We start from the raw sequence: 144,179 nt of genomic DNA, 5'->3' as shown, positions 1-144,179 counted from the left end.
AGGTGATCCTATAACTTTGCACTTAGTGCCATTATCTGGACTTTTTTTTTTCCAGGAGTTTTGGTTTAATACAACAAACTGACAAAACTAGAGACAACGGCCTTAGTGACAATTGGAAAAAATGTGAACATGAGACGATAAATAAGCTTAGTAAAGATCATATGGTTAAAAATGTGCATGTTAGCACTGAAGGCCTGTGATTGGCAGTTTGTTAAAGGGATAGATAAACATTTTGACAAACTGGCCCATTGCCATAATCCCTATAGTTTTACGAGTAGGTTTGTTACGTTTATTTGTGGGTGCAAGCTATTTTTAGAACGGTGGAGCAGAGCCGCGAGCTTCTCAGAGCTACGCTACAGAGGCAAATTATCAAACTCATCAATTACACAATCAACAAAGCTCTCGAGCTCTCAAGTTGTGACCTGCACACTTTATTAAATAATGAAGGAACGTTACCAGTTCTTTTCGGGGCAAATGCAGAGACTGCTTGCCGAAAAAGTGCCCCTGACAGGAACGCGCATCAGCCATTTTGCATGAATTTACCTTGAAAACAATTCTGTCTCATTCCGTTATTATCTCATAGCGTGGTGAATGTGCAGGTCACAACTTGTCCATGAGAACCAGAGTGATGAGGGAAACCAAGAAATTCCATTAGCCTCCGTAGTGTAGGTCTGAACTACGGCTCTGCTCCGCTGTTCTAAAAAAGCTTGCACCAACAATTAAAGGTAACAAACCTACTCCTAAAACTATAGGGATTATGGCAATGGGTCAATTTGCCAAAATGTTGAACTATCTCTTTAACATGATAGCGTTTGCGTGTGGGTCAAATCACTGGTGTACAATGTCATAGCTGCTAGTGCAGTCTTGGACTTTGTATTAGTCTTTGTATTGTTTTGTCTAATTTTTTTCATACCATATCATATGAATTAGGCCTAGCTTTCTTTCTGTCTCGGTGCGTTTGACTCTAATTCACCTACACTCTCTCTCACACACACACATGCAGGACTGGCGTATCATGCTATCACGCTAATGTGTTTGATCTGCTCTCCAGCAGAGTCCTGGCACCAAGCGAAGCTGGGTTTAGCCTCTTGCCATATTGTCCATTACACCATTCATACCCAAAGGTTGGCACACACAGCACCTGAGCCAGTACCCACTATCAGAGTCTTTTAGCCTGGAGCTGTTGCAGCATCTGGCACTGAAAGGGGCCATGCTGGCACGGCTTTGATAAAGGTAATAGGCACCAGCTTTGGCCCCAACAGAGACTGACAAGAATCTAATTTGGTTGAGAATATTTTCATTCTCCTTACACTGTTTATTTTATTGCATTCATTAGGCTGACTTATTATTTTTATATAAATGTATAAATGCATCTGACTGCTTATATTGAGCTTGCACGATGACATTTTCCAATAGCTATTTTAATAAAACATAGCTCTGTTACATAGAAGTTACAACAAGTCTTGAAGGCATGTATGTAGCCTACGTCCGTTTTTTTTGTCTTGTTCATTTCAGCAGCACGTGTTTAGTGTAGCTTTTTTCCATGCTTTCTTGAAATGTTGACAGCACAGGAATTCAGTTTAATTCATAGCAAAGAATTGCAATGTTGATCTTAGTGCAATACATTCTGGATGAGAGGATTAGCTAAATACCTAGAGTGACAAATTGAAGACATTGTTTGAAAGTGTTTATAAAGAATACTTACTTGGTGTACAAGTTCAAATATTTGTTAGTATATTTGTTAGTCACTTTTGACCTGGCATGCAGACACACACACACACACACATTTGCACAGACACGCTGAAAAACAGAAAGCTCTTTTGTCAGGCTGATTGCGTAAGGTGGCCTGTCAATTACTACAGTGGCGTGAGGGGCAAGATAGTGAAATATGCAGGGGGCAGAGAGAAATGTAGCTTTAAGTGGATCATCTTTGGGGTTGAAGGAGCGAAACAACGGGGAGGGAGAAACCGCAAATACATCACCTTTTAACAAAACCCAGCGTTAGCCATTTCAAGCTAAAGGTTTTGGCCGGGAACCAGGCCACAAAAGCAAAACCATCCCACGGTGCCCGCATTGCCCCTCCTCTAAGCCTCCCTCTCTCTGGCTTCATGCACATGTTTGACTGGGCTTTGTTTTGGAAATGCTTTAGGCCAACCATACATTAATAGACTATAAAAAGACTGCCACTTTTTTTTTTTTTTTAACAGCGAGCTTATCTCAATCTGCAGTTTCCATCACAGCGCTCAGGTAAAGCCTTCGCACTGTCTCGCGTTACAAGATCATGCAGGTCTTCTCATGGTCACACTGAGGCAATCCGATGTCAATGGAAAACCCGCAGGGCGCTCGAGTCGCCGCAAAGTTCACCGCGCTGTTGACACGGCGGCCACCTTGGCAACGCTTTTCGAGATGCGGTCCAATGGAGGGGCTTGCAGTCCGATGGAGGAAGGGCTGCTCAGTGGTAAAGAGTTAAAAAAAAACTTCGTGCACACACAAACCACATGTATGGGAGTTATTTATTTATTTCAGGAGTGAGTTTGGGAGTTTTCATCGAATGAGCCAACACACGAAAAAAAAAAAAAGAAAATCCAGCTAAAACCACCAACTTTTTCTTTCCAGCCATGTACAAAATGAGATTTACTCTGGTTCGTGTGGATTTCAAAAGTTTCAAGGCTGATACCGATATCAGTGTCTTTGTATTGGAGCTATCAATAGCTCGTTTTTGGGTTTTTTGCACTGATATTCAATATGGTTCATTAAAATCTGACCATATTAATGCACTGAAAAGTCAATATTTTCACTCCTCACCACAAACAAAAGACTCTGAAACAGCATTTATACCATAATAACATATGAAAGCTCTCCAGTGAAACCCAGACAAATGAAATAATTTTGGGTTTAGGAGCTCTTTGCAGCACAGAGATCCGCTGCTTTCACAAAGAATAAAACCACCCTCGGCCATTATTTCTGTAAATCAAAGCCCTTTGTGTGCCCACTGTGTTGGTCGGTCCAATCCCTTCTTCCCTTTCCTTCTCTCTTGCTCCGTATCATGCACGCTCACATTTGCACGTCTTTCTCACACTTTTATAGACGTAACTGACTCCACAACAGCCTTATTTATTTATTTTTTGTATTCAACAGTTTTAAAAGACACATTGCATACGGCTAACAGGTTTATCCCCGGAGCCTCGCTGTCTGGTCTCAACAGATATACACAACAACACCTTTCCGTACGTCCTTGGAAGTGGAATTGTTTGTGTGCCCAAGAGTGTTTGTGTATCACGCACTCCTCTTGTGTATATGTAGAGTGACGACTTGACAAAGTGGAACAAGAAAAATTACAAGCTGCGTTCTCTGGCCTTCGTTATTTTCCATCTATTGGGAATGCAAGGACATAAATCATAAATACACCTGTCCACCCACACACACATAAACATACAATTAAACTCATATTCTACATATGCAAACAGTATTGTATGAGTTAACTCACGCAGTATGAGAGCTGAGTACTGCTGGCAGATAATGCTGACGTGATAAAATCAGTAGTAGGCAATGTGCAAACCATGCCTGTTGGTTTTTGAGTTAAATATAAAGCAGATAGTGTTGAGCACACACAGCTCTGAAACATCTGTGGTTTACACCCAGACTACTCATAAATCTGTATCCACAGCCATGAAAACAAATCCAGCGACCAAATGTTTTGTATTTGGTGAATACTGGAAAGCTGTCCGTGATTCTATGATCAGTTTGTTGCACTAACTAATGGATAACATTCTTCTGGGAAGAAGAAGGTGAATCCATTGATTTGCCAGAAGAAAAAGAAATATGCCTCGGGATATTTTCCGATTAACAACTAAGAAGCAACTTTTTAAACAAAGTCTTGTTATTACAAAGTAACAGCTTGGCCACCCCCAGGAATTATGTCCATGTTGGACAATTGTGCAGGTCGTGATTTATATCCGGTAGCAACATTCAGGGCCAATACAGGAAGTAGTGTGACCTTTAAGGGAGAAAGTAGAGTTGTGGACAATGGGCTCAAGAATAGACGTGTGGAATGGGATCCAAATGTCATGCAGGAGACAAGGGTTTATCTGACTGTGTGTGTAATAGTTCAGATTAGTTCAACCTCAACCTACTTAACAAGCATTAAACCTCATTGACACAATAATGAATGAGTAATAACTATGACTGCAGGGTGAGTTCTGCTCTGACTACTTATAGTTTTGATACTTCAAGTGTATTTTCTTACTAACGCTAATACTTGTACTTCTGTAGCACTTTCAGTTCAGGACTTTAACTCATAACAGCGTTTTTGCTTTTGATTAAAAGCTGGATCAGTTTTGCAGAATCGTCCTTCAAGCTTCTGTCTGGCACTACGGTTGAAGCTAAGTGTCTTGACAAGCCAAACTGTCAACTTTTCAGTCAAATGAATTTATTGATTCGATTTGAATTTTCCATTTTTACATGGACTTTTCAAGGTTTGGACACAATTGTTGAGTAAAGTACCTAGAGAAGTAGTTGAACTGTGAGAAGACAAAGATCCATAAGAAAGAGAATCAACCTTTGTTGGAAAAATGTTATTTAAGCTTGCTCTGCTTCCAGCTACACCCACTAGTGACTAATGTGAAGAATGCAACCACTAGATGGTAACAAATGCAAAAGGTCTTTTCATGAATCGAAACAAATCTTTGACCTTTAACAACGTCTATGTTGGAACTGCAACAACAATGACAAAACATACAGTTTGGCAAATGGCCCATTGCCATAATCCCTATAGTCATAGCAGTAGGTTTGTTACCTTTAATTGTCAGTGCAAGCTATTTTTAGAACGGCGGAGCAGAGCCGCAAGCTGCTCAGAGCAACACTACGGGATTTCTTGGTTTCTCTCAAAACTCATCAAATACACAATCCAACAACTCCAAAACGCTCTCGTGGACAAGTTGTGACCTGCACATTCACCACACTATGAGATAATAACACAACGTTACGAGACAAAGAACTGCCCCAGACAGGAAAGTGCATCAGCGGTTTTGCATGAATTTACCTCGAAAACAATTCCGTCTCATAACGTTGTGTTATCTCATAGCGTGGTGAATGTGCAGGTCACAACTTGTCCACCAGAGCGTTTTGGAGTTTTTGGATTGTGTATTTGATGAGGTTGATGAGGGAAACCAAGAAATCCCATTAGCCTCCGTAGCGTAGCTCTGAGCAGCTCGCGACTCGGCTTGGCCATTCTAAAGATAATTCACACTGACAAATAAAGGTAACGAACCTACTGCTATGATTATAGGGATTATGGCAATGGGCCAATTTGTCAAAATGTTGAACTATCTCTTTAACGTATCAAAACAAATGTGAATAAAAACTCTTAATGCCCTCCTGATCGTAGCTGAAATGCAGCAGAAACTTCGACTAGTGTAAGAATGTAACTACTGTTTCTCTGCTCCTTTTTGGTTTTGGAATCGGAGCCTGTTGCATAGATATATTACAGTGCTTCGGCCCAAGTAGTCCAAATGACGTTCACTTGGACTCCGACTCCAACTGCTGAGCAGTTGCAATTGCTAGTGGTTAAGAACCATAGATGTCTTCTGGGAAACTGCAGTGCCAGGTGATGAGTCCTCTGGCATTCAGTAGACAGACACTACCAATACGAAGAATCAGTCGGTCTTTTGGAGTTTGCCCTTTGGTTCTTAATAAAACTTCATCATTATTTCCTTAACTTGCAGGGAGGGACAGATGGGCTGATGCCTGCACAGATAATTGGGGAATTACAGTTTGCAGTGAGAAAGAGGAACAGCAAGTCCCTTCGTAATGTGTATAATATTGTACATCCTTTAACTGGAGCATATTCTCCTTGTAATCTGTCATCCTGTCTCCTCATCAGTCGTCTCCTGCCCAGATGAGATTTGGTGGATGCATCATTAATCCACGCTGCTTTACTGTCTTAATCCCATTCATTATCGCTGCCTGGGTTTGGCCAAAGTAGCTCAGATTTATGTCTTAGTTTGCTCTCGCAGGGGTTTTGCCACTCCTGCTGCTTTTTTCAGAGGGAACACTAACTCACCACAGCTCTTTGCCCCGGAGCTGTCTGCTGAGACGTTTAGTGATCACAACTCATTCGGTGCCGTGTCTGTTGGATTAATATGTGACCTCTTTTTTCTTTTTTTTTCTTTTTCTCTAGCTCTTTCTCCCTTTTTATTTTTGTTCCTGTGTTAAACACTGACAAAAAAAAAATCAGCCCGTTCCAGATGTTTACGGTTGAATGCAAAAGATGGGAAGTGATAGCATGGATGGAGGCATGTAAGGGAAACCAGAGGAAAAAAGCCATGTGGGGAAAAAAAACAGTGCAGATATGTAAACAGTGGTTATGGAAGCCTTCAACATCCCCTGTAAACCGCATTTTAAACAATCATGGCTGAATTGAAGTCAAGGAAACACTAAACATGTGCCATACTAATGTTGTGGTGAATCGCATTCTTGAGAGCGATTCCATAGGAAACTTAGAAATGCCCATGTGAATTTGATTTCATATAAGTCAGATTATGTAATTATCCAGTCACTGGTTCCATGGGGAACATTTCATTTTCAGTATGAAATAAATACTTCAGCGGCTCTATTTTTAGCTTCACGCGCACCGATCCAGCAGCTGCATGTATATGTGCACAATGAAGTTGCATGCTACAGCGGTGGTTTGCACTTCTGTGTCATCAGTGTGGTCATTTCTCTGATCTCTAAAGGTACATGAAGAGGACATGGGGCACGAGCTCCTCCTCATAGTTTATCATTGTTAACAGCTCCTTCTAGTGGTCAACTGCTGAATCAGCGTGTCTTCTCTTTGGAGCCTCACTTAGATACAAAAAAAGAAAGAAAGAAAGAAGCCACGTTTAGGAAATGACTTTTATCAAGCACTGATCAGCGGATACAGCCTTCTGACTGTTATGGCAGGAATAAAAAGAAGAAGAAAAAAGCTTTAAAAAACGTGCAGAGATGGAAAGAGCAGGCTTCACTGGGGCTGGTCCAGGCTGTGGTGCAAGAAAGAGGAGGAAGAAAAAATACACGCTGAAGCAATCACACATTATTCTGCGTGCAGGCTGTAAAATCATAGAACCCTGTTGCACTTAACTTGTCAGGATGTTGCCTCAAATCTCAGAGATCGTGACATTTCTCTCTCTACCCCCTTCCCTTTTTCCTCCTTTTTTCCTCTCTCCTCTTGTGAATGTGTGTCTGTGAGAGTGGGGTGTGCAGGTTGATCCCCCCCCCCCCCCCCTCTTGGCAACATTTGTAGCATAAATGGTGTCCAGTGGGAGCAACAGGTGCATGCTCTTAAAGGTGACCGTGGGTCCCGCGGTGCCATCCACTCAGGACGCACAGCTCCAGTCGGTGTGTGTGTGTGTGTGTGTGTGTGTGTGTGTGTGTGTGTGTGTGTGTGTGTGTGTGTGTGTGTGTGTGTGTGTGTGTGTGAGAGAGAGAGAGTGAGGTGATGGTCATTCCGCTGGCAGGATCTTTTTTTTTTTTTTTTTCTGTTCCGACCATCCAGCGCAGCAGCTCCGCTCTGCTTTCCCTCAACTCAGGCTATTCCAATGAAACCCGTGAGAATGAGGCACTTATGACTCAAGTAGGGGGGTTACCGATGATTAATCTTTTATGGCCAGGGAAGAATCATGATGTAAGAAAATGATTTTTCCTTGAGAGCCGAATAAAAGAAAGTTTTACTTTTCAAATCCAGGGATGTGTAATTTAAACTTCATTATTTTTCTCTTTCGTGTTGACACATTGATCCAAAGTTCGGGGACCATTTGTAAATGTAACCTTCTCCAGAGGAGTTATCTCACCCATTGTGTCAAAAAAAAAGAAAAAGAGAGAGAGAGCTCGTTTGACACTAAAGTGAGATTTTATGGCTCAGTGTGAGTGTGGATGACTTGTTGATTGTGACATTATTCTGCACTCCAAGCAGAATTTACAGTCGCGGCTCTTGAAGCCAGTGAAAACCTAGTACGCGCTCGGTGCTGTGCTGTGCGCGCTGAGATGTTTAGTAGGAGGCTGCAGCGCTGCGTTCTGCTGTCGCCTCTTCTTGTACCTCGGCATCGGTTCAGCATTCAGGGTGAAAGAGCGATCCTCCTCCCGCTGCTGCTGCTGCTGCCGCTGCTGCTGCTGAAAAAAAAAGTGTTTGGCCGCCTGCCAAGCCGTGGAACAAGTGCGCCTCCCTTCCCTGCTGTTTAGCGTATTCATAGTTAGGGGTTTGGGCTCGGCTGTTTTTAAAAAGGCAAGGCAGCTCTCAAGTTGATCAGTCTGCTCAGGAAACCTCTGGTGGAGAAAGTATTGGAGTCCAAGCTGAAGGGGGGAGAGAAGTTGATATTTTGTGCAAAGAACCGCTTTGCTCCTGCAGAGGACAGTACGGGAAAAATATAGCACACATATTTGTAATTGAATTGAAACTTTTTTTTTTGCACGGTGCACAGCTCCAAGCCTGTAATTTATGTTTCTTTTTTCCTTTTTTTTCTTTTTTTTTTAATAGATAGCAACACTCTTGGATAAAGACTCTTGGCTTTAGCTTTAAAAATCGGATTATCTGACTGAGGCATTGTGTCCATTAGACCAGTCTACCTTTTTTCCCCTCCTCTTCGCATTTGAGGTTTTATGCTATAACAAGAAGAGAAGACCAACGATGATTCTCAGTTTTTGCCTCTTGGTGACATTTATCTTGGGGCTGTCCGGGTGCTTGGGCTCATACGTACCGTGCGAGCCTTGTGACCAGAAGGCGCTGTCCATGTGCCCTCCGGTCCCGGTCGGCTGCCAGCTGGTCAAGGAGCCGGGCTGCGGCTGCTGCCTAACGTGCGCCCTGTCTGAGGGACAGGCGTGCGGCGTTTACACCGGGACTTGCACCCAGGGCCTCCGCTGCCTGCCGAGGAGCGGGGAGGAGAAGCCCCTGCACGCCCTTCTCCACGGCAGGGGAGTGTGCACCAACGAGAAAGGATACAAACCTGCTCACCCGCCCATAGGTAAGACCCGCTCCGGCTTGACTGGCTCAGCTGAATGAAATGAAATGCATGCTGCTGGGGAGGGAGGGGAGGGAGGTGGGGGGGCCATGCAGGCTTTGCAATATCACTGTTTAGGTCTGCAAAAGTCTCCTCTATAGCGCAGGAGTCTTCCTCTGTGGCTCCGTGTTTAATAACATCTTGTCCCATGCGGGAATCCACTGTTGTGAGTGTGGTATTTGTAATGTCTGCTGGCACTCCGCAGAGTATCTGCCACGCTCGAGCCAACAGCTTCTAGTCTATTAAAATAAAGCTTTTTTTTTTCTTTATTTATTTTTCTAATGTTTCTTCCACGTTCAGCCACAGCCGGTTCCCTCCCCTCACACTAAAACAATCCACACTGCTGTGTCTCAGTAGCCGGTGCCGGTGCTCTCTGACAGACCGTTTGTTTGACAGATGGTTTGAGGTGCCATCTGATTAACTTTTATCCACTGACTTGATTAAACTGGCTGCAGGAGCTTATTCCTGCTTCTCCTCTCCCGGGGCTTTGTGGGAGACGTAGCTGTAATATACTGGCGGCGGACAGCCTGTATACACCTTGATGGCCGCAGGCTCCGCATCCAGCTGTACAGTAATAGTGTTCAGGCTGCGCGTTATGAGTCTTGTACAGTAATGACACGAGAGGAAAGAAAGTCTGGTCGTGTGCCCGGTGCTTGGTAATCTACAGCGGGGCGGATCGACGCTCCGCTGCGGGAAGCGCACATGGTGCGATCCCCGGCTGATAGAGCCTGTAGAGCGGGACAGTGGCTGTCCAATTGCGGTTTGGTTCGACCCAAGAGAGGTTGACACGGAGCCAAGCAGCCCCCACGGTTTCTAAAATATTTACATTTCAATTATTAAACGCATTTCCTTTAAGAATTCCCCCACTCTCTCTCTCTGTCTGTTGATCTTGGCAAAATCATAAACTGTTCAGACGCGGGACAAAAAAAAAAAAAAAACTTTATCTGGAGGGGTCTGTCAGTGAGCCAGCTAGTGCTTATTTATATGAGGGATATTGAGAGGGAAAAATGTGGAACCCCCTAAAGTGGAGCTTATTCTGCAAATTACCGCCTTTAATATCCAACAATTTAACAAGTGTCTGTCAAACAAGCCGCGATTTTCCATCCTCACGCCGGAGCGCACTCAAGCTCTCACGTCTTTCATTCCCAATATCGCTCGCACACCCAAACCAAACCACTCGAGATGTGGACGCGGTCCAGGCGGAGAGAGGAAAGGACGCATGAATGAGCGGAGGTGCAAACGTCGGGTATAGCCTATATACTGTACACTCCCCTGGTGGATGCAGAATTGAGATAGATTTAGGTCCTCGCGGGCTGGTGTTTAGAGTCGGATTACCACTAAATCTGTCGCCTGTGCGTGAGAGGGAGACGCGGAGAAAGAAAGAAAAAAAAAGAGGCAGAAAAGAGAGACAGACAGTCTGACAGACAGACAGACAGACGGAGTGGGAACAAGCCAGAGCCAATAGCCTTGAATGATTAAAGACATTTTCTTGGTGCAGTGGAGAGGTTCCACTGACTGTCACTCAAGAGTTTTAGCAGCTTGTCAACAAGTAGATAAGTAGGTGGTAGCCACAAAAGGTTTTGGCCATATGCCTCATTCTATAAAATAGGCGACCACTGTGGACTCATTCTGGCTGTTGACAGAATCATTAGGGTGTTTTGCAGCCAGAGCAGAGCCTCACCTCTCTGTCTTAATGACATTTAGACCAGAAGTGGGTCGGTGAAAAAAGCACAATGAAGTTTTTGCAAAGCATTGATCACCAACTGTGAAGCTGCACAGCTCTCTATGTTTCAAATGCGTGTGCGTGTTTACTTTCACGTGCACTTGGGCGGGGTTGTGTGGGTGTCTGGGTTTGCATTGTTGTGAGTGATGACACCTCTGGCAGTTTTGTCTCACTCTGCACTCACACACACAGAGAGACAGAGAGAGAACCTAACTTCTTTGTTGGCCCACAGAGGTAATCAGAGCATCTTTTCCTGCCTCTGGCGCTGCATTCATTGGGCGCCCAGTCACAACGCAGTGATTCAGCAGAATGCCTCCGGGCTCTCTCTCTCTCTCTCTCTGTTTTTTTTTTTTTTTCCTCTGAAGGGCCTTCTGTCAAACAGCTCCGCTCGATGGGAACTGTTGAGGTGAGCTTCTGGTTTCCTGTGGTGTGGGGTTGCAGCTGTCTGTGCGCTGTACCAGCTGAGCAAGGCAAACACAGGGAGGAGGAGGAGGAGGAGGAGCTCAAGTGTCCGCCACACTCAGGAGGCCATGAGAGCTGCAGCCTATACTAAATATTGACTGGGGGGTGAGAGGGAGGAGGAGGAGGAGGAGGGTGGGGGTTAACAATGGGAGAGAGGAATCTTTGCTATCCTACAGCTCCCCCTCCCACCCAAGAAAAAAATGGCCCATCACTCTGCGTCTGGGTTGCGGTGCATTAATTCACGTTGTGATCCCAGGAGTTGCGTGTATTGTAAAACACTGGAGGTGGTATGTGCGCCGTAGGAGTGTGGGGGTGGGTGGGTGGGTGGGGGCATTCAGATTTTTGTCAGCCCCCCTACCCCTTGCCCCCACGAGTGAATCAGAACCCGTGGAGCTTGCCAACAGATATGACTTCATGGCAGCAGGCCCCCTCGTCCTTCAGGCTCCTGAAAGGGGCCTTATGTTTGAACAGATTGCTCTGTGCCAAGAAACAAAAGATGATTAGGGAGTGGCTCCAAAATCCAGAATACTCCACTCACACATGGACAGAAACGCTATGGCTTCCTTATTAGCATAGCAACGGGAAACCCGCTCGCTGTAGGCCTAATACCTTACATTTGTCTTGGCTCTGAAGATGCAGCTTGAACCTGTTGCCAAAATAACCATCTGACTTCTTTCAGTGGGTTTTTCACATGTCACATGTATTTGTCATTAATATATTATGTACATTCAGAGCGACTGCAGGCTCCTCCTGCTTAATGTTTGCCAGAGGAACCTCATGTATGTATGCATGTATGTATGCTAACACTGTTACCTTCACATTTCTAAGCAGCGTGCAGAATCAGTTGTCATCACATACTTTTAGAGAGAACTTCCACTCTGAGAATCCCCATCTGCTTTTTCCACGTCCACATCATCACTGACACAGCTGGTTATTGGGTCGTAGCTGAGGAAACGAAGTGAGCGTTAAAAAAAAAAGAAAAGAAAAGAAAAAAATATATATACACTGATTCTTCTACTTGACCGTATACATGCTTAAAAAAAAAAAAAAACGAGCCCGTTGGCTGGTTGTCATTAGTCCGTCTGCTGTGTTGGACGTTGCGTGCTCATACAGACATGCCACATTGGATATAGCCCCGGTCACGTGTGGTCCCAGCTGCCTGACAGCTTCATGATGGGCTCATGTGAAAGGAAAGACTGCATGTGGCTTTCCATCCGTCTCACCTTGAACATCTGAGACAGTGCAGTGAAAGCTTAGCATGCTGCAACTGATCTGCTGCAGGTGCTAGGGAGAATTATTGGAAAGGTCATTTTGTCAAGATATCACATGAGGACTTTAAGAAAAGAAAAGAAAAAAAAACACACAATTCATGGAAAGTGTGAAGGTAGAGAAGCTGCTTCTTAGATATGACACTGAGACCGTTGATGTAGAGCTGGTTTTGCCTGTGTGTGGTTTTGTTTGATCAGCAGGGGAGGACCCACACGCTTTGGCGCTATCCTTGGCAAGCCAATAACCCTGCTTGGCACACTTGCCTCGATTTCTGCCTATAAAACTTAAGAGAGATATTTGTCCTGCTTATTGGTCACTGACACCCATCCTGCTGCCGGTGGCGGCGGCGGCAGCAGCTGTGAGAGAAATCAACACTCGCTGTCGTCCCTCTCTCCGCGCTGCGAGGCATGCGATTCAAAATAGGCAGGGGGACAGGCCGCATGCTGGGCTGTAGAATGATGTCACGTGTTCAGACGTGACCTGTGCGCTGTGATCTCGCGCCGGCCCGCTGCGTGGCCGACACCTGGCCGGGAGCGGGATCACTTCAGTGAAGCGGAGATTCTGAAAGGTCCGATCGCTAGCAGCACAAAGGAAAGAGAGAAAGAAAGAGAAAAAAAAACAGTCCTCTTAAGTTTGGGTGGAGGCTCCGGTGACTTCTCAGAAACACTGAATATGAGACAGCTGAACCTTTTGTCGTGCCCAGTGTCAGCTCACAGGCTCATCATTGTGTTGAGTACCGCTTCCTCCGAACTTCAGGCGAGGTTGGAAACTGTGATATTGCATTTTTCAAGAGAAAAAAAGACCAAAAACCCTAACCCTAACCCTAATCGCCCTAAAACAAGGGTCATTTTTGAATTTGTAGCACCATCATACCGTCAAATCTAGTCTGGGGCCATTGACTCACTGTTTTGGTAAGCAACCGGATCCAGGGTGAGAGAGACAGGCCTTTCCGTCAAAATAAAAGCACCAAGCTAATAAAATGCGGTTAAACTCTTTAAGTTAAAGCAGATATCAGTGGAATGTTTTTGTTAATATAAGTCCTAAATAGTCCTATTTTCCGTCAGCAATCACTTACATGAAGTATTTCAGCCTAAACACGAGTCTCTCCGTCACTCTGCTCTGCTGTAACCCGAGGAGAAAATTTTCCTTGTGGGATACAAGTGTTATCCAATGAGGAGAGAGAACGGCATGAAGGGCTGTGTGTGCAGCCAAGGGATGCGCGTGAATGTGGTGACGTAGCACGAGGACCAATTGATGCCTGACCAGGGCGGGGGCTGCTAACTCATGGTGCGTTCAAAGAAACTCGTACTTTGTGTTTTTCCTTCCTGTGAAGTCATACCAGTTCGATCTGGTACGAGTTCACGGGTCGGAAGTTACGAGTGGCCGTTATAGGGAACTTTCACAGACAACAGGATGGTAAAAACACGAGCTACGGGTTACCTGGAACGCTACCAAGTCGTAGTTGTGACTTGAAGCTGTAACTTACGGTTTCAAAAGCCTGCCTTGAACGCAGCATTAGCCGAAACGGCCGTGAAGCTGATATCTGCTTTAAGGAATATAATTTACAAGAAAGTCCCAGAGCCATTGAGTTAACCTTTTTCTTTTATTGTATTACAAGTTAATGTCTATTTTATAAGTTTTATGTTGGTCAACACTTTTACTTTGGTGAATTTGGTGATTTCCGGATCCGCTAGAAGACGGGAACCAGAATGCAGACAAAACTCGCAGTTAACAGACAACAGGCTCTTCTCCTCTGGTGATGTGAGGCTATAGTCAAATCGCACACAAAAGTGTTGAATGCAAATTCATCCTTGAAGCTACTTTTACACCTCCCTGATGTTTCTTTTATATCCTGCCTTGTTCAGTGCCACTTCGCTTTTGCCAAAATAGCTGCCTCCTGCTGCCGGGGTGGGGGTGGGGGTGGGGGGGTGGGGGGGAGTCAGAACATCGTCACACCCAGCAATTGTGTTGTGGCGACGCTGACCCAAAAAAAGAGGTTGCGTCCGTCCGTGCGGCTTGTTGCAAACCCAAACTCAGATGTGGGACGAGACCTCAGACCAAAATTAGGAATGTACAGTAGAAGCGCCGCGCGCCTCGCTCTGATAATGTGCTTTTCACATGGCCGCTCTTATGTGTGCAGACGGAGCGTTTATTTACACTGTGGGAGCTGTAAACAGGTCAGAAAGTTTGCTTACCTATAGGAGCATTTCCCACTTGGACGGATCGTGCATCCTCTCATAAGTCCCTGTTTTGTGATTTATAATCCTTGAATTGTTCTTGTTGCTATTTATACCCTGCATTCAGAAAAGCAGGAAACTTTTTGATTGCAATGAACATATTCTGTGTGCACAATACCATGGGAAGAGTTATTTCCTGCATATTCAGTGGCTGATTGAGAGCATGCACAACAAAAATTCCAGAGAAACAACAGGACATACTGTAAGGTCTCAAAACACAATTCCTTGACTCTTTCTGGAGAACATTTGATAAAGTTTTCTTTCTGCTTTAGCAGTCAGTAACTTGTCGCTCTAATGTAACAGGGGCTTCGTGCACTTCTGTCAGGTCATGTGCAAAGGACATAACTCAGTGGATTCTGCCCAGTCATGCTTTTATTTTAGTTAATTTGTGTTGCTAACTTTATCACTGCATCTGTCCCCTTCCCTCCTAGCAGTTGTAACTTTGCCACAGTTTTGAAAAAAAAAAAAGCCTCTCTGACCCATTTCTCTTGGCCATCAGGACCATCAAGTTTTCTGCCACTGCACACACACATGCACAGACTTACACAACTCCAGCGGGTTGTTCACACCTCCCTTTCTGCTCTAGAAACTGCAGGGTTATCAGGCCATGGCCCTCTTTCAAATATTAAGTAGCTGAGGCAGTCTGAGGCTAAAGGATGGTTTACTAGCGTTGTGCTTTATAAGACACAGGGCCCTCAGGCTCATTTCATCCCCACAATTATCTTGTCATACCCCCTGTTGAGATTAAACAGCACCGCTATTCACTACTCTCTTACTTCTTGTAAAGATGTAATTTCAGATGCTGCACAGTAACTGACTTAATCAAAGGCAGGATGAAATAAACGTGGTGTAATGCCGGGAAATCCAACGAGAGGTGGGAGAATCTATTGTCCAGTTTTTGCTTTGTTTTCTTTCTTTTTTTTTTTTTATCTAAATGGTATTATTATAGTCTTACAGATCCAGTGGAGAGAAAAATCCAAAGAAGGGGTAGCTTATCTGTCATGCTTGGACTGCCGCCTGTAAGAAACTTGGGATATTCATGAAGCATAATTGTGTGCAGATGTTAATTTTTAAACAGAGAGAAGTATCAGGTGCACCTCCTTTGGCTTCTCCGCTCCTCTCGTCCTAATGAAATCTTTAGGAGCGAGGGGGAGAGAGATAGTACAGCACAGCTTTGGGCTCAGCTGAATGGAGGGAGCCGCACATGACTTGGCTCACTTGGCTCCGGTCCAGCACCTTGGCTGAGTTTCAGGAGTTAAACACAGACCCCTCTAAGCCTCCTTTACAAGCTGGGTACCCTGAGCATGGAAAAACTGAGTTTTTGTGGCTGCACTGAAGAGACCACTTCTGAAGAGATGAATTTAGTGATTTTTTTTTCTCTAAGCAGAGGAGAAAAGAAGTCAGACACTATTGTCTTTTACAAAAGCTATATGAATTTTTAAGAGCCCCCATTTCTGACATTGTTCTCAGAGGACACTGTTTTTTTGGGGGTTTTTTTCAAAGTGACTGACTTGTGTGAAGTGAGAATAATTGATGTGCCATGGCTCAGACCTCTCTTAGTCTGGCCATTTATATGCTCAAATGAGATTACACATGAAATAAGAATGCATGCTAAAAAAACATAGTCTGTTTTTTTTTTTTTTTTTCACTGCCAATTATGTGGCATTTTAATCAAGTGCCCTGAGAAATCATTGGGCTGTACAAGCAGAAATAAAGAGTTTTTTCCAGTGGTCGCATGCATGGTGTACATAGGAATGCTTGTTTGACGTATTTATTTATAGCAAGTAATAGCCTCGTAGTCTGAGTGGGGAGACACAAGGACATATCTAAACACAAACCAAGGCCTGCCAAGTCATGAGTTGTGAGATTAATTTCAAAGAGATGGCAGTGCAGCACAGAAGCCAAAGACCCAATTCTGGTAATCACCCACCCACCCCTCCACCCCCACACTCCCCTCCATTTCCCCTCCTCCCCTCCCAGAAACTCCAGACGCTCATGCTGTGTCAGGTTCTTTGAACATCAGTTTCTCGGAGCTCGTTGTCCTTGTTACGTCTCGCTGCCTCTTTCTCCACGGTGGCTGTGTGCGCCGACGCTGCCAGCCGGCGTGCAGCAAGCAAGCAAGCAGCGGCTCACGGCTATATACGACTTGTTCAATCACATTTTCCGACGTTATTTCGTGTACGCGAGCAAACGCATGAGTAGTATATACGGGGAGGTTGATTTGTCTTTCAGCAACAGTTGGCCCTATAGTCGGCCGGGCCAACATTCCTCTCTGGTTCAGTGCGTCTGGCCCCGTGCACCACGGCGGGTTTCCTTGTCAGATAAATATAACCAGGGTCATCCACTGGCACCGTCCACTTCAGCCAGTTGGGGCCTGGCAAAGTCCCCACAATAACTCTGTACTTATGGTACAGCTAAGCCAAGGTGGGAGGGGGGGGAGGGTGGTGGTGGTGGTGGTGGGGGCAGAGTGGCTTCTTTCTGTGGCCTGAAAGAACCTCTGGCTGGGGGTTCAGGCTTAAGAGGCTGAGCCCCAAAGATAGGAGAGGAAGGGTGGTGGGGGGGGGGTCGGGGGCAAGGTTAGGGATAAAGGACCTCAACCTGTGAATATCCTATCAACAGGGACTTTCAGATCTCTGAGACTATGGTGCCCCCTGGGGGGAGCTGGGATCACGTCTTAAGTTAACTGCATAAAATGTGACAGAAATGTAGAAGCATTTATACGAGTCCGCCGAGCGACTAGATTTTCCCCAGCTTGACATTTGAATCAGTTTTAATGTGGGGACACGTCGCCATAAAGTTACTACACTCCGAGGTCTCGGTCCCTGCTGTTGCAGTTCAGCAGCTCCAGATAATGTGTTAGCAGATTTTCCAGGCACAGCGTCGACGGGTGCGACGTGTGATGCGGTTTTCCCAAGTGGGAGAGGTCTGAGTGTGGCTCATTGGTACCTGTGTTTACATGTGATTTTTTTTTGTCTCGCTCATTTACTAAGGATCTCCGGGGGGGGGGGGTTGTGTGTAGATTCCGGGACGAATATCTAAATATTTAGGTTCTTTCAGTTTCCCATTGAGGCCAGATCAGCTGTAATCAGCGTTGTGTGATAGATGTTTGAGTATCACCTCTCAGTAACTGTTGTAAGTAGGTATTACGGGGAGCTGGAGATGGCGGGGGATGAGGTTAGCTCCAGTTGTATTGTGGCTGAGTTCATCAGCTGTTGATCTTAGCCTCTGTAAACAAATGTTAAGCAACATTTGGTGGGACAAACCACGGGAAAGCACCTGGCGCTGTATTTAAGTCGGAGGCTTGATTTGACCATATGCATGGAGGAAATGGACATAAGCATTGGAATTAAGACTCTGGATTTGTTTTTGTTTTTTTACCTTTTGATTTCTTTTTCAGTTAGAGTTTTACTGGTTCATCTTAGTGCTGGATTATGGCTCTGTAATGACCGGTTTTAGATGTTGTGGAGATGTTTCACATTCCGGAATCTTACATTCTGGTTCAAATAAAACTTTAAGACCGGTTTCATATGAAATAACCCTGGTGATGAAATAAACAAATATGCAATTTGAAAAGTAGCGCAACAAGAAACAACTACTTGTTTGAAGGCCTCGAAATACAGTTTATCCTGCCATATTGTGCATGAGCGGAGATGATGACATTTCTTTAAAAGTGCACGAGTCGGTATTTTAGTTCTAACAAACTGGTGAAAATGAATGAGTGTGAACTACTGAAGGTTTTGCGTTTCCTTTCAGCTCTGTTCGGCATTTGAATAACTTTCAGTTCCATGTTTTGGTTTTACGGCGCACAACTTTATTGTTTTGTTTCTGTGATCAGTGTTGGTTCCAGCTGTGGATTGGAGGACATTTGTTCTCAGTGAAAACGCTCTGATCAATACAGTATGTTGTTTACTATGCCAGAACCAAAGCTCAGATTGAAATAAATACAAGCTACTGAAGGAAATGGATCGTTTAGCTGCTAAAGAGCCAATGGAAGGAGACCAAAACAGAGAGAGAAAGACAGTGAACATTAACTCCTTTATGTATCCACTTACACATTACATCACAATAGTGATGAATATTTGCTCAGTTAAGTTAAATATTTTTAAATGCTCACCCAGCCTGGTCTGATCAGCTGATGTATGAATAACTTACCAGTTCCCAGTTTATCATTTGGAGCGTCATTGCTGTGTCATTTTGCACCACATATGTATCTACTCCTTCACTAACTTCAACCAAATTGATGTTAAATTACACACTGAGAATTGTAGACCTGACACATGACATCATGTCATGATCTCTGAAAATGCTGTTGTGTTTGGGCGGCCAAACCCATGAGACAACGGTGCATTAATCAATGGCTGCAGCTTAGGTTTAAAAATATGACATTAACCCACCGTCTTTCATTGATTCGATGCAGATCGTGAGTCTCGAGAACACGAGGACACCATGACCACAGAGATTACAGAGGAGCTGCAGCCAGCTAAAGTGCCACTCCTTCCTAAAGACATTGTGAACAGTAAAAAAGTCCACGCGCTGCGCAAGGAGGCAAAGAGGAAGCAGGGCAAGCAGCGCTTCATGGGCTCCGCCATGGACTACTCCCCTCTGCCCATTGACCCATTCAAGCCTGAATTTGTAAGTGTTTAATGTTTGTTTGATCTTTGTATCATGAGTTAAAGCCGCCATGTGTAGAATCAGGACATTACTGATGCTGCTCTCATCTACTCAGTCCCTGCATAGCTCCATCTTGTTATACATGTTTAGATTGTAATCTGAGTGGAGAATGGCCTGTAATGACTGTACTGCTTGATTGTAACCCTGTGCCGTCTCACTCCAAAGGGTCCATGCAGAAGAAAACTGGACGGTATCATTCAGGGGATGAAGGACACTTCTCGTGTATTGGCTTTGTCTTTGTACCTCCCCAACTGTGACAGAAAAGGGTTTTTCAAACGCAAGCAGGTGAGTTATAACAAGAAGCCACATTGTATAAAGTGTTTGATTATTGAGCAGCTCTAAATTCTATACTGTGAAAGCATAAAAGCCTCAGTCCACAGAGAAATACACACAGCTTATGTTCAGAAACTGCTGTCAGGACTTCTGTGACTTTGTGATGTCACAAAAAACAGTGACCACTCTCAGCCCAGCATCCCAGCCCCTGCCCACCTGGTCCCACCACCCACCCTTGTATATATATATATATATATATATATATATATGGATCAACACACCCTATAAAATGTTACGGAAGTGTAAAATATGAGACCTTTAAAGGGATATTTCACCCAAAATTCAAATTTCACTCATTATCTACTCACCCTCATGTCGACTAAGGGCTAGGAGAATTTCCAGAGTCCTCCGTGCCTTCTCTGAGTTACGGGGGGGTCCGCGCAACAGTATTTGTCCATATAATGGTTGTGAATGGATACCAACTTTCTTCGTCCAAACAGACACACCAAAAAACATCCAAATACCTCCATACTGCTCGTCTGTAATGTCCCTCTTGTATTGAAGCCCCGACATGAGAAATTGTTCCGCCGGTCAGGGTTAGACACAGGAAGAGCAGTGAACTGAGACACTGGGAGCTTCCTCTACAAACAAGCTTAAAATAAATACTTATTTAATTTTTTTCGGAACAATTCCTCATGTCGGGGCTTCAATACAAGAGGGACATTACAGACGAGCAGTATGGAGGTATTTGGATGTTTTTTGGTGTGTCTGTTTGGACGAAGAAAGTTGGTATCCATTCACAACCATTATATGGACAAATACTGCTGCGCGGAGCCCCCCGTAACTCAGAGAAGGCACGGAGGACTCTGAAAATTCTCACAGCTCTTAGTTGACATGTGGGTGAGTAGATAATGAGTGAAATTTGAATTTTGGGTGAACTATCCCTTTAAAATGTCAGAGAGCCCACCAGAGTGGATTGCATATACTGTCATTTAGGCTCAGTCACAAAAGGGTAGGAAAACTGCAAACCAAGGTACACAAGCAAACTCCTGCTGTAGCCTCTGTGTTTCTAAGCTACTGGTTTATTATGCAAGAAGACATCTGCATAGGTTTTTGTGGTGAGCAGACCCTCACCTTGGTGTAACCCCTCCACCTGTCCTCTGACCCACAGTGTAAACCATCTCGCGGCCGCAAACGAGGCATCTGCTGGTGCGTGGACAAGTACGGCATCCAGCTCCCCGGCACCGACTACAGCGGAGGGGACATTCAATGTAAAGACCTGGAGAGCAGCAACAACAACGAGTGAAAGGGGGAGGACTACCCTCGAACCCCCTTATCACCGCCCCCCCACCCCCTAACCACCATGTGACCCAGGGCCCACGCCTCCTCTCTGAATCACACCTGTATGCTCCGCCCTCTTTTCACTTCAAGATTCTTTTTTTGTTGTTTTTTTAATTGAACAAAAAAGGAAGAAAAAAAATCCAAATGAAAGAACAGGCTGAACAAAAGACACCTATTTTTTTTCTTTTCTTTTCTGTTGTTGACCAAGCACTCGTCTTCGAATGAGGGGGAAAATCCCAGAAGATTAAATAGATCTCTTGACTCATTGCTCACGGGGAGCCCTCGTATGAGCCGGCTTCCCTGATCGCAGATCCATGAAAATATATGCACACAACGGATATATTTTTTATAGAAGCCGGGGGTTACAATGCAACACTTTGTATGATGTAAAGCATTAACACAGAATCAAATTCAAGAGAAAAGAAAAAAAAAAGCATCAGGCACATTGATTGGAAACAGGTCCATTTTTAGGTTGTGGAACATGATGCTACTGTGGAACTGACGATTGGCTGTTGAGTATTTTTTTTTTCTGTTTTCCAAAAGAAAGAAACAAGTGATAGAGATGTGCTGTAACAGTTGACTCTATCTGGGTATGTGGTTCTGTCAGAGCACTTATGAATAGGGGAACCTGCTTAGATATGTGTAACTTCACAAAGCGATGCATGCATGAATGTGAGTATGTATGTATACAGTGCGAGTGCGTGGTATGTATCAGCCTATGTTGGTGTATGACGGAGTGAGCCTATTACAAAAAACAAAAAAAAGAATGTCCTAATTTCTTTCTCTTTTGTTTTGATTTTTTTTTTTTTGTCACAACAAGTATTGCTAGTGCTTGAAGTGGTCTTGGGGCTGGCCTTCTCTTTATTGTTTAGCACGTCTCGGGACAGACACGGAGCATTCGTAAAAAAAGAGCGAGCAGATCGTCACAGATGAACCTATGTAAGTGGCTCTTCGACAATGTAGCTAGCCTGATATGCCAACTGTGCCTATTTTGAACAGACAATGCCATGCAGGGCGACACAAAGCTTATATAGAGAGCGCTGGCTCTGCTGGTGAAATATAGATTTCCCCGCTTCAGTTTGACCTTTTTCGAGTTTCGGCGCGTAATCGAAAAAAAAGAAAGAAAAAAAACAAGAAAACTTTGCCAGTCAAGGCCGGTCGCTTCTCTGATTCAGTTTGTGTGAAGTGTAGTTTTGTATGGTTTTGTTTGTGCTGTTTTTCCTTTGCCTTCAGTGAAGTAAAAAGACCACCCACTTTTGAGCCATGTTCCTTTATCAAGTGGTTTCCCCTCAGTACTGCTACTACAGTGTAACCATGGTGTATTACATTACTTTTAAATATAGTTATTGAATGTTTGTTTTTCCTGTAGAAACAAAAAAAAAAGTATGACAACGATGTAATTTTGCTTGGAAAAAAAAGAAAAAAAAAAGATTTTTAGCCTGTAAAGAATTTGATTAGGTCCTTGTAGCCTGACCCAGAGTCATGTGATGATAGGGCAGTCAAAGAAGCTAACCCTCTGCAGCCCTTCTGCACACATGCCTCCATGTAAAGGTTATCTACCTATAAGGGGAGCATGAGAAAAACAAACAAAAAATGATGCTACAGGTTATAACAGGGTCATTTAAGTAGAGTTCTCTCTCTGTGTGTAAGTCACAGTGCCTTTCTACATGCAAATACATTAAATAGTGACGTGAAAGTGACATGGATATCATAGGGGACGGTTTGTTTTCTCAGACTGCCTTCAACCCCCTACCCCCAACCCCCTTCCCCCACTCCCCGTCCGGTCAGGGCTTGATACTTGATAAACAACAACAAACAGGTCTAGGGTTTTTAGTTCTGAGCAAGAGAAGGACAATGAATGTGGTAGGTCCTGTAAAAAAAATTGTCATTTATAATCTCAGCCTGTACCTCGGGGCAAATCCTGGACTAGGATGACGCTGCGTATCCCGCAGTCGGTTAGACCTCCCTCTTTCTTTGACAACCAATAAGCTAGGATACTTCCTTTTTTTTTCATGTGAATGCCAATGTATATGATTGCCAGAGAGGGAAAGCCAAAGGATGTTTGGAGGTAAATTAACAATTTCCTTTGCTGCAACAAAAGGGAAATGATACGTGCATCCTAAATGGTTTCCAGGTTGTGAATATATTATCAAGGCTACTTAGCCCCTCTTCCAAACACCAAATCCCCACGACCACTTTCGAAAAAAAAAAAAAAAAAAAAAAAAGCAGCTTGCACTTATTTCAGTTACTCACTATTGATATTGACACACAACGACGTCCTAAGATGTGGTATCATGAAGTTAGTGGAACAAATAAAGAAAAAAAAAACAGCCACAAAAGCTAAATGTTGTGTTATCTTGTGCTTACCTTGTAAAGGTGGTGCTTCGAGGTAATATTTTTTTGTCGACAGGGGCTGTGCAGCCCATGCCTGGGACCTCCGATACAGAAACATCTTTTAGGGAAAAAAAAAAACGAAACAAAAAAAGAGCTTGAAAAGTGACACACAGCTAGAGATGTTTGCATGGCCTACTGCACAGAGAGAGGGGGAAAAGAGACAAGAGGAGAGAGGGAAGAGGAAGAGTGAGCACCATGGGCAGTGGTCATAATCAGGGCCTAGCCACTTCCCCATTACGGGGGTCACCAACTGCATGACATTAGATTACAGTTAGCAAGACAGTTTATCAGGTCAGAGTCGAAGAAATCTGGGGAATGCAACACTGCAACCAGGAGTGGAGAATGAAAACATCAAATATTCTGAAATCTCTGTTATCAAAGGTGTGAATTCTGATGTTCCAAGTGTTTATTTCTGATTGTTTGGGTTGGGGGGGTTCAGGATTCTTGAAAAACAAGAAATGTATCTTCTCTCACGCCTGGTTGTGAGCAGTGACTTCCTCAGGTCTCTCCTCTCCTGCTTTGGTTTTATTCTCATCATACTTCAGTAGTACAGTAATTTCAGTTCAGCGTTTTTCTGAATACATAACACTTTTTGGTTGTAATGAGACAACATGATTGGTTTTTCATAATTTGGTGTTCACTGGCTTGTGAAATAAGACCCATCGGTGGCAGGAGGATAGTGGGAAAATAAAAAAATAAAAAAAGGTCAGTATTTGGAACTACATAAGACAAATAAATAAATACAAAAAAAAATATTTAAAAAAGACAAAAAATCTCAAATTATTAAAGTGAATATCACTGTGTAATATTTATTCAACTTGTAATTTATGTACTCTTTTAACCTTTGTCTTTTTTTTTTGTTATGACAAAGCATTTATTTAAATAAAGTTATGTATTCATTTAAGCATCCTGGTGAGGTTCTCATTTCTACTGTTCCGCCTTTTTTTGAAGAGGAGTAAGTGACCGGTAAATTGGCTTGAAATGTGCAGTTTGAAGTGGAATCATCCTGATAGTAAACACCGACTAATCTCCGAGGCACGAGCTGATAAACCTCTTAGACATAAGTCTGAGACGCCCAGGGTAGCCCGAAGGATCTCATGCCGCATGCAGGATGTGACTTTATAAAGCTTGGCCCGAGGGCAAGTCACCTGGTTTTCAACACCATAGTCAAAAAGATTGCACAGGAACAAGGAAGTCATTTAACATGAGTTTGAACTTCAAGGGGGGTGAAGAGAAGGGAGGGGATAACATCTAGTAGAACCTGCTCTCTATTGAAATGACTGGGAAGAAGAGATTTGTAGCCTGGAGGAAGCTTCAACATGTTATGGAAAACCTACATTTATTACCACTTCAAGGCAGAATGGACTCCCCTGAGACACATGCAGCTAAACACAAATGCATATACAGACTGAAGGTGAGGACAGAATATGATAAACTCTTAAGTCAGAGGTGAAGACACTACGGGACCACCTGGGAAAGGTAAAGGTTGGAAATCTTTGATACCAGCTAACAATTAGCTATTTGCTCTGCATGCATCTGCACAGAGGGGTGTCTGGTCATTTTTATTCCCACATGTATTCCAGGAGGAGACAGAATGGGATTTTTTTTTTTTTTTTTTTTGGTGGGGATGGGGGTGGGGGTACCAAAATCTTTCCCTGGGGACTTCAGGACTTTGACCAACTCCAGATGTGGGTGACTGAAGCAGGGCATGAAAGGGTGGAGGGCCCAGCAGTTCCTGTATGGCAGATCAAGGCTGCCGTAAAGGTTGTGGTATGTCTCAGTGTGTGTGTGTGTGTGTGTTGGTGTGGCAGTGACAGCACAGACTTTGACTTCAGGGAGGAGGGAACATGTGTACGAAATTTGATTTGCGAGGCAGTGAACATGACAATTACTATTTGCCTTCAAAGAAACTGACAAATGCACTTAGGACTTCAAAGCATTTATGCCCCTTTTATTACATAATTAGACCAACAACGTTGGATGGCTTCATCTAACGTCAGCTCACGCACCTCACCCCATCCCCAAACCCCGTCACACCGCTGTGCAGCGCATTTCTGAGAACCTCAAGGCCCTGCAGAAAGGTTGTATTCTCTTCCTCTCTGCATGTCTCCCCATGTGCAGCCATTGTGTCTAAATAAATGATCAGTGATCAAGTGGAGATGTCCTCGCTTGCTTGTGCATTGATTTGCCTGTAGCTCATACCGTTAAATGTGACTTTTGGAAATCATGATTGGGCATTTAAAGGCGTAAGCTTACAAATGGCATGCAGATGTTTACACTGCATAATTGCATTGGTTGCAAATCACTGCTTGTGCTCTGGCATAATGCTTTCTCTCAGAGAGGTAATGGTGGCTCTTTTCATCACTGGGATGGAGATGAAAGGAGATTTGAAAGAACTTGCACATGACTTAGCGGGGGAATCCTCCGATGCTGGTGGTTGAAGACGGCAGACAAGTGTCTGCTAGTTTTCATCCAAGCCCTTTCATCAAACACGGACTTAGACACCTAATCCCAAATGGAGGGTAGTGCAGCACAGATCGGATGTGACTGTGAGAATCACAACTCCATGTTAAGTAAACTCAGTGAGATTACTATTTTACATCAAGCCACAAAGGGAGCAGAGAAAGTATCATTATGAAGCACACAGTCAGGCTGCCATTCAGCGCACACCTTTCAAGATTGTATTCAATTCTTTTTCACCAAGGTAAGTAACGCATCACTAAAATAGTGAATGTGAAATTAGATACCAAGATGGTCAGATGAATGGCAAACAACTATTTAGTTTGACCAAGAGAAAGTGATGGCAAGATAACAACCCAAATTTCCACCCCATAGTAAAGACCATCTTCCTGAATTAATCTAGTAGTTCACAGAGTTGTTTTTGAGGTAAATTCATGCAAAACTGCTGATGCACGTTCCCGTCAGGGGCAGTTTTTCAGCAAGCAGTCTCTGCATTTGCCTCGAAAACAACTCTGTCTCGTAACATTCCATTATTATCTCATAGCGTGGTGAATGTGCAGCTCACAACTTGTCCAGGAGAGAGTTTTGGAGTTGTTGTATTTGATGAGTTTGATGAGGGAAACCAAGAAATCCCATGAGCCTCCGTAGCGTAGCTCTGAGCAGCTCACGGCTCTGCTCCACCGTTCTAAAAATAGCTTGCACTGACAATTATAGGTAACAAACCTACTGCTATGACTATAGGGATTATGGCAATGGCCAATTTGCCAACAATGTTGAAGTATCCCTTTTATGCTGTGCTCATGGTGACTGTCTATCTTTATCTTATCTCATCGACCCTGTTTTTGTGTTTCTTCCACTGCTCTGGGATCCATGCAGGTACAGTACTGGGTACAGTGCTATTTTTGCAAGATAAAATAATATAAAACCCAAATTGTAATAACCTGTATATTTTCTGTTTCATGTTTTTGAGCTTGAAGATATTACCTTGATCATGGTTCCATCCATCACAATGCATTTTTGCCATGAGTTCTTTTTCCCTCACTCTTTTCACATCAGTGAAACATAATAATTGTCTTTTTTTGCTCATGTTCGTGGATAAATGTCTGCTGCTCTACTTCCTGTTAACACGGCAGAACCGTGTCATTTTAACTGAGATAAAACAACAATTATTTTGTTAACATTCAACAAGTTCAGCTTCCGCGAGTCTTAGAGACAGAGACAGACCTACCATCAACATATCGAGGGAAGTTGTTGAATGGCAACAAAAGAAATAGTCGTCTGAAAGTAGGGCGGAAGCATACAAATACACACACGTGTGCTTTTGCACTCTCTCTCTCTCTCTTTCACACACACGCACACACACGCACACACACACACATGGAAGCACAGATACTCACCCCACTACTATTCCCACTGCTAAAGTTCCCTCCTCAGCCCATTGTGCCTGATCTATTAAACCCCAAAACAAAAGACACTTGTTTTGATTTGTTTTCAGGGAAAGGCCTCAAACTACCATTAAATGTGCTGAACAGCCCAAGGACGCCGAGGATCCATGTGTGTGACCCAGCCAAGTTGTCAAACTTTTTAAAGCAAACTCTCTGCCAAAAAGCAGTTGTTAATAGGACAAAATAAAAAGGAATAATATTAAAAAATAAATACATTTTAAAAAACAAAGTGTCAGAAGAACTGAACAAAGTTGTAAAGATGTGGCCGTGAGAGCGTCCATATTTTGCACAGCATGATTAATTGCGCCCTTGGATCGTTGCTAGCTAACTGGCATACTGGCATGTATTATTAGGTTACAAGGCCAGAGTCAGTGAGGAGTGGTCTCATATGATACAGTTCTGGCCACAACATTAAAGAAGTCTGTCTTTACACCCAAGTCTTGAGTCACTCTGATCACAAATCAGTGGTGACTTTTGTTGGGGGACTTTTGCAAGTGTTAGCAATTTCAGCCTCACACAGTACACAGCGCATAACATAAAAGTTCATGTACAGTTTGTCCTAGGTTTTGCCTGTATAGTGTATAGTCAGTAAACACATCAATCAGCAATGATATTTTCTGATTTAAATGAGACTCATACCTTCATGCACATTCAAGGACATATAAGCTCAGCAAGAAAACACCATGGAAACTTAAAAAGTCAGAATATGTAAAATGCATATTACAATTGACAAAATGACAAGATTTTACGTGTTTTGTTGGTTTCAAAGTCCAAAAACCAAGGATGTAAATTTCTAATAATGCTACCAGCAAATGTTTGACTCAATCCCTATCAAAACTACAGGTAGTTATTGATTTATTTTGTGCAAATTAAGAAATCAGTTTATTTAGATCTATGCATTAGGTTGAGCTGAACTACAATTAGACTGACGGCAACAACCAATGCATCTTTACACAGGAAATGCAATTGCATTGCATTGGATGTAAACTGGTTAATACTGAGCTTATTGGGAAAATGTCCCAAGTGTGTTTGCTTTCCACCAAACCTGAAGGATAATATCTTCTTCTCAGAAGAAATGATTAAGTTGTCCAAATCCTAACCGTACATGACTGTGAATGCCATCTCTGCTGTGACCATCCATTCCTGGAAACTTCTGGTGACTCAAAGACTGTGCTTTATTCATTAAATAAAATCCAGCCAGTGATTACACTGCCACCAGATCATAACTGGGAAAGTAGTTCAAGCATGTGAAGGTAATTTCTGGGACAGTGTTGCTTTATTACATTCATAAGGGATTAGAAGATTGTCCTGAAGATACATTTGAAAATAAATCAGTTAAGTGAGGTTTTTCTCCACACTGGGCCGCATTTCAGATCTTCATAATCCAGGAAAAACAAAACATTTAAGGTCATTTGAATTGACAAGAATGGACCTGCTGACACGTCAAACTATTGTCAGAGCCATTTAGATTTCTTCCCTAACTGAAGGAGGAATACAAATAAACACAGCATTCGATATTGTTTTGGGACTGCAGTTGATTAAAGATTGGAATCTAAACGTTACATATTTGAAATGTGATAAACACTCTGTTCAAGCTGTTGGAGAAACAATAACATTGGATTGTTTTCTGCTTGTGGGTGATCAAATAAGTCCAGCACAGACTGCACAAGTGAGACTGGACAAAGCTCTGCTTCATCACAATGGTCCCAGTATCCTGTTTCTGGTGGATATCCCTCTGTAGACCCTGATCTGCAATCTGCAACACAAGAAATGTGTGTGTGTGCGTGTGTGTGAGAGAGAGAGAGTATGTGTATGTCTGTGTGCATTTGTTTACTTGGGTTAGTTTATTCATAGACACCTTTACCCACTTAGTATCACATTTGTCAATGTCAGCCCCCCAACCTAATCCCTCCTCATGTCAACACTTCATTAGTAACCCCAGCAACACATGGGTACACACATACACACACACACACACACACACACACACACACACACTCATACACACACATATTGCCACGGCTCACCCTGACCTTAACCATACAGTAAGTCCTACTTGCCCAAACTCTCATCTCAAGCCTTAGCCTAATCTTAGCTCAATGTTAGTCTAAGGTTAGGCTAAACCTAACCAAAGCAAACATATCTTCACCTTTATGTCATGGGAACTTACACACAAAACCTCTGCACGCCCAGAAGTTTCCACTCACATCACTCTGTAATTTTTCTTTTAGTGACACTTCTTTGGATTTGACAAGTGTTCGTGAGAGAACTGCTGACAAACAACAACAAGAGCATTTCTGCACTACTTACTCTCTCCAAACTGGTAGGTGTGGATTCATGGAAGCACTTGGACGGCCTCCGCTTTTCAGTGTCATAAATAAGAAGCGAAATGAGACAAGCCAAGTCAGACACACATATTGGAAGCAAACATGGTGCAAGAAGAAATATTGCAATATAGAAACAGTGAAAGTGGTGTGATAAAAAATGTAATTATCTTATTGCAAAGTGTTTTCATTTCATTCCTTTTGAAATATAAAAAAAGGTTCGAAGGAGCTTCTACTACGACATTCCCAAGGAAAACAGAGGTTTGTCTGCTTAATCATGCGTCCCTCTGTGCTCGGAGGCAGCTCTGGCGTGATATTCATTCTGGCATGACTGTCCCCTGACTGGGGTTGGTAGGGATCTGGTAACACTGTGTAAATGTGAGGCCTCAAATGCTCAAAGCCCTCAACACACAGCTGCAAAACACACACTGAATGTAAAGTAACCAGCCAGTCAGCAACGGGTGAACCATTCACTTCAGTTTATTAGCTTTCGATACGTGCTATACTGCCCTGCTAAGCCAGACCGCAGTAACTACCGAAAATTCGAAATTGATTTTTTTGTGAAATTTAACTTGTCAATAAATGTTTTATCTTGTGTAAAATTTTCAGCGGTCAATATTGCTCAGTTTTAGAGATATGAGGTATGAAAAATTGCAGTAACTACAAAATCACTCTTGAAACTAAGCCAAACCGCAGTAACTACAGTTACTGCACTCTGTATCTGTTTCCCTGTACAAAATCACGCTCAAAACTGAGCCAAACCGCAGTAACTGCGCAGTTACTGCACTCTGCCTCTTTTCGCCTGCACTCCACCTGTAGTTACTGCGCTCTATTACACACCGCTAGCCAGTTACGGTAGCTAGCTAACGTTAGCTTCGGCAGGTTAGCACCAGCACAGGGACCGGTTCGCCCCCCCCCCCCCACCCGCTCCCGGACCATCGGACCCCCCCCCGGACCCTCGGACCGTCTGACCCCCCCCCCCCCCCCCCCCCCCCCCCCCCCCCCCCCCCCCCCCCCCCCCCCCCCCCCCCCCCCCCCCCCCCCCCCCCCCCCCCCCCCCCCTCAGCTATCCATGGTGCTGAACCGGTGACGTTGTTTACACTGTGCGCCTGTCTGTGAAACGTGCGCTGCTGCAGGGACTGGGCAGATCTGTCCCACTTGCTTTCTCCCCCCCTCCGTTATGATCTACCGTCCCACAGAGTAGAAGAAATACCGGTAGGCTACACTTTTTTCCCCTTCCCCGCTCCGCTCAGCGCGGCTGAACCCGGCTTGTATGCGGCTTGAGCTCAGCCCACACGGGCGCGAGTCTGCTGCAGCCCCCGCTCCTGCTGACAGCAGACTGGGGGAGAAAAAAAAATATTTCTCTGCTCTGATGCTTTGGTTGAGCTTAGGCCATGAAGAAAGAAGTTTGTTAAGTTTAGTAAAAAGACCAGGTAGAGGCTAGACAGGCTAGAAGCATGCTGGAAAAAAACAACAACATTGTAGTTACTGCGCTTTGCCGTAGCATTACCTGTGTATTTATTTAAGGAAACCTGGCACCAGAGCGCAGTATCTGCTTTTTAGGGGTCAAATATAAAATATGTGGTCATATATTTTATTGCATAAATATTACTTAATGAAAACCTGTCAAATCTGTCTATTTTCACTAATCTACCTACAACACATTTGGAAGGCTAATCAAAAAACTTTAAAGCCATTTTTCTCAGTTTCACTGTTCGCGTACTGCGGTCTGGCTTAGCAGGGCAGTATAGTCGTGGCCACCTGTTACCGGACATCAATGTTGTAGAAGAAATTAAACTATACATTTGTTCCTCCTTTTTTTAAAGGTACATTGTGTAGGAATTACTCCCATCTAGCGTTGTGGTTGTATATCGCAAGCAACTCAGTCGTATTTTTCATGCTGCATTCACCTGAAATTGGGCAGACGGCAGACGGACGACAGCCGCTGGTAACGGCATAAACAAGCCTCTATGTAAACAAGTGGTCCGTCAGCACGAGGCAAAACAATACACGTGACAATATGTTGTCATGGCGATGTGGTATTGTTTACCTGACCCACGTTTTACCGGCTTTCTCTGGACTTCTGTGACTAAAATGACATCTGGTTTGTTACCGACGGCCGTCTGCCCGACTGCAGGTGAATGCAGCATCAGTGTAACGCTCCATTCCTCCTCACTGCGTTACCGCGGTGACTTTTCACAGACGCCACCTCCACCTGAGCCGACAGCTCCGGTGTCTCCACTGAGTTTCCGTGGTTTCCTACCGTCACGCTGCCACTGAACGTAAAAACATGGAGACACCACATGGCAGCAGCACCGAGCTTACCCACTCCATGTAGATATGAATGATATGAACGGCTAATTCAGAGCTGAAAGGAACACTTCACTTTGTTGATGGGGGGGATTACTGATTAATGAAAAACAGACTTTTGAACAAAATTACAGATTTTCGTGATTAGATAACAAGAGAAGTTACACAATGTCCCTTTAAAATTTACATCTTTTAGTAGGAGTAAATAGATAGATAGATAAAGTAGGGAAGTCAGTAAGCATTCAGAGAAGAACTTGTTCTTTACATGTTTTTCCTTACATGTTTATAGTATAACTTTATTCACAGAAAAAAAAAAAAAAATCCCACATTCTGAATTTTTGAAGGAAACCCATCAACCCTGTCACCATGTGAAATGGTGAGTGTTAGAGGGGCGTTTCTGCAGTGGGCAGCACTCTGTGGAACTGGCTACAGTTGGGGTCCCCTCTGACTTTGGGTGTCTCCGGTATCTGGACCCCGGTTAAGGGGTTAACGCACCAGCACTCGCCCCGTTGGCCGTGGGTGGACATGTTGCACTGGAGAGAGGAGAGAAGAAAAACACAAACTAGACAAGTTGGAAAACACTGGAAAAAAGAGGGAGGGGTAAGGATGCACAGTGGGAAGCAAGGGGGGTGCACTAATGAAGCATGGCGTATGGTGGCTTGAGATGTGTGTGTGTATGTGTGGATGTGGATCTCCTGATGGCGGGGGGCCATTGGATGAGAGTGAGGGGCAATGGTTCGGGTGGGACAACAGTCACCCAATAACAGCCCATCCTCAGGTCATGCCCCCCAACTCACAACTCATCTACAGCCACACATGCCATCACAGACACACACACATAACACAGAGGCATGCCAGTAGACCAGCCCCCCCACAGAGCCCCCCCCCTCACCCCCACCCCCCTCTTCTTCTCAGAAATGAGGTCGTAATTGAAGTGGACACAGTTTACGCCGCGCACGCGGGGCGGCCCGAGAAGGGGACAGCGAAAAGAACGAAGAGCCGGGGGCAAAGAAAAGACTTTCCATTTTCTTCCTTCGATGAAAAAGAACAAAAAAAGTGACAGTTACAGTAATTACCGCGCGACAAGGAGGGACAACTCCAAAAAAAGGGAGCCGAGTGTTGAGGAGGTACAGTGTTCCTCCCTGGGAACCGAGGACTCCAGTCCGAAACAATGCTGTTGTTTGTGACCAGTGATGAAAATTGGCTGAGTGGTTGAGAGCCCTGCTTTAGGGGAAACTGTGGCGCCTATTCAAATCTTCTTTTCTGCTCTACTATCCTCGTAAGACAACACTGGATATGTGACCTTGTTTGTCCTCCTCTGTCTGATTTCTATGGATGAGCAGAATTCAAATTCAAGCCCCCGGTCGGAAGCACGGTTCGTTCCTCGGCTTAACAAAAGTCTTCCCATGAAGTACGCCAAACACTTTTATTGCCTTGTAACCTTGAGCTCAGAAGCTTGTTGCCTCATTCACGATGACAACATCTCTCCACACATTTGTGTGCGGGTGGGTGTGTGGGTGGGTGTATGTGTGTGTGTGTGTGTATGTATGTGTGTTGGGGGTGAGGGGGGGGTTGTGAGTGTGTGTCTATGAGCAGACTTCTCAGGATGAGGAAGAGGAGTGTGTGTGAGTTGAAAATAAAGAAGAGGAGGGGGTAGTTGTGTGGAGGGTGGTAGCAGGTGGGAGGGAGGGGGATGTTATATTTTTTTGCCATGGGGTGATACAAGAGAATGTGTGTGTGTGTGTGTGTTTGTGTGAGTGTGTGTGTGTGTGTGTGTGCATGTGTGTGAGTCAGACTGTGAAAGACAGGGGAAATTACAGCAAATGATATGTATGTCCATTTGTGTGTGTGTGTGTGTGTGTGTGTGTGTGTGTGTGTGTGTGTGTGTGTGTGTGTGTGTGTGTGTGTGTGTGTGTGTGTGTGTGTGTGTGTGTGTGTGTGTGTGTGTGTGTGTGTGTGTGAGAGAAACAAGAGGTATACACATAATAAATAGCCATGGAAATTTAAAAAGTCAGAATATGTAAAATGCACATTACAATTGACCAGATGACATTTTGATTTTGTGTTTTGTTGGTTTCAAAGCCAAAAAAACAATTTCTAATAATGCTACCAGCAAATGTTTGACTCAATCCGTATCAAAACTACAGGTAGTTATTGATTTATTTTGTGCAAATTAAGAAATCAGTTTATGTAGATGTATGCATTAGGTTGAGCTGAACTACAACTAGACTGACGGCAACAACCAATGCATCTTTACACAGGAAATGCAATTGCATTGCATTGGATGTAAACTGGTTAATACTGAGCTTATTGGGAAAATGTCCCAAGTGTGTTTGCTTTCCACCAAACCTGAAGGATAATATCTTCTGGGTGGAATATGTATGTGGATTGCATTTAACATGTCCCTATTTGTCTTATGTTTGCGTATGCATGTGTATGATGTGTGAAGCTACTTCCATATGACCAGCCTGGAATCTGGAAGTGAATGGTTGCTTAATTTAAACATTCATAATCCTGCACCAGGTTTTCAATCTAATTCATGTTCATATTTGAAGGATAAAAATCAACATGTGAAGTGCCAAAAGCTGCAGTTCCACTGATGGCCATTTGAGTCTGACTCCAGAGGTGATCCCCATAGACTCCCATGTTAAAATGTCAAACTTTACAGCCGAAACATGTTTACAGCCTGCTACTGGTCTCACCTGTTTTAATTTTCATTAAGGCTTAAAATTCTGCATAATTTTCTGGATAAGTGTTCAGCTTTGAGCAACAGGTGGCTTATTGTACGTTTGCCACAAAGTTTTAGCTCCACTCTTACCAACGTCACCTCTTCGCCCATTTTTGGATGAGCTGGGCATTGGGTACAGTCACTGCCAAGATGGCGGCTGAGGAGCAACTCACTTCAATGCTGCGTTCAAGACGTTTGGGATATTGTGGCCGATTACTGAACACGAAAAACATATGCAGCAGCAAATGATGCTTATTTTGGAAGCCAATGAAGGTATGTGAAAACATCAACAAGTAACTTTTTTTTTTATCATTTCCATTCTTACCATTAGCGATGAGGGCTGCCATGTTTTGAGCCCTTTTTTTTCCCAAGTTGTGATTTGGCTTGAACACAACATGATCTTCAAAACTGTTCTTCAGAAACTACGATCATAAATATTAAAAATGTTCAATATTTATGATTGTCGGCCCCGACTATCCAGGCCGTTTACAGTAGCCTACCGTATTTTCCGGACTATATGTCGCACTGGAGTATTAGTCGCATCTGCCTAAAAATACGTCATGAAGCGGAAAAAAACATATATAAGTCGCACCGGTTTATAAGTCGCATTTATTTTTCAAACATTTAATTAATAGCCGGGTCTCATATAATGGCCGGGGCTTTGTTTACACGAAAGGCCGGCACCTATAGCGCGCGCTGCTGTTATGCATGCGCGCTTCTCTGTGGTGTGTGTGTGTGTGTGAGGATGCGGAGATGAATGAAGGCGATTGTCCGACGGGGGGCGGCGGCGGCGAATATCGCTACTTTTTTTTTTTTTTACACGTTAGTTTAGGCGGCAGCTCTTTGTTGTTAAGGCGGCCGGAAAGCGCTGCGGGAAACCCTGTGAGCAGAAACCCTTTGTGGACTGTCTGTGAAGACTGACGGGAGTGAAGCTGACCTCTCCTCTGCTTCAGAGAGGGACAGCCCTGCACTGTCGGACCTGGCTCTCTGCTCCGTGTCCGGACCGGAGCAGAGACCGAAGACGGGCCGCAGAATACGCTGTGAAAATACTCTGAATTGACGGAGTGAAGCGCTACGGCGCAACGGAGACAGGTCAGACAGCGCAGCGAGGAGAACAGCACGTGAGGAAGATGAAGATGAGCTACTGAATGAGGAGGGATTTAGAAATAAAAGCCTTGCTTCCCTCTTGTGGTCATAGCGTAGGTTTTTTTTTTTTTTTTTTAATATAAGTCGCTTCTGAATATAGGTCGCATGGCCAGCCAAACTAGAAAAAAAACGTGACTTATAGTCCGGAAAATACAGTAGATCCCGACAATCCGGAGTTACTGTCTCCACGAAATGTGCAGTGAAATTGAATGTAGCCAATAAGAAGCAAGCTGACTGAAGAACACATATGGTGCGTTCCAGTTGTACTGAGTTCCCACTGGGAAATTTCACCTGGAACGCACCCTGAAGTCGGTAATCCGACTCGGAAAGTGGGACTAACCTCACCAACCCCGACTTGACAACAAAGTCATAAAAACGTCATCCAGAATGGCTGTGCCGTACATCAACAGTAGTGAAAGCTCTCGTAATGTATTATTCATTAGCACGTCTGTTTGTTTAATTAAATAAGAGGTACTGTCCAACGTCTATCTGTGGACATGCTACGGTCTGGTTTAAATACCGTTCTATGTGTTGTTTTCAACTGGTGTTGCTAACAACGGCTAAAAACAACAACAGGAGGCGGCCATGTTTTCTGACTTGTTTACTGGAATACCGTCAACTCGGGTGTGACGTAATTCCCAGCTCCGACTTCTGAGGTAACTAGAATGCAGAAATAGCATAACAAACAAGTGTGGCTGCCATCTCCATGGCTACCATGAACAAAGCAAAGTTCAAAGTATGTCGGATCACGTTTGATCACGCAAGATTTCTGGCGTGGGGGACGATTCCAGTGTGTCATCAGACAAATCTTCATGTGTGGTGTGCTGTATTTGGAATATCGTAACACACCACACACAATACGATCAACACTGTCCAATCAAAGATTTTTTATCTTTATGTGTGTGGTCTCTCAAAGATAAAAAATCTGTTGAGATTTAGAAAATCTTTATGTGTGTTCCAGGCTTAAGGCTCACATCACACAGGCGAAGTCCATCTTCACATGGGCATCGCCCATCTCTGTAAAAATGAAGCTGGGCCAGTTTTTAATGTGTTTCATATGTAGGATAATCCTCAGCGTTCATACTGACAACAAAAGCTTGTTCCTTCATCAAAGCCGCAGCTCACAGCAACACCGCTTCCAACAGCTACCACGGTAACTCGAAACCTGATGACATCTGCAACCACTCGAGTCTTTGTGTTACAGGTCCTCATGAAACAGTAAGTCACCAGTGAAGTCCGCGGAGCAGAAAACCGCTCTCTATGGGCTGAAGCTCTCAAACGTGTAACAGCTCCGGCCAAATCCTAATGAGTGATGTCACAGCAGGTGTTTTGTCTTTGACACTGGATGGAAAACACCTGCTGTGACATCACTGATTGGGGTGTGGCCAGCATTGGAACATTTGTGCAAAAAAGCAGCCGTTTTCTAAAAGTGTGATTCACTGGTAAATCTTTTTTTTATTTTTTTTGTTTGCAAGAATGAAAAATTACTTTACAGAGGATGTGATATGAGTTATCCATCATCTGAGCTGGATTAATGAGACCAGTCTTTCCATTATACTGAATGTCACTTACTGCGCTCTCACTCAAGATATAAAGATTTTCCTAAAATTATGCCTGACATATGGTAGTAAGACGTCTTTGGAAACTTGAAAAGTGGAAAAGAAAAACTCTGAATGATGAATAATACGCGATTCAGCACTTGGTCATAAAATGCAATCTGATCTATATCCAGTCACTTGTGTAAATGAACACAGCACGCTTAAGTTGATATCAGACAAACAATTAAACCTATTAAAGCTATTAAACATTTACAGTGCTGTTGGAAAAAGTAAGTGAAGGTCTGGGCTCTGAATGAGCTGCACAGCTGGATTTTCTACTTCTCTCCAGCAATCCCTGAATCCCACTTTTGGGTTGATGTCATTGTCCTGGTTTATCGGTCCGCTTCTCCTGAATAAACAGACACCCTGACTTTATTCTCTACCTTGATTAACCTGTAAATTTATTGCACCCATGATGCTCTCAAGTTCTTTGTTGCATTACTCACCGATGTGCTCTGAAACTTTTGGAGTCATCTTTACACTGACTCTGGGAGATTAGTCACAGAACCGATCATGTCTATTGATTTATTGACACATTGTCTGAATGTAGACTATATGGATATTCTTCCAGGCATGGTTCACAACAGAAGATTATTCTTGTTGATTTTGAATCCATGTAGCCCTCACACCTATAGGGCTCCACATGAAACTTCAGACCACACAATTTTTTTGTCTTTCACAATGCACCTTGGCAGATCAAACGATCACAGTAGCTGGGTTTTGGTCGGAAGGGGGGTCAACCGCCATTCCAACATCCCACCACCAGTCCGACAAAGGCCTCTAATCGTCTAAATGGCAACACTTAATTTTCTATCCACCATTCTGGAAATTCCTGCCTCATATGGTCGGAATGACAGTATGTTTTTCTTTTTCATCCTGCCTTTCTGACAATTTCTTTAATAGCGTATTTTTTTCCCCAAAAGATTTTTATTTTGTTGGGTTTAGGCAATGATGGAAGGAGTTGGTTAAGTTTAGTAAAAAGACCAGGTAGAGGCTAGACAGGCCAGATAGACAGAGAGAGTCCAGATAAGTAGGAGGGAGTCACCTGTTGAGTAACGCACATTTCCTTGTATTGAAAGCCTTGTCAGAATGGTGGGACGATGGCATGTCGGAATAGCGGTATGTCGGATTGGTGGTATGTCCGAGTGATGGGATGTCAGAATGGTGGGATGTCGAAATGACAGCATGTAACCGGTCTGAAGGCTACCAAGACTACAAGTATCACCCCATTCCAATCATCGTTCACAACCAATCGCGACACTGCGGGAGTTCATAGGCCATCTGGGAGGTGTCACAACAAGTTGTCAATCATGGTTACTGTAGCATTCTGTGAGATGCTAGCGGCCTTTAATTTAGACACAAATAATAAAAGGAAGAAAAAACAATTGCTCCTGGGTCCGGTGAAGAGGACAGTATGGGCTGTCTGTCCTTCTGAGAGAACTTGAGGTATGTTGACCAATGTTTAGGCCGGCCTACACCTCAAAATCATGAAGCAAGCTAGCGTAGCTTTACTGTGTGTCAAACAATGCGTCAGAACTCTGTTATCCTATTGGTCAACGTCAAGATTCACGTCGTAGGAGATGTCAGAATAGGCGAAGAAATTCAAAAAATTCTAACATGCTAGACTTTCCATCTGGGAATTGTAGAGTGTCATAGAGCGTAGTAGACGGAAAATCACTGTTCGTCCATTATGTTAGACTACACGTCTGTTGTCAGGCCTGACCCTGAAAATTAGTTGGCCACAACAAAATCGTTCTGAATTTGTGTAGTCTGATTCTGCCTTTAGATGAAGACCTGATCACTCATATAATTCCAAGGACTTGTTTTTTTTCTTGTCATATATACATTTGATTACTTCATGCAAACCATAAGAATCCTATCATACTTGCTGTAAACATGTCAAACATAATGTAAAAGCACAGGGATATACTGATAAGTGAAATGATGGACTTTAAATGATGTGGGAAGACATCTTCAACATTTCCTCCTGTCTCTCAAAGGTATCCCTGAAGATTTTGATATGAACCAATTATTGTAAATCTCTACAAGACATAAATTATTTGTTGTGATCTATTTATTCCTACATACTATTGTTTTCTACATTTCTGCATCCATTTATATATAAGGTGTATTGACTCTTAAACCGCCTATCACCAATGCTTCCAATGGCCAGCTCAACTACAAATAGAGTTTGTGTTTGCATAGTGTGGTGTGACACCAGTACATGGCTCACCTGCTTGAGGTTGTACATTCCATGTCTGTCACAGTTTGGAAATTTGAGTTCATACAGGTTCTCCAGTGGGCCTCTGTTATCTGTTGAGGTCATTCTGGAGATCTCCTCTAAGACCTTGTCCAACTCCTCCTGACAGGCACTCTGAAAGAAGAAAGAAGAAGGGAACACTTATTCACACTACAACTGATCCACACACTAATGATGACAACCATCACTCAGCGACGATCAAAGCAGATTCACAGAAACATTTATAGAGACAAAAAAGAAGAACGTAAGGTCAATTAGATGAAAAGAGGGCAGGACAAGAAATACAGTGTGGATAAGTTAGACTCAGGTTTGGGGCCAATATTGTGCTCTGTCCAAGAAAAAGAATGGAGAAATAAAATACTTCTGTGTGTCTTGTAAAAATGTCACAAATACACACATTTATAGCTAACTTTTTTTACGAGGTGCAGTTAGGCAAGCAGAAAGTTCAGCCAATATTATTGATGTGAGTCTGGTGGAGTGGAACATGAGTGGCTAGACTGCTTAACGCAGCAGGTGGCCATGGCCACACACACACACACATACACACACACATAAATATTGTGCACTCTATTCCTGTTGCATGGATGTGCACACACACATTTTCCATGTATCCAGAAGAACAAGCACACACATGCACTCTCTCTTTCTCTCTCTCACACTCACACACACACAGAGAGTGTATCAGGCTGCCAGTGGGATCAAAGAGGTCCAGTCTTATGATTAGTTGGCTGAGGATGAGAGAGCAGGGCAGGAGGAGGCGCAGTCTGCCACAAACCTTATCAGACATCTGAACATATGGATGAAAAGTAGCCTTTCTCTCGCTCTTTCACACTCTCTCTGACGGTCTCTGACCTCTCGTCTCTTTCTGTCTCTCATAATAAACAGAAATTACACACAAAAAATCTACACCTGAGTACATGAACCTCCATCTTCACCTCTGCCTCCTTTCATGTGTATTTCAGCAGTTGAACAACTTCACATCACATACTGGAGCTCTAAGTGAATTTTGCTGGGGGCGTGCCTATGTTCACTGAAAGAGATGTTCCCCGTTTTTCCCCAAAAGCGTTCCCCAGTCGCAATGCATTCTGGGGAACATAGGACCCTTTATCGGAAACGGGGTCCTATGTTCCCTGTTCTTGCTGGTCAAGCTCCCTCTATTTATCTGGACTCTATCTATCTATCTATCTATCTGGCCTGTCTAGCCCCTTCCTGGTCTTTTTACTAAACTTAACCAAGTCCTTTCTCCATTGCCTAAACCCAACCAATGGGACAATTCCACTTCTCACTCAAAGTCACAACTCCACTTCTCACTCAAAAATAGGCAAAAATCCATTTGGAGAAAAGCAGGGAACAGGACCCTATCTTCCTCGGATAAAAAAGCAGGGAACATATAACCCTTGGAAACCCATTTTGCTATCATTATGTGGCAAGGTGAAGAGGGCCCAGGCGGGCTTCCAACCCCAGACTCCCAGGTAAGAGTCATGTGCACTAACAACTTGACCAAAGGGACATCCCCTTGGCCAAGTAGCCAGGGCGCATGATCAACTGGAGGCATAGTGACAGGACCCTCAACTGTCACAATTACATAGACCTTTTTAAGTACCAGTATAGAAGAGCATCAAACTACTTCTACTGAAGTTAGCGCGCTAACCAGCTAGCCACCTCCTCATTTTCCAATAGCGAGTCACTGTAGAAAACTATGTTAAACCTGGTGCCTATCAGCCACAGTGCAACTCCACCACTGTCTGGTGACTTCACTCTTCTATCTTGATGCCCCCAGATTCTTTCCATCATTAACCATCCTTGACTCAAGTAACACAATTACTCCACATCTTGTGTTAACTTAGATGTGTAAAATTGGTGTTCTGCTTTGAAAACACACATTATTAGCATAAAACTTTAATTTTGACTCAATAAGCAGAGAAAATAAAATAATTTGATTCAACTTGCTTTCTTTGGTTAATCAAATATCAAAAACATTTTAAAGAGTGTGAAAAAAGTGTATTTCACATTTAAATGGCTGGCATGTCAACGGGAATTAAAGGGTCTCTGCTCAGAAGCACATCATCGATGTGGCGATAAAGAAGTTTTAAGCTATTTTAAAAATGCGCGTACAGTTCAGGCATTTAGGTTACGAGCCTTGTTCTGACAGGGAGGTATGCATTTTGTGTACAGTATTTGACCTTGCACGGCCACCCACAACGAAGTGCATCCATGCTTGACACCAGCCGTCTGAAATCCCTCCCCCTGCCCAGCTGCACGACTCCTTTTGCTGCATTCTCTCTTTTGTTGCTTCTAATGATCTCAACAATTGTTTTGTGCGCCGCCGCTTGTGACTCTTTCTTTTTGTTTTTTTGTTTTGTTTTGCTGCAACTGAGTGAGTTAAGTGAGGGAGAAAATGAGCAAATGCATATCATTGTTTCGCCGTGTTGGGACATATACGCGCCGCCTCTGCGCCGCCCCCAATGGGCCCAAGCTCATTTGCATGAAACAGAAAGAATATCAGTGTTTCGACTGTACGTCACCCTCATTAAGGATTTTCCAAGAACTTTTTTTTTCTTTCGAGAAGCTTTTGAGATAGTAAAATGTTGGGTGAGCGTCAGGGAAGAGGGAGCAGGGGCTTGTAATCTACTGTATGGACTGTTTACGACATTCCAATGAGGAGAACAAAACAATATCGACTCTTCATCGGAACAATGCTCATTATGTGCAATCACAGATTTTTACATAATTAGAAGTTCAACGGTCGTTCAAAAATATTCAACATGCCACAACCATGGACAGTAGGGACAGTGGATGACCTACACATGCACACAGACATGCACATACGCATGCATGCATATATATATATATGAGTATATCACTCATATCTATGTTTATGTTTTATTTTTTTGTATTGATTGATTGTTCTTTTTCTTCTTTTTTTTACAACCTGGAACAAACCGCCTTTGGTTAGAATTTGTACATATCTGTCAGCTGACTACTGATATTGTTATGATTTCAGTCTATTAAGAAGAAAAGCATTACACACTATCTGACTGACAAAGGTGTGTGTATTAATTAACCATGTATTTGGCACAAAACTCTGTTCCCCACCTGGTGAGTTTAAGGCTAGGTTAATGAATCCAAGAATGAATAAGTCCATGTACTGTCAGCGTTTAAAAAAAAAGAATGTATGTGTGCGTGTGTGTGCATGTGCGTAACATATGTTTGGGTGAAAAGAAGCCCAGAGGAGGGCACCACTGTACCAGACATTGTCCCTCACACAGCACATTGTTGACCTCTTGTCACTTGCTTTTGATAAGCAAACTGTTCACTTGGCAGCACAGAAAATGAATGCTGGAACGCAGCTGTGGGGGGTGGGGGGCCCAATCAACAATCAACAATTCTTAGGAGCGACCAGGGCCCCACGTCCATGCAACATTATATGGCACTAAGCTTTTGTTTGGCCGAATTGTTCATTTTTCTATGAACAGGGGGAGCTGACGACATGGAGTTTTTGCTTCTAAGATTCATAATAATTTGCAGAGACAACTGCTGGAGTTCTTGAGCCAATGCAGAGGATTGCTGTGCTGCGCTGCACTGCACTGCAGACCCAGTGGATCAATCCAAAATGGATAAGATAATGCATTTTTAAACTGTGTGTGTTTGTGTTTAACCTTCCATACACCAGGACACTTTAAGAAGACTACAAAAGAACTTGAGTCCCCCTCTGTCTCTCATATCTACTGACAGTGTCTCATTTGCAAGATGATATTCCTTTGAGACAATTTCCCCATCACGCTCCAGGTGGAAAATTCCAGGAAAAAAAAAAAAACTTCTCGAGAATAGTCTTCTATATGATTTTCTGTTTTATTTTGAAATGTTTTGTCATATGTCCAATTACCCTTGTCTCCCCTATGTTTTTAATGCTCACCTCCACGCTCAGTATCAGCTCTATACGCTGCCTTCTCTTCGGTGCTTATGGAAACCACTGTTCGAATGAGCCAAACCTAAAAACACGTGCCGTATCACAGATGTTTGATGTCATTGGAACACAAAGATGAAAAAAAGACTACCACGAGGCAGTTGATGATGAGAATGACAGGAACACAGCACAGCTCTTGCAAAAACTCTCACGATTCCATGTTGACATTGGAAATGTGTCTATGACAGTGAAATCGCTTAAGAGGTCTTTTGCTGCGAGGCCAGCGTCGGTTGTCATGTGGAATAAAACACGGTAGAGGAAATAAAACCTGAAATGATGGATGCGGGGGCTCGGTCCTGACCTGAGGGGCTTTCGGGGTCCGCTGGTCCTCCAGTTGATTCGTCCTCATCTTGGTTTTGACGTTATTCAGGTGCTGCTTCACCGCCGACTCGTGCCAAAACCAAGCATCTATGATGGGTCTCCTGGTGAGCGGGTTCTCAGTCCCGTGCACCTCTGCAGCAAATAAAAACACACACACAGAAAAACCCAGTCATACAAAACATCTGCCTGGGCTTGCTTGGAAGCAGACCTCATGCCTGGGTCCAAAGAAAGCTTTTCAAAGCTAATTCAACATTTCTGGTTTTAATCCCAGTGTAACATTCAATACTTGTAGGTTCTTAGAAATTCTGAGCCCACTGAGCATGACTGTAATCTGTATCCTTGCTAGCTATGTATATAACAGACAGATGTTAAACACACTACTTTCCAAAACACTCACACACGTAATTTACATTTACCTATTCTGTAATCACGAGCTGCTATTAAAAGCAAACATTTTTTCTAATAACAGGCCTTTTTACAAGTCATCTAAAATCCTGGAATTAGAAGACAAAGTTGCCCCGTGTCCTGGAGGCATCCTGTGTCCCTCATACCTCATGCGACTAATTCTATGCTGGACAGTCAGGCGTTGCGATGGCTGTAATTACTATGGCGACAGCGCAAACAGAGCGGCTAAGATCTTTCCTGTCAAGCAGCAAAGTGCTTCATCCAAGAAGCCCCCCTCCCAACCACCCCCCCATTGGCGTTTATCACACCGGGGCTCATGACACAGTTGGCCAGGTCTCCTCTGAGCAGCGGGGTCACTCTCAGTGTGCTTCCTGCTGCTTGTTTCACCAAATATGTTCTGCATTTGTTGAAGACAGGAGAGGCAAAAACACATTAACGACTTAATTCGGAACAGAAACAGAGTGTGATGCAAATGACAGAGAAACTGAGACGTGCACCGGGCCCCTGATGATGATGATGACTGCAATGGTCGAACGCAACAGGGTTTAATGCTGGACAGACATTGTCCACATGGTCAACAACTGTCCACAGTCCTGATCCCTCATGGTCTCAGGCATTTGAACAGTCGGTGAACAAAGCACAGACTGCATTAAAGACCTGAGCTTGGCTGTTAGTCACTGGAGGTGAGTCACAAAGCACTTGTGATGAAGGTTTTCATGCTGAGTAAGGGCTTTTGTAGGTGGGGGTGGGGGTGGGGGGTATCTAACTTACCTGCCAGAGGCTGTGTCTCTGTGTGGGTGTGGGTGGGTGTGTATGGTGTGTGTATGTGTGTGTATGTGTGTGTGTGTAATTAACACTGCCAAAACTGGAGCAGGAGTCTGAGGTTGTAAATCATGGCTGAGAGGGAAAGGCCCCCTGTGAATCTTCAGAGCTGCGTACACATGTTGTGACACTGTGTGAGGGGCTTCTGTACGTGTTGAAGTGTGTCTGTGCACATCAAGTTTCAGTTCACACTCTGCCAGGTGGTAAGACTGGCTCGGTATGTTGCTTGCACTGTAACAGTCAGAGAAGTTAGTCTTACTGTACAAATCATTTTTACATTTTTTTTTATTCTGTCTATTCAGTTTTTTTTTCCATTTCTAATTTTTTTCTCAGTGTCTGTATGAGTATGTCCATGTTCGGTTGTTTGGACAGGGGTTTATGTTGTGTCATGGGTGGATGTTGGACAACAAATCAAAACCTTTCTTCCTGTGCAGTGAAGACATGCTTTGTCAATAATACAAAAATAACATTGAAAGAGAGAAGGTAGTCTTATGATTAAGGACATTTTGTCTTATACATGTTTTGTCAATAATAAAAAATACCATTGAAAGAGAGAAGGTGGTCTTATGATTTAGGACATTTTGTTTTCTGTTTCTATTTATTCCAGGAAATTGGCCACATGAGGTGTAGCCTACAGTAAAGGAAACTCTGGGGCAGGTAACATTTGTGTTACTTCACTGTCAAATTATAATGTAGCTGTTTCAGGGATTACATGCTGGGTTGAAAACAAAACAAAACAAATATCTGTCCCATATTGTAAAAGACTTACTTGTTCAACTAAAGATCAGGCATATTTTTACAGTGGTGATATTAAATTCTTCATCCATTATTTTGGCTACAAATGTTAACATTAATGGCAATAAATCATACAACAATAATCAAATAAAAGAAATTGCAAAGGAGAAGAAGAAGAAGACAAATAAGAAAAAGAAGAAGAAGAAGAAGAAGAAGAAGAAGAAGAAGAAGAAGAAGAAGAAGAAGAAGAAGAAGAAGAAAAAGAAGAAGAAAAACAACTTTTAGCTGGCCCAGTTGGGGAAATATATTCCATTACCATTCATTCTAATAACTATTTCCTGATCTAAATATATTGAGCATAGTGTTTTAGTGGCTCTCTGGGATAGAAAAGTATGTAGCTATTATGGCCCATTATTTTCCATAGCAGCTGTGAAACATTATGTTGCCTGTTGTCTCTGCAACATGCACTGTGGTTTTATCACTTCACACTGCTGTACTGTGTAAGATACTAATGTAGTTACCACACTAGTTGAATCAGTGGCTTTAGGAAACGCGTGCATCGCAAATACATGGTATTAAGTTGCTAATGTAGTTAGCAACCATGTTTTGGGGAAATAGACCACAATTTCTGAATAAAACATGACAGCACCATCATTTCAGTGCAAATGTACTGTATCGTATTGTAATCTGCATGGTTACCATGTACCTGTACGCATTGTTTCTTCTGGTACTTTGCTTTGTAAGCAGTTCTATCACTTGTCCGTCTGGAGATAGGCTATAGCAGCTCTGGGGTTGTGCCTGAGGAGATAGTGGATTCCAGGGTTTGGGAATAGGCCGAGAAAAACAGTTAGGGTCAGGTTAAAGTTCAGCGTAGGTTAAGCATCATAAGACATGACTGGTTTGGGTTAAGGATGGTGTTAGGTTCAGGTTGAGGTCAGGGGAAACGTGCATCGAAGGGGAAATAGCCTTTGACACCAGACCACCCGCCTGGGCTTGCATGGTGACATGCTACGATGTTACCATGCTAATGTTTAGCAGGTTGTGATTACAGTGTAGCCTACAACATATTAATGTAATAGTTTACCATGCTAAAAATCATAAACTTGACCTCCAGCTGGTCACAGGTAAGAAATAAGATCCAAGTCTTTTAAGTCTTTTGTCAAATACTGTGCCATCCATAATACAATTATTAGAGTTATGACTGTTAGCTTGTTTCAGTCTCTTTATTCATTGACTGGACAGACGCTACAGTTGACTTAGAAAATGACAAAACAACAAACGCTACCAATTGACTTGTATAACTATGATTTTTGCTGTAGCAAAACCTCGCCCAAAACCCCACCTCCCAGTATCTGCCAATCACAGGTACATTACTGCACCAAACTCTCTGACATAACAAACTGTAGCTGACGGACGAGCTTCACAGCCTCTAGCGATCACACATCCACTTATAACCTGGAAAACCCAGTAAGTGTAATAAAATGATCAGAGCTAACAGTGTTACAGTTCAGCCAGCCTTTTACAATATCAAATAACATTTTGAAACATGAATAAGTGTTGACAAGGAGAATAGTAAATCACACTTAATGTATCGCAGGGTGGTGGAATCATGAGGCAGTGGAGGGCCGTATTGTCGTCAAGCTCGCTGAGGTGTAAATTTGGACAGGTTGTAAAAACTTTCTATAGTGGTTGTTTTTAGGACCTTGTTTTCTATAGAAACGTATGACAGCATGTTCCACGGGGAAGAAAAAACACCACTTAAGCCAACAGCTGTCATCTAAACACTGTGTTGTTGATTATGTCTCCAGCGCCATAGAAACTACCTGTCTCAAGCTGTTGGCTTGCCTTTGAGCAATGCTTCGACTAGTGCTCTCATGGCACAGAATGAGTAATGTCTTTCCAGGGTCGATGTATTTTGCCTCGTTATCGTATATATACTGTATGCACTGGAGCCGCGTCTTGAACACTTCAACCGTGCCTCTTGCGACCAAGAAATTCGGCCTTACAGTACTTCAAACCATTGTCAGTGTAAACGACTCTCCTCGAGGCCCGACCACTTCAAACACTTGGCTGCTGGCAGCTGTACAGAAAGCAATTGAATAATGAAGAAGATTTTGTCTGGCCAGAGATCCCCTTCAAAACCTTTTACGGTTAGCTATTTCTTTCAACTCTTGATGTTGTTGTGTATGTGTGTGTGTGTGTGTGTGTGTGTATCATCTGAACCAAATGAAGTTGCCTTTGTAGTTTAAAGGGACAACTGTTGCCAACTGGAACCATTACAGTGTTTGTCCCACTTAAAAGGCAGTAAGTGTACTCTGAGGTCAAGGTGTAGGCCTATGCTTTTCACCATCAACATAATTTTAATATTATGTATCTTTCAGTACATGCACTTTTTAAAATTTCTGATTATATATTATTAAGACTGGAGTCTTGAGTAATGCACTTTTCCTGTGCCGATTGTGAATTCTGGCTCCTTGACGCTCCTATTATGCAACGTGACTTGCCAACATAAACTGTTTTGAGCATTAGCATGAATGAGGCAGGGCTTCCCATTTACACCTCAGGGGGAGATTTCTCAGAATTGCAGGCACCGGCACGCAGCTTCACCTTCTCTCGATGCACACAGCCTACTATGCACGCGCGCATCTACATGGAGTAATTAAAGACTTTAGAAGGTGAATTAAGTCAAGAGAGCAAGTCTCGACAGAGGATCACCTGCGGGGCAAGAAGGTCAGTTTTAGACAGCCAACAATGGGAGGAAAGGGCGGGGCGGGACTAGATAAGCTTTTGCTTCTCCCGCTTTCCCTTTCGGCCATGTGTATTTTATTATTTGAACTAAGATGAAGTGTGATGATGATTTAATTGACATGCCCGAAATAAACAAATAAACAAATAAATAAATAAAAGGTGGGAAAGAGAGTGAAACAATGTGCAAAGAGGGGGATAATACAGGAGAGTGGCATCCTAATTGCCGGGGAAGGCAGTTAGTGGAAGAATGATGGTCTGCATAGTTTAATAGCAAAGAATACACACATGGCCTTGGATAATCACCCAGTGGTGAGATGGGCTTGAACAAAGGCCACACTGTAGCGTGTGGCTGTGGAAACTACATGAAACACATGAAAGTCTGACCTCCTGCACACCAGCCCTCTACTTTGACCTTCACACCCTAACCTTCTTCCTCCCTACATAAAGGACATGCTACTTCCTGTATCAGTTCTTAAAGGGATAGTTCAACATTTTGGCAAATTGGCCCATTGCCATAATCCCTATAGTCTTAGCAGTAGGTTCGTTACCTTTAATTGTCGGTGCAAGCTATTTTAGAAAGACGGAGCAGAGCCGCGAGCTGCACACTACGGAGGCTAATGGGATTTCTTGGTTTCTCTCATCAAACTCAACAAATACTCATCAACTTGTCCATCTCGTGGACAATTTGTTACCTGCACATTCACCACGCTGTGAGATAATAACGGAACGTTACGAGACTGAGTTGTTTTCGAGGTAAATTCATGCAAAACATTTGCCTCAAAAACAACTCTGTCTCGTAACGTTCCGTTATTATCTCATAGCGTGGTGAATGTGCAGGTCACAACTTGTCCACGAGAGCGTTTTGGAGTTGTTGGATTGTGTATGAGTTTGATGAGGGAAACCAAAACATGAGCCTCTGTAGCGTAGCTCTAGTCTGAGCAGCTTGCGGCTCTGCTCCGCCGTTCTAAAAATAGCTTGCACCGACAATTAAAGGTAACGAACCTACGACTAAAACTATAGGGATTATGGCCAATTTGGCAAAATGTTTAACTATCCCTTTAACTTAAGCACTGGATTTAAAATAGTTCCCTAGATTGTGCCACATTGGACTTTGCAACTTTGAACTTGTCACTGTAAAACAGCTCTCAGTCCATGATTCAGTGGGAGAATTACATTGGCAAACATCACTGAAATTAGTTGACTCAGTTGCAGGGTTATGTCATTATTCATGCTATCACACACTGTGAACAGGGTCGTCATTTAGTTTATTTAGGATCCCCATTAGCTGCAGCACAGCAACAAGTATTATTCCCGGGATCCTTATAGGTTTTCTTGAGGTCAAGCTGCTTTGAAACAGGCCTGTTATTGGAGTTTTATGTCCTAAGAAATAAGTCATTTTAAAGGCTTTTGTGGCCAAAATATCTGAAACTCAAAGATTTTTGACATTTGGTTTCAAACAACTGAGTCACGATTCAGTTAAACTTGAGCTTCTTTGACCAAAACAGATCCTCAGTCAGTGACCCCCACATACTTATCAGTGCAATTCTGCATAATCAACAGGAACTTTAAATAAACAATGGCATGATTCCTTTTCCAAGTGTAAACAAACAAGAGATAAATAATAAAAAAAAAAACACTCTCTGCTCCGCCTGTATCCATGGCAACATGCTTGCTGTTTGTTGGAAAAGTTCAATTTAAATTTGCAATGTTAAGAGTTGCTATCACCCTATGTCGCCTGGGGGATGACAGATGCAGATGCATTACAGTGTAATTGCTTGAAGTTGACCCTACATGCAAAAAAGTCTGACTGAGAAATTAGGTGGCACCTGTTGCCATGGAGATTATATGGCAACAGGTGCCATACCTATCTTTATTTACTGCTGATACATATGTTCTAAATTGTCTTTCAATCACATTACCTACATCAAAACAAGATTAGAGAGCACTGAGATGTGGGTTACAGATATGTAACGGGTTCATCTCAGCGAGAGTTGCTTGTTTGCACTCACAGATACGGGCCTGCCAAGCACATTGCATGTGTCAACATTCATTTTCAGGAATCAATAGCGACCTTTCGTTCCTAATAACTACAATGTGGGAGAGCAGATCTTATCATTTATATGTCCTCAAAGACTAACTCACTCATTTGATGTTGACATTGTTTTATTTCTGACATTAAAAGACGCCCGCAGAAAAATAAAATGTTTTGGCTCAACAGGCCTGTGAACATTCTCATTTGTCCAGGTCATAGTTATCTCAAGGAAGTTTCCTTGAGATATTTGGCTCAACATGAAGCTTTCCTCGAGTGATAAATACTTGTTTTGTCACTTGTCCACAGGTATGATCACAGGTCACAACTAGCTGGCTGGATGCTGCTGGCATACTTGAATATGAATGTTAAACTATGTCTTCCAATATGAACACTGGGAAAGCCTTCAATAAATGATAGTATACAGTATGAGTGAGATACTTGGCAGAGGTCTGATCTTACAATCCAATCTATAAAACAAGTTCATGCAGGCGCTCAGCTCAACATAAATAAGAACTGTGTCACTTTAATGCTCTTTAATAGAAAAACTTGTTGGGATTGCACAACCAAATGAAAACAAAGAATATGACATATAATGTCATTATTTTGTTTTTAGCAAACACTGTAATAGAACATTGATTGATTATGGGGCAACATCTGGATTTGCATTCACTGGGAGTAATCTTCTATTAGTCCAATGTTTGCCTGTCATTTTTGTTTTGTGTTGTTTATTGTCCCCGCCAACTTCAGAGTGAAATATCTGCTCTTTGTTTGGCCTGATGATGAATGCTACGCTAACGTCATCGGATAGCTGCTAACTTTAGGCCCTGGGTGAGTAGCCCATACTGTATTTATCACACACACAGTGTTTAATTTTTCTTTTCTTTCCATTTTTTCTGAAAATAGTTGCCTGCTGCCTCTGGAAACAATATTTGATGGGAACAGTATGGGTCATGAAACCAAAACTATACACAGGCTACACCATTATTTTTTGTTGATTTGTCAGTACAAGCAACACCTACCTTACAATACACAAATATAACATCAAAGTATGATAAATATAATATAATATAATGAATGAGTCCATATCGATCCTCTCTGTACAGTGCAGTTTTTCTTTGATAACTTACCATTAGTTGCCTGGTGGGGTGAACTTGGCAACAGAACTTCTTTTGATCCACATATACCTAAACCCTGGATGAGCTGCTGCAGAGGTAAGTCAGCCTCTTCGCTCGGGTAGCACCTCAAGCCACTGGCGCACCTCGGTGTGTAGACCCCACAGTTCTCACCCTCCCGCTTGGCACACATTGGACAGCAGCCGCAGCCCGGCTCCCTCACTATTTCTGCACATGACTTTGTGACTTCGGGGCACAAAGCTAAACGCTCCGCGGTGCAGCTTGGGCATCGGAAAGCTAAATCCCCCAGTACGAGTCCAGGCAAAGCCAAGTACGCAAACAGCCACCCGTATGTAAAATGTATGACCATCCTAACAACTGCTAGGTTTATTAGTGAGCACTGAAATCCAAAATGACCCTTGGATGGTAACAGTATGAACTTCAGGAACCTGAGAGTCAACTGTGTGTGGGTAAACATGCTGATAGCACCGACAGGGTCCTATCTGCTGTCATATTACAGGAGAGGAACAGAAACAGGAGAACACATTACTCTCTCAGGAAAGTATCCCATGTGAAATATATACATATGAAATGTACACATATATGTAGTAAAATCATGTGTAATTTCACATAAAGTGTGTCCAAGCAAATTTACAGCAGTACAATAAATAGTAATAGTAATGTTTTGACAGTTAGTATAAATTAAAGTAATCCTTTATTCCCACACTGTATAACCTACCCATGACATGATACATACATTTAGAGATGGGGCCATTCGGTAATATAATGTATTCTTCTATGTTAAATTTATTGTGAAATTCTACCAATGGAAATTAGCTTGGATACACTTTATTGACATATGTCTAGCACACAAGATATTTACCTATTCCAACATCCCACCCTTCTGACATCCCACCACTCCAGCATACTTACCCCTTGGTCGCACTGCACACGGAAGCTGCGCGCGTGCACTGCCTGGTCTTTTTTACTAAACTTAACCAACTCCTTTCATCATTGCCTAAACCCAACCAATGCAAAATCTTTTGAGGAAAAGATACACTATTAAAGGAATTGTTGGGAAGGCGGGATGTTTAAAAAAAAAGAAAAAGAATTACCGTCATTCTGACCATTGGAGGCAAGAATTGTCGGAATGATGGGACATTTGATAGAAAAAATAAGTGTTGCCATTTAGACAATTAGAGGCCTTTGTCAGACTGGTGGGATGTTGGAATGGCGGTTCCCCCCCTAGGAAAAATACTTACCATGATTAATGGAGAGTTTTCTTTGCCTTCTTAATTAATATTTTCAGGCTTCAATGACAGACACAAACACAAAAGGGTCAACACTATTCACACTCCCACATCAAATAAGTTTCAACTCGAAAGAAAGTGGAATATTAAAGTCTGTGATGTGGTCATTTCATTTGTTGCATGTCAGGTGGCACTCAGTTAAAGGCAAGGCCAGGGGGGGCAAACAAGGCCCAATTATTCCGCCTAGTGGTGGTAGTCAACATAATGTTTTGTATTAAATGCTCCTGGAAAACTGATCACAGACTGGCTGTACCACACAGCTCCAAAACAAGTGACTATTGACTTGCACCCTGTGAAGCTGACACAGTCGTGACGTAGGTCTGACCTCATTGTGGTGTTTCTTCCCCCAGCTTTATTTTTTAAGTTGTTTTCAGTTAACCATGGTGCTTTCTGACTTCATTCCACAGTAACACTAGCTATTTTTTATTTTGAAGGAATGTGTTTTTTGAACATTGAAGTACATTACCTTCTGTGCCTTAAAACCAAGTTTTCCAACTATATTGTTGCAGCTACATAAGAGACCTCTAAATTAGTACATGCACTGTCATTTCAGACTTAAATCTCATATACAATTTGCTAATCAGAGCTTTTGTTGTATCATTATTTCTTAAGCTGTCATTGCTACTGAGTTTCCCACCATGTGTAAAAAAGATACAGTAACCAGCCTATATCCTGTTTTAAACCTGTCAACATGAGACGTAAAGTTGAAGTGTGTGAATTTTGAGTCACTCCCATGTGTGTTTCATTTTTGATGTAGATATTTTAAGGAAACAGGGCATCCGACAGGAAGGGATTTATTCAAACTTGCACATCAACAACATCCTGAATATTACACAAATAGTGTCAGGTCAGAGGAATGGTAGTGAACATGGAAATTATGCCAGAGTGTCCCTCTGCCAAGGTCAGCCAGGAGCACTTCAAAAAAAAATCTGTAAACAAAGCACATCAAGGCAGCGGAAATTGCTGTGTCCCGCCTGATGTTGTACGTCATCTCTCAGCTTTGTTCCTATAATAACTGATATCACTCATACACACACACACACACACACACACACACACACACACACACACACACACACACACACACACACACACACATGCATATATATTGGATAACATAAGAAGAAGATAAAGAAGGTGATACATGTAAGGAGAAGGAAGCATATCTTGGGACAATCAGAAAGAGATGAGGAAAAAGATGAAGAATGCATACACACATACCGATGAATTAGCCCATTGCCATAATCCCTATAGTTTTAGGAGTAGGTTTGTTACCTTTATTTGTCGCTGCAAGCTATTTTTAGAACGGTGGAGTAGAGACGTGAGCTGCTCAAAGCTACGCTACGGAGGCTAATGGGATTTCTTTGTTTCCCTCATCAAACTCATCAAGTACACAATCCAACAACTCCAAAATGCTCTGGTGGACAAGTTGTGACCTGCACATTCACCATGCTATGAGATAATAACGAGACAGAGTTGTTTTCTAGGTAAATGCAGAGACTGTTTGCCGAAAAACTGCCCCTGACAGGAACACGCATCAGCGGTTTTGCATAAATTTACCTCGAAAACAACTCTGTCTCGTAACGTTCCATTATTTCCTCATAGTGTGGTGAATGTGCAGGTCACAACTTGTCCACCAGAGCTTTTTGAAGTTGTTGGATTGTGTATTTGATGAGTTTGATGAGGGAAACCAAGAAATTCCATTAGCCTCCGTAGCGTAGCTCTGAGCAGCTCGCAGCTCTGCTCCGCCGTTCTAAAAATATCTTGCACCGACAATTAAAGGTAACAAACCTACTCCTGAAACTATAGGGATTATGGCAATGGGCCAGTTTGCCAAAATGTTGAACTATCCCTTTAAATTATCAAAACTATTATACATACTACTATAAATACTGCTGGAGCATCTGCTAGGCTCAACCCCCAGCTGCCATGTTCAGATACCGGGCTCTGAAGTCCTCCTCAGGGGTAGAAAAACTCAATATTTGCACAATATACACAACAATAGAGGCCTGTAGAGGCCATAACGAAGGCATCAAGTAGTCCAGATGAATTTCACATCCAAATGACTTAATAGACCTACTGTAACAGATCATCTTAACAAGACAGTGCAAAGTATAACTTGGTACATGTGAATATCTGCATTTAATCACCAAAGAAAATGACATCACAGGCTCACTAAAACTATACAGAAGTATATTGTGTGTGACTTGTATTGTTCACGGATATTTTGCTTTTCAGATTCTCTTTTGCAACCAGATTTAATATTCAGAGACTAAGGATACAAAATGTGGAAATAGTTAAGAGTATATGGATGAAACCAGAAAAGAAATGATAGAAGGCAGGAGATGTGAGGGAGGGGTTGTTACTGTCAGGCTCCATGTAGAGGAGAAGAAGTTTATGTGGGAAAAACTCAGCTCCTTGGATCAGCTGTTGGACTGTCCTCCTGCCACACACCAAGGCTGTCTTCTCTGATATGATCCAGGACATACTGTAAAGACACACACATACAAACATGTTTTGATGTGAAGAAAACAACAAAAACCATCACAACAGCTAAACTCTCTCCCTGGTGGTGATCCTGGAACTTGGAGGCCTGAACAGAGAGGGCCCCCTCGGACAAAGAGAGGGGCCTGCACTGTGTCCATGAATCTTCTGCTGAGGGTGTGGAAAAAAGTCGAGGCTGATGAGTTTCTGATGCTCGCGCTGGTATTTTAGTTTGTGCATGTGTTGAATGTGTGTGTTTGTGTGTGTGTCTTTGGCTGCCGTACCTGATTGTTTCTGCCTGAGGCGTAGAGTCCACACCTCCTCCTGGCAGCTGACGTCTCCAGCAGTGAAAGCTGTCAGTTTGAGCTAGAGGCTGGAGTTCATTTAACGGATCTGGGATAGGTTTGGAAAACTGACAAACAAACACAACATGTCACAACACACATCGACATAAGAGACTCCACAATCACAGGCTGGAGCTCATTGTCTCTGATTAGTGCTATTGTAGTTTTAATATGATGGAAGCATGCTCCGTTACAGTTTAGCAATGTGAGATACTGTAACTAATGTTGTTTTGTTCCAGCATGAAGGACTTTGACAACAACAATTCCTAAATATGCAGAAGTGGTAAAAAAAAAAAAAGACACGCAAAGCAAACAGCAACTCATCAGTGACTAAATCAATACAAGTTCTCAATACAAGTGTCTTTTATTATGTATGTTATGTTTATTATCAATACCAAACCAAATCTAATGTTATGGAAGATTATGTTTTCCCATCAAACAAAAAATTCCATTAGCAGACGAAAAGTAAAATAGTTAGTGGCACGCATCTGGATCATGAATGGTGAGAACGTGCTGACTGCGTTTCGTGAGCACGATGGCTGATGACCAGCATGTGTGTGCATTAAGTTGTGCAGCAGCTGCTGCCGTGCAAAGAGTTTATCAGTGACACACTTTTATTTTTATGTACGAGTCCAGGCTTGTGAACATGTTGCTGTGAAACATTGTGTGAAACTTCACCTGCAGTGTGGTGAGACGCTAAGTGTTCCTGCAGCGAGTCTGTGACTGTTGTGGCGAATCAGTCCTGGAAATTAGATATGAGTTGGTTTCAAATGACAATCAAGACTTCAATCTAAATTTTAATTGATGATAATAGACCGTGTGTAAATATGGATGAATTGTCTGTGACATCACCCATAGGTGTCACCCAACACCTTGTTAAACCAAAAATGCCAAGACATGGGGTGTGTCCTGACTCTACAGTGCATGTTGGTTTGACAACAGTAGCAAGCACATTCGGTAGGCCTATTACACTTCTCAACTATATCATTAGCATTAATGTCACTTGCACAGCTTTTAGTCTAACCCAAAGGTAATTCATCTGTTAAAATAGCTTGTTAATGGGTTAGCTTGGACACAGGTAAAAAGTCCAAGATTCAATCAGTTCTTATTTTCAGCCTTATCAAAATTCCAACAGTCAAGTTATCCGAAAATATATGATTAAATAAGGTAAAAACTTGAGAAACTTGTTAACATTATCATTTCTCTGTGAAAGTCACTGATTGACAAAATCTGAATGTAAAACAAGTAAAGTGCAATATACAAGCTCATTACTGATATTTACAGTGTCTAAATTTGTATAGGTTTGGCCTGTGTCACCCCAACCCTCTGTTCATTAAAAAAGGCACTCTCAATGAGCACAATATCAAGTAAAGTAACTTAAAGGGACTACGAGGAGTTTCAGAAAGCCAAGTGTTTTCACACTATATCTCATGAGCCTCAGCACGCACGCTGAAGTTCTTGGGCCGGCTCAAGGACAGACGAAAGCGAAAACATTTGCCAAGAATGTTTTCATTGATCAAGAATGAAAGTGGGAGGTTCAAAGACGATCAGATACCGTCGTAGTTCCGACCATAAACGATGCCAACTAGCGATCCGGCGGCGTTATTCCCTTGACTCACCAGGCAGTATCCGGGAAACCGCAACTAGGAAATGCTGGGCGAGTCGACCACTAAATAATAATATCAAAATAACTACAAAGACAAAACGATATATTTAGCCTATTGAAAATGGACCCATTAACAAGTGTGGTAAATCTAGATTCATCCACATTAATATGAGACTCTTTAGGGGCTCTTTAAATCTGATCTGCATGAAGGTTCATTCTTGACATTACAATTATAATTTGACCAGACACTTTAACCTCTGGGTTCACTTAGTCGTCTGAAAACCACACTGGCAAGACAGGTGTGGCACTTGCTACTGAGTGTGACACACACACATGTCCCAGACAGAAATCAGCGTGACCACAGTGTCATGTTGAATAACATGAAGCAGAAATGATGCTTTGCTCTGACCAGAAAATAACATTATAGGTACACAGTTGCACTTTTTTTTTTCTTTTTCTGTCTGGTCTGTACTATAATGAAATTTGCAAGCCAATGCAGTATAATTACAAGTGATATTTATATTGAGTATTTAACTTAATTGAAACAGAAAAGCCAGTATTATAGGATTTTATTGTCGGTACTAATGAAGAGAATGATGATGATTGCGGAGTGACACATGATGTAATGAAGAACCAGCACACAGTCATATGATGAAGCGTGTGCTGCACCTCTTGGAAGCCGTGCGCTAACAGGAAACCTTCTCGCCCATTACACGAGGAAGATATTTCCTCGTCTTTGACTGACCCCAGGATGCACGCTACGGTTTCCAGCCCTGCAGTGCAGCCCCAGTGTGATGTCAGTGTAGCATGTATAACGCGCTTCAACTTTAGCTGGTCTGGGAGTATGAAGTAATGTCTGTCAGGGCCATCTATCCTCACTTTGCCTAATTCTGCCACTTGCATAAGGTTTCTGAACTGAGAAAAAGGTTTGCTTCAGGACCAGAAAAAAAAAAAGCTTAAATGAATGGTTTTGTTGTTTTTGGAGCAATTGACTTCTAAGTAAGACACAATTATGAAGTCTAGATTTATGAGACAAGCTTCTGACAAATGAAATTAAAGTTTCTGAATGAGTTCACTTTTAAAAGCCTTCAAACCAGCACGTTTACAATCTGAAGATTTCTTCTTCTTTTTTTTTTTTTTTGTCGCCCACATTTGTAGTGTCAAAAGGCAAGACGGCAATGCATGAAATTACTTTGACACAATTACTTTACATGGTGACAAAATTTCCGACTTTCTGGCCCAAAATCCAATTTGGACAAAAATTCCAGCTCACTGACATTTAAAGGCACTTTGCAATTTCCTTCCCACCCACGTATGCAGCTGCATGGTGAGGAAACACACTTGTTCCACTGAACAACTGGCATATGACAAGACATTTTATTCTCATGCCCCAAAAGGCTAATAAGACATTCTCTGCATTAATGTCTGATCGCAAACTTCCTCCTCCACAGTCTCTTTATTTATAGCTATAGTCTGTCCCTGCTCGCTCATTTGTTTCGGGATATAGCCTATATACAGATGAAAGATGTGTTAAGCTTTTTCTCCCAAGCCCCAGCACTGAGAATGGTCGTAACAGCGGTGTTTCGAAGTGGGGGTGTTTCGGAACAGCGGGGTGTCGAAGTGGAGGTGTGTCGGAATGGAGAGCTGTCCCCAATGAGTTCGATGAGGGAAACCAAGAAATTCCTTCAGCCTCCGTAGCGTAGCAGCTCGCGGCTCTGCTCCGCCGTTCTGAAAATAGCTTGCACCGACAATTAAAGGTAACAACCCTACTGCTATGACTATAGTGATTATAGCAATGGGCCAATTTGCCAAAATGTTGAACTATCCCTTTAACATTCAAACTCTGTAGTGAAATGGAGCTGTTAGGAGTAGAAAAGAATTGTCATTCGAATTGCTGTTATTGTCTTATTTCTTCCTGTTCCATAAAATGTATTTTTCTGTTTTTGATTTGAATGTATTTAAATCTCTAAAGCAATTACCTGCTGTATGAATTGTGTTATACATTTGCCTTGCCTTCCCTTGGTGTAAACACACTTGCATACAATCGTAGAGCACATAAAGACCAGTGTCTACAAAGAGTCTTCAGTATAATGTGCTGTAATGCCCTGCTTTGAGACATTCCCATTTAACGTAAGCATTAACAGCATTAGCATCGTCATATCACTTCCCACCTCTACCTTTCAAAGCAAAGAGGAATTTGTCCTTTTGAAGGTAAGTGTTAAGTTTACAGTACACTGCGTCCTCTGTCTTCTCTTGTTCCTGCCTAAGAAAATATTTTCCATCGTTGTATAAGACGCTGTCCAAACAGCACGTGCGTTGTTGCCTTTCACAGGCACGTAGCATTTTGCCGTACTGTCTCTCTGCCGTGCGCTTTGTTTGCTCTGCCACTTACACTGTTCCGCCTTCAATTTGGAGAGATGGAACTGTTTTCTTATGACCAATCCTCCACATTTCACTACTCACAAACGCATTATGATTATATTATGTGTACATGTATCTTAGCAACTCCAAATGAATGGGCAATGGGCTGAACTATGTTGGAACATTTAATTTTACACTTAAGTGGAACGACCTGATAGTGCTGCACTGAGAGATGTTTTAACTGGGCTCCTGAAAGATCCATCTTTCAGAGAGTCATTTAGTCGAGACAAATGGAATACCACAGACAGGTGGTCACATTTTCCACAGTCAGTCATTTTCCTCGGTCATGCATATAATTCAAAGGAGAGAAGTGAAAAGAAGGCCTATATTTGGGAGGATTCTGATATCCAGCACTAAACGCTGTGAGATTGTAGGATTAAGGAGGGGAAAAAAAGTCTTGGAATGAATAAAGCAGGATTAGTACAAAAAGGTTGTTCTTGCTTGTTTTCTTTTTTTTTCACGTACTGTAAATTCCCATAACGCATTTACAATAGGGACCATTATTGTTTTGTTTGCTCTAAAGTCATGGCGGGGAATGAGGGGAATGCAGGATGGAGGCAAATATTTCGAAATCTACTGATTTTACTGATGACCATGGGATCAACATGGGATGTGGTCATCGGTAAAATCAGTGGTGTGGGAGCATGAGTGTGTAATGTGAGTAGTATGTTGACTCTGAGCAGCTGAGAAGAGTCCCGGCCTGAGAAGGTGACATCTTGGGTGGAAACAATTGGCCCAGGTGTGTGGCGCTGTAACTCGGCCGCAGCTGTCCGCCATATTCAAACTCCAAACATTATAAGTCGACTACATGTTGACTGGGAGTTGCACCAGTCCAAATCTGCTGATCGATGATGATTTTATCTGAGGGACTGATAGTTTGGGTGTCTACATGAAGATGCTAGGGCGGCGTTTTCACATTTACCCGTTCTTGGACCCATTTTCAACCTCACAAGATGCCGTTTCTGTGTGGACCAAACGCCAAAATGAGAAAAAAAACTACTTCTACCCCTAAAGCTGAGTCCATGTGGACTGCCTCTAAGACTCTCGGGGAACCTTAGGATGGACCAGAAGACCCTCCCAATCATTTATCACCAACACTACTGAAGGTTCTCTGAACTACCTACGGGATATCATCATTTTGGAGCAGCAGAGAGTGAGTCCACGGTAATCACATCACATTTTTTGTGCTGCGTCCATCAACTAGAATCAAATAAATTCACGTTTCCTCATCAATTTACACCAAATATCTCATAATGACAAATGGAAAACTGAATTTTCTTTCTTTCTTTCTTTCTTTCTTTCTTTCTTTCTTTCTTTCTTTCTTTCTTTCTTTCTTTCTTTCTTTCTTTCTTTCTTTTTATTTGTTCGAGCCAAGGTAATTTCACAACTTCAACAATAAAAATAGCAAATCACAACATTTTCTTATTCCCTGGCTGGAAGCGGGGTTGGAGCAGGGAGAATATCAGTCAGCAGTCTACAGAGAGTCAGAGCAACAGGGGAGAAGAGCCTCGGTGTCAGAGGTGACCCAGAATCTGTTGTGTCCCTGGCTGAGCTCCAGAGATCATCTGCGTAGACAGGGGAGAGCATCATGTTTGGTTTCCTCTAAACATGACATTTAGCTCCGAGGTCAAACAGTTCAATCTCTGTCTCATTAAACCACAGAATCCTGTTTCTCACAGTTTTGAGTCCCCTTTTCTCGTCTGTCTGCGTTACAGCCCTGATTTGAAGAGTGGAGTAGCGATGGTTGTTCACTCTGCATGTGTTTTTGTACAGTCCAACGAGAGAGAAGAGCATTCATCTGTTTTTAGACCACACAGTTTAATACTTTTTTTGTCCTCTGTTCCTTGGGAAGCAGGCTCAGTAGCAAATCTGTCATAGCAGATTATAATGTAATTACTCTAGAGAACACCAAACAGCCCTGCAGCAGGAAACACGACTCTGTCCATATTATCTTATTTTATTTTTTTCAAATCAAATAGTGGCTGAACATGTAGAGCTAGAGCTGGATCCAGTATTATCCACTATCCAGTGGTAATTTAACCCCATCCTCAGTTACAGTATGGGTATACTTTAAATTGCAGAAAAGTTTAGTTCATTCAACTGGGCACATGGCGTCTGTCCAACTTCCTATTTCGCTGACTTTTGTTTCTCCGACTTCCCATTTCTCTGACCATACATTTCTATATTTTTGGGACGTGCCCATTATTCCGACCTCCCATTTCTCCGATTAAAGGCAAGGCAAGGCAATTTTATTTGTATAGCCCGTTTTTACAAACAGTTTGTCTCAAAGGGCTTTACATGGCATCGTAGCAACATCCTCTGTCCTTAGACCCTCACATCGACTGAGGAAAAACTCCGTGGAAACCCTTTTAACAGGGAAAAATCGGAGAAACCTCAGGGTGAGCAACAGAGGAGGGATCCCTCACCCAGGACGGACAGACGTGCAATAGATGTTGTTACAGACAAGAAAACAGTTAGCTAATTCCTCCCAGAGTTTTGCATTCACACTCGCTCGCTCTCGCTCCAACCTTCAATTATACTGGTTGCCAGGTACGCCAGCGGCTAGTAGCTAAAGCTAAGCTAACACTAACCATATTTAACGGGCAGCAGCCCCGGTGTTGAGAGTGGACTGGAAACACATCTGAATCATTTCACACTAACTCACCTGCAGACGAACCTGACAAACCCGCACCATCACGCCTGCACCGAAGTGTTACAGTACCCGCTGGTGTTAGTTAGCATTAACATTAGCATGACGCCATTTCTCCACAGAGCTATCACGATCTGGCCCCTGAGCTCCGCCTCACGTGACATCAACGTACTAACGCTCCTGGTGCAGAGATCATTTCATGCCAACGTTGCCAATGTAACCAGATGTAAATATTTGTATATTTTGGACCCGTCACAATTCATAAAACAATTATTTATATAGCCCATTATTTTATTTTTTAATTCAGTCAAATTTATACTATTATTCTGCACCCCTCTAGATATTCTGTGGATGTATTATTTTTGAAACCCAAACCCCAAACCTAACCATTCCCCTCTAGAATAAGTGGGTAGTCGTAGCCATATTCTCCCCCATTCAGCTGTAGCTTGAAATGTTTTATCAAGCAAAGCTAACATTTTGGTTAAAGCTGCACTGATCAATATTGTTTTATGTAACAAATGGATCAAATGTAATGCAATGTGAAAGGCCACCAGTCCGCCTCTCTGAATAGGCTACTGACAGTCTGCAGAGGAGGACCCTCTCAAGGGTCAACCCTCCCAAAGCAGCAAAACCAGACAGACATCTCTGGCCAAAGCAGCCACCCCCCCATGCTTCAAGTCCTCCACCATCATCCTGAATCATAGCTGCCCTGTAACACTGATCAGGCCATGCTGTGAGAGTCTGGTCCTGCAGCACATCAGGTCCAGAATCACCATCAAACCATCACATTTGCTTACCACTTCACCCACTCCACTGCACTGAAGACGTTGTAACAGCCCGGCCCCCCCAACAACAGAAAGAACACCTCAAGCCTTAAAGGAAAAATCACCTGGATTTGCATCTCTCCCTCATTCCGTAGTGTGTTTTAGCATTTTTCCGTGTTGTTTTGATTTGCAGCATTACTTCTTGGCTAACTCTCACCACTTAGGAAACATAGTGGCTTTCATTAAAAAAAGGGTTAGTCTAAAAAAAAAAGAAAAAAAAACTTAACATGCTCTGCATTGCGCCATTAACTGACAGGATCAGCACAATGTTTGGATTGGTAGGGGCAATTATTTTCAAACTGACTAAGTGTTTGGATTGATATTTCTCAATTTCAGTAGCCTTTGTTACATTTGGGGATCAATCTCGTGTCACCAGGTTTCAGTTGCGTTTATCATCTCAGTATAATTTCTAACATCATAAAAGCTATGGTCAACAATTTCCTGTAGTCTCAAATGTGTGTATGTTTTTAATGTTCACATTTGAATACTGTATGCATACATCCAGCAGTGAAATAGCAGAACATGAATGTGAGTATTCAGATTTTTTTGCGTGTCTCCTCCTATGAAGCTCTGGCTCAGACTTGAAGCTCACATGGTCTGGAAACTATAAATTGTGAATCTTTCTGCATCGTTCTTGCGTAATAACAGCCTGGCAACCAGTTTAAGGTATTACTCCACCTTTTTTTCTGAGTGCATACTAGGATCCACTTTTTCTGATGGATAGGAATAAAGTTTGAAAATATACATATGTAGTGAGACACCACCATGCATGCTCGCTGACACTGAGGCCTCTCAGTTCAAATGTCTCTGGGGGCTTTGAGTGGAATATATCTTTGGGTAGCATGGGAACATGGCTCAGTCTGGGAAAGGAAACAGGCTGTTGCTGTTGCACAATCAAATTAGCAGTGAGTTGTACCGATAAGAACTGGACCAGATAAGCACAAGCAGAAGCTTTTTGTGAGCATGCAGTGGTGCATATGTAAGTTGGCCGGAACATAAATGATTTGAATCATCGTCAGCGCAGGTTCCACTCCGGGGTTTTTACCAGGGATCTAAAAGGGAAAAATAACTACAACCAAAAAAGCTGAGGTATGTGTCTGTCTAGCATTATTTGTGTTTTTCAAAATCATTTTACGGTTGTGATATTTGTACCGTCTTCATGTAACTGATAAATGTGTTGTATTCGATATCTGACTCCTCTGTTTCATTTAAATGAATAATGTGAAAGATATCCTATCCTGTCTGTTAGATTTTCTCATCCTCAATATGGATTTTTATATAACTTGACAAAAAAAATAAATAAAAATAAAATACTTCCTACAGTATATTTGTTTCATTGTAGCAACAAGCTGCACATTAAAGGAAATGGGAGAAAAGTCCTCTTCTCACAGCATTCCCTGGTAACATCTGTTTTCAGTGTCTACCTCCCACGAGATAAATTCATTAATTTGTGGGAATGTCCAGGAAGCAGATGGCCGTCACGTCTGTTTCATACAGAGCTTATTGTTATTAGCCTATTTCTATTATTATTTTAGGCTTGTAGGAAATAGAGTTTAACAAATGGAAGGGTAAAATTTCAATTTAAGGAGTGGCAAATGTAGTCTGCGAGAGAGAACGTCTCCGGCAGTTCGTATGAGTCGTGTTTTGTGTGTTGGTGCTCAGATCGTGGATTTCCTTTGTGATTTGGTTATAGGCTTTTAATCAAGCTCCTGTCTTGCACGTTATCACTGAAGGGTGGGAAAATGGATTTTCCAGCTGGTGTCAGTGTGCCTGCCAGCCTGGACTCTTCCTAAACTGAGAAAACACATATTTTGGAAGGTTTTGTTTACAGAGGAAGCAGAGAACTGACTCCTTCCCTGTCACACAACCACCTATAAATTTTGCTTATCTTTTAAAGATAGAACATTGAGAAAACACTCAATTTGAGCTTGCTGGTCCTACATGACTGGTACAGAGCACCACCAAAATCACATCACGTGACTCACTGATAACAATACACACAATACTTGGCTGATTTACTGAAGAATTAAGTGATTTGTTAATCTCGTATAGTGTGCTTTCACTCCCTATTCCTTTTCACCATGATTGTTTCTGTCCACAGATGCTGTTATCTTCATGCTTGTTAGCCCTTGTCCTCGTCTGGACAGGTAAATCATTACTTTGGCACAACATACAGTAGCTTGCAGGCAGGCTGCATATAGATCAGCTGGTGTTTGCTGGTTTCAGATGTAGGATTGATGACTTTTATTTCATTTAGTTGAGAGTGTCTGCAGTTTAACTAACAGTGGCTCAGCCGAGTACTGCAGATGTTGCTAACCTTCAGACAAGAAAGAGGAAGAATAAGACACTGTATGTTCTTCGGTCAGTGTGGGATATAGTTTAGATCTCTCTCTCTCTCTCTCTCTCTCTCTGTGTCTATGTGTGTGTCTGTCTTTGTGATTTTGTGTGGTATGAAACTTACTTTGAATGTGATTTTAAGTGGCCAGTTAAAAAATGACCCTAAGACGATCTTTGTGCCCCGTCGGTGTAGAGCTTTGATGGAAATATAAATAAATCCAACTTTTTACATTTTCTTTAGGTGGGGTCACTTTAGGAAAAGTCATACATTTTTTAAAGTATACTTCCTTTTTTTTGCTGTTAAATGTGGTGACTGGGTCATTTTTGACCCTAAGACAACATAAGGTAAACAATGGGCCACATCATCTCTGCAGTATGGCAAACATAATTTTACAGTAACAGGACAGAGGCTCAGATGACTATTTTTACACATTGTATTATTTGCAAAAACTAAACACAATTTTCCACGTACAATTTCTTTGATATATTAACCAAAACATCTGGTATAGCTAATGTGAGTTTTATCTTTTGCGATTTTTCCTTAACCTGCATTTATGTGTTTATGATGTTAATTGCTATTGACAATGATCAGGAAGGTCTACACTATCTTGTTTTTTTTCCAGACATGGCTGCAGCATTTGTCAATCCACCGTGTGACAACCACGTGTACGACAGTAACGTTAACAACTGCCTGTCAGAGTTCAACAGCAGCATGGTGACCAGTGGCTACCAGGAGAAGTGCCCATGGCCTACTGTAAAACGGCAAGTTTGTGCTTCTTGTTTCTTTCGTAAATCATTAGGCTAAAGCGGTTAGGCCTGTAAGTGAAGCAATCAGACTCTAATTAGCTGTAGTTGTGAGGACAAGCAGCGTTTCCTCAGCAACGTTGTAGAGCACAGTGTGTGAAAACAGGGAGGCTGCGTAAAGCGGCACATTGCACACGTTTTATGGCCTTTTCAGTAAAGATATATGACCTTTAGTAATGGGAAAGTCAGATACTTTCCTGTTTCCTGGCTTCATTCGGTGCAGGTCAGAGTTATAGCTAATTAGTCATCAGTTAATGACAAAGTGCTAGACTGTTGCTCCTGGGCTCATATTACCCGACAGCAGTTGTTTGTGGAGACTCTAACTCTGCCATGCTACCTACGGTAGACTCTTTTGGCTGCAGTAATACATATTTTGCTGTTAACATGCTTTGAGACTGAGCTGTCACAGGGCTCAAATGGTGTGTTAGGGTGGAGCGCCCATCATCACAAGGAGCCCAGCTTGTTGATCAGGCCTCCAGCTGTCAGCCTCAATTGAATCTAACTGGATGTTTTCCACACTAAAAATCTCATAGTATCAACTGTTTGGAAGATTTATGCTGGTTTAGAAAGGCTAGAGTTGCTTCCCCACCCGAAAGGCGTGACCAATCAAAACTTAAAGGGATACTTCAACATTTTTGCAAATTGGCCCATTGCCATAATCCCTATAGTTTTAGGTTCGTTACTTTTAATTGTCGGTGCAAGCTATGAGATAATAACGGAACGTTATGAGACCGAGTTGTTTTTGAGGTAAATTCATGCAAAACCTCTGATGCACGTTCCCCTCGGGGGCAGTTTTTGGAAAGCAGTCTCTGCATTTGCCTCTTAAACAACTCTGTCTCGTAGCATTCTGTTACCATCTCATAGCGTGGTGAATGTGCAGGTCACAATTTGTCCACAAGAGCGTTTTGGAGTAGTTGGATTGTGTATTTGATGAGTTTGATGAGGGAAACCAAGAAATCCCATTAGCCTCCGTAGCGTAGCTTTGAGCAGCTCTAAATATAGCTTGCACCGACAATTAAAGGTAACGAACCTACTACTAAGACTCTAGGGATTATGGCAATGGGCCAATTTGCCAATATATTGAACTACCCCTTTAACAGTGAAAGTAAGCTGCCTCCTAAACATCAGTGGGTGATTGTTCCATCCATAAAAAGTTTGGCACTGCCATCTCTAGATGTTTTTGGCTGACATAATTTCCTCCAAAATGTAAAGCTGAGCTGTGCAACTCTTAGGAGCCTTATTAACCTTTTTGGATTTTTTTCACCTTTTAGCTGTGAAGATAAGCCTCACACATGCAGTCAACTGTATGGGTAAATGTAATGAGTGACCAATTATAATCAATCTAACCTTGTCCATTGACTTTCCCTCTTCCTCTGCAGAACCTACAACCAGCTGAAGATCTGCGTGGACTACTGGGCAAATTTGACCCGGTGTAAGGGCCACAAGTTCCTGGTAGACGAGGTCTTCCTGCAGGTCCATGAGACATACTTTTCACTGTGTGGACAGGTCCACGACCCCCCACGCACCACTCTTCTTCTATTGATAATACCTAGTATCGCTGCCACCTTCCTTTTGACCATTGTGTGTTCTTTTCTCACCACCTGTGATATGGACTGACTCTGATCTACTGAGCTGACAGACACATTTTGAGGGATCATGCTAACTTTGCATGTCCAGTTCATGAAAATCAGCTGAATAGTAGGTGCTGCACTGTTCCTTTAAATCATAGTTTTTTGCCTGCAAGAACTCCTACATAGGATACTAATTGTCTCATAAAAGCATTGATACACCATTTTTATAGTATTACTGTATGTTCACATGTTTTCATGTTTTTTCTAAAACATGACATTGTCTAATATGAATGATGTACTATTACTGTACTGACTGACAATTATTTTAACAAAACGGTCAAGCCATTTGTATTTCTTACTTCTCCTCAAATCTTTAGTGCCCAGAAAGTAGTCTACATTTCAAATAGGTTTCTGGTTAGATGCCAGAAATAAGCTCAAGACATTATCATGTTTTATTCTAGGCATTGAATAGGTTGGCAGTAGAAGCAGTAGAGTTTGGTGGGGACATTTAATGTCATCACAAAAACACTAATTAGTCTATAGTTGTGCTTTTGTAAAGTATTGTTACTAATATACTAAAAGGAAAGGGTTTAGTAGTTGATTGTGATAAATCAAATGACAAGCTGGAAGTTTAAGCGGTGGTGGAGTTTAATGACTGCCATATAATTCATTTAGAACCCAACATTAGCTTTTCATTTGTTGTGATTCTGGTATGTAGGCTCCAAGAAAAAATCCAAGAATTGGTGTTCATTTGCAAAAAAAGTAAAAAGATACAAAATCTTGCTGAACAAAAAGCTAAAATATTATGAGCCTTGGTCACAGAGCAAAAATCATCAGAAACCAGTATAAAAGTCTCATGATCGATTTGTTGGGGGAACCACGGTGATGTCTGGGTTGTCCAACGAAATTACGTAATAAGTGCGGCACTCTCTGGTTGCGTCATTGTGGTTTTGAATTCACTGTGATGTTATCATATCATTTATTCTGTAGACAGTTTTACTTGCCCGTCTGAGTGCCTTGTTGTGAATATCTGAATTTTCTGGGACGCATTATTTTGTTTTATGTGGTGTAACCTCACCCATCTGGCTCTTACAGAAAGTGGACACATACACAAACTGTTTCACACTAACTTCAAAGACGTGTATATGATATTCTACCAACGCACTTGCACTGTTCTGCACATCTTTTAAGATGACAAAGGAGAAGGATTGTATGTATTTGAAACACATAATAAATATTTATTTCAGACAAAAAAATAACATTTTACAGTTGTTTGAAAACCTCTTTACAGCAATAGCAGGATGGACCTGCTATTCAAGTATCCACACCACCCAAGTGTCAGTATGCGTTCTGAATGCAAACATACTGCATCTCATAAAATCATCAGTTTAATACATCAAATGATTGTTGTGTAGACCTCATGAAGACCATCTATGTGTTATCAAAACAATGTAAAGCTCCATTAAGCAGTTTTTTTTCTTCCAATTCGAACGTTAAATCTACCGACTCTAATGTGTTGCCAGTGCCGCTCTTGACGCTTAAACCTGCAGCTCTACGTGCCCAGCGTGACAGGGAGCCGAAGTAAACAAGGGCATTGAAGAGAATTCAACATCTAGCAGTCCAAAGAGAAACACACCATTTGTCCTAAGAGCTGGTGGACTACACCAAAGGCAAATTGTACAAAAAATACTGGACTCCAAAGGGGGGCGGGGTTGACCATTAGCGGCTGTGGAACTCCTGCTGGATGTGGAACTACGCAATCACTCCCGAATACATTAACCAGTATTCTGTGACATTGAAGTTGAAATGGCATGGTCATGACTTTAAATGCTTACTGCAGCTTTGACAGTTTTTTTTTAGATAACTACTGATATCTTATGGAAATCATAGCTTTAGATGAGCAGTATGGATATCAAAACTAACCAAAAAACAATCCATCCAAGTGGTGTCACCAAAAAATAAATGAACTAATTCAAATAAATATAGAGCATTTATAAGGATAGTATTTTATTTACAATTGGGGAGACATGTGACATCTTCAACACGTGTCAGTGACGACCAAAATTAGGAAAATAATCCCTCTAAGGAACTAACCCTTTGGTATACAGTGCAATTGAAGAGAATTGAATGGCATTCCATTAGTTATAGCTATAACTCTGTTGACCTTGAGAGTATCGACATGGCTAACGTCCTTATAATAGATGATCTAGTGTCACACACGCAGGAAGCTATTACATTATTCCATATGCTAGAACTCCCAGATACCCAGGCGCCTTTATTCAAACCAATGATGTTGAATTAAAAGAGGCTCAAAAATAACAGAGCCTTCGACTTGTGTGGGTGGTCTGTCCTGCTACTGTGGTGGTATAAGGCGACGGAATGTGGTGAACTCAGAACATTGACAAGACAGGCAGTTTTAGGGTAAAAAAAAAACAAAAGAAAAAAAAAACAACAACTCTATTTTTCCTTTTCATACTGCGTGTTTCAACTTCTAGAGGCCAGACAGGGCCGAGTGGCAGCACCACACCTTTTTATTATCTTAAATAATACCCAGAATTCACTTTTCCTCCCTCGTGTAAATACTGAAAGGATGTTTTGCTAAGGATACCCTCTGGTTCAGTCTGGGCTACGGCCTACAGTACTCAGATACACCCGTTCTTGTCAAAATAAAAGCACGTGGATGTGTTGAACAGGCTTAACAGACTTGTGTTCTCTGATAACAAAGGACATAGACCCCTGTGACTGCTTTACCACAGTAGCACAGCAAATACATGGCTCCACTGGATTCAGCCTACGCACAACTCATTTGACATAAAAGTTAAGGGTCAAGATGTTGATGTTGTAATTTAGAATGGGTTAAGTGTGAATGCGTAAATGTTTTTTAGACCACATAATCACAGTTGGTTTCTATTACAGTACACATTTGTTGCTCCTAGCATTGAGCTTGCAAGTGCTGTGCGTTTATTAACTTAGTATAAACCTGTGCAGGTTGTAATTAAGTTCATTCATGAGCAAAACATTTGAAAAAAGCTAGTTATAAAGATGAGAAAATAAATGGATATTCATGCTCGTAATAGATCCTGTTTTTCTCGACCAAATTCAACAGAATTTTTTATCTTGGGAAAACGACTCGCCAACTAATATCACGTAAGTGGCTTCATAATCAATCTGACAAACAAAGTATCCCAGGTTCAGTTCAAGACGTTCCTCTGTGTTCTGTTGGAGCAAGCTGCCGAAACAGGGAATGTGAGACTTGGAAGACAAAGAGCAGATGAGCCTTAGTCACTGTCGAGGATGCAGAGCTCCTGTCCTTTCATCTTTTAAATCGGATGAAATTTGAATGTAATTCCTGTTCGAGGGGAAAAACTACTCCTAGAAAAACAGCCTTTATAGGGATAGTTTAACATTTTGAAGAATTGGCCCATTGCCATAATCCCTATAGTCATAGTAGGTGCGTTACCTTTATTTGTCGGTGCAAGCTGTTTTTAGAACGGCGGAGCAGAGCTGCAAGCTGCTCAGAGCTACGCTACGGAGGCTAATGGGATTTCTTGGTTTCCCTCATCAAACTCATCAAATACACAATCCAACAACTCCACAACGCTCTGGTGGACAAGGTGTAACCTTCACATTCACCACGCTATGAGATAATAACGGAATGTTACGAGACAGAGTTGTTTTCGAGGTAAATACAGAGACTGTGCTTAAAAACTGTCCCTGAAGGCAACGTGCATCAGCAGTTTTGCATGAATCTACCTCTAAAACGCGATTATGGCAATGGGCCAATTTGCCAAAATGTTGAACTATCTCTTTAAACAATTGTGTAGGGATACTTACTGACATTTGACTTCATGAAAAAGCTGAAGGGATTAAAAATGGGAAAATATTTGATATATGAGGGATGTGAGATGCTAAACCTGCGCACTTAAAATCCTTGTTTGTCTTTTATTTTGCTCATGACGCGGTGGTCGCCCAGTAGTGGACCTCTAGGAATTGGAATTAGCTTTGCTTGTGGAAAATCATGTATCTGAAAACACAGGCAGCCAAACATTTACATTCAGTAACGTCATGAACACGGTGGGGCCAAATATAATGGAGCAAATTCATCTTAGCCCTCAGTTTAACCATTCTTGTGCGAAACATAAACATGTGGTTGAAAAGGTCCATTAACAACACAGCCAATTTTCAATGAAACCGCTATGGAGTGCTAATGTAAAGCACATTCAATCACTGCAGAATAAAACACAGACTCCAGCAGGTGCATGCTTCACATCAAAGTGGAGCTTCAAGTGGAGGAGGGGGGAGAAAAAAAAGAAAAGAAAGAAAGATTAATTTACAGCTAAACGTCCATGTCACTTCTCTGGAGTAAACACATCATTCTCTCCTTGTGACCTCTTTTCCTCCATTGTACAACACAAAAGCCTGGACTGTATGTCATATACTTTTTACATTACAAGTGTTGGATTGCCTTGACCGCTTTATGTACACAAAAAGACAACAAACTAAAGGCTGGGAAGCAATATTTACAGATCAAAGGTCAGTTTCCCCTGAGACAAAATTCTTGCATGGCTTGGAATGTAGGACATGGTTATGTGAAGTACATAGCATACATAAATCCTAATACACTGCTGAGCTTTAAAAGTATGGGATTTACTTTTAGAAAACCACAGTCTTAAGTATGGAGGGTTTTTTTTGTTTAATTTAAAAGTTGGATGAATACAATAATATATATTCTTTTTTTTTCACTTTTTTGGAGAAACCTCTTCAGCTGCCACACAGTGTCTCTGACTGATTCCTGCCTACAGTACATTTCTTTGTTGCAGAAATGAAAGGTGTTAGAAAATGACAATTCTGCACACATGTCTGACAATGTTATTGATTGATTGATTTAGATTTTCTAAGGAGTGAGAGTGAGTGTGCACATGCCTTTTTTTCTTTTTTTTGGGGGGGGGGGGGGGACTCTATTACATACATCAAAGACACAAGTGTGAATATTTAATTTCAGACCTGTTCTTGTTGGTTTTCCACCTCAGAATTGAATTTGCCAACATTTCGGAGCATTAGGAATCCCAGACCTGCAGTCAGAAGATACCAACATACTGGCCTCAGTGAAACCACATTCATTTCTGATACTTAGTAGGCATAGCAGACAAATCTGTGCACAACCTCCATGTTATAGAATAATTAAGTGCCCTGTGAAATGTTGTTGTGCCGTTACTTTGTACACCGGCTCTCAGCAGAAGTGTGTTTCTGTGTGGCAGGAGTGAGGTTTCTGAAAAGCGTTTAGATTCCGTAATGGGCCCACAGCATAGGAGGTGAAAACTAAATCTCTTGGTATTTGAAAACAACTCTGAACACAGATGGTACATTATAATTCCAAGCTTGCACTGTACAATGCATCATTCATACATTCTGCCAACACTCAACTCTTCCCCAGCATTTTAGTACTTTGTTTGCTTAGTTTCTATGCTTTCCCAGTCAAGTGTGTTTTTATATTATTCATGACATCTGTTAAAAATGCACCAGGCTGTGGAAATCTTACAGAGGATGAAAGAATGGATGAATAATTACACATTTTGTGTTTGAGCATGTCAACCTACACAATGTTTTCTTTTTTTTTTTTACTTTATGCTAACTCTTATAGCACTTGAAGCTGTTTGGAGTCTAAACATCACTGAGAATCTGGTGTGGCATTAAAGTCCAAATGACACATAATAAATAGAACAAAGTAGAAAAATAAGGTTGAGACCATGTTAGTTATTTACTTATACATCCAAGGTCACAATAATAAGGTCAGGTGACTGGTGCGTGGGGCGTTAAACACCTAACAAAGTACAGCCACACCCCCTGAAGAAAGTCTCTACAGAGATGTACTGTATGTGACAGGGGGAGACTACATAGAGAGAGGAGGCTTCGTGTCAGGGAGCTCGACTGGCAGTGACAAAAGTCAACTTTCATCCCGTCAAAGTGCTCATTACTAAAAATCTGCACGGAAAGGAAAAGGACAACTTAACCTCTCGCTTGTACATCACTACAACCAATCAGCAACGACAGTAGTGTAAAGGGAAAAGGCTGCTCAACTAGAAAGGCAGTGGGATTCTTTCAGGGCTTTGAGATCTAGGGTCAATTAACCTGAACAATAACACAGTTTTTGATCAAAGTCCACTTCTTGAATGAAATGAAAGGAAATTGACCCTATTTCCCACTTTCTGTGCCAACATTTGCATCAATCGTTCAACCTGCCGAGAGGTCGCCCTCGCCGTCGCCATTGCACTTGTGCCCAGAACCTGCACAGTAATTAAAGGGATGGATACGGATCGACAGCTGGGTGAAGTCTTTGTGTAAATTGGGTTGTTCCGCTATAGATTTGCATCTTCCACCTCAGCTAGGGGTTGTTCAGAGCTATCTGCTGGCCAAACAGCTTCAGGGAGGTTGACACAACACCACTACTACCACAGAGATCTAACATCAGGTGTGCGCTTTAAAAAAAAAGAAAAAAAAAGAAAGAAAGAAAATAAATAAATAAATAAAATTGGAATAAACAGTGCTAGGAAGTTATTATCCAGCTATATCTTTTGTGTATATTTTACAAACACCTTCATGGTAGCTCCCCCCCTCTGGTGTTTTTTTTTCACAGCTGAGGTTTCCAAAGAGGCTCGCTCTGATTGTTCGGAGCTGGAGGACGGAGGAAGTCCCGTTGGACGTCGTTACCCACTGAAAATTTACACAAGCATGTGGATCTCATTGTACTCATCTCGTCCGTCTTCATCAAAGTTGGGAGAATCTTCATCCTCACAGTCGAGCTGTGAAAAGACAAATTATATTCCATCAGTTTCATTTCACCTGTATGTTTCTTCAAACTAGCTCTGGAGCTGTTTGGCTGGTTTGTAATTCAACAACTGGACTCTGGTGTGGACGAGTGGATGAAATATCGGGTCTGTGTCTATTTCAAGGCGAAAGTGTTTCATTATGCGAGGTTTGATGTTATTTACACAGGAATTCAATGGATACATTTCTTCTAAACTTATGTATGAGAGAAAACTTTCAAGACTTTGAATATGCTACTTTGCTTCCCTGCTCAGATTCAGCTGAGTGCTAACTCCTCACATCTCTATTCAAAGTATGAAGCCAGTGGCAGCACTTTCTGTAGCTTAGTACAAAAACTGCATACAGTAGTACAAAAACTGCATACAGTAGAAACAACATGTCTGTGCAAAGTTAACAAAGTCCACCTTTATATTAACACAGTATATCTCATTTGATTGAATCCAGACATAGACCTGTATGCAAAACACACAGGAGGGTATGTTCCATCTTTAGCTTACACCCATTAGAGCAGGAGTCTTCAATGTTTTTCAGGCCAGGGACCCCCAAACTGATGGAGACCCCTACTATATTAAAAAAAAATTGTACTAGGCCCAGTACCATGTATAAACGTAGCTTGATATTGTGCATTCAATACTAAGCTTTTGAAATAACACACAGGTTGATATATTCATGTTGTTCTAAACGTGTACAATATACAGTAAGTAGAGTAGCCGTCCCTCTGCCATTTATAAACAGACCTGGTTCACTGATACGATGCCAATATCAGCAATGTCTGTCAACTGCATGGTAATCATGCAGACAAGCTATTCAAAATGACGTTTTTATTTGAAACATAAATGTGTAAACTAAAAGATATAAAACATTGTCTAATCAACCAAAAAATTCCACGACCCTCCTGCAGCACCTCCTGTTGAAGACCTCTGAATTAGAGTATCAGTCTCCTCATCTACCATGGCAAGAGAGGGAATATGCAAAATGCCAAGTCTTAAGCTTAGTAAGCAGTACAGTATATAAGTATACTGTAAGCATACACTGTATAGTGCTAATGTCAGATCTGTTGCCTGTCAGTCTGCATAACTTTGAATGTTCTCCTCTTGGCCTGTTTGGTAAAAGTGTGAGTAACAATGTTTGTATAAGAATGAAGGGTTGGGAACGTTGAGGATCTGACAACATGGGCGTCCCATTGTAGGGATTTTCAAGTTCAGTATCATTTTGAGGTGGTTGAGGCCGTTTTACGGTGCCTTGAGTTCATGCTCCCTTTTGGATCAACACAACATAAATGGTGGTCAGGTTAAGAAACAAATCTGTTTATCCTAGCTCCTGAAGTAGTTGACGTTTTGAAAATATATGGTGTTAATCTGACGGCGATGACACGTACGGGTTCAAGACATCAAACCAAGAAAACATGAAACCCGGCCTCACAATGAACCGTGAATCTTTTTCTGGTTAGAACCCGCAGCAAAGAGAAATATTTGCATATCAACTGAAAATATTTGAAGGAGAACTCTGTCCGTGATCACAGAGGAGAAAATCATCAGGAATGTCAAGTGTGAAGCTCCTTTATATTTTCTTTAAGAAATGTTAGTTTTGGGCAGATATAAAAACACATTTGCTGTAAACGCTGTCTCCTGAAGCCATGTGGGATCAGATAATCGTGGCACAGACTCAAAAACATTCTTGGAAAGCCTCTGCTACCAAACTCACCGCCTGGAGCTCGCGCTCCTCAAAGATCCTGGAGAGGATGAGGCGGCGCAGCGGCACCGTCATGATGAGGACGAAGGGGAACGCCAGGGAGGCCACGGTGGACTTCACTACCCACAGAGCCACGATGCACAACAGCTGAATGATGGTGAACATGTTCATCCGCCACGTCTTCACCTGAAGCAACATACATGGTGGTTAATGGGCAGAAAAGCAAAAGGCCATAGACCACAGTGCAGACACACACAGATACTCAAAGACTCATTAGACACACTCATTCCCAGACTATTTCCCTGCATGATGAAAATCCTACATGTTTTTGGCTCCATCTAGTGGTGACACTATACATCAAATATATATATAGTATTTATTTTAATATGACATTGAATTATCTGCCTTTACTTATAAACTTAAAACATATTCAACCATTTTTTTAATCCACAATATAGAACAACTGATGCTGAAACATAAGGCATCACTGACAGAATGACAACAGCCCTGTGCTAAGGAGAAAAAAGAAAAGATAGAAATCCAAGATCCATGAGAGTGAGTGCCAATCATATGTCAAAACACTGCTCAGTTGTTTCCAATATTTTCTATCTTGTTTGTATTACGATAAGACCAAAATCACTTTTTAATGCTAACCTACTACTGCATCTCTGTGTTCACATACTGATTATGATTATGATAGTGATTTTGAGGTATCTTGGAATCTTAGAATAATATCCTGCTTTGCCTTTTTGTTCCAGAAATAAGCTTCCAATACACACAGGGATAACAAAGTAACCAGACACTGTATCCATGTCTGTCCATTATTTGCACAATCATGACTTACTCCTGCACTCACACCAGAACTCTGATTCTGTCCATTATTTACCACTGTGTGTCATCAGCTGGAGTCAGATTGCAGTTAAGACCGTAAAATAATACAGTAATAAATGTGAGGATGTGGTGAGGTTCTCAAAACTGAAGTTAAAGGGATAGTTCAACATTTTGGCAAATTGGCCCATTGCCATTTTCTCTATAGTTTTAGAAGTAGGCTCATTACCTTTATTTGTGGGTGCAAGCTATTTTTAGAACGGCGGAGCAGAGCCGCGAGCTGCTCAGAGCTACGCTTCCCTCCTCAAACTCATCAAATACACAATCCAACAACTCCAAAATGCTCTCATGGACAAGTTGTGACCTGCACATTCACCACACTATGAGATAATAACGGAACGTTACAAGACAGAGTTGTTTTAGAGGTAAATTCAAGCAAAACCGCTGATGCGCTTTCCTGTCGAGGGACAGTTTTGCAGCAAGCAGTCTCTGCATTTCCCTCTAAAACAACTCTGTCTCGTAACGTTGTGTTATTATCTCATAGCGTGGTGAATGTGCAGGTCACAACTTGTCCACCAGGGCGTTGTGGAGTTGTTGGATTGTGAATTTGATGAGTTTGATGAGGGAAACCAAGAAATCCCATGAGCCTCCATAGCGTAGCTCTGAGCAGCTAGCAGCTCTGCTCCGCCGTTCTTGCACCGACAATTAAAGGTAACAAACCTACTGCTATGACTATAGGGATTATGGCAATGGGCCAATTTGCTGAAATGTTGAACTATCCCTTTAAAGTCTGATACCAGTAACACAGAGGATAGATTCATTGTATCAGTTCATTGCTGAGGATCAGATAGAGAAGCTAATGGATGCAGCAGTGAACAGGCAGACAGAAACAGTGATGTAGATTTTCTGTATGAACATGGATGATGTTCATCAGGATACTTCCAACCACAGTGTAGTGTACAGTACATGTGCATGTCATATTGTAAGATGTGTCAGCCTTCGCTCAGGACTCCTCAACACTCCGGCCTCTCTGTTATTCCTGAGCTGACCGAGTTAACTCAAACTTATGGATGAACCCCCTTTGGTTTCTGGCCTCCACTGCAGTGGCCACTCTGCTGGGTTTGGCTTCTCCCACCTCACCACTAATAACACAAGGCGAGGGCATGTAAACAGTCAGTGTTGCTTGTGTTACCTTGGTGACGTAGATGTGGTCAGGGTGATGCTTGGCAGGCGTGACCATGAGAGTGATGCGTTCGTACAGCTGAATGCCTGTCAGAGACGTGACCCCCATGTACAGGAAGATACCGAAGAGAACGGCCAGAGGGATGAGGCGGAGCACGTCTGTCATCACTATGGACATACCTGATGGGTGGAGAGGGGGGTGAGAGGTCAGCGTTTCCAGACCATATTAATGTTGTTGAAACTCTCACATGCACTCTACTGTAATGTGCAGCTGTGGAGAGAATTATTCATTCGACAGGGGAACAGCCCTCGTGACAAACACGCTGTCAGTGCTGTTTATTTGAAACATACTCACTGTTGAGATGCCTTGGTTGAACTAATCCAAAAGTCTTATTCCTAATCCAAACAGCATTTCAATCAAACAAAAGCTCAACTATCATCATGAGTCACTATATATGAACTGGATCAAACTACTCTTAAGACGACTTTGAGAGGCCCTACCTTCGCCGAAACTAGATATGCTACTAGTCAGCGGATGAAAACAACGTTGCCATGACATTGTGTTTTGAATTGAACAAAAAGTTATGATTTCAGACAGTTTGTAAACAGTTTGCTAATTTATTATTGCAGTTGCTCGGGCTGATTCATTCTCCGTGAATGTCTCCACATGCAGTAGCTGCCTCTCAGTGCCTCTCATAACAATCACTTGCCTGGAAATCCCACCACTGTAATTAATGCTGTAGAAATGTATAATTGCTGCAGCCTCCGAGCAAAAAAGGGAATAATTGCTGTGGAAAATAGCTGAGATTCTTCTTCCCCATCAGCTTGTTTAAGATGCACGGTTTATGTTTGTTGGTGTGATTTATTTCTTGCTAATTCTAATGAGAAAAAAAATACTTTTAAGACACGTTTGGTGAACTTTAAGCATTTTCTTGATTGATTGTATTCAGTTTTTAAGTCGCGCAGTCACAGTCACATAATAAAACATTTAAAAGATCAAACAAAGATTAATTACAGTAGTGAAAAGGAGCATTAAGCCAACCCGCTGATTGTTCTCTAAGCCACAATCCCCCTGGTTATTGCTTTTGCTTTGCCTGTCAAGCTTCCATTTTGATTTTTATCTATTTAATCTGTATTTAATCAGACAGTCTCATTGAGATTATTAGAGCTTTTTCAAGAGAGAACACCGCTACATAATACAACAAACTAAAGAAGAAAGAATTATAACAACATATTTAAGCAGTCATAAATTACATCAATTAAGAAAGCTTCAAACTAAAAAGGAAATGTCAGACTCTAAATCTGCAATTTGTGGTTCAGTCCATTGAAATAGTTCATAGCTTCTGGATCGTGCTGCTGTAGCGTAGCACGTATTAGCAACCACAGTTTACAGTGACTTGAGTGGCAGATTTATCACTAAAGGACTTGCAGTAGTTACTGAAACATTGTGTATACAGCTTCACACAGACGTAAACACCAGTTAGTTTTATTTCCATCCAGTTACTGTAGAATAGTGAAGATAGAAATCTGTCACTGACAGAGTTGGTTGGCTGTAACTGGTGTAAACTAATGCTGCTGTTAAAACTTTAAAACTTTCCAGCTGATTTAATCAGAAATATGAAACATGTTAAATTGTCATTGGTACGTAATGTTGAGTTTAAAGGTGGAGGCTAAATATTGAGTTCAGTAGTGTGGTGACTGTAATGTAATGTTTTCCTTCCAAAATAAACCTCATAGGATTTAGATGCTCACTCTTGAAAAACACACCTGGACAGATGACATAGATTTGTGCGTGACATGCCTAAATATGAGAAGAGTTGTTTTCGAAATAAATGCAGAGACTGCTTGCCGATGTAAACGTACATCAGTAGTTTTGCATGAATTTACCTCGAAAACAACTCTGTCTCGTAACGCTCCATTATTATCTCATAGCGTGGTGAATGTGCAGGTCACAACTTGTCCATGAGAGCGTTTTGGAGTTGTTGGATTGTGTATTTGATGAGTTTGATGAGAGAAACCATGAAATTCCATTAGCTTCCGCAGCGTAGCTCTGAGCAGCTCACGGCTCTGCTCCGCCGCTCTAAAAATAGCTTGCACCGACAATTAACGGTAACAAACCTACTCCTAAAATTATAGGGATTATGGCAATGGGTCAATTCATCAAAAATGTTGAACTATCCCTTTAAAAGTCTTCCATCTTACCGACGAGAACAGCTACAAGAAGTCCGGTCAGCCTCTGCTCCTTCACCTCCTGGATCATGGGCTTTTCACCGGGCGCCGTGGCCTTGCTCATGACCGTGAGCGCGTTGACGTGAGTGACGGAGCGCACGGTGGCGGCCGTGAGCCAGGGCAGACCGAAGAGGGGGCAGATGGCACCGAGGATGACGATGAGCAGCAGATCCAGGTGGAAACCCGAGCCTTTAACCAGGCGACGCTCCTTCTTACTGACTATCAGTCTGAGAGGTTGGAGTAATGAGAAAAAAAAATGTTAAAAGGGCGATAAAAAAAAAAAAAACACACACGGACTCTAAAAAATCTGAAGAAAGTCATTGCCGACGTACGAAGTGATCTGAGTTTCCATGAAGATGAGGATAAAGACAAGAATTGCAGGTACAATACTTGCTCCCATCATCCAGGTTGGAAAGGGCTGTTTATCACCAAAGGGACTGATGAACCAACCTCTCTTGTCAGGGGACGTGACTGAAAAGCCTGATGGCACATTGAGTTTCTGGAAGCAGATCCAAGTAAAGTACAGTAGAGTTATTTAATGGGACTGTAATAACATACAATTTAGCTTCTGCTGCTGTGACTGAAAATGTGTTTACCTGTGTGTAAGTGTCAGTTATGGCGTAATCCACCAGCACTGACACCAGGATCGAGATGGGGATGCCAAAATCACCAATGATTCGTCTGGCCTGGACGTCAAGGAAACAAGCATTAGTTAAATCAAGTCAAGTTAAATGGAGTTGACTTTATCAGAAGCCTGAGATTTACTACAAAAGTCAAAAAGAGTCTTCATATTCAGTTTAAAGAGAAACACCCGCTGATGGAAGAATCAATATTATTGATTTACACTGCATTAAACACACTCTCCAAGCTCTCTTGGGTCATCTCATTCACATGGTGCTATTAGACTGCCATTCACAACACACAAGTTAAAGGTTTTTAAAACGTCACCTTGCCACCTAAGAATCGACTGTTCCTGAACTTTCTGAGGAAGAAAGCCACAAAGAAAGTGCCCATCATGAGAACCAGGGAGAGAAGAGCAGTGTTGGGCTGGTTGATGACACTTTCACCCAGTTCTTGAAGCTCAGACGCAGGGGTGAAGTCACTGGGATACATCATCAACAGTGGATGCTCCCTGAACACCTGGAAACAAGACAAGACTTCATTTATCCTCCAGTGAGTGACTTGTTTTTTTGCAAATTAGCACGATTCATACAAATAAATACTAGTTATAATGATAAATACAATTTTTTTTTTGTATGGCAGTGGCTTCCTCTGGTTTTAATCATCCAGTACAATTTTGCACTTAGTGTGGCTGCTTCCATAGACCTGAGTTTACATTTGATCCCTTCCACTGTTCCCCCACTCAAACACATCTTTAATCCTGGTCCACACTCATCCTGCTTTCTTTAGCCTTGTTATCACTGCCGTTCTCTCTTCATATGTCCTGCTTCAAATCAGAATGGAAACCAACCAAAAGGGAAACTCAGCAGACCAAAGGTGTCACTCACTCAGCTCTATCAATATCAGTTAGTCAGTCACAGAAATCATCTCTTATTATAATATGAGGTATCTGCTGTCCAGGCAAAATAATACTCATCTAGTATAATTGAAATGAGTTTGTCATTTTATTGATCTTTGGCATTGTTGTTGTCTTGTTTTTTTCCTTTCTTCCTTCTTTCTCTCTATGTTGCTTGTTTGTTGTAATTTTCCCTCGTCTCTTTCCCTTTTCTGCTTATTTTCCTTTTTCCTTTCTTTTTTTTTTTAGTTTACAGTAATAAGGGACAGTGTGCAATTACATTAACCATTTGCGGGGAAAAATGAAAAGATGGTTGCACCAGATTTAGCTCACAGCTAATTTCCATCTGTAGTCCCTACACATAACATAAAAATGATAAAATACACAGAATTACACAGACCACAAGCTACTATACGAAGGTGAGGCATAAAAAGACACAATTAGACAATACCGAAACACTTTTTTATTGGTTGATTTGTTTTAGTGGTTTTGTATTGGAGGTGAGGATTTTATATATTATTTTCCTCTCTTGCACAAATATTTGCCTTTGTATCATGAAATATAATGTTTGTTTTTATCATTGTGCATATGAATAAAAATAAAATAAATAAATAAAATAAATCCACAGTTGGGTCCAACAAGAAAAAGGGCTCTTATGCTCAGCAGGCTGAGTCTGAACCTGTTACCTTGATGAGCTTGGAGAACGTCTCGTAGATGAAGATGAGGGAAATGAGGAAAGCAAAAATCTCCTGGGTGAAGGGTGAGATGTAGCGGACGAGGAAGCTGCCCTCTGCTGCCACCATCACCAGGACGATGAAGATGAGCCAGAACCCGATCCACACCCGACCAGTCAAGTACTCATAGTCATGAGCCTGACAGAACTGAGAGCGGAGACGCAGACATTAGTTACACATGTTTAGGAAAAACATAACAAAACTGTGGAAAATGGAATTATGTACCACAGACTTGCGTGAGTGATAAAGGTACTTTTCACATGTACAGTAGCTAAAGTACCTTGTAGTAGGCTTCTTCAAACACCAGTAAGGGTCCTGAAAAGCCGATGATGAGAAGAGGCTGACCAGCAAACAGCGAGAATATAACTCCAAGAGTCGCAGTTGAAACAATAAGCTCAGTCACTCCCATCAGCCCCTCTGTTTTCTCTCCTGTATGGATACAAACAAAACATAAAAAATGTTCAGAACACATTATCATAAGAACGACATCAAATTCTGAGATCTTCATGTTGATCTTGTTTCACGTTACCCAGCAGGCCTCCAAAGGTTATAGTGGGTGACAGCGCTGCAAAGTAGATGAAGATGACGGCAGCGACGCACTGCATGTCCACAGAGTCTTTTAAGTCACTGATGTAGTGCGGGTAGCGCCGGCGGATGTCGTGGATCAGACCTCCGAACGGGATTCCTGAGCGCTTCAACGGGTCCACCTCCTGGTCTGCTTCCTCTTCCTCCTCTGGACTCACCTCTGGGGGGGTTGTTACATGCTCCATTAGATAAAGACTTTTATATAGTAGTCATAATATCATCATCATCATCATCATCATCATCATCATCATCATCATCATCATCATCATCATCATCACGGAGCACTGGCTTCTCTAACCTGGCAGTGTGCTCATCTGCATCTACTGCAGGTGATACACTGACAATTGCCCTACAAAGGCAAAGTGCAGTATCTGTAAAAATGCCGAACTGAGAAAAACAGCTTTTTGTGTTTTTCATTGTCAGGTTTAAAGGGATAGTTCAACATTTTTGAAAATTGGCCCATCGCCATGATCCCCCTAGTAATAGCAGTAGGTTCGTTACCTTTAATTGTTGGTCCAAGCTGCTTTTAGATCGGGGGAGAAGAATACCGAGCGGCGCAGCTACACTACGGAGGCTAATGGAATTTCTTGGTTTTGCTCATCAAACTCAGCAAATACACAACCAAAAAACTCAAAAACGCTGTGGTGGACAAGTTGTGACCTGCACATTCACCACGCTATGAGATAATAGCGGAAAGTTGCGAGATGGAGTTGTTTTAGAGGCAAAGTCGGACTTTACACTCTAGACGGCTGCTCGGCGGAGTGATTTCAAAAGCGCCTGTTTACTGCAGATACGTCCGTATACTACGGCACTGGCTGAGGTGCGCACACTGTGTCCCTCCGACCAGTGGTTCACTGAAGAAAGTAGTTCCGAGTATTTGCTTCACTTCTCTTAACTTTCCGCTATTATCTCATAGCGTGGTAAATGTGCAGGTCACAATTTGTCCACCACAGCGTTTTTGAGTTTTTTGGTTGTGTATTTGCTGAGTTTGATGAGCAAAACCAAGAAATTCCATTAGCCTCCGTAGTGTAGCTGCGCCGCTCGGTATTCTTCTCCCCCGATCTAAAAGCAGCTTGGACCAACAATTAAAGGTAACGAACCTACTGCTATTACTAGGGGGATCATGGCGATGGGCCAATTTTCAAAAATGTTGAACTATCCCTTTCAGCATCAAATTATGAATAACTACCAAGTCTATAATTGATTAGATAAAAGTGGACTGAAACAAATGTATTTTGTAGTTTGTCTTTCTAACCAATTATGACAGTTTTATGGCAGATACTGCAGTTTTGCCTTGGTATTAGCTGCAGATACTGCACTTTGCCTTTGTAGGGCATGATAATACAATACAATTTTTAAATGTATCCATTCAAATGTTCCACCATACTTAAAACAGTTCCTGGTCCAATATACATCTACATACCCTCTTAGACATATGGCTAATCCATTTTTCACGGTTCATAAAATCTATAAAGAAACAGGTTGCAGGACATTCAAGTACAAAGCTCCATCTGATTGGAACAATCTACCTTCCATTTCTAGCAGTAGCAGTATGTTTTGTGTCTGTTGTGTATCATTGTAATGTATGTCTTACATTACAAAGATGTCTATGTTATTTTGTATGTGGGACCCCCTCGAAAACGAGATGCTCCATCTCAAGGGGCTATCCTAAATAAATTGAAATTGAAATTGAAATAATACAACATGTCATATAAGCTCAACTGACACAGTCGATTCTTACAAGAGCACCAATTAATTCACAAAAATGTGTAGTAGACTAATTAAAGCATCAATTTATCCTATGTGAGAACCTGGAAAAATAATTGATTTACAACAATTACCACCGGTGATGTGTTTACTGATGGTGTCACTAGTAATAAAGGTACAGAAGTGCTATGACATTACAAAATGAAAAACAATGTGTGTTTGCATTACAGCATTACTGTAGTGTTGATTCTCTGAACCAGAAGTGCCTGTTTTGAGCTCTGATTGGAGATGTGGTGTGGAAAAGGCTCTTGACTGAGCAGCACCTTTGTTGTCCAGCACCAGTCCAACTGTGGACTGGTGCTTTTTGAGCTCTCGTTCCTTCCTCTTGCGCAGCATCTGCTTCTGGAAGTCAGCCACTGTCTTCAGGAGGTCTTTCCCTGCTACGTCCGAGGGTGGGATGACAATACTGCAGTCCAAGAACTCATTGATACCGTTCAGGAGGTCCTGTCTGTCGTCAGCAAAGTAGGCCACCTCGTGGAAGTTCTACAAAATGATAGAACTGGATGTTAGCAGCAGAAAGAAATGAAATGCATACTACTGTAGATATACTTTTTTACATTTGTCTTGAAAATGTCACTGGGAAAAAAAAATCAATTGATTTTACAATATTTTTTCTTCTTCTCACAATGTTTAAAGGGATAGTTCAACATTTTGGCAAATTGACCCATTGCCATAATCCCTATAGTTTTAGGAGTAGGTTTGTTACCTTTAATTGTCGGTGCAAGATATTTTTAGAATGGCAGAGCAAAGCCGTGAGCTGCTCGAAAACAGCTCTGTCTCGTAACATTACGTTGTTATCTCATAGCGTGGTGAATGTGCAGGTCACAACTTGTCCACCAGAGCGTTTTGGAGTTGGAGTTGGATTGTGTATTTAATGAGTTTGATGAGGGAAACCAAGCCCCCGTAGCGTAGCTCTGAGCAGCTCAACTAGCTTGCACCAACAATCAAAGGTAATGAACCTACTTATAAAACAATAGGGATTATGGCAATGGGCCAATTTGCCAAAAATGTTGAACAGTCCCTTTAATGTTATGCACAACAACACCAGCTGACTGAAATCAGGAAAATGTATCTACCTTGTCAGACATGAGTGTGGCGAAGGAACGTCCAATCTCATGATAGTCAAAACTGGACTGACTGGGACCAATCAGGACGAAAAGAAATCGAACCGGGACCGGAACCTCAAGAACCGACTCCAGGAGCACGGCCTCGTTCAGCCTGACGAAGGCCATGGCCGGCTGCTCCAGGAACTCAACAGAGCCTGGCAGGAAAAGAAAAATGATTATTAGGGAGCTCCACATTAGGAATCTGTGATTGCACTTCAGCACATCCCATCTGTAATCTCTAATTGCAACCTTCACAACAGGAATACATCATGTTGCAGTGGTAGTTTCCAATTAGGACTACATCAAGTAAGTAAGTAAGTAATTATTTATTTCTATATAGCACCTTTCACAGCATGGACTCACAAAGTGCTTCACAGTGAATGAATAAAACAAAGGACAATAAGGCAGCAGGAAGCAAAGTGCAGACATTGTAAAACAAAACCAAAAAATGTACATATGTATATGAGCAACAGTAGGAAATCAAATCAACAGTAAATATATTAAAATAGCTATATGATTGCTTGCAATCTAATTTATATTTGTTATGCTGTTTTAAGAAATTATTTTTTATTATTTTATTTACTTTTATGTTCATTATCAATCCCAGATTAAGGTGTCATTTCTTAAATTGAATTTAGTCAAGGAACTGAAATTCTAATTTTAAGTAACTTAATCTTATATTAGTGGTTTTAGAAGAACTTGGATTAATTTAAGATTTTCTGTCTAGTTTTAAGTCTCATAGTGTTTCAGAGCCAAGAACTTTGTGCTTATTTGAAGAAATCTTGCCAAGCAAAAAAAAAGCTTACCCCATTGGCAGATTTTTTTGCTTGATACAAGACAATATAAGAATATTTTGCTTCTTTCTGGTAGGGCTGTTTTTGCAGTGTAGGGGCCACAGTTTGAAAGGCATGATCGCCTTCTGTTTGGAGTCTAGTACGGGTTACAACCAGGAGCCCCTGGCCGTAGGACCTCAGGGACCGGTTGGTGGCATAGGGGCTGGAGAAGGTCGGAAATGGGGGCTACCCAATGCAAGGTACTAAGTGCGATTACCAGGACCTTGAATTGGTACCTGAAAGCCACGGGGAGCCAGTGCAGGGAGCGCAGGACGGGGGCGATGTGCACAGTTAAGCAGCTACACTGTTGACCTTACAGTTTAAACTAGGAGCTGCAGCGAAGGTGAACGCTGATCAGAATACAAAGAGGTAGTATGACACCATAATGGCAATATTCTCATGTTATTTTTCGTGGTCCAAACTAATGGAGATTTTACAACAGCCAGATTCATCTCTTAGCACTTGTAAAAAAAAACATAATTCCTCTAACTAATCTACTTTGTCAAAACTCCCAGAGCTTACCAACTAAAACGATGACAGCTTCAGCATCTTTGGGAATCTTGGCGAGCAGTTTCATGGACCGTGCTGCAGCTGGATGACTCTCAGGAGGCAGAGGGTGGAGAGATTTCTTGGAGAGAGACCAGTACAAAGATTATCGACATTATTCCTCCAGCCAAACTGATGTGACACCATCATTTAACATGGGACCAATAATGTGGGAATTATAGCGGGGATAGCGACACATGTATGAACAATGCTTCACTAATGCGATTCATTTGAAACCACAACAACTGCACAACCGGTTCTTTATGTCTGAGGAGAATTCTTTTGATAGGCTGTTTTAAATTTTCCAACTTTTTAAGCCACGGGGAACATTAAGGTTTCACAGTTAATGCATCAAGAAGTATTAACTGGAAACACCTGTAAGCGCACTAAAAAACATAATTCAACACATGTGGCCCGCCGAGGCTCACTCTCCCCGACTTCAAGAACCACCTACGCGACTTCTGACCTCATGGAGGGGTCTTTCAAAGAACAATGCGAGAGCCACAGGCCTCACATTGGGACTTTAGTGTAATCATGTTTATATCTGGATGCTTACTGCTGACTCTTAGAACTTAATGCAAACCATAAAGCAGAACAAGACAGCTTAGCGCCGCTTTTATCTGTTTCCATTTAGATAGCTGAGTTCAATTATCCGAGTGGGTTCTTGTCAAAACGAGTTAATCACTTACTTTGGCTTTGGTTAAAATTGTGTTCACTGTGCTGTCAGCCTGCAGTGTTTCAACTACATCTCAGTCTGTCATCACCTATACATCATATCTCTCAGATGGGTGTCGCCTACTGCTCGGAGTGACATAAGACACTGAAGATACATGAGAAAAAGAAAAAAAACAGAACTTACAAAAAGGCTGACAAAGACATCTTGTTTGGGGTCATACACTGCCCCTTTGTTATCCTGGTGTTCATCATGCTCCTCAGATACTAGTGGCAGACTGGTGTCATGGACGTGGTTGTGATTGAAGCTGCCATGGAGACTGCTAGATGAGTGGTGGCGGTGGAAACGATGTTTTAGATCACTTGGATGACTGTGGAATAAAGAAGAAAGAAAACAGAATGAGTCCACAGCCTTGCTAGCAACTTTGTAAGTGACATGCTTCAGCTAAATGCTAAATGTGTCAGCTTTCTGCTACCATCTACGGTGTTCGGGTCAGTTTTGACCCGTGTTTTAAATCAGCTGTAAAGTACACTAAAAACTGTAAACTCCAATTTGTTTTTCTTCTCTTGGTTACATTGTTAGGCTTCCTTATCCATGAAAATGTTGGTTATACTGTATGTATATATTTATTTTTGTGTGTGGGCCCCTGAGTCTTTTTTGTCAGTATACACAAAACCTTCCTCTTGTCAGCTTTCTGCTACCATCTCTTGTGTTAGGGTCGGTTTTGACCTGAGTTTAGATCAGCTATAAAACACACTAAAAACAATTATTTATCATCCTATTTGTTTCTCATCTCTTGGTTATGTTGTTTGGCTTCCTTATCCATGAAATGGTTGGGTTTGCACTTATTTCAGTTTTAACTCTCGTTATTGTTCTTATCGTTAACACCACAAATGTCATTATTTTAACCAAAGCATTTTAGAATTTTGTGATTTCTTTAGTTTTTGTTTTATTTTGTTAAATAGCTAGAGCTTCCTGGCAAAGTCAAAAAGCCTTGAGGCAATAGACATATGGTACTTTTATGCATGAAAACCTAAAAATGTTTCACTGGCGACCCTAACACAAGAGGAAGGTTAATCAATGTTAAGCAATTAGAAAATTAGCAAGCGGAAGTAGGCTGATAGGAATGTCATAAGGTCGATAGTTTATGTAGCAAACTAATTAATTAACTAATTAACATTATTTTCATGATGACAGCTGAAGTTAAATGTTTTAAAGGTTCTGTATCAATACTGTGAATGTATCAAAACACTCAGTCCACAGACAAATACGCACAGCCTGTAACAAGTGGTCTGCAGGGCTGTAACTTTGTGATGTCATAACACCGACCGCAGCCGTGCCCTGGACCTACCATCTAACCCTTATTCTCTTTCCCCTTTAACTTAATTTACAACAGAACTCTATGTGCCACCTTTTCACTCAGTTTGCAGCTACAAGACAGAAAAAGAAAACAGGCGATCAGACATGTTGTTGTTACTAGAGCTCCAGAGAGAAACTATATAAAACTACACTGAGCCGGTTTTTGTTTCATAAAATCACTAATATATCTCCTTATGGTTCAACACTTCACAAAAACACCTGGAACATGTGAAATTATGGGACATTTACAAGGTATGAGATTTCAGTTCATCCCGAGGGGTACATGAACATGTGTATGGAGTAATTATTCAAGTATTTCATTTTCTGCCAAAGTCAAGTGGTAGCACTAAAAATGTCAATAAAGTTATTAAAATGTTAGGAGACACCTGTTACTGTAAACGTCTGAACCATGTTCGATGCCGTTCAATCTTGTACACGCTGAGGTTTTTTCACTAAACAACTGAAAATGTTCATCAGTTCATGTCTTGAAATGAAAAGTCAGTCATGAACCAGCATGGAAATCCTTTCAATAGCCGGATTGTGATGATATATTGCAGTCTGGACCAAAGCAGGGAACCAATCAATCAATCAATTTCTTAAGCCCCTTCCTGTTTGAGTGCCTGAAACAGTTCTGGGCAGATGTTTCTGTTTCCCATGTTTCTGATAAGGCCAGAGAACAGAAACAGATAAAACAAATGAAAACCAGCCAAGTCAGTGTGATAGAATGATGCCTCTGCAACAATATCACTGTAGTTTATCGATTTATCAATTTAGTATACTGTCAATATCTGGCAATGGCTTTATAACTTGAAGTACACGACAGGCTTCATATGGCGATGGAGTTTTCCCCCCAATTTGGCTCAGTTGTAATATTATATCTGAACATTGTATTCAGATAAATCCACCTTTTCTCCCTCTAGTTTGAGGATGATGATCATTATGATTATATTCAAACAACCCTGGTGCTGTTTTGAGTAAGAAAAAAATGAATAATTCTGAACTTTTTTTTTTCCTTTGTGAGAACTGCAGGGTGGTTTGGATTGTACAAAAGCCCAGCACAGCTGTGATTCTTGTTCACATAATCCACCTTTTTCATTTGGCACGTTGAGGGGCTTTACTTCATGCAGCAGGAACGCTCGCTCATAAATGTACAAAAGTCATTAGCAAAATCCTTCCAAATCTAACTCCCCCCTTTATTTTTTTAGGTCAGGCTAATTAGAAAGCTGTTTTGAGAAAATCCGAGTTGACGCTGCCACTTTTCCAAATGTGATATTTTCATTAAAGCATCAGTAAAATTAAGACTAATCTGTGCAGCATTACTATCAGCACATTTTAAACATGTCAGAGTGAGCGTGCTTTCCCTTTTCTCAAGTATTTTAATGTGTCACACGAGCCAAGTTTCAATATATCACTGCTGACATCACCTCGTTCATTTGGCCCACCAGGTCCAATAAGACGGCGCCCAGATCCAACGCGACATGCTGAGCGCGACAAAAGAACGAGGTGTGACGCTGGAGCGAATCGCCTTCGAGACGTTTCCAGAGGATCTTTAAAAACTGGTGTGAGTGTGCGATGAGCTGAATCTTATAAGCAGCACCTCACTGTGTTTCTTTCCACTTAATAAATCTGATATCTCAGACTGGTGATGACTCTAATGACAGAGCGTTTTTTTTTTGTTTTTTTTTCCCCACTTGTGGATGCAGCCAGTGAACTGGCGATTTATGTGGAAAGGCTGTGAAAAAATGGAATAGATGTGCGGTGGCCTGCTGCTGGGAAGCTGGACACTTTATCTTGTGTGCATCTGTTGTTTCACTTTGTGAGTATGTATACAAAATCAATCTACTGCTCAAATGTAGGACACACGGCTTGTCATATGTGTGATATATATATATAGCACTAGAGGGTGTATAGTAAGGTCGAAGCCAGGAAGGAAAAAAAAAAAAAACAGCTTATGACCTTTTGTGTTCCTTTCGTGGATGCATGATACAAAGCATTGGTAAGGACTAACTGTCCTACAAAGGCAAAGTGCAGTATCTGTAAAAATGCCAAACTGAGAAAAACAGCTTTTTCTGTTTTTCATTGTCAAGTTTAAGCATCAAATTATGAATAACTACCAAGTCTATAATTGATTAGATAAAGGTGGACTGAATTAAATGTATTTAGTAGTTCGTCTTTCTGACCAATTTTGACCATTTTATGGCAGATACTGCACTTTGCCTTTGGCTTGGTTTCTCAGTGCTTTTTTTGGATGGACAGCAAAATAAACAGCCCGATAACTCTGGAAATTTTAGCAGCACCAATATCAAATTCTACCAGATTGAAGAGAATATGACACACTTTTGATTTGTCAAAAAAAAATGAAAAAATGCAGATACTGCATTACGGCAGAGTGTCATTACTCTGACACACCTATGTTGTTTCAGCTGCTTGAGCAGATGGGTGCACCTGTGCATAGGAATATAGTCCTGTGGCTGAATAAATATAGTGCCAGCTCACTGATGAAATCTACTGCAGGTCTAACGGCTATCAAGTTCTCAGAAAAAGAATAAATCACAACATATTTGTAACTCCACGACAACATGAACAAACTGCAACAGCTGATGAAGTAAATCAACCGCTCCAGTGACTCTCTAGAGCGATGCTGCTAGCCTGGTTGTACTTCACATTTTAAATGATCCCTAAAGTGAAACAAAACATTGACAGGAGAATGAGCGAGCATGATTCATTGCATTTTTTTTGACAGGCATGGCTTCTCTCCTCTGGTAATTCAGTTTGACAGCCGACACTTAGTGAACTCATTTTTTTTTTGTTTTCATTATGTAACGCAGAGAAATCCATACTGCTCTATGTGTAGTGCACTGTTCCATTGGCCATGCGTTTGGCCAGTTTAGCTGGTGTGTCAATACAAGTGCCAATCAATGATCATCGGGAACCATCACAGAGATGCTGGAAATAGCCAGCAGATGACATGTCACATGTTGCGCGTCCACATGCTGTTTATCCGAGGTATAGATAGCAGTCAACAGGATCTGATGTAACTGCTCCCGCTGGCTTTTTTTCAGTTCCTAGACACGATCAGTTGAAGAGGATTTGTGTCTCTCAGGTTGTGGTCTACACCCTCTCCAAATCAAGTACCATATACTTCCTCACCCGCTGCTTTAACGACATTACACCCAAACATTTCCAATAATATAATCAGCCTCGGCTAACTTACTAACTGGGCCCAGTCGGGGAGAATCTGCTAACACCAACACAAAAGGTGACAAGAGGTCAACTTGATTTTTGGTCTTCCATCGTAAAACCTGAGTCTCAAAGCAAATAATTCACATACATAATGTAATTTGCCTGGAGTTATAAAAAGTAGCATCTCTACTCACCCTCATGTCGACTAAGAACTGTGAGAATTTTCAGAGTCCTCCGTTCCTTCTCTGAGTTACGGGGGGGTCCGTGCAGCAGTATTTGTCCATATAATGGTTGTCAATGGATACCACTTTTCTTCCTCCAAAAAGACACACCAAAAAACATCCAAATACCTCCATACTGCTCGTCTGTAATGTCCCTCTTGTATTGAAGCTCCGACATGAGAAATTGTTCCGAAAAAAATTTAATAAGTCTATATTTTAAGCTTGTTTGTAGCGGAAGCTCCCAGTGTCTCAGTTCACTGCTCTTCCTGGAACAATTTCTCATGTCGGGGCTTCAATACAAGAGGGACATTACAGACGAGCACTATGGAGGTATTTGGATGTTTTTTGGTGTGTCTTTTTGGACGAAGAAAAGTGGTATCCATTCACAACCATTATATGGACAAATACTGCTACGTGGACCCCCCTGTAACTCAGAGAAGGCACGGAGGACTCTGAAAATTCTCACAGCTCTTAGTCGACATGAGGGTGAGTAGATAAAATGATGAAATTTGAATTTTGGGTGAACTATCCTTTAAGCTTTCAACAGTGTCTGTTTCAGCCTCAGTAATGAGCATCAGACAGAGACATCCAGTCTTTGTGTGTGATCACACAGACTTAGGTCTGAAGGAGAGCAGGACCCGGGGACGGCACATATTTCAACAAAGACAGAGATGAAAGGGCCGGGACAGCTCACACAAAGCAGTGGTGAACTTTAAATCTGAAGGTCTCTGGGCTTGAAGACCCGGTGCAGCTACAGTACAGTCTTGACATTTGTAATTTAGTCAGCCCAGGGGAAGTACACCAGATGATGAGCCAACTCTTGTTAAATGTCACTTTTTTGGAAATTCCCGGCTCAGTTCCCTTGAGTTTGGCTTTTTAAAACAACCTTCACTACAGAATAAAGATTAATGAGAAGGAGGAAGTCTGCTGGGATTCGATTCCTGATGCTGCCATACTTAAAATCCATGATCAACATGTAAACACAGCTGCCCCCACACTGCTGCGCAATGACAGCTCTGTGGTCTGTACATGGATTTAAAAAAAACAACTAAATATTATATGATAATATTCATTCAGGATCTGTCACATAAAGTCAGAAAAATGGGATTTATCCTAGCTTTTTCCGTCTCACAGATATGGTGGATGCTGCCATGGTAACAGGCCCCACAACCTCAACTGCAAGCAGGAGGGTTGTTTAGGCTTAGATCAAATCAAAATTTACAATCTGTTCACATAACTTTCCATTATGTCATATGAATGGATGGAGTTGTATTAAGCTGAAATTATATTATCAGAAATTAAAACTGATGTTTCTACCATAAGACAAGACTTTCACAAAGAGCAGAAAACATGTTGTAGTGCTATTACTCAATAAAATGTAATTCTGCACATAAATTGTGCTTAAACTTTGTGGACGCATGGTTTGGAGGGACATTCTGTTTCATTTCAACATCCAGCTCTGGAAAAAATTAAGAGAGCACTTCAAAATGATCAGTTCCTCTGGTTTTACTATTCATAGCTATGTGTTTAAAATGAACACTTTTGTTTCATTCTATAACCTACTGACAAAATTTCTCCCAAATTGGAAATAAAAATATTGTCATTTAGAGCATTTATTTGCAGAAAATGGCAACAGGTCAAAATAACAAGAAAATCTGGTGTTTTCAGACCTTGTATAATGCAAAGAAAACAAGTCCATATTCATTTTAAAACAACACAACACTACTTTTTAAATTTAGGAAGAGTTTATAAATCAAAATGGGTGGAATAATCCCAGTTTTTAATCGCAGCAGTGTTTTTTTTTATTTATTTATAATCTTTCTTCTTCATTAAATATGATTTGGTTCAGGTGATCTGCTAAGTAGAGTGAGGTGTGCTTGTGTTGGAGTTCAATAGACACTGGAGTGTTCACTTTATTTTTTCCAGAGCTATATATATGTATATATTTTTTATTTTTTTGCAGACAGCCCTGTTGCCAAGTTATACCCCCCTTCCACTGCTTCCTTGCTGTACACTGTACCTTGGAATGGGACAAATAAAACATTTAACTGCCGTTCAGTTGCAGCATCACTCATACCTGATCCATGAAATACGACAATACAGTCACACAGTAAAAACATGAGCCTCCTACCCCCCAGATAATATGGACATCACCCAGGATTCATTAAATTTAACTCACATTTAAATGACAGCAGTTATTGAGAAATATTTGGTTCCAGTTGTAATATCGTAAATCAAGAGTAACAGGGGCTCGTTTTTTTTTATTTTTTTTATTCTGACCATCTTGTGCACAAAATGCAGTTTCCACCTGTTCCTGTCAAAATATTTTAGATTTGGCTTTTAAATCCTCTACGTTCTCCTGGGGTTCAGGGGAAAGAATATTCTCTTGGAGGAGAGAACGTCACCTTGGACATCCTGTAACTGGTCACTGACCTGTGTTTGAGAAGCAGAGCCCGCAGAACACTGGGTCTGTCCTCGGCTCTGATCTGGTCAGAGATGATCATCGTCTCCACCACCAGATGAGCGATGCCGGGCAGAGAGTTCTGCTCCAGGTCCAGAAGTATGGCACCTAGAGGAGGGAGGTAAAGGAGGAGAAAGGTTGGAAATCTGGTCTGCTGAGACTGGTTTATCTTAAAAAGTATTTCAGATTCCCTGGGAGAATCTAATCAGGTCATGTTTGTATTTGAGAAAGCCAAAAAAAACACTGTTGTCAAGCTGGATTTGTTCAGCTAAGAGAAGTTTTGCTTCTTGCTTGTCTTGTTTATTCTAGTGGATTTTGCATCAGCTGCACCTGGAGATGACTGAAACATAAGACTGGTACATGAGGATCCTTATTGATCCATGCACATAGGAGTATTTTTACCGTGTGTGATGGTGCGACGGAGCTCCAGTAAGCTGCGGAATGAGAGCGAGGCCACGTGAGGTTTGCCCCAGCGCTCCGTCTCCTCCTCCACGTCCTCTTCAAACTTGATCCAGCGAGCTCGCTCCTTCCAACGCATCTCATGGTCCTTCTCCACGATCAGCTCGTTCAGCTCCACAAACAGCTGAAGGTGAAGCAGGGCACAAAAACACATTTTAAAACAAAAAATTTCATTTCATATGTTGTTGTCACTTTTTGTGACCTAGCTAGGGTGTTCCCTGTTCCACCCCATGTCAGATGGGATTGGCTCCAAACCCCCCTGCTGCTGCGGCGAAGCTAATTGATAGATATAGATGTTTTCATCTGAGCTTTGTTAAAATCCCCCCCCAGTTCTGTCATTGGAGTTTGTTTTCCTTTTTTCTCTTTCATTCTCTTTTCAATCTAAAACATATTATACCTATAGAAGCAAACAATGATAATACTCAGTGACAGCTAATCCAGCTCCAACAAACGCATGTTTATGAGGCCTGACGTAGCGTAGGATAACCGCATGGTTTGGAGGGACATTCTGTTTCATTTCAACAAAGACATTATTTCATAGCAGCAAAAAAAAAAAAAAAGACTGTGATATGATTTGTGTTTTTGTGCCATTTGTGCAGTCAAACGGAGGTGAAACATTAGGAGCGATTTTATAGCTTCTTCTGGTCTGGTGGCTCGACATTAAGTCACTGAAGAGGAATGTGCTTAAGTTCAGACTTAACTCCAAGAGCTTTGGAGATTATGTTTAACACCGAATCAAATCACTACTGTATGTGTAACGCGAGAGGGGCCATTTGTGGTGAATAACATGCTGAATTATCACCCAGCTCTTCAGCTCTACAGGGAGCTTCAGCATAGATCAGATCATTGTTTTGGACTTAGGGGGACGCCATTTCACTCTGCTTTCTTAGGTTCAGTGTCTCTGCTCGTGTCAACCTTGTCTCCAGCAGCAGTACAGGCGTAAACAAAACACCAATAAACCCACCGTTCAGTACCTGCTTAGCACCAGATAGCTGCCAGACATAGACTACAGTCGTCGCTAACCAGTAAAAGCTTAAGAGCCACATTCTTTCCCTCAGTTTTTGGTAAATACCAAGCTAGCGTTAGCTACACGGTGAGTGAATATTGAGCTTGAATCTGTTCTGCAGACAGAGACCTGACCCCAAATGAATGCTAAAGCAATGTTAAAGACCTTTAGCCATCATTTCCTTTATAATACAACAGGCTATAATAAGCAGATTGGAGGCTACAGAGTTGCTAAGTATTGGGACACTGTGCAGCGTGCTGCCTAGAGTTAACATGGGTGTTGTTTTCCACCACTGGAGACAGCTCCTGTCAATGAAGCTAAGTCTCATATGTTTACAATGAATGGTTTTTGAAGCTGAATAGTGGGCTGATCTGCGATTGCCATCTTGTCAGTGCCTGACTTTGCTAACACTAACATCAGCTGATCCAAAAGAGGTCAAAGAGGTCAAAGAGGTGTGTAAAGCCAAGACTTGGAACCACGCGAGTCTGTGGCCATACGTTTTCTTCATCCTGCTCCTTTCCATGCATGGGATGTGTAAATTATAATCATTTTAATATCATTTTGTCAGTAATGTATGTATTAAAAATGTCCACGTTTGGAACAAATAAATATAAAATGCACTCACTCATCTGTCATGCCCTCTTTCTGCTGTCATGAGGGCATTTTCACATGAGAGTCTATGAGGATTGACTCTTTTTTGTGCAAGCCTCAAATGGTTGTTGAAAGAACTGCGGGTTTATCACTGTTGGCTTCATCCCGGAGGTTACAACTTGGTAACAGCTGTTGGTGTTAACTAAGCAATAACAGAACTCGAAGTCTTTCCTTTTTATTTATTTTTTACATTTTTAATGTTGCTCACTGTCTGAAAGATGTGTAAATAGATCACACATATCACATCCCTAATAATTACAGAGTCGTATTTAACAAAGGCAACTAAAGTTAATTGTGTGTTGCTGCATATTAAAGTATTAACATAGCGATCAACTTGCAGATTAATGCTGTTGGGTGTGTGTGTGTGTGTGGGGGGGATTATTACTGTGAGTTTGCTGCGCACCTCATGAGTTTTCTTCTCTGCAGCTCTCTTCTTCTTCTTCAGGCTGGACAGCGGTGTGGAGCTGTTGCTGGACCGGGCCATCTGACAGCGGGACGACTTCTTCACCAAGTGGCGTCTCACCCCGGGGTTGTCTTCAAATCTGTGACCTGCACAACAACAACAACGACAACAATAACAAAAAAAACAGTTGCTAAGTAATGGCACCTAGATTTGAGGAGATGAGTCATCCAGAGACCAACCTGCGTTTGAAAAGCAGTATCATGAAATGTGCTTTTATGATTTTGAACAAATCAAATATCCTTTCCAAGTCCGAAAATGTGCCTCAAGCTGGAAAATATGAAATCATATTTATATGTGTGTTTGGTTTTCCAGCTGACAAAAGAACATCCAGTAACAGAAGGCAAAGGCTTCATGGGTGAGTGAGAATCCATGTGCACCATGGGAAACCGTTGGAGAGGAGGTGGTTTCACTCAAACACATTTGTCACTTCAAAAAAAGTAATTTCAGTTTCAATTTCCCTGACCTGCAAATCATATATTATTGAATTAAACATAATGAGTGGTTCTTTCTCATTACAGCCGGGACATGTGCATCATTTGTCATGTAAAAGGGATGGAAGCCTGGGTGGTCACTTTTGATTTGATCAAAGTCAGAGGGAAGTACAAAGTAAAAGACTGACCACCTGTGTGGAAATGCATTTAGAGAGTGTCAGGGATGATTTTTGGTTCTGACTATAATTTGGGAAAATCATGACTAATATATAACTCTTGTGGTTCAGTGTTGAGGTCCAGTGCTTTACTGCAGAAATGGACAAATTTGGTGGCATTACTGTAAGTATAACGCAAGAAATATATTTGAGATTGCCAAAGGAAAAGTTTGACATTTTGAACTACAATCATATTTATTCATAATGTACGATCCACAGCAAGGCAGTGTTGCCATTGATTTCATTTCAAATCTGTGATCTTTCTCAGAATTCGAGCATGATATTTTGAAATATCTCCCTTCTAATGTTTCTCTTAGCATCAAGATATGGAGGCAGAATATGATAAGTCATCATCACTTGCACACATGGTTGAGTTATGGTATTGGTGTACTTAAGGTCAGGGAAACAATCTGGGGGACAGTTTAGAAACTAACATTTGGATTCAGTGCAGAGCTGTGGCCAAACAGTCAGACAGGCCAATGGCTGAATAGAATTTCTAACTAAATAAACACTGTCTTTTTTAATCTATTACACGAGCACCCACCCAGAGGTAACCAAAGTGAGAGAGGGAGAGAGTGTGTGTGTGTGTGTGTGTGTGTGTGTGTGCATAAACTGCAGTAAGTGTTCCATTCTGCTGTGTCATGCCTTCCTCGGGGGAAGCTGAGAGAAATGGAAATCAACATAAAATCAGGCTGTATTTCATTTTTCATTGAGGCTCCCAGGGGAACGGATTTAAAGACTGTCCTCATGTGAACTTGAGCTGGTTTAGACGACCTGAGGTTTCTCAGGCCAGGGCAATGCCAGGGCAAATAACTCTGGGTGAAAAGGACGTCATTTTTTCTTCCTCTTGGTCCTCCTGTTGACCCGGTGTCTGACTTGATCTCAGACCTTTCATCTTGCTGAGAAGACATAAAGCTCCTAACAGTCTAGATACTAAATTACTGACATAGTACAAGCCGTGTAAAAAACTAGATGCGGCCTTTAAAACCTCACCCAAAATTCAACTCAAACATTTTTTTTATTGGACAATTCCAACTAAAGAGCATTTATAAATCTTTCACTGTCATTTATTTTAAAGTGAACTGGAAAACAAATGCTAAAGCTCCTCTCTGTGATGGGACGTGAGAAGCCTCATGCCCAAATTCGTGATTCACTTTGGCCAATGATAAGACACTCCTGTCATCGATTATGGTTTTTCTGTGGAAAACAACTCATCTAAACTATTCCTGTGTAACCAACCATCTCATCTTGATAATACTCATCCATGTTCATTTTGGAAATAAGGTAAACGGCAATGAGTCAACAAGAAACATTTTGCAATACATTTGCTGGCCAGGATTATTATTGCTTTCTTTGTGCTCTTTGTGCCAAATGTCAAATCTGATATGCAATATGTTCATAACAAATCTACCTCCGTTTTAGTAAGAAAAAAAAGAAAAAAGACTGAGATCAAAGGTTTTGTTTTTTTGTTTTTTCATCTGTGGTAACATTTCCTTTGATGTACTGTTACTGCAATCTCCAAGATCCCACAAAACCAATAAACATGTCCTAATGTTGAAAAGGATTGGGCTTATGTACAAAGTGAAATGGTTTTTATAATAAAAAAGAGAGACATCCAGATGTCAGTCAGTCAGACATTATGCCATGAACCTTTGAATTTCGTGCTTGGAAGTGATCTTTTTTACATTAGAGGGAAAGATACATTAGATAGCTCAACTGAAAGCATATTTGATAAATATGTGCAATAAAGACTACAGAGCAGTGGTTACAGTCTTAAATAGATTATTTACCCTGGCCCATCTGTCTCTATAATCCTGCTCCTTGTTAAAACCACAATGAGCTTTTGTGTCACTTTTAATGAGTGTTTTTAGCTAGTGTGTTACATTTCTTAGTTTGATGTAGTTGAATAACTCCTCGTGTTAAAAGCCTTATAAGGAAAATGTAAGAAATCAATGACTCTTACAGTAAAACTTACAACAGACAACAACGAGGCCTTGTCTCACACGTGATACAAACTGAGAGCCAAGTGTTTTTGTTTGTTTCAGACAAAGACAGTTGTCATTTCCTTCCCCAGTGCCCAAATAAAAAAATAAAGCCATTCACTTTCACATATGGCTTAAGGGAATGGGAGGTGGCACTGTGACTGGTTTATTGCACATGACACCCAAAACACTCCCTTGATTTATTAAGAGGTTTAGTAAAAAAAAACATTTGAATGTGTGCCTGGTACTATACAGCATATATATATATATATATATATAGCAATTAGAAATTAATCTTGACAAATCCTAAATGCACTTAATCGATGTGCTTTTGTCTCCAAAGCGAACATCATTCTGTACCTAGTTGTACAGCAGTGGTTCCACCAATATGCTAACATTACCTTGTAGGGTGTAGCATGCTAGCATGTGGTAGTATTTGCTGTTCAGCAGTAAATGAAGTGCAGCTGAGATTGAAGATCAATATTCATTAAAGGGAATCATTAGTCTAACACATTAGACACAGCTTTTTGATCTGATGATGGCACCACAGGAATATCCGGGGATAAACAAGACATTAGGATCATGAAAATAATGAGAGCCATGACAGTTGTTGTTAATCTGTCCACTATGTGGCGTTACTTCACGGGATACATAAAAACCTGCTGATGGTTCCTGATCAATAGTTAGGTGATCAGCGGGGAGTTTAATGTCAAATTCCAAGTATGTTTGTCACATTTGTCAAATGATCATTATGATATTTTAGTGAAATACCAAACATTTTAACCATATTGTTGTAGCAAACTAAATGTAATAGGTGGCCGAGGCGTTGTTTAGCTCAGTTGGTAGAGCAGCTGCCCCATGTGTTGAGGTCAGGTCTCTCTCTCAACTGTGCTTTCCATTAAGGGCAAAAAATCCTCCAAAATACACTTAAAAAAATGTAAGAGGTGGCCAAAGTCATCATGATTCATACTCTGGGGAGCACGAATGACTGTAAAACAAAGCAATCCATCCCATGGTTGTCAAAGTGTTTCAGGACTGACTGAAGGATTAACCAACATGGGCATCAAAAATTCCCTTAAAATAGATTGAAGATAAATAGAGTAGATTTTATTTCCCATACCAGACTATCAGACATCCTGGCATAAGGACAGGCACAGTTTTCAAGAACAACTCATAGCTGAGATGATGCATCTTCATCTAGTTTATGATCTTCAATAAGTTTATGTTATTAACTTGATATGCTATTAATTAACTACAAGAGAACCAACTCCAAGTTTACTTTTTTATAGAAAATAGGGGCGAAGTGTCAAGTTATTAGCCCAGTTGGTGCTAGCCCCAAATAATTCTCCTAAAGTATTGCAGTCTGGCTACTGTCCCTTCTTTTCCATACACAGGAAACAAGCTGCATCGCAGGACTAATGTGCCATGCGTCTAATGTTTCCAAATAGGGTTAAAAATAGCTGGACCACACACCACTTGTCAATGAAATGTCTTTCCGCTCTAGCTGTGGCTGAGCCCAAAGCCAAATGGGTGCCACTGGATCAATAGGAAAGCAGGAAACAGCACCAGTCGAGCACTGTGTCAATTCAGTCAATACTGTGGACAACTTTGTTCTGTTTGTGGCCGTGAAACAGCCTCACACTGCCTCAGACTTATTTACCACCAGTAGGCCAGATGTAATGGAAATACATAAACTCCCATCCATTGTATTTAAAAACTCCCATTGTGTTACATTTGCATCAGAACCTCTGACACAGCCGTCACTACGGTAAAATATGTATTGCAAATGCCACTCAACAAGAGTAAACACAACCAACACAACTTACGTATAGGCTCGAGCGGTGACCCCAGTTGAGTGTGGATGGACTCAAGCAAGTCATAATCATCAAAATCCAAAACAAACTCTTCAAAGTCCTCATCCGCATTGGACACTGAGCCATGGTGTTCATGTTGGTGCAGCATTGGGGTGCCAAAGCCTTTCTGGACACTGCACCGCCGGTCGGGACCATGGTGGTCAATGGCATGCTTCTTCTCAGAGGTCCCAGGATGCCCCTGGTTCTCATGTCCCTCAATATCTGTCATCTCCACGGTTGGTACCTCCTCCTATCCTCCTCTCTCCGGACAGATGCACTGCTCATTCAGGGCTTCCAGCTGTTGATCACTGGGTCCACCAGCCTGGCTCTTTGTATTGGTGGTGCAAAAAAAAAAAAAAAAAAAAAAAAAAAGTATGTCCAAACTAACCAGGTCCTTCGTGGCACCCAGGCAACCAAAGAACAAGAAAAAAAAGTGTGATCAGGGACTTCAACTTCTCAATAAGAAACTGTAGGAAATGCCAATGTAGAAAAATGAAGAATTCAGTTCAAAAATATAAATCACAAGATCCCTTTAAATCCAAACAAATGTAAATTTGGAGCTACACCCTCAGGCAGAAGCCCCCTGCTGGATCCACAATCAGAAAGATGCATAAATGGTAGAAGCTTTCACTTTAGTTGCAACTCCGAAAAGCGAGTATTGATGAGGGAGGGTCTACTTGGTGAGACCCGCCTGTCAGCTGAGTGGAAGCGCTGCCCTTTTTTAATGATGTCCACAACTCATTGATCCTCGTGGCTGTCGGGAAAACCAACAGAAAGTGGATCAAAGCAGAAGAGTTGATGCCTTTCGTTTCCATGGCGCCACCATCACTTTCCAAACCTGGGATATATAGTGGGTGGGTATAGTTCCAAAGGTTGACATCTCCACCCAAAATGCATTAAAGTCCCATACACAGCATAGACACATGAAGGAATACGCACTACAGAGAAGTGAAACCAAGAAAGAATAACACCTAGGAATCAGCTCTGGCTCTCTGCTTAGTGAGATATGATGGTGCTAATTATCAGAGCACCAGCCCCAGCATCTCCATGGAAACCAAACGTCGCCTGAGGTGTCGCAATCTGACTGGTCCACAACAGGTGCACCACTGTCCTCCAAGCAGGACCCTTTCTGAGACGTGCTCTACATACTTATACTAATATTGTCTATCTCACTGACTGCACTTGCATCCATACAATATAAACTATCATACAGGAAAAAAAACAATCTGTGCCAAATGCATCATTGTTTCTGGCATTTTTCAGTCCATAAAGTAACAATGAGTTATCATTGAATAGAAATTATATGTGCAAAAAGTAACTGGGTTGTTGAAAATATTATTTAGGTGTTGTTAAGATACTGTAGTTTAATCCGCAATTCCTCAGACACAGGACTAAAGACTTAGTTCACATTAAGACTTCACACCTAAAAGCAACAGATAAAGGGACACACACTGTGGTGGCAATTCACAGCCTGTCAATGTTCACTATCTACAAATCCGATATCTTGTTTTGAGTGACTCTGGGTGCCCTGTTTTCTGTTTCCAGATCCTAAACAGTCAATGACCACTCTGCTCTGGTGAGGCAGGAAAAGCCAGGGGCAGGGTCGCCGCTGAAGGGGAATCGACTGCAGCCTCTGTTAATTAATGCCCCTGGATGCTGGGGTAAAGCCCTCTGACTCCATCCCCCTCTCTCTCTCTCTCTCTCTTCTCTCTCATTTTTGTCGTCTTCTTTTTTCTAATTTTACTCTTTTCTTCCTCTTCATTCTGACGTTTCAACCCTAAATACCCCGTGCTTCAGGCAGCCACATGGTGAGATAAAGTCTGCCAACAGATGCAATTTATGTGAGGATTTTTGAAGTGGATATGAGGACAGGAGACAATTGCACTTGATGTTTACAGACCTAAATGTGCCACTAATTGCCTCATTAACATTCTCTACAGCATCGGGCTTCAATGGTGTTAACACACTGTTTTGATGCATTTGATGCAGTGTCAACACCTGAATATGTACTAATAAATTCAGTTTATTCCTTCTCATATGAGGCAGCATCCATAAGAAATAAGGAGTAGGTGCTGTGCTATCTCTCTGCTCCATCCTTTGTGTTATTTTGTTTCAGGGACTTATTTTTAATGTTGTGTGTGGGAGCCAGGAGCTGTGTGGGTTTGCTTCATGAGACAGAATATGCAGGACAGACGTACTGGAGCTGTGCCACAGCCAAGCAGCAGTGAGCAAAACTTGTGAATGGTGAGTGGTCAGCACCAGAGCAGCAGGGGAGTCAATACATGTTCCAACATTTCAAAGAGGTGTGAATAATAACATTTTTCTTTCAACTATGTTCATGGAAAATTACTGGTCCAGTACTTGTGACAATGAATCAGCCTTGAACTTATTTTTTAATTTTTTATTTGAAATAATACCTTACATGCAGGGCAGGGAACAATATGTATTTATAATATGTCATTTATAAACAGCTTTTATTTACTGCTGTATGTTTATGTCTTGTTTCTCTTTTGTATTTACTTTTCTAACCTTTGTGATTTAAATGTCCAATAAGGGTTTCAATATTGTTTCAGTTTAAACTGACTCTGATAACAGGGCAAGATCAAATATTAGCTCTGCCAAATGTAACACATACAGAAAGTTATTGCATAGTAAGTATTTACAGTGTATATTGCTATAGATTCCTTAAATAAGAAAAAATAAACTCTGTAATATAAGATTGGTGCATGTCTTTACTAATTATTCATTTACTGGGTTGAGATGAAGACATAAAATCACATCAGAAAGCTGAAATGTTTCTATCTATATTTCAAATATCATTATTTCTTTGGACATTTAATGTGATGTGAAGGCAGATTAGAAGTCTTGTGTAGTAATACCTTTCCTTGTCAGTAGAGGGCACTGAAACTTATTGAAGCAAAAATGTCATTGCAGCTGTAAAAAACAAAACGCAGTGGAAGAGCTGTCTGACAAAAACATATTATTTAAGCATATGCAGCAGCTGTATTCTTCTCTCACTGTCTGTTTTGATCTCACCCACTCATTTACTCCTTTATCTACTCAAACAGACTCAATATTCATTCTGCTGTATTTGTCAGTACAAGCCACAGTGAATTGTGACAATTTTACCAAACATACATTAAAATAAATACAATATCAAATGTAAGAGGATGTAATGCATTGAAATGAGGGAAAATAAAAAACAAGCCATAGAAACAGTCTGCACAACATAATCGCATATATGACAAACACTGTAGCCACCACATCAGGTGCCATGATGCAGGTCTGGTGGAGAACTGTAAGAGCTCAATCACTGATGGATAACAACCCAGCAAGACAAAGACACCTAGCAGAGATCCCCTCCACAACATTGTTATAGCGTGGGTGAAGACTGAGTCATCTCAGAGGGACAAAGGAACTCATCTCCCACAATCCAGCTCCCAGGCCTTTGTTTCTAAACAGCAGTGACAGAAATATCAAGGTAGCTTTTCAGTCCAACAGATGGGCCACTTTACAGGAAACAGTGAAGTGGAAACAGTAAAGTGGCCCATCAGTGCCGTCACTTTGTTGGACAGAAGACACAGGAAGATGATACCTAGATACAGTAACACCTGACTCATTTATTATTATATAGGGTAGAATATCATGGATCCATGAGAACAAACTTTGTTTCAAGTCATTTGACCTTTTTTTTTTTTTTTAAACCACAGCTGCTCTCTCACTAATACTGCACATCACCCTATTAGCAACACACAGGTGTGACACAGCATCGTCTAACCCCACATATTTGTTATTTGGATCTACCTTACTAAACAATTTTTGTCTTATAGAGTCATAGAAAGGACAGTAGAACACAAAATGACTTTCATTCTCCACCTCTTGGATGTCACATAAAAAATTATATCGTCTTCTGCTGTGCCAACATATCTGCCTGTCTCAATATGAAGACGTATATAATAACAACATTCTCAAAACTGACCTCTGTTAAATCAACACCCCTCTGATACAGCATCAGTAAGTTATTCACTTTGTACCGAGGTGTTTTTACAGCATGACAGTGGGGCCTGCATTCAGTGTCAGAGGTGTACCTGTGCCTATAAATTGTAAAACCTGGGGTATGCAATATTATCGTTTATCATTTGTCTGTTAATTTTTTCTAGGTTGCTGTTACTTCTGTTTAAATGTATACTCCGCACTACAGTGCTGTGAAAAAAGTATTTGCCTCCTTCCTGATTTTTTAATGCTTTTTGCATATTTGTCACACTTAAATGTTTAAGATCATTTCATTGACAAAGATAACCCAAGTAAATATAAATATGAATATGATATATAATATGAATCCATTTTTTTCAAAGTTCAATTTTACTATCCACACCTAGACCTGATCACTGCCAGACCTGTTGAATCAAGAAACCACTTCAATAGAACCTGTCTGACAAAGTGAAGTAAGCTGAGAGATCTCAAATCATGCCACGATTCAAAGAAATTCAATAACACATGAAAAAAACAAAATCATTGATATCTATCAGTCTGGAATGTGTTACAAAGCCATTTCTAGCTTTGGCACTCTTAATCATGGTGAGAGCCCTTATCCACTAAGTACTGTAGTAGTGAAATGCTTCAAAGCATTCACTCACAAATATTTAGTTTTATTGTCAAATACTGAAGCAGCTTAATCTCATTATGGAGACACTGGAGCAAATGTCAATGGATGTTTGGCATTTTGCCAGAGAAATGAATCAATTATGCATAGTTGCCACTTAATTTTCTGTGTGAAGACCATTTGCAGCTTATTTGTTAGATGGTCCATGCACTGAAACAGATAAGAATGCAGCTCCTTCACTAATTATCGATCAAACACCATAGGTTCCAATGGCCAAGTATGGCCTTCCTCGGGTTACATATCAAAACGTGATGTGTGTGACAAAAGTACCACAGCAATGAACAACATCTGCAAAATCAAATTGTAGTAGCATGAGATTAGTGACTGTCCCTCCGGGGCCGATATCTTCCAGCATGGTTTCCAGAAACCTCCAACTGCACATCACCAGAAAACACTTAACACAGCAGCATCTTCCTTACTTTTCATGTCATCCAGATCGGCGCTGGCCAACATCTGGGCCTCAGCCTCATCAGTGGGCACCTGCTGGTAGACGGCCGTCTCCAGGGCCGTCATGCTGCCGATGCAGATCCGCTCCCGCAGGTCATAGTTGCTGCGCTGGGCGCCCGCCATGCGATGGTGCACAGGCTTCCTGCGGAACCAGCCGCGGGTTGCAGTGGAGCTCGAGGGATCTGATCCTGGGGGAACACTGACAAGGAGCAAATAGAGCTATTGGTAAAAAAAAACAACAGGGAATGTATCAATGATGAGCTTCATGGGGCACTAGAAAATGATGTCAAGTAGAATTTAAAATGTTATATGGATGCTTAAAATTAGATTTACTCAATTTTGCTCTGTGTTGTGCCTCTTGGTTGTACTACCATCACTTCATCAACAGAGGGCTTCACAACACAGCAGCAGGCCTGGATCTCCTCAGCCAGCCTCTGAGTCATCGCTGCTCACTCAGACACAGCAACACACCACTGCATGGCACAGATGTTTCCACGTTTTCTATCATCCAGACATTAGTAGAGACAAATACCTCAATCACCATGGAGACCCTGACCTCCCAGCAGCAAACTCCATACATAATTCAAAGCACCACCAAATAATTCATATTGTGATGGTTAGGCATGTTTGCTGGCCAGATGGGTCTTCTAATATCTGGGATTAGGATGGAGCCATTAGCGGATCATAAATGCTTTAGGAACTGCACATATTGATTATTTGTTTGATGTTTTCCTGTTCATAATGAAACATATGTCTGAAATGTATAGATGCATGGAAACAGAATGAGAATGTAAGCAGCTCTGTTCTCTTGTCTGCTCTTTTCTCTGTGGTGTGTATTCTTTACTGCTCAGTTGTAGCTGTCATGTTTAATACATGTTTGATGAACAGGTCAGCTCCAAATTTAGAAAGTGAAACAAACCTATGAATATTAATTAAAACATCTTTAATCCATCTTTAATTCTGTGTGTTCATTCCTAACACCATGGCTGACAGAATACTAATTGACAAACTGAGAAGCTGCAAAATTAAATAGGAAATTGAAAAATGGTGCATCCCAAACACTGAGTTTAAGCAGCCTACAGAAACCAAGGCAATGTGGCATGTTCAACTACGGGTAACCATGGCAACTTACCAATTTTTTTCATGCTACATTACCAGTTAACTTTCTTTGGTGAAACAGACCGACAGTAGACCGGAAATAAACTAACAACAAATAAATCTTTAAACAAGTAAAATATGTCAATGGATCAAAGGAACATATGTGAAGGAGATGGATCAAAGTGGTGAATCTGAAGGGAATTACAACCAGCTGCCAGCACCAAAAAGCAGGAAGACACAGCTAGCAATTAGCTAGTATAGCATTTAGTAGCCAAAGACCCAGGCATTCTCATAAGGGTTTGCTGAGTAGACAAGAAAAGTGCTTTTAAAAAGCGGATATGTGACTTACATCCATCAGCTGATCAAAACAACACCAGAGAAATGCTACAGTAATGTTGACCTATGAATGCTGGAGGCAAGTGTTTGCTAAAACGTCATAAAGTGATCATAAAACCTGTAATAACTTTACATTTAAGCGGTTGAGGATATTCCAGTATAACTAAAGCACAAACATTTTGACCTGCTCTACCTGCAAAAGTAGCCAGTGTTGCCAACTCCTCAGTAAGCAAAGTCGCTATTGGCTGTTGTAAAAGTCGCTAAAAGTCGCTAAATGACGTCATTATCTCAGCGGGGGGGCGGCGGCAGCGGCCAGCGGCGCTCTTTATGTCTGTGGCGTGGAGCAGTGCGTCTCTGAATGCAGCGGAGGCAGCTCCGTGACACTACTGTGTGTAGGCTGAATACCTGCGAGTGTCCGCGGCAGCGCCGCTGCTCGTTGAAAACAGCTGTGATAACATGATTTCAGGTCCAGAAACGTTTGTAATATCACGGGAAAAAGTCGCTAGATTTGTCGCTAGTCGCTTTTGACAAAAAAAGTCACCAAGAGGGGTTGGAAAGTCGCCAGATTTAGCGACAAAGTCGCCAAGTTGGCAACACTGAAAGTAGCCTGCAGTGGCACTGCTAACATGAATGATTTTATAGAGCCACTTGGGGGCAGCAGATTTATGTCAACACAACACTGCTATATTGTCACCTCATAAAGTTTATGTTAAAAAAAAAAAAAAAAAAAAAAACTCTTTAAAAGTTTCCTATTCATACATAAAGCAGAGACACAGCAACATAAGCAATGGCCAAGCTGAAAATAATTGAAGCTGGCGGAGTGACGGCCTTGCGATCATTGCCCCTGGCTCTGGTCAGGATGCCTCTAAAAATATTATAATGCCCTATGGCCATGTGTGTGTTGCCATGTCAGAATGCATTTTAAAACTAAGCAGAGGCCTCCAAGGCTGATACAAATTAAGCCAATACAGAAAAAAACTTATTTTCTTAAAATGGTAACTTGAGTCTGGCTCCAATATTGATGCTGTTGATGTTAAAATGTCAAGTTGACAGCAGAAATATGTATGTTCACAGCCTGGTACATCAGTGTACGTGGCTGAATTTTCATATACCTTTTATTTACTAGTCTAGTTCTAATAAGTTAGTCCCACTTTGAGTTAGAGGTGGGTGACAACAACCTGGCATGCAGCTAACAGCTTGGACGCACTAGACGCGGAACCGAAGCGCAGCGCCCTGGAGCGGAGGGAGTTTCAGTTCGGCGCACATGTTAACAGGTCTGCCTGGCCGCACATCTCGCACCGTGGAGCGCAGTGCGCGCGCCTGGAGCGCTTCAGTTCGGTTCATTTCTATTTTTCACGCGAGCCGCGCGCGCCGAGAGCGCCGTCTGTCAAGCTGGACAGACGTGGTCGTACCAGACAGGAAGTCGGGGACAGACAAGGCGAGAGAATCCGGTCAATTTTCAAAATAAAATAATTAAATGATGATTAATTAAGTTGTTGCTTGTCCATCTATACATATTTGACCGTTGCATCTGCACATGGGACACACAGACACATGTTTAAAATGACGTGTGTGTGGAAAACCAAGTGAATACGAGTAGTGCGCGCGCCCAGCTTCCGCGTGCAGTGCGTCCAAGGGGTTAGTCTCAGCATCACATGTGCCCCTTCAGATGTGTATCCGGCGGCCCTGCTCCATCCAGAGGTCCTGCTCCATCCGGCGGCCCTGCTCCATCCAGCGGCCCTGCTCCATCTTTCTTTCTTTTTTGTGTCATTGTCTTGTGAGCTACTGGACTAATTTGAATTTCCCTCCTAGGGATGAATAAAGTATTCTCTACTCTACTCTACTCTACTCTCTCTCTCTACGTATCAATATGTCTCAATTCCAGGCAAATTCAGTCTGGGGCTATTAGTTTCCTAATATGTTATGTCTAAAAGAATGAATCTGAAGATTTTATTTATAATTGCTCCTGTTATGCAGTAGTTCTGTCTGTCTCTACATCACCACAGCAGTGTATAATGGAAGTGAACCGATCTTACACTGTTTAGGCTGTTTACATCCCACAAAACCGCAATTTTTATTCACAGACAATCTCAGATGGCTATTCAAACCTACACTGATGGGTTTGTTTACCTCAACAAAGCTGGCATGTCTGTAAACCTAGCTGTAATACAGTATAATAAAAAAGTAAATCGTGCGAGAGTCAAGTTGAAGCGCTCAGTATGTTTCCAGGCAATCTGAAGCTCCCATTTTTTTTATCAACAAAGGGATTTCATCTTGGAGCATAGATTGTATATAAAAGGCCACAACGTTTTTGGTTTGGTTTTGTGGGATGTAAACAGCCTAAGATCTGTCTGCTCCCATTACACGCTGCTAGTGATGCAGGGACAGACAGAACTACTGCATAACAGCAGCAAGTAAAAAGAAAATCTTCAGATTCATTCTTTTAGATCTAATAGCCCCAGGTTGAATTTGCCTGAAATTGTCTTTTAATTCTATGCCGGCAGCAGAACACAAACAGAGCAACTTAGATGCTGTAACAAACTACCTGTTGCAGTCTGCACCTTCCCCATGAATCTCCACGTTCTGGCCAAGAGCAGCAATTCCTCCATTATGAGCTTCCCCCTTTATCAGAGTGAGCGCAGCTTTCCTCGTCAAAGGATGCTCTTCGTTTTCCGTGTGGAAGGTAGTGAGCGGAACGGGTTCCTCCAAGTCTTCTTGGCTCCCCAAACTAAACTGAGAGGAAAAGGAAGATCAATGAGAGGGCTGGAATGTGCTCACATGCAGTCTAACCTTCGTCTTGTGTTAGCTTTCTGCTACCATCTATGGTGTTCGGGTCAGTTTTGACCCGTGTTTTAAATCAGCTGTAAAACACACTACAAACATTTTTTTTCATCAAATTTGTTTTTCTTCTCTTGGTTACATTGTTAGGCTTCATTATCCATGAAGATATTAGTTTTAATATTTTTGGTGTGGGCCACTGGGTCTTTTTTTGTCAGTATGACCCTTGGCTTCAATTGAACCTTCCTCTTGTCAGCTTTCTGCTACCATCTATGGTGTTAGAGTCAGTTTTGACCCGAGTCTTAAATCAGCTGTAAAACACACTAAAACAATTATTTATCATCCCATTTATTCCTCATCTCTTGGTAACATTATTAAGCTTCCTTATCCATGAAAAGGTTGATTTTGCACTTACAAATGGCATCATTTTAACCATAGCATTTTTTTTGTTTTATTTTGTTTAAATAGAGGTTCCTGACAAAGTCAAAAAGCCTTGATGCTATAAACAAATTTATGTGGTACTTTTATGAATTTAAAACCTGAAAACGGGTCACTGCATGGTGACCCAAACACAAGAGAAGGGCTAAACCAAGTAGGCTGTCCACACCACTGCTGGAAATCACTTAGCAACAGTTACTGTATAGCTATAAGCTCTCAACAGAGTCCCTGAGGCTCTTCAGCCTTATTTTACCTGTGGTTGGATCTCAGGTAGCTCGGTGGGCGTGGCAACCACCCCCGGTCCGTCCGTCTCAGACTCGGCCTCTTCCTCGTCTACCTCGTGGATGGTGGGTGTGACATCGGACGGCGGCAGAGACGTCTTTTTTTTCTTCCGTTTTTTCTTGCGCCTTCGGTCTGCGCTGTGCACCCTCTTGCGTAGACGCTGGGGCAGGGGCAGGTGGGTGGACAAGGGGTGGTGGGTATGGTGAAATGTGTGTCTGTGGTCTGTTTTTTTTTTTTTTTTAAAAGAGGGAAAAAATAATTTTAAGGTCAAGTCAAGTCTGTTTGTGAGAAAAAAAAGCACACAACTGGCATGGCTAATAAATAAAATGCCGTACCCACCATAGTGCTTTTTTATTTCAAATAAAACTGATACTACAAATGGTGCTGAGCTCTCCTCCAAGATTACAACAGCATCGTCAAGGGAAATTATTATTCTGAGCTACTTTACACATTTCAGACAAGCTGCTGTGTTTTCGTGGGAAAAGGCAAAAAAACAACAAAACAGAGTGCACCCCTGTTTTATTTTGTATCCAGAAGAGACAAACAGCCTGTCTGCATCATTTTTCATAACTAATGCTGCTTAAATAAATAAAAAAAACCAGCTTGTGCTGCCTTAGAGGAGAAAAAATTATGTTTATATTTGTCTAGGCAGAGGCTTTTCAGTCCATTAAATAAAAAATGCTATTCTCAGATGAGATGTTCTCTCTCCTCCAAATTCCCTATTAAACATTTGAAAGACACAACACAAACAAAAGCTGTAGAATTTAATTAACATGCGATATTGCAGAACAACACTGTTGAGTAAACATCTGCTAATCTGCTAATCGCTGGAATGGTTATAAGCCAATATACTCAGCAGACACAGCAGTCGGTTCCCTGCTCTGGATCTGATATCTTAACATCAGTCAAACTGTGACAGACGAGGTCAAGTTCAGATTTGATTTCTAAACAGATTTATAGTGGACTGGATTATACGATTATAAAATACAGCTGAGGTTGATGGGAAGGTCATTTGTTGCATGGTTATGTGTATTTTGTCATTAACTTATTGTGGCCTTAACTTGCTTCTTGTCTTCTTGTATGAGGCGAGATAAGAACTGCAATGTCTATGAATCAAATTAACCCATCCCAATTCAATAGTCTACTGGATGAGTAAATTATACTTAAAGGGATAGTTCAACATTTTGGAAAATTGGCCCATTGCCATAATCCCTATAGTTTTAGGAGTAGGTTTGTTACCTTTAATTGTCGGTGCAAGCTACTTTTAGAACAGCAGAGCAGAGCCGTGAGCTGCTCAGAGCTACGCTACGGAGGCTAATGGGATTCCTTGGTTTCCCTCATCAAACTCATTAAATACACAATCCAACAACTCCACAACGCTCTGGTGGACAAGTTGTGACCTGCACATTCACCACGCTATGAGATAATAACGGAACGTTGTGAGACAGAGTTGTTTTCAAGGTAAGCAATTTGGCAACATGAAGCTGGCAAAGTGTGTGTGCACTTAAACTTACAGTGTTTTTTTGCTGTGGAAAGTTTGGTTGAAAAACAGCCCCGACCACAGCAGTACATTGCTGAGCTGCTGTGATGTTCCTGCACATGAAATGACCTGAACTATCCCTTTAGGATGTACAATAGGTACCATGTATGCAGTGCTTTGCTTACACTCAAAGTCTTTCTCAGTGTAGTGTCGGCCCATCCTGTCTGCACTGGTAGAAGCAGAGTCACTGATGATATCTCCAAAGCGCTCCACAGACAGTGACTTCTCCCAGTCCTCCTCCTCCTCCTCCTCCTCCTCTTCCTCCTGTTCCTCCACAGATCCTTCCTCATCTTCCTCCTCCACCTTCACCTGGAGGAGAATGGACAGAGAGGGAAAAAATGGCAAAGAATAAAGGTGGAGGGTTACAAAACGTTGATGTATTCACACATTTGTAAGGCTAATCCTGTCACAATCAAAGAAACCATAAAGCATGGGGAGAATAAGGTCATTTGTTCTGGCAGAGAGCAATCACCATTGCCATAAATTTGGACCTTGACGATAACATGAACTTTCTCTCTCTGATTACTGTATTGTGCGTGTTAGGCCAGTGAGTAATCCAATCAGACGTTCCTTTAGCATAACACAGCTTGGCTCTGACATCAGAGAGCAGCTGCATGAGGGGAGGATTCCTGCTAAATGAAAGTGAAATGTCCATCTAGGAGGGACACGGAGCAAATAAATGTGGTGTTGTTCCTACAATTCTGCATTATGTCTATTACTGCCTCAACACACTGCAAGTGACTCCCTAAAGGTCTCACATTGTATAAAGTGAGATTCCTTTGTCTCTTTTCATAAAGCAGCTCCCTTCTAATTGGCTCACTGACCTGTTGCCAGTAGAGTAAAACCACAATTAAAACATCATATATATATAGTAAATGGATCAACATTTTAAAGAAAAGATAAGAAAACCTTTTGCAATCTTGAAATTACAAAAATGCTGAGTCTACTCATGCATTTTTATCCAAACTGAACTAATTACAATAAGAGAAATGTCACAATGTATTTGGTCTAAGTCGGGTACACACATGGTGTCTGTATTTGCTCTACCTTATGTAGGGAGGACAACAAATCAATACAACAAAGTGCTAAGCAGCGAAAAAACTAATGCACGAGACAGTCCCCGGAGACAGTGGAGGCTAAAGGGAGTGTCCTGCCAGAGCTGTCTGATAGGTCGAGTCACTAGGACAAGGCCGCTTTCCTCCGCCTCGCATTGGTGCTGGCACAGTGAGCACTCTGGCTGCAGCTCTGTGGTCTCAGATTTCTCTGTGCCAAGGCTCCATTACTCCCTAATTACCAGTGGGATGAAGGGACAGGATACGTTTAATGATCTGATCTACCTATCTACACAAGGCTAAGGCAGATGAAGCCAAAGTAGAATAGAAAAGGTAGAATTTAAAACTGAGTGAGAAGTAAAAAAGAAGGCCTTGTTTTCACTAGACAGCTGACTCATTATTGAAGGTTCTCTGTGTTGCTGTGAAACCAAATCAATTTTCAAATTAATTTCAACCTCTCTTCTGACATCCTCGTCTCCTTTCTCTCACTCTGGAAAGCACTGTTCATCAGAGTAAGACCCTGGATTTAATAATAGTCCTGATGTTATGTAGGAGAGAGTAATACTTCATCAGGCTTCTAAATGTGCTTTTTGCTTTTGCTCAAGCTCCATTGGGGCAAATGACTCCATCCTCTTTCATGTCAGCTTTGAAGTCAGTTGGGATGAAGGGGCACAGGAGGAGGGGCCCCCCAGCCCAGGTGGTGGAGGCACTATGTGAATAGGAATACAATGACATACAATGGAGTACAGTGAATTTAGCTTAGTGGCTTAAACATGGAGCAAACCTGCTTTGTTAGACAGTGAGGGAGACATGAATGGTGTATAATCTGATTTTGTAAATGTAAACAAAGATTCTGACATTTTTTACATTGCTCTATGTGGTTTTGTATGGTGAGCAGGGTTAGCAGTCCTAATTAACACAATAATTATTAAATTAATCTATACAAAATAATACAAAAGGAAATTGTCATTATAATACCGGTAAATGCTATTTTTCTTTTCTTTAAATTCACTGTTTTTAAAGCTCCACTGCTTTTTATTTTCCTAAATCAGCAGTTCCTTTTACATTCAGTTTCGGTTCAGTTTCTTGATGCTGTGTGAGTACAGCACTGGCAAACTGTAGGCAGGACTGTGTATCATGTAACAGCAGGTGCATGACACAAGTGAGGACAAGATGCAGACAAAACAAGGACCCACTCGTAACATCATTGCTCCCTCGCTAAACTAGTAGTCAGAAACTGCAGATGCAAACCTTTTTATTTTGTATCTGTGGAAGCCACTCCTCTCTGATATTGTTTTGTGGAACTTCTCACCTTTTCACAGTTCAACTGTGTTGACCTTTTACAATGGTAAAGGACTCCCAGCTTTTCTGAGAGAGAGACAGTCAAAAAGAGCTTGTTGGAATTCAGTCTTAACTAAAGTCAGTGTTCATTTTCTGAAGGAGCACAGCTGCAGTCTTTAAAATTGATCAATCTACACCATTTTCATCCCTGGTGAGAAATGTGACTTTTCTCTGAGGAGCTCTGTTTCATTTCTAACAGTGAATTATGTCACATTTTCTGTGTGTGATCGTAAACCACACGTTCTTTGCGGAAATGATAGGACTTGAATTCATTATGTACCTTCCCTGTCAGTGACAGTAGATATTTCAACGGTAATCTTACTTGCACTTGGTATAATAACTTCAGAACTGGTTTGAACAGCACTCCTAAGGCACCTCTATGCTCCAGACCAGGGGTTTTCAAAGTGTGAGGCGCGACATGAGAAAAAGAAAAAAAGAAAAACTGAAAACATTCAAACAAAAGATGTGTTACATGTCACTTGCACATAGGGCTAAATGATTAATGTTTTTGCAGTAGTCTATAGTTTGCAATTATATGTATTATATATATATATATATATATATATATATATATATATATACGCAGTATAATTATTATACTGCGATATGATAAAACAAGATCTTGTAACACACAGACTGCGATATGCTCGACTGATGTGTCAGGGAGCAACACTCCCGACGCGTCATAAACTGCTTGGTCAGGGCCATTTCGCGTTGTGCACTGACGCCCAAGGTCCCGATGCAAGTGATCAGAGAGACTGTGTTGCAGGGAGAGCGGAGCTCAGCTGCCTCGGCTGAATGTAGCACTAGGCTACTGTACGTCGGCTGTGGAACTATTCTGGTTAGAAAAAGAAGAGCGTCAGGTGCTACACAGCGTCAGGTATAACTTCATATGAACGCAGCTCAAAGCGACCCGGTGCCTCTCACAGTGACCAAGCTCAGATAGATACATTGGATCAGCAGTAGCACCGCGTGTCCTCCCGCATAAAGCCGCAATATACCGCTCCTAAAAAAAAAAAGAAAAAAAGATGCACATTGCGGCGGAGCTGACCAGATGAACAGTGGAGACCTGTCACAGTGTCACCTGTGCAATGATATAAACTTTAACCTCAGACTGTCTGCTTCCTAGATGGAGAACACAGGGAGAGCATGAAGCTGCTTGTGTGATGAGTGTGTTACAGAGTTCTATATCAATGTTTAGGTTTATTTGTCAGTGCTTTATGTTGTCATGATAATTAATATATGCTGAGAAACAAGCTTGTAAATCAAACAAATCCTACCGGAAAGACCAATTTATGTTTAACGAATCAAATATTGTTTTGGTCATAGTAACTGATAATAAATAGGCTATGTTTAATTCTCTTCTCTCTTTTTGAAAACCCCTGCTCCAGACAGTTGTAACGTCACTGTGTAGGTAACCTCATTGGGAAAAGCTGGCCATTATTAGAAGCATCCCCTTAAATCTATCAGACTTGAGGAATCTGAGAGGACAATTTCAGTTTGTCAGATTTTTTAGTTTTAGTCAGAGGAAATACACATATGGCCAGTTAGACTGTATCTGACCACTATTGTTAAAAATAAAAGCTATTGGGCTAAATTACTTTGGACAAAGGAACAAGATTAAAGGGTTTTGCAGATTTCAACAGGTATAATATAAGACTTTTATATGAATGTAATGGAAAACCTGGGTCAGTGGATGAAGGAGAATCATATAATTACTGGCAAATTGAATTTGATGAATATGTCAGGTGAACATGACTATAGAACTGTGTGTACTCAGAAGTACTGTGTGTGTGTGTATGTGTGTCCATGTGGACGCTTGTTTTTATATCCCAGTGGGGACTTGCATACCCACAGGGACTTCAGTCACTACAGGGACAAAAACTGAGGTCCCCATGAGTAGAGCCAGCTTGTTTAGGTTTAGAATTAGGTTGCAGTTATGATTAGGGCTATTTGTTATGAAGCTAGGTATTACTTTATAATGCATTTAAAATGTATAAAAAAAACATCCTAGTTCAGTCTTGTAGTTTTGTTTCAGTTCACAAAAGCATATTTAAAGCAAAGCTGAAGGTATTATAAAAAATATATATGTATTAGAATTTAAGCTATTTTAAGGCCATCAATTAAGTTTATTGAATTATTAGTAGTACTGAACTTATATAGTGATACTGTGATTGATAGTGAAAATGAGAATCAGCAGTGTCAGTATAATTAACATTAGATTAAATAAATGAGTAGATCATTTGACATGTTGTATAAACATGTCAAAACAGACTGTGGTGTTCATAGCACTTAAATAATCCATTTTCATGTTGCTGTGTTGCCAAATATGGGAGACAGAAATCCCATAATATTTATACAGTTATAACAAATGCCGGATAAGAGCTCTCATCTCACCACAGCCTGTTCACTGTTGAGTGTTTGCACTGTGGGTTAATGTCTACATCAAACACAATGATATCCCATGCATGAAAATTCAACTACTCTGTAGCTGCTTTAGCCTCTTCTAATCAATTATGAGGTTGACGCTTCAATTAAAACGTTCCTGATCGTCTGAGCCAAACTCCACTTCAGTTAAAAAACACACCGTCTAACCTTTTCTCATGAATTGGCCAACTTGTACAACAACATGAATATTTCACCTTTAATGGCTGAGCCAGAAAGATGTATTAAATATTCATTAGCTGCTGACTAATATGGAGGAGTGTGTGTGTGTGTGTGTGTGTGTGTGTGTGTGTGTGTGTGTGTGTGTGTGTGTGTGTGTGTGTGTGTGTGTGTGTGTGTGTGTGTGTGTGTGTGTGTGTGTGCGCGTTGTGCATTTGCCTTGTTTGCCAGGATCAAATAGCCTCTCATCAGTGATCAGATGTGAGTTATTTCTGTCAAGACAGGTTAAGAAATAAAGGTTTGGGTTACTGTTACAACGGCTGCTGGTTGATTTTTAAGAAGGTTTTAATTTCTAAGGAAAAAAATGCTCACTGAAACAAAGAAACTCACTGAGCATCAGCAAAGTCTACAGCACATAAATTGCTGTTTTTATCCTCATTTGTCTTTGTTTTGTAGGTATAAAATGATCACATCTGAATGTTAACACAGCTATGTTTTTTTTTTTCTTTTCTCAGCAGGATGAGCATTTAATTGAGATTGTTTATTTTAAACCAAACTGGATGTGCAGAGACGTGTAAAGCATGCATGTATTAGCAGATATTAAAGGTTAGAGCCTTCCAAACAAGATGGAGGAGCTAAGCCTGAAGGAAACATTGTAGCTAGCAAGACATAGAAAAAACCAGTTGGATCCTGATATGTCACAGATACTGCTGTGGAATAGAGCCGGCTGCTCAATACACACACAGATTTGATCCACTGACACAACAACAATTATGTACAGACTCAACACACCTGACCTTGAACATATCATTGCTAGGTGCAGAGCCTGGTGGTTTACAACCACCACATGCTTAGTCAGGTTATACTGTAGCACTAAAGCTACACTCCACTCCACTTCACTCCACTATGCAGTTACATAACCTCCATCCTGAAGGCTGTGTTGTGTCCTTATCTAGGCCAGTCTGACCACCTTTATGTGGTGGGTAAAGCAACTAGCAGAGCAGGCAGAGTCTGTCCTGAGGCAGCCATATCTGCTTTGACAGCACTAACTGGACAGGACTTCATGCTGAAAGCAACTCTGTCACAGTTCACCTCAAGTGGCACCTCTGTTCAGGAAATGTGTCTGTTGCCCTCCAAGAAACCCCAACTCAATGAAACGGTTATGAATCTGTTAAAGGGATAGTTCAATATTGTTGGCAAATTGGCCCATTGCCATAATCCCTATGGTTTTAGGAGTAGGTTTGTTACCTTTGATTATTGGTGCAAGCTATTTTTAGAACGGCAGAGTTGTTTTCGAGGTAAATTCATGAAAAATCGCTGATGCGTGTTCCCATTGGTTTTCCAGCAAGCAGTCTCTGCATTTGTCTCGAAAAACAACTGTGCCTCGTAACGTTCTGCTATTATCTCATAGCGTGGTGAATGTGCAGGTCACAACTTGTCCACCAGAGCGTTTTGGAGTTGTTGGATTGTGTATTTGATGAGTTTGATGAGGGAAACCAAGAAATTCCATTAGCCTCCGTAGCGTAGCTCTGAGCAGCTCGTGGTTCTGCCCCGCTGTTCTGAAAATAGCTTGCACCGACAATTAAAGGTAACAAACCTACTCCTACAACTATAGGGATTATGGGCCAATTTCCCAAATTTTGAATCCCCTTTTGAGGTTCAGAGGTGCTACCTACAGCGGTAATAATATTATGAGTTATAGTGTTGCTACTATAAACTAATCTTAAAAGAAACATAAATGATTCCTAATGCATGTGGATTGGTATCATGGCTGTTAGAATGAAGGACAGTCTCGCTGTAAATGGCCACATTTCTTGGAAAGCTCCTTGTGTCCTCATGTCTAAGGGGCACTTATAAAGTGAGAAGATTGCTGCAAGGAAAGCAGCTGCACCCAATGGTGTTCCAGGAAGTGTGCCATGAATAAATGCTGGTGAAGACTTCAGCAGTTTGCGCAGGTCTTCACACTGTTTTTGACCTCTCATTGGCCTCTGCTTTGGTCCAAATGTGCCTCGTGTCAAGTTGTGACATCAAGCCCATTCCCAAGCAAAAGAAAAAAGCTAAATCCCTTGTGAGGTTGATTTAGGCCCCAAACGCACCATCCCTGCTCTTTTGGACCAGCATCAGCTTAAAATCAACACGGGGGGCCCTAATTTCTTGGCGCAACTCACGGGGGCGCAGCGAAGCGAGCCCTGACGCAGCTGGCGCAGTGGCATTTTCCTCCAGTGCAACAAGGTGCGCAGCGGATTCGGTAAATTGGTGGACTGCTGTGCGCTGAGATGGGAGTGGTCGCGCAGCAGGGGGAGGTGTCGACAGATTCGCCGTGGCGCAGTGACAATTTGTTGCCGATAGACCGCGCGGAGAGTGCGCCGAAAGCTCGCCAGCTCCAACCTGGTCTAATGTCAGCGCAAGGCGAAGCGCAGCCAGCGGACTGGTATTTTGACTGCCCAGCGCGCAGTGCAGACACGTCACCAAGACCCCACAGGCAGATTTCCACACTTCCAGGCACATTTAAATGCAATTAATAATAATAATAATAATAATAATAATCATCATCATCATCATCACAATAACCCCTATTTATTGTATCTGAATCAGCACATACACCTATATCTATATAGATTGTCCCGTCACACTGATGACCATCAAAGGCTTGCGTAATGGAAACTCAGCCTGACTGAATTAACACAGATGAAACCAGGGAGGGACTGAGACAGCCTTGGATGTCCCAAGAGCAGGTGTTGACACTACACACTGTGCCGTTGCAGATGATCAGCTATTTATTTATTTATTGATTTACTTATTGATTTATTAGGGGCCAGCGCCGCATCGTCACGCGACCATAACAAATACAACTGAAAACAAATAAACTATCATCTCTCACAGCAAACCACAATCAGCCTCGGCACCATAGTGAGCAGATATTAACATCTCCATCTCAGGTAAATTCTAAAGAAAAAAGAAAAAGAGAGACGCTCCGCGATGCCTCGTTACGCCCAGCTGTTTGTTATGTTGTGATCTGTGCACACTTGTTTAAATATAGGTTACTAAATATGAGTGTCTTTATTAATGGAAAAGGGCTGTGTGTGTTTTGTTTTTTGTTTTTTTTTACTGGGCAACAGCTCTCAATCTGTCAGAGCAAACATCATAACCTCCTCCCTCCCAGACTACTTTTGCACCATCAGCCCGTGAGGTCTGTTCGCGTGACCGGACACTGCCAGCTTGGACCGGACCAGAACATCAGTTTCCTCCCGTCTCACTTGCTCTGACAGATTGAGAGCTGTTGCCCAGTAAAAAAAAACAAAAAACAAAACACACACACCCCTTTTCCATTAATAAAGACACTCATATTTAGTAACCTATATTTAAACACGTGTGCACAAACAGCTGTGCGTAATGGATGCATCGCGGAGCGTCTCTCTTTTTCTTTTTTCTTTAGAATTTACCTGAGAGGGGAGATGTTAATATCTGCTCACTATGAGCACTATGCCAGGCTGATTGTGGTTTGCTGTGAGAAATGATAGTTTATTTGTTTTCAGTTTTATTTGTTATGGTCGCGTGACGATGCGGCTCAATAAATCAATAAGTAAATACATAAATAGCAGATAATCGTGTAGTGTCAACACAGCAGTAATCCATCCTCATCTTTCATCTGTGCAGCCTTTGATCTGTCATCAGTGTGACGGGACAATCGATATACTGTAGATGTGCTGAATGTGTATGCTGTATAGGTGCTGATTCAAATCTTCTCTTCCACGGTGAAATCAAACGTCCGCCTTGCGCGCGCGGCGGATTTAAAGGTGAGGAGAGGAGCTCATTTGATTGGTGAAGATCTGACTCGGCTGTGTCAAACCCACTCCACGCCTTCTCTCCACCCTCTATGCCATTTGCGCCGGTGGGAGGGAAGTAGGCGGGATGCGCTCCGCTGCGTCTCGAAGCAAAATCGCAATCTGCTCCTGGCCACTCCCCGTTGGCGAAGCGAAGGCGAGGCGCAGGGCAGATGCGCCTCGCCTGCACCTAGTCTACCAAATTAGAGCCCGGGATGTGAGCAGCCTCTCTATCCGTAACACCACTGATCGTCTCGAAAGACTCGTATATCATCCTGCTTGTGTCAGACTTTGGACTGGCCTTCCATCCTACCATTCCCAACAGATTTGTGTTGGACTTGACCACAACTGCAACCGGACCCTGGACCCACCCTCAGAAAAACATTGCCTTCATCCTCCACCTTCAATCTGAATGCCGATGCTCCACAAGGATTTGTGCTGATTCCTTCTGTATGCTGACCTTGTACTGGCCCCCGTTGGAAACTATCCTAGCATACTGCACCACAGCATTGCACTGTATGCTGTGTGTGCAGAGGGTCATCATGGCCCAAAACATAATTAGGACAGAGCTTCCTGCAGCTGCGGACATCTACCAGGCCTCTGTAACCCAGCCCACATGTGAGCACATTATTTACTGATCAGTTTACTTATTAAAATTCAGGCTAAATTAAAAACAAAAAAATGCAATCAGTTTATTTGCCTCTGCAGAGTACACTGCTTCCTGCTGCTTCCTGCTTCTTTTTATTCGGCAGTGTTTAAAACTGCTTCCCACTCTCCCTTCATCCTGGTCTGTGTGATTGAAGGAGCTGGCACTTTTCCCAGGCAAACAAACCACAACCAACATAAATATCAGCATCAGTGTTTTGCTTTGCTATTCACTGGTAAACTAATATTTATGAGCAGTTATTTCCAAATTGTTTACCTTTTCTCTGGCTGTGATTCTCTTTTAAATGTAAGTCATAAGCAAGATTTTCTTCAACATGGACCGATCATTATCTATTGTGCATGCACAATTTTTTATTCCCTCCTTTGCACTACCAACATCAACCAACAGCACAGGCAAGGAAGAATTAGATGGCAAAGCTTTTAGTTGTGAGTAAAGTCAAATGAAACTTCATAATGGCCACATATAGTATTTTCTAATGTGTTCCTGTATTGTTTTCTACCTGTTTTAGCTGTTGAGTTGTTAATATGTCTGAAACTGACTAAGTCTCCATTAATTTAAATGTTTTATATATATATTCTGTTGGCCATTTGCTGATGTTTTAAAAAAAAACTAAAGGCAGGAAAAGAGAAAGAATGACATACAGCAAAATGTCTGGGTGGATATGGACTCAGGGGAGAATATATCAGTCCAACCGCCCATTTCTCCGACTACCCATTAATTCTAAATAATTAATTTATTAGAGGGTTATGGTTAGGGTTGGGTTACTTAAGTCGGAGAAATGGGAGGTCGGACTTATCAATGCAAAAATATAGAAATGTATGGTCAGAGAAATGGGAAGTCTGAGAAATAGGACGTCGGACAGATGCCATGCGCCCCTCAGGGGTGGGGGTTCTAGGGTTCATGATGGTGGTCAACAAAATCCAGGGTATAATGCAGCGACTGGCGCGGAGAGCTCAACCTGCAACTTCCAAAGTCAAGAGGAGCAAACACGCACACAAAACAATGAGAAAACAGCTTCATCAATTGACCAACATGTGCTGCAAATACTCACAATAGAACATAAATGTTTCCTGGGGACACTAAAAAGCGTTGCGCATGACCGACTTTTGTTCCCCTTCCTTTTCTTTGAGTATTTCCAGTGAATTTGTTGTCAATTGGTGGAAACAAAAGCTTGATGGCAATAATGAGCAAATGAAGAAAAGATCTTTGTGAGAACAGCACTGGGAAATAACTGCTGCAAAAACAAAAACAACAATAACAACAATAACAAAAAAAAAACAGCCAATTCAGAAACATCTTTGCCCATTTGACAACATGGAAGCTGCATGAAAACCTGCTACAAAAATGATGATTCCTCATGCTCCATGTTGCTACTGGTCAGCAAACCTCACAGAATCCCCAGTGCATTGTGGTCTACTGACCACTGCATTTTATAATGAATATTTAAGCAAGATCTTGTCTTGTTTTAAATAAAAAATAATAATAATCTTAATCTTAAAACTCACATTCAGTGACCAAAATAATATCCATACTCAGGCATCCTCACATGACCAAACCACATTAAACCAGGCAATAAATCATCATATTTAACTCTCATGTCATAGCTGAGTGCAGCATCGTTAGGCTATAGGAGGTAATGGTGCAAAGACGTTTTCCTGCCTTGTCTATGGATGCTGCGTTTGTGTATGTGTGTATTTTAAGTACAGAGTGCACAGTAATTGAGGGTAGGAAATTGAAGGGTCCACTTATGTAGCCGAGCATTCAGCCTATTATTTCCTTCAATCCAGTGTCACAATATGCAATGCACACAGTGGATGACACGGTCCCTACAGCGCATAATGACACATCACCTACTTAGCTGGCAGAGCCTTTTTTCCTCTGAAAACACAGGCTAATCTGTTTCACTTGAATAACAGCAAGACAGCTCAGTGCTATGCAGGACATGAGCATTTTCCACAGACCCACGTGCGATGCCTGTTTTGAGACACCGGAGGGAACAATTCGGCATTAAACACATTTCATTGCACTTTTCATTCCAGATAATCATCATGTCTTTGTGTAAGGAAATTATATCCCTATTAGTCTTTGCAGGGGCATAAGACCTGGTCGCACCGGCGTTTTTAAACAGCAACACTCACACTGTGGCTAAAATCATTTTAATTAAATCTCTGCAATTAGTGGATTCACGTGAAGGGGTGAAGTAAGTCTGTGTTCATTTGAACTTGGGTGAACTCTGACGCACACGTTTGACTAGGGATGGGTATCGAGAACCGGTATTAAATTGGTACCGGTTCCTGACTGGTCGGTACTGAAATATCAATAAGCTCCTGGACGAACGGTGCTGCTTTTGGTATTTATGTAATGTTGATTACAGATATGTATTAGGTTACGTTATAATTCCATAATCATTATAAACAAGAGTGAGTATATGGTGCTTAATGTTTATATCCAACATGTCACTGTTTACAAAATCCATATCTAGTCTGTTCTTACACAATAAAGTTTGTGAAGTGTTTGCATCGAGCAGACCTGCTGACAGTGACAGTTTCCTCATCGTTAAACCTGAGACACTGTCCATTCCGCCCTTGTGCATATCGTGAGGACAGGCCAAAGTCTCTTGGACATAGTCTGTATGTATGTCTATTCTCTTCATTTCAGTTTTTTGAAACGTGCCAAAATCGGGGACGCGTCCAGTGTCTCTCTTGCTCACTCTCCCTCGCTCTCAAATAAATGTTACATGAAAACAAAGTCTAGTAAGGATGGTGACCACAAAATGGAAACATTTGAATAATTAATGCGACCACACCTGTCCACAGTGGTCTATACCAGCTTGTAGCACCCTGTCTCTATTCCCCACCAATGGGCGCACCCCACACTTTGCATCAGAGAGAATCATGGGTTTGAGGGCCCACGTAACAAAATTAAATGAAAATGCAATGAGCATGCAACATCAATAAAATGATCAATAAGTATCGGTATCCAGGGCTCCAGACTAACTTTTTTTTTTTTTTTTTACCAGGAGCAGTGACCCCTAACATAAAGGTATAATATGTAGGAATTACCCCCATCTAGCTTCTGGCAGCCAAGGTTCGATGCATCGCCCACTTATGTATTTGTAACGACTTGTAACATCTCATTCTATGGTACGAGAAAGCTTTAATTTGTATGCGGATGTGATTCGACTTCAGTGAAATACGTATTTATGAAAGCAATATTTTATTTTTGCTAATAAAAAGCCAAATAAGTTAAACACTGGGGCTTTAAAATTTTAGGAACACAAGCATAAAATGTAGGGGTGCACACCATAAATTGACTTGCAAAGTAAATACTCACATTTCCTTTTCATTTATGATCCTAACACACATTGGTAATGAAAGTTTCACCAGTGAAAAAAACAAACAAACAAATGAAAAGCCAAAGATTGCACATGCACAAGTAGATGAAAAATGTCCTTGTCTCAAATTTTAGGGGCAACATGCCGCCATTTAGGGGCAGTCTGGAACTCTGGTATCAATAAGCAGTATATCGATAAAATCCAGACGATACCCATATCCCTGTGCTTGACCCTGTTCAACATCAATCACATCACAAATGGTCAGCTCTGAGTACAGATGTGATTACTCTGACCATGTGTGGCCACGTGGAGAGAGTTGACAGAGTGTCCAGGGCCACAATGAAGCTCACCTGGGTCACATGATCAAGTGTGAACTGGGCATTTGTTCTGTTCACCACTAGCATAGTTGTTGACCATGTTGACCTTGGAGTGAATGGAGGTTAGCTTTTAGCGTTTTGCTACATCAACAAAGTGCATTGCCTATTGTCAGTAAATGTCCCTTTGAAGATAATCCTCAAAGGCACTGCTCACTTCCATCAATTTTTTGTACCGTATTGCAACAATAATAATAATAAAAGAAAAGCCATTGGAAAGAGCTGAAACACATCTTTTGTTTCTGACATTTATGGTGCACAAGCTGTTTCAAAGGGCAGCATTTGCCTGAGGGTTAACAAAAAAAAAAAAAAAAAAAAGCTGTTACAGTCTAATGCTTCCTTTTGAAATGAAACCACAGCTCCAGCTGAAGGAAAGCACAGTTTGGAAAAATGCAGGCTACAGTACAGCATGTAACCTGATCCACGGCATTGTTCACTGGCCCATGATAAACAGATGGCTTGGCAGCTGATTGGTGTGAAAATTGGGAAATGAGTGTCAGAGAATTTGCAGCTGAGAACCACAAGTCCACACCGGATCAAAGATGCATTTCATAGCTGTCTGTCAAACACGCATTTGAGGACTTGTTTTCTCACTTCATTTATCAATTCTAATCTACAAGACACGCTGCCAGCATTAATGTCCATACCATAAAAGACCTACTGTAGTGCTAAAAGACTGTTTTACTGCTTCACTGAGCGTGAATGCATCGTACAAGCTGACAGTAGCATGTGTTACACCTTTGTTGTCCAGAAATCTCTGTTTTCAAACTTTTTTTTTTTCAGCTTATTTTTCCTGTTTGGTCAAATCTCCTCGATTTCTCTGCAGCCCCTGCTTACATATCTATGTTCCCATCCTTGAACACTTACGCCTCCTTCACTTCCCAAACCCATGACCCACAATGCAAACTAGCACCGCGTACAGTGTGTATTGCATCCTAATATCTTTTGTATTAATGTTACCAATCAACTTGCTGTTTGAATCCAGTCCAGATGTCATACAAGTACGACTTGCTTGCTGCAGTTGCCAAGACAGCATAGCCTTTTCTATTCTTACAACAATTTCAGACCAATATCTTTGGTTTGTGCACAGGTCATACACCACTGTGCTGCTTCAAACAACTCTACCTTTCTTGATTGCCCCATCATGAGACTGTATGATGTCCTGCAGAGAGTGTTACAAAGAATATTTTCAAATACAAAAGACTCAAAAGATCTTGTAGATTTGAATACACAAGTAAATCCAGAAGGCCTCAATAGAGAATATATCAATGGAAAAAATAATATTGAATCAAACAATATCATACACAAATATAATACAGCTACAGTATAAGCAGCATGCTCCAAACTGTTTTTGAATTAGCTAGACCTATATGTCAATATATGAAATTCTTCCAAAGAACACATAGAAAACAGCTTTAAGTGTGTGTGTGTGTGTGTGTGTGTGTGTGTGTGTGTGTGTGTGTGTGTGTGTGTGTGTGTGTGTGTGTGTGTGTGTGTGTGTGTGTGTGTGTGTGTGTGTGTGTGTGTGTGTGTGTGTGTGTTGCCTAACTTGGCAGAGGGATTCCACCACTGTTCTTAATCACTGGGCTGCTTCTGAGAGCTCTCAGGTCTAATGAGGTCAAGGCAGACTGAGTGGAAGCCATTGCCTTTGTCAAAGAGGCCATTCAGCACACGGTGTTGGATAGCCACCCTCCAGAGAAGGCTGCAGAGCCAAACACAAGACAATCCCCCCATGCAGGTCTAACCTTTGATTGAGCTAATGGTTGAGATTAAAAACCTTAGCTGGGATGAAGCAGTGGCCATAATAGTCACCATAACTGTCAGGAAAAGATTTTAACATTAAAGGTACATTAATTACTCCCATCTAGCGTTGTGGTTGTATAGCAACTCAATGGTATTTTTCATGCTGCATTCACGTGAAATTGGGCAGACGGCTGTCGCTGCACGTAACGGCATAAACAAGCCTCTATGTAAACAAGTGGTCCGTCAGCACGAGGCAAAACAATACATGTGACAATATGTTGTCATGGCGATGTCGTATTGTTTACCTGACCCACGTTTTACCGGCTTTCTCTGGACTTCTGTGACTAAAATGACATCTGGTTTGTTAGCGACGGCCGTCTGCCCGACTGCAGGTGAATGCAGCATCAGTGTAACGCTCCATTCCTCCTCACTGCGTTACCACGGTGACTTTTCACAGACGCCACCTCCACCTGAGCCGACAGCTCCGGTGTCTCCGCTGAGTTTCCGTGGTTTCCTACAGTCACACTGCCACTGAAGGTAAAAACATGGAGACACCACATGGCAGCCAGCACCGAGCTTACCCGCTCCATGGAGATATGAATGATATGAACAGCTCATTCAGAGCTGAAAGGAACACTTCACTTTGTTGATGGGGTGATTACTGATTAATGAAAAACAGACTTTTTTTTTTAGGACAGCAATGTTCAAATCCTAGACAGAGAGGACAGATGGTTTGAAAGAGGAGTTAAAGAAGCCATCTATGTAAAAGTAGAGAAACCATCCCTCAACAGGGGAGGTGGCCTCAGACACCACCTATCTCCAATTTACAATGCTGCCCTTTCATCCCTTCCCAGGAGATTCAACAATCTAGCCTCAAAGAACAACAACTGTTCACAAGTGGCAAGTGACTCCAACGACTGTCGTTATAACAACATAAGGCACTAACAAAGTCGAAACCAACTTTCCATCAAAGACAGTCATTTAAACGACTGTCGTTGGCACTTGGAGCACAAAAGGGAACCAGTGACATCATCACCCTTGTGAACGCCCACACAAGAGGTTAAATAGTGAGTCTCCACACCAGATAGTTGGACCAGTCCCAGCCTGGTCAGTTGCGTACATGAACTGATGAAGCCTCTTGGATGAGAGGTGAAACGTCTTCCTAGACAAATAACTAAGTCCAGTTGCTTTCGATTTAACCTCCTTTGAAAGACTTTTGAACGAAATAATTGATTTTCATGAATAGATAACAGGAGAAGTTACACAATGTCCCTTTAAAGCAGAAGTAAGCGGTGGTTTTGGCTAACTTCTTGTCAGCCGATGGAGTTAGCCGTCCCCGCCCTCGTCCCTACGTCACCACACGCGCATCCCTTGGCTGCACACACAGAGAGGACCGCCCCTTTATGCCGTTCTCTCTCCTCATTGGATAAAGGTTGTAGGATACAAGGAAAGTTTTCTCCTCGGCTCAGAGCAGAGCAGAGTGACTGACAGACCCGTGTTTCAAACCAAACACTCTATATAAATGATGGCTGTCGGAATATATAACTATTTAAGACTTATATTAACACAAACATTCCGCTTACTTCTGCTTTAAGTAATAAAGAAAGAACAACAAAATGTAAGAAAGACCACACAATAATCCCTACCTGTTGTGGGTTGATCAACACATCTGTCTCAGGGGCATGGCCTCCTGTAGCCATGGGGCCTGGCGTGCAGCCAGTAGGTAAACAGCAGATCTCTGAACAGGGTCAGATTTCTTTATATGAGTCTTAGTGTGTGGCTAGAACACAAGCAGGAGAGAGCAGGTATGCTGCTGGTGATGAGGCGGGGTGGGGAGGTGGATGTGACTGGACGATGATGTTGGCAGCAGGGGTCAGCTGTAGGTATATGGGAATCAGGAGGGGCCAGTGATGTTGGGAGAGAGGAATAACCAGAAGAGGGAAGGATGGAAAGATGAGGTGCGAAGCAGCAGGAGCCTGAGGGTGAGGGGAGGTGGGTGGGGTGGGGTTGGAGCTCAGCCTTTTTCTTTCACGGCTGGGGATCCAGGAAGCCTTCGGGGTGGCATAACCTGCAGGACAACAGACGAGAAAAGCAACGTCATGGGCAGCAGCAAAACACATTCAACATATTCTACACACCATAAATGATCAGTCTGTGTTAAAAAAATATGCACCTACCCACACGCAGTTTGTAATAAATTAAATATATTTCAATTTATTTTTTCTCGAAAGGAAGAGAGTGGTTGTTGAAATGAACTGTGAATTAGTGCGTTACGTTTATGCAAATATATTGCACAGTATGTGACTGGATTAGAGAATTCACTGTAATACATCAGGGTATTTCTTTGCTGCTTCCACCCACAAGATGATGTTTGTGCTTTTTTTTGTTTTGTTTTGTGTTAGTAAATCCACACCGAAGAGAGAGGACTCGAGGTGAAAGATGTTGTGGTTGCGCCTGTGTCACCTCTGCTCTGTTTATTCTTCTTAGCACTTTTGACTTCTGGTATCTACAGTAAACACATATTAACACAACACAACACGACAAAAGCCATTTGACATTTTGGAAAATGCACACGCCTTGTAGCTACATTAAGACGGTTGTTATCACTTCCATGTCTCAAGACAAGGGCAGCACTCCTTACAAAGGCAAAATACAGCTCAATAATAAGATAATAACAATCCTAATACGGTAATCTTGTTTGTTTAGCTATTCCATAAAAAAAGTGTTAAAGGAGAATTCCGATTCCGAATTTGACCCCTAAATCGTTGTCCTGATGGTCACCCAGTGTTGGTGAAGCAAAAAACGCCACTAAAATTGATGCAGGCAAACCAGAGTTACAGCATGGCTAGACGGCGCTAGCGATAGCGACAACTCTAAAGTATGGGGGCAATTCTTTCAACCACAACAAACACTCAAAAAACAATCAAATATCTCTGGTACATGACTGGAATCCTTATGACACACCACTGAACTCATATAGTGTACAGTATAAACAGTATAAACTTTGTGTTTTTGCATGTAGCCACTCACCTCGAGAGCCGAACTCTGGAACATCCTGGAAAGACATTACTATTCGATCACAGAGCGCCTGCTCTCCCCACCACAGAAACTAACACTTTTTCATTGTTGTGATGATTTCTTTACAAAAATAAAGCAGTGCAGTGCAGTGGTAATGTCCAAAATATCTCCGACCGTTTATTTTAGTAAAGAAATCATCACAACAAGGTAAAAGTGTTTGTTTCTGTAGCGGGGAGAGCAGGCGCTCTGTGATTGGATAGTAATGTCTTTCCAGGATGTTTCAGGCTGTCTGAGGTGAGTGACTACATGCAAAAACACAAAGTTTATACTGTTTATACTGTACACTATATGAGTTCAGTGGTGCCTCGTAAGGATTCCAGTCATGTACCATAGATATTTGGTATCTATTAGGTTAGCGTTGTCGCTATCCCTAGCGCCGTCTAGCCATGGTAACTCCGGTTTGCCTGCATCAATTTTAGTCGCGTTTTTATTGCTCCCCCCAACACTGAGTGACCATCAGGAAAACGATTTAGGGGTCAAAAATGACCGGAATGCTCCTTTAAGGCAATAATTATGCAATTTTGTGCCAGACAATGTTTACAAAAAAGGTCTTGAGACTCAGGTCGGGACATTGTTGAGAGTTTCTCTTTCACACATGAACCACACAACAAGAGATCTGTTCACACTTTGTGGAAATACTGAGCGTGCTTTCAGTGAGGGGTGGCCGCTGGGCAGAGCGTGCAGGAGGCAGGGTAGAAATGTCATGGACATGCTGGGAACACACTGCCTTGTGCAGAGAAACACACGTGTGTTCACTCTGGCTGCTTCCACCAGCTACATACATCTATAGAGTTTGCAGGTTGCTAGACTACTGGATTTATAAATTAATTTCTGATTCATCGTGTCACTGTCTCCATATGCAGATGTTAAAATGAGTAAAATAATATATTTACTTTTTTTCTCCGTCCTATATCATATTTGGATTCAGCCAAGACAGAGGCAGCTATATATTTATGTCACAAAAACATGTGTGAGATGTGTTTGAAACACTGAATCTCCAGATCACACAATTCTACGGTGAGATGCCTCACTCACACAACACAGACCTTGAATTCTGCGGACAATGACCAGCTCTACTCGAACATCAGCACAGTCACTGCACACAACATTGCAGACTTTATATTAGGGACTGGGAAGGACAAAGTCTGTCTAAAGTCTGGTTTAACTGACTGACTGAGTCACTGATGTCTTCAACAGTCTCTGCTGCCTGGTAACATTTCGTACAAACTTGTTTTTACAAAATGCTTTTTTGTACGGATTAAACGAATGAAGCATAAGAGATGTTACAGGTTCTGCTTTACAGATTATGTCGCCTTTGGACTGAGCCAGACTGGCTGCTTCCTCCTGTGTCCGGTCTGAGCTCACTGGCTGCTGGCTACAGCTTCACATTTACCGTTTATTAAGACTGATATTAACAGTGTCATCTCACTGGATTCAAACAGCTCTAAACAGCAAAGACAATGTAGCCAAGCCTCTTTATGTAAATAATGTATTATTTTTAATTGATCAAGATTATATATATAATATTATAATATTAAATCATGATTATTTGACTCTAATCACATTCTATGTCTTTACTTTGTATTCTTTTCCAGTAACACACCCAGCTACAGGCATTATCACACTCTTCTTAATTCTCAGTCTAATTTGAAATCCAGTGAAGCTCATCTGCATGTAAACAAACTAGAGAAGCCACCTTAGGTCCACTTAATTATCCTGATGATGCCAAAATAGATGCTGCTGATTACTTTGGTTATAACGTGCAGGAAAACAGCTGTCAGCCATGTGAACATGCCACAGATTGTTGGTCCTGTGGGAGCAGGACAATGCAATTTCCATACACTCTCCCACACTTCATATTAGGTAGAGTCTCCAAAATTTTCCAATTATCTGGTTCATGTTTAAAGGGATACTTTAACCAAAATCGATAATTCACCAATTTTCTACTTACCGTCATGCCAGGGAAGGATTTTTTCAACTTTCATAGTTATCAAAATGCTTTTGGAGTTCCAGGGGGGGTCCGGCTGGCAACGGATTTTCATATCACGGCGGCGGCTAGTGCTCACTTTTGAATCATCCAAAACACACACTATGAAACATCCAAATACCTCCATACTGCTCGTCCGTACTGACCCAAGTGTCCTGAAGCCGCAACATGAAAAAAGTTGTTGATCTCTGTTTTTAGCCTTGTTGTCGTAGTAGCTCCCAGTGGCTCTGTAGATATCTGTGTGCATTTGCAAGGTTTGTGGTGAGTTGTCCGTTCGTATTGTAAACCATTGGATGTATGACGTAAACACGGAAGAACATCTCACAGCAAATCTTGCACATCTCGCGCAGCCACTGGGAGCTACTACTACAACAAGGCTAAAAACAGAGATCAAATTAATCTTTTCCAAACAACTTTTTCATGTGGCGGCTTCAGGACACTTGGGTCAGTACAGACGATCAGTATGGAGGTAGTTGGATGTTTCATAGTGTGTGTTTTGGACGATTCAAAACTGAGCTCTATCCGCCACCATTATATGAAAATCAGTTGGAACTCCAAAAGCGTTTTGATAACTCTGAAAGTTCTACAAACCCTTCATTGGCATGACGGTGAGTAGAAAATTGGTGAATTTTTGATTCTGGGTGAAGTATCCCTTTAAGATAAACCAAGATTATAATGATCCATAAACAGATATTTGACTGGATTACACAAGCAAAGTATTTGGATATTGTGCTCCACACATTACAGTAAGTAGGCATGGGAACTGATGGACCATAGCTGATAAATCCCAAGCGGGCCCTAGCTGTTGGTTTCTCACTGCCACAGTAAGAGGCTCTACATCTGTCTCTGTTTTATTCAGCTGACTCATTCGCTCCCTCTGAGACATTTACAGCTGTCTCATAGCTCACATTATGCACAAGGCGCTGCACAAATAAAAAAGTACGCTGTTGAGATGAGTATGTGGATCGGTTTTGAAGTGGGGTGGGGGTGGGGGGTAATCTCTTGAGCACTTTAGGCAATTATTGTCACAATATGGCATTATTATTATACTGTGTTGCAACTCCAAGAACAAGCCACATTGCATGGGTCTAGTTAGTCACCGCCACACTGAGCTCTCGTCTTTTCAGAAGATTTACAGAAACACTCTTTCGGCCAAGCCACTGTTGTGTTTTCTTCATCTTCTGTGAAATCCATTCACATTTTGCTGCAATTTGTAGTTGGGCAATAATGTTGTTGCAGACTAAACACATTAAAGTGGTATGATTCATTATAGCAGGTTCATGGATAAAACACAGTACGGTTGTGATTTGGGTTGACTGTTACAAATAGGCAAGTTGTCTCCCCCCTGATATTACACATATCAAATGTACATGATATAGGAAAATATATAAGATTGCTTCATTTATTTGCTGTCTGGAGGTGGATGGGTGCATCAGTTTCACAAAGCTGTTAGTTGTAGCACAAACACGGCTTTGTACATTTGTACACAACTTTACTGCTGACTCTCCCCTCTGGTCATCAGCTCTCTCTCTCTCTCCCTCTCCCATGCTGTGTACACCTGATAGGAGCTGCACTACTTCTCTAACAATATTTTGTCTAAAGCTCCTCAAAAGTACCACAAAGCTTCCACAGCGATGATGAATCAGTGCAATTTGCTTGTTCACTGGCTCCCGCTGCCTCCTGGGCATTGACAGGCAAGTGTAGTTTCCACACACGTCTGCGTTTTCTCATCATGTGTGTAAGAACTGATCTCAGAACAGCGGAAGTTAAGTCGAGGACAATCTCGCACCATGAAAAAAGAGGCAGCTGAACCCCTTCCATCCATTTCACGAGTTCAAGCCCTTGTTAACAGGACGAGGTCACGCCCGTGAAAATGACAGAAATGGAACAGCGTCTGAAATTCACGCTACCTTTCAGAGACAATACTCTGCTGCCACCACAAGTGGCCAGTAAATTGATGAAGTTGATGAATGCACACAGGCACCGGGCATGAGGGATCAGATGTAAGGACAGATATTGCTCCCTCTTTGCTATTCGATTGAAGTCTATTCTTAGCTTTAACTTTAACTTGCTTGTCCTGATGGCACGTCACTGGTGCACTGACAACTCAATAAGCCTGCTGAGCAACTTCCACCATCTACCATATATATATATATATATATATATAATATATATTATATATATATATATATATATATATATATATATATATATATATATATATATATATATATATATATATATATATATAACAATAAGCATAACACGTCATATTTTATAATGGCTTATAAGGTTAAGTATTATAATAATGCTCTATGGTGTGTTATGATTATTGTTATAAAGCCTTATAATAATGTATGAGTGTTTATAATGATAGTTATACACCTGTATGCCAATTATAGCATATTATAACTATATTTATAATGCACTATCGATGTGGGCATTGTCAGAAAGTTACTAACAATTTATTATAATACCTGACCTTATGAGTCATAATAAAATATGATGTGTTATGCTTATTGTTATAAAGTCAAATAAAGTGTTACCAAGTTGGGTACTTTATTTGACGCCTATCTCTATAACACATTATAACCATACTCATGAGTTTTAATGCAGTTATAACACTGTATAACTATAGTTACAAACACTCATAAATGACCATAATGCTTTGTAACAATAATCATAACACACTATAAAGCATTTTATCATGACTTATTAGGGGAGGTATTATAATATGTTAAAACTGTTAGTAACTTGCTTGAGTGTTTATAACTATAGTTATGCAGTGCTATAACTGCATCATAACTCATAAGTATGGTTATAATACGTTATAGAGTTAGGTGTCACATAAAGTGTTACCTTGTTAAAATGCTTTATTGTGTTATGATTATTGTTATAAAGCACTATGATCAAATAAAGTGTTACTTAAAACCAATATGGTGCATGATTCTGGAGCCATGACAGCAGTAACATCACATCCAGGGTTCGTATGCAAAAGCAAAAATCAGAATAGAAAGAGTGGTAATCCAACCATGAGCAGGGGCACCACTGATTCCCTCATGTCTGTGTGAGGACTTTAGCATGTAACACTGACACTCACTGAAACATCTGTAAATGTCTTCTATTTTATTTGGCTGACAGGCCTGGCTGATACTAACCTGACTTTTTGCTGTGTGATGTAGCAATTTGCATTTTGCATGTTTTACACTCCACCTCTCTCTGCTCAGTGGCTCAGTGTCACTGAGCTTAAATCCAAAATATCCCCACATAAGAGGCCAGGTCAGGCTTTCTCAGCATACAGGTTATACAGCATACAGCCTGTTTGTTGGCATCAAGTCACACCTGGTCTGCACAAAACACAGTCATGTGACCACACACTGCACATGCACATGATGCAGCTGCCTTAACCACAGACTGATTGGTCAACTCATTACTCTACAAACAGAGAAAGCTGTCATGTTCATAGATGCATATTTTTAATTGTATCTTTATATAACCACACAGGCTGACGTCACATTTGCGCGTGCGGACCACTTCACTCATTGCTACACCGATATCAAATGCCCCCCTACCCCCCCACCCTAGACCCGCTGTGTAATCAGAGAGCTCTGAATGGCTCACCCTTTGAACGTGTGAAGGGGACGCTAACATGCGTTAGTGACAGACATTAATAGTGTTATACGGTGGGAGGGGGTTGGCAGGAGCTGGGGAGGAATGTCAACACATAAGAAAAAAAAAAAAAAGGAACACAAATCTTCTGGTGACTGATGAGGCAACAAAACAAATGATGATCGTGGTTCAGGACAGACCCACTTAACATAATGAAACACATTTCACTATGCATATGAAATACATGGCCCATATGCTTGGTCATGTTAGGAAGGAGAGGGGCATGCACACTTACACATTAGCAAACAGCTGGATCATTAAAAACATCAAATAAATGATGACGGCAAATTTTTACTGACAGCAGCAATAAAAGAACCAAAAATAATTCACACAACAACAGACTGGAACATGAGAGCTAATGACTGTGACTAACTCGTGTGATTATCACCACTGCTTAGAAGAAAAGGCAGTCAGTGAGATGTCTGTATTGATGGACATTTGATTTAATCGGTGACTCATGACCAAGCAAGTGGCTGAAAATAGCTGCTTTCTGCCTTTTTCTTTCCTTCAAGCACGATCTCCCTTGACCGAATTATGCGCTTCCTTGACCGTGTCGGCAGTGATTAAATCTATTTCAGCTTTGAGTCGGTTGTTCAGGTGGAGTCACTGTGAGGTGTGTTTATTAAAATACAACATGACACAATCATGCTCTAGTTCTGAAACAACATTAGTTCCCAAAATGGAAAGTTTATTTATTCCAGTGCTTGTATTTCTCCTCTGAGTATTTCTGCTTGCACTTTGCTCGTGTTAAAATAGATCTTCAGAGATGGCTGACATTTTAATTGGTCCACACAAACACATTGCTTAAATTGATTAAAAGGACTTTTATATTGATCCAAATGCATCAGTTGGACAGTAGTATTTAGTACCCTAGTCCTGAACGCAACATAGTCATTACAGAATAAATTTGTAAAGGGATAGTTCAACATTTTGGCAAATTGGCCCATTGCCATGATCCCTATTAGTCTTATGAGTAGGTTTGTTACCTTTAATTGTCGGTGCAAGCTATTTTTAGAACGGTGGAGCAGAGCCGCAAGCTGCTCAGAGCTACACTATGGAAGCTAATGGGTTTTTTTGGTTTCCCTCATCAAACTCGTCAAATACACAATCCAACAACTCCAAAACGCTCTTGGGGACAAGTTGTGAGCTGCACATTCACCATGCTATGAGATAATAATGGAATGTTACAAGACAGAGTTGTTTTTGAGGCAAATGCAGAGACTGCTTGCTGAAAAACTGCCCCCGACAAGAACGCGCATCAGCGGTTTTGCATGAATTTACCTTGAAAACAACTCCATCTTGTAACGTTCCGTTATTATCTCATAACGTGGTGAATGTGCAGGTCACAACTTGTCCACGGGAGCGTTGTGGAATTGTTGGATTGTGTATTCGATGAGTTTGATGAGGGAAACCAAGAAATCCCATGAGCCTCCGTAGTGTAGCTCTGAGCAGCTTGTGGCCCTGCTCTGCTGTTCTAAAAATAGCTTGCACAGACAATTAAAGGTAACAAACCTACTCCTAAAACTATAGGGATTATGGCAATGGGCCAATTTGCCAAATGTTGAACTATACCTTTAAGTCAGGTAGAGCTGAAAAGGAGAGAAAGCTGTAGCGTAAAAGTGTTCTGAATTTCCCCTCAGGGATGAATATCTATCTATCTATCTATCTATCTATCTATCTATCTATCTATCTATCTATCTATCTATCTATCTATCTATCTATCTATACTTGCAGTTCATGATGACTGTCTCAGAATTTAGATAATGTTGTCATTTATTGCAAGCACGGCAACAAAGGGGTTCTTAACTGAACCAAATGGTTTCGGGGTCTGAAGCAAATAAAACATGACTGTTCCCGAAGCTGAACTGCATGTTTATTACTGTCACCATTATAACAAAGGTCTGGTGCGCCGGCAGCCACAGGGGCACTATTTCAGGAGGTATTCTAATGAGTCATATCAGAGTGTAGAGATAAACAAAACAACCTCTAAGGACTTGTTGGACATGTCATATCAGCTGTCACTAATGTTAAAATTAATTGTGCCGGAGGCCAAAGTTAAGCTCAGCTTCTGCTTTATGTGCTCTCTGCACACTGCTATTGGCCAAAGACAGTTTGTGAAGGAAGAACCACCACTCTGTAAGACTGCTGTAAAACCAGAAATAAAATGTTTCTTTATCGACAACAAATCCAACAGTGAGACTTCTTAAGGAATCAAATCATGTCCCAACATCTATCATATTATTTGCATTAAAAACATGATTCATATGTGTATAGCATTGAATATGCATGAACCTTTTTATTTTAAATGTCTGTTATTCTCTGTGGTCCTATTATATTCCAGATCATCATCATTTTTGCTGCTCTCCTGCAGCCTAAGTCAGTGGCTGCTGCCACACTGTCAATAAACACACCAGGGTTGTGTTCATTAGTGCTGCATAATTAATGAAAATATAATCAAAATCACATTGTCCGCCTTTTTCTTTTCTTTTTTTTGATACAGGTGAGATGTGTCACAACACTGCTGTTAGCAATGGGAGGATAGTGGTGCTACAGAGCCTACAAAGTGTAGCCTATACTCTATCACAGTTGCATATCACAATAGGCCTATCTGCTAAAATAACTGCATTTTTTTCCATTGACCTAGTGTTTATGTTTTTTGTTTTGTTTTGTTTATTTAGATCCCCATTAGCTTTTGCCACTCAGCTATGTGATGACCTCAGGAGGCTCTGTTCATTCTGACATGCGTTGGAAAAATAGTTTTTCTTCCGCAAAAACTGAAACAACTGTAGTTGTGCTGGTGATTTGTCAATAGCTGACAGCTGGTGCCTACACAGAACTCAGGTAGCATGGTGAGCACTGAGGTGTGTAATGAACTGATGTCAAAAGAAAAAGAAAAAAAAATCTTAGTTGATGGGAACGTCCCAAAACTAAAACACTCGGGTTGACATTTAGATTTGTAATTGGTCAAAGATATTATTACTGCATGAAAGAAGGCTAGGCGTAGCATCGGTGCACAGTCATCTTGCAGAGTTTCACAGTACATAATGACAAACATGAGCATAATGTCACTTGTAGTGCAGAATGACAGCTACATCACGACTTACAGCAAACCAACCAGTTACCACTACGTTAGCATCACTATTACTGACCAACAGACACAGATACACTGATAATTTGGAGGCCACATCTCCTTGAAAAACAATGCAAACACTCTTTTGGGCTGAATGTCTGAGGTTAAACTGTGACCACTAGAAAAGACATCATTCACAGATCGTTGCCCAGTATGACCCACTCCCTCAACTCCAGCCCAGATCAAGTCACTCCAGACACAGCAGTGAGCTATTTTTGATGTATAGATCTATATTTAGAGACAAGTGGGCAGCAAACTCAGTGATCATACTCCCAAAACTCCCACACTGTGATGCTGTTGAGGATAAAAAGGCCATCCGTAAAACATGGTCCAAGGACAAAGTCATAGGAACAAAGACATCACTCTGTTGATACTATACTGATCTGAATTAATTTAAAGGTATATTGTATAGGAATTACTTCCATCTAGCGTTGCGGTTGTAAATCGAAAGAAACTCAATCATATTTTTCATGCTGCATTCATGTGAAATTTTATCGGGTTTCTCTCAACATCTGGTTTGTTACCGACGGCCATCTGCCCGACTGCACGTGAAGGCAGCATCAGTGTAATGAGTTTCCGTGGTTTCCTACCGTCACGCTGCCGCTGAACGTAAAAACATGGCAACACAACATGGCAACCAACCTGCTCGATATATGAATGATATGAACGACAAATTCAGAGCTTACCGGAACACTTCATTTGTTGATGGGGGAGATTACTGATTAGTGAAAAACATACATTTGAACGAAATTATCGATTTTCGTGAATAGATAACAGGAGAAGTTACAACAACATCCCTTTAAGGGATTAGATCTGATGGCACATAACACAAACAAGTCTGAAATTTAATCTTAAACTCACAGAAAACAGAACTGCTGGAACCAGCTTGCTGGATCACCTGAGTTGTCACAGCATAGAGGGTCAACAGTTGTATATTACGTAGTGATTTCAAGGACGGCGGGAAGTAAAAAAACTTGTCTGTGCAAAGTTGCCGTGATCCGGATTCGAACCGGGGTTGCTGCGGCCACAACGCAGAGTACTAACCACTATACGATCACGGCAACTGGGTTTATCTAATGTTTGAAGACCCAGTATATTTACCAGCTCCTGACTTCTGTTTTTCTGTGCTTCACAAACTCGAGTCATATCCTAAATATAACGCTCATGTCACATTGGTTGCTTCCTGTGGCCAAAACTATGCCACTTACTTTTGGCTTGGTGTTTGGAACTGTGAATAGTTACAGCTTTCTATTTGATTAAGTTATGGACAGACAAGGGACCAGTTAATGGTGTAAACGAGCTAGCCAGGAGTCAAAGCTAGAATCTTCTGATCCGTAGTCAGGCGCGTTATCCATTGCGCCACTAGCCCTCTGTGGACCAGTTTGCTGGATCATCTGAGTCGTCACAGCATAGAGGGTCAACAGTTGTATATTACGCAGTGATGTCGGGGACGGCGGGAAGTAAAGAAACTTGTCTGCGCAAAGTTGCCATGACCCAGATTCGAACCGGGGTTGCTGCGGCCACAAGGCAGAGTACTAACCACTATACGATCACGGCCACTGGGTTTAATGTATGTTTGAAGACCCAGTATATTTACCAGCTCCTGACTTCTGTTTTTCTGTGTTTCACAAACTCGAGTCATATCCTAAATATAACGCTCATGTCACATTGGTTGCTTCCTGTGGCCACAACTATGCTACTTACTTTTGGATTGGTGTTTTGATTTACGTTGTGAAGAGTTTGAGTTTTCTATTTGATTAAGTTATGGACAGACAAGGGACCAGTTAAAGGGTTGACCGAGCTAGCCAGGAGTCGAACCTAGAATCTTCTGATCCGTAGTCAGACGTGTTATCCATTGCGCCACTAGCCCTCTGTGGACCAGCTTGCTGGATCACCTGAGTTGTCACAGCATAGAGGGTCAACAGTTGTATACTAGATAAAGTAGCATTTCCTAACGGAACATGCGTGTGAATGCTGAAAGCAGCTGAACGCTGTTGCAGAATTAGCAAATAGTGCAAGCAGTGATCACCATTCAAATGGTTGACCAAGGTAGGTATCGAACCCACAACCTCATGGTCAGCAGACTTTCACTTTTCACAGTGTACACACAGTTGCAGAGACTGTTGTCTGTTGATGAAGTGCACTCTGTCTCACTCAGAAGTTAACGAGCCCAAAGCTGTAGTTCCAGTGCAAATCAATCTTAGTGCAGTGGTATAAACAAGAAACATGTTAACACAAACCAAGATTGAAAGAGGTAAAGAGAATAGGTGGGGGCGCATATGCATTATCAAGTTTGATCATGTGACCAGACCAAGTGGTATTAGTTAAAGTTCAAAGTGGCTGACACACTAACAAGACTGCTCAGGTGGGATTTGAACCTGTGACCTTGTGGTTGGTTGGCAGGAACCTTATCCACTAGGCCATTCCAACACTTCTGATGAAGTAGAGGTTGAGACTTTGATGAATGTGAGATTTTTCAATGATGCTTAAAAAAGCATCATAAATGAGCCATCAGAAGTTTGTCTACAAATCAGAATTTGAATGAAGTCTCTAGCAGAAAGTACAACATGAATGAGGCAGGAATCGAACCCATGACCTCATGATCAATAAACCTTTACTCTGCCACTTCGCCACAGAGAGCACAGACATAAGCATGTTGCCATTGTAATGTGATGATGTGCTGCAAACGGTGGCAGAAGCAATTAATGCGTCTCTTAACGAACACCTGTAACCAATTGAGGGTGGGGGAGGGGAGCAGAATTCAACATCACATAACAAGATTGCTCAGCCTGGATTCGAACTAGTGACCTTGGGGTTGGCAAGCGGCC

The 144,179-nt window shown here is 41.6% G+C and overlaps 3 protein-coding genes and 1 long non-coding RNA gene across 4 annotated transcripts; 2 read left to right on the top strand and 2 right to left on the bottom strand.

Annotated features, from left to right (window-relative positions):
- Positions 1–8,272: 8,272 nt before the first annotated feature.
- On the top strand, positions 8,273–24,207 carry igfbp5b (insulin-like growth factor binding protein 5b). The gene is made up of 4 exons (XM_083996757.1): positions 8,273–8,996; positions 19,141–19,355; positions 19,560–19,679; positions 20,839–24,207. Exons 1-4 carry the CDS (start codon positions 8,663–8,665, stop codon positions 20,971–20,973), a joined length of 804 nt encoding a protein of 267 aa, XP_083852883.1. The 5' UTR covers positions 8,273–8,662; the 3' UTR covers positions 20,974–24,207.
- A 7,176-nt stretch (positions 24,208–31,383) lies between these two features.
- Positions 31,384–52,232, bottom strand: igfbp2b (insulin-like growth factor binding protein 2b). The gene is made up of 4 exons (XM_083997126.1): positions 51,831–52,232; positions 43,942–44,093; positions 39,647–39,787; positions 31,384–32,474 (listed from the first exon to the last, which is right to left on the bottom strand). The coding sequence occupies exons 1-4, from the start codon at positions 52,183–52,185 to the stop codon at positions 32,325–32,327; spliced, it is 798 nt and encodes a 265-aa protein (XP_083853252.1). The 5' UTR covers positions 52,186–52,232; the 3' UTR covers positions 31,384–32,324.
- A 12,089-nt stretch (positions 52,233–64,321) lies between these two features.
- On the top strand, positions 64,322–69,337 carry LOC311004954. Its single transcript, XR_014596323.1, has 4 exons — positions 64,322–64,543; positions 65,556–65,601; positions 66,415–66,553; positions 67,975–69,337. It is a non-coding gene; the product is annotated as an uncharacterized lncRNA (long non-coding RNA).
- A 5,548-nt stretch (positions 69,338–74,885) lies between these two features.
- slc4a3 (solute carrier family 4 member 3) lies at positions 74,886–131,347 on the bottom strand (the record flags this gene model as incomplete). Its single annotated transcript, XM_083996899.1, has 22 exons — positions 131,134–131,347; positions 114,674–114,857; positions 112,980–113,230; positions 112,072–112,243; positions 108,049–108,264; positions 98,426–98,571; positions 96,309–96,489; positions 95,879–96,014; positions 88,887–89,052; positions 87,986–88,091; positions 86,601–86,785; positions 85,788–86,007; positions 83,702–83,917; positions 83,453–83,601; positions 83,125–83,319; positions 81,871–82,062; positions 81,519–81,608; positions 81,255–81,421; positions 80,896–81,149; positions 78,704–78,873; positions 76,696–76,869; positions 74,886–74,966 (listed from the first exon to the last, which is right to left on the bottom strand). The coding sequence occupies exons 1-22, from the start codon at positions 131,185–131,187 to the stop codon at positions 74,886–74,888; spliced, it is 3,705 nt and encodes a 1,234-aa protein (XP_083853025.1). The 5' UTR covers positions 131,188–131,347.
- Positions 131,348–144,179: the final 12,832 nt, after the last annotated feature.

This window comes from Trachurus trachurus, assembly GCF_905171665.1.
Source record: "Trachurus trachurus genome assembly, chromosome: 21".
Taxonomy (NCBI): domain Eukaryota; kingdom Metazoa; phylum Chordata; class Actinopteri; order Carangiformes; family Carangidae; genus Trachurus; species Trachurus trachurus.
This window is presented reverse-complemented; position numbering and strand designations above follow the sequence as displayed.

Coding starts and splice junctions, on each gene's coding strand:
- igfbp5b (XM_083996757.1), top strand. CDS start 8,663: ATGATTCTCAGTTTTTGCCTCTTGGTGACATTTATCTTGGGGCTGTCC. Junction 19,356..19,559: donor ACCCATTCAAGCCTGAATTT/GTAAGTGTTTAA, acceptor CTCACTCCAAAG/GGTCCATGCAGAAGAAAACT. Junction 19,680..20,838: donor GGTTTTTCAAACGCAAGCAG/GTGAGTTATAAC, acceptor TCTGACCCACAG/TGTAAACCATCTCGCGGCCG.
- igfbp2b (XM_083997126.1), bottom strand. CDS start 52,185: ATGGTCATACATTTTACATACGGGTGGCTGTTTGCGTACTTGGCTTTG. Junction 44,094..51,830: donor ACCCCACCAGGCAACTAATG/GTAAGTTATCAA, acceptor TATTTGCTGCAG/AGGTGCACGGGACTGAGAAC. Junction 32,475..39,646: donor GAATGTACAACCTCAAGCAG/GTGAGCCATGTA, acceptor TCCTCTCTCCAG/TGCAACATGTCCACCCACGG.